Consider the following 144,179-nt stretch of genomic DNA (forward strand, 5'->3'; position numbering starts at 1 on the left):
CCTGGGCAAAGCCCAGCCACAGCCAGATGCTGTGAGAAGATGGGGAGGGACAGATTACTTCCGCTTAGTTGTGCGGTAGTTCCTGAAAGTGGGCACTAATTAGACATCTTGGGCAAAGGGGGGGGGGGAAAAAGAAAAAAAAGAAAATGAGGCACAGGAACATTAAGGACACCGATTAGGTTCACACACAGTTACTCAACGGTAAAAATGGGGTCAGAAGTCAGCAGTCATTTAGCCAATAAATTTTCAAGCTTGGATTCATACTCCCCACACTAACTACACACTGTGTAGTACCACAACCTTACTTGGCAAGCAGCTGATGAATACTCTGCAATACTTAGAATATCCCAGGGTAGACTAGGGGAGGGACAGTGTATGCAGATTCGGTGGACAGTTTAATTCTGTACCTGAAGTCCAGAAGCATCCTCCTATAAAGGATAGATGATCCTTTTTCAAGATCCTCTCATTCTGAGGGCATCCTGTCTCACGGAAGCAGCATACCTACCCTCAAAGCTGTACCAAGTTAAGGACAGTCCCAAATAAAGGCTAGGTAACAGGAGGGTCATCTGTTCCATTTCTTGTCTCACAAGATCAAAAGATATTACAAACAGCAAATTAAATAACTTTTAGGGGGGACTGTCCCTCTCCTCTCTAAGTCACATCTCGGGAACTATGGACAGCCACTGTATGAACTCTAAGCTTATAGGCATACTGTAGGTATTTGGAGGGGGATGGTAAATAGTTTCCTCATATTTACAATAGGTCCATGCTACTTTTCTGCCCAACTGAGGAAAGTAAACAAACAAAAAACTGTGGACAAGAACCAGGACACCCAGCAGTCAGCAGACGCCACTCAGATGAATTACACAGGCATGTGCAGTGTTAAGCCCCATCTCCAGCTTTTTTTTTTCCTTTCTTGGTTTTTTGAGGCAGGGTTTCTTTGTATAACAGCCCTGGCTATCCTGGGCTCCCTTTGTAGACCAGACTGGTCTCGAACTCACAGAGATCGGCCTGCCTCTGCCTCCCAAGTGCTGGGATTAAAGGCACATGTGCCACTACGCCCAGCCCCCAGCTCCAGCTTTGGTTTGGCCCTTCCCGGTGGTTTTCCCCTCCCTAGTACAGGCAAGCACGTAGGCATGCACCTACGCACGTGCATGAGCGCGTGCACACAGGGAGGCCCCTATGCGCACGCACACATCCATGGAAGCACGCATGTGTTGAGCTCTCCCCTCCCCCCGGACCCCCACCCCCCGCACCACACCTTACTGGCACGATTGCCCCCGCACACGTGAACATCGGCACGCACGTTCAAAAGTAAGCAGGCACGTAACCACACTCCACGTGCAAATGAATACAAACCCCTCAGACACGCTCACCTAAGCTCTACGGTAACCCCAAATTCTCCTGCACACCCTTCTGAGTTTGACTGCACTAAAGTCATCAGACACACAGTCCCAACTCTGCAGCCGTGTAAAACATTCATTTGCATCTCCTCCATGAGCCACTTTACACACACAAGCTCCGTGACAGGGCACGACTGTGCAGAGGTCCCTCATCTTCTGTCGTTGTTGAGGCCTAAGGTACTTTGATCTCCTTGATGGAGAATCCCGTGGAAAACCAACCCAAATCTACTCTAGGACCTGAGGCCCAGATACCCCAAATAACATATCTTAGCTTCGGTTAAAGTGCTGACTTGTACAAACCTCACTCTGCAGATGATAACAAGATGTGGGGTTTGCCTTAAAAGCCCCATGCTCTAAATTCTCGGGGTGGGGGGAGGGGGGCTACACTTAGTCTGGAATACCTGGGTGTATATAGTCCCAGCCTGCAGGAATAAAGACTTCCAATTTGCAATAAACCTGGTCTTAGTGGTCACCTCTGGTAGGCTTCCCCTTAACAACGCCTCCTCAAATACATTCATTTGCACCCTCACACACGTATCGTCCCCACCCCCCACCCCCACGCCTGCTGAAAACCTTTTTCCCTCCCTACCAACAGCAAACTTTGGAGGCTGACCTACCGGCCCTCCTGCTCCAAGGACCATGAGGTCCTGCCCGCGCACACCAAGCACACACAGGTGGAACCCGCAGTCCCTCAGCCCCAAGAGGCTTCTGCCTAGACAGCTGCTTCCCTCGAGTCCCAGGGTTAGAGAGATGGCACCTCCCACGGGCGGGCGGCCAGGGCCCTAGGGAGTTTAGGGTCGCTAGCAGCTGAGGGAACTTACCCTATCTCCTGCCCCGTTTGAATCCAGGAAACGGGGGGGTTGGGAGTCGGGGCTCCTTTCTCATCCTCCCCGAGAAAGCACTCACCAGGTTTGCAAAACCAATTTGCTCTTCTTTCACTTCCTGCCAGCAGCTAAGGGATTCCTCGTGAGAGCCAAGGTCTTGGAGGCGGGGAAAGGGGAAACTACTCGGGAAAGGAGGCGGTCCAGAGGGAGGTGCCTGGATAGAAAGTTGAGAAGGCACTGCAGAGAAGGAAGGAAAGGGAGGACTCAGAGAGTAGGAAAACTGTGCCTTGGGGAAGTTTTGATCACATGGCTTGTGAGTATCTGGAAATCCTCCTACTCTACCAGGATTCCAGAAGCAACTGGACAAGACCATTTTTTCTGTGTTGGCCCTTAAACTTGATTACGCCATAGTAGGAGTAGCTACTGCTAAGACCCTTGCAGTTAGTTGATAAGGCAGGAATCTGCTGCTCTGGGTCCAGGGCCTCCCTGTTCTCGGGAAGTCATATGATTACTGGGTGGACTAAATGAGCCACAATCTCTCAAGTGATTAGTATGGTGTCAGGACACACGCTGAGAAATTCAACAATCCTGTGGCTTGTGAATAGGGAAGTGTTTACTCTTGATAATTTGCCCATCTAGATAATGAGTTTCATGAGAGCCAGGGCTGTGCTTCTTATAATCGTTGCTGAACTCCAGCACCTGACACATAAACACTACCAATACATGATTTGGTGAATGGATGAATAAATGAATGAATGAATGAATGAATGAATGAGAACAATAACTGAAACGAGTGGCTACACCAAGATTCTCGACTGTGCCATGTAAGAAGTGTACTTGTAGGAGTTCATAGAGAAGTCTACAATAGAGGATGGTGGTACACAGGAGAGGTAGGTTGCTCTACCAAGTGACTTACTCTGGCCTTAGGAGTGGAATGTCTTTGGCAATTTCTTCAATGGATATATGGAAAACTGTAAAACAGCTGATCTGAAATGTAAAGTGGAATTATGCTAGGCCAGTATTTGTATCTTGTACAGTTAAGTGAGTAAAAAAAGGATTGAAGGAGAGGTCTGAACAGGAAATCTCAAAACTAATGACGGTTCATATAGCCAGGCTTGAGGGTGCATACCTGTAATTCCAGCACTCTGAAAGGCCGAGGCAAGCAAGTGGACAGTTCTAAACCAGTCTGGGTTATGCAGCAAGATTGTCTGTGAGTTCAAGGCCAGCCTGGTCTACAAAGTGAGTCCAGGATGGCCAAGGCTACACAGAGAAACCCTGTCTCGAAAAATAAAACAAAAAACCAACCAACCAAACAACAAAAAAAGCAGCTGCTGCTGCTGCTGCAGAAACTGTGCAAATAGGTGAGGAAGGCAGTGCTCTGAGTGAAATAAAATTTGTGGAGGTTCATTACCCTAAGAAAACCTCTTAGGGTGCTCATGAAATAACAGTAACACCATCTGCCTCTATGTTGAATTTCAAGTGTTCTTGGTGATTGCATCCTGGTATCCCAACATTCTTGGTGGCAGGTATGCCAATTACACTGCTATAATTATAGTCACTAAAGTTTAATTAATGGAAATCTAAACTGTTAAGACAAGAAAAGACCTTGGAATTTTCTGTATAAAGCCAGGCCTGGTGAGACTCACCTGTAATATTAACACTTGCAGAGACTAAAGTCAGGAGACTCATGAATTTGAGCTAAGATTGGCCTAGATAGTGGTACATTGCCTTAAAATAAAAAGTTAAACATGAGCAGGCAAGGTGGCTTCATGGCTAAAGATGCCTGTCACAAAGCCTAAGGAACTGACTTCAGTCCCTGGGACTCACATGGTGGAAAGAGAAAACACACTCCTGTAGCTTGTCCTCTGGCTCCCATATGTACTCCATGGCACAAGTACACAACACACACACACACACACACACACACACACACACACACACACATACACACATACACACACACACACAGCAGTCCTCAGGTCTTTTGCAGGGAGAGCATTCTTGGTATTTGAAACAAGACAACCAGAAATTACACTTTTGACTGTTTTTTTTTTTTCTTTCACTGAATCTAAAAGTAATTCACTGCATCTCTACCACTGCATCAGTAAAGCTGTGGACTTAGTCTCATGCTTTATGTATTTGACAACTGCTTAGCCAGGTGTTGTGGCATGTGCTTATAATCCCAGCACTCTGGGAAAAGCAGGCAGATCTCTGAGAGTTCGAGGCCAGCCTGGTCTACAAAGGGAGTCCACGACAGCCAAGGCTATACAGAGAAAGCCAAGGCTACACAGAGAAACCCTGTCTCAGAGAGAGAGCGAGAGAGAGAGAGAGAGAGAGAGAGAGAGAGAGAGAGAGAGGGAGGGAGGGAGGGAGGGAGGGAGGGAGGGAGAGGGAGAGGGAGAGGGAGAGGGAGAGGGAGTGAGAGAGATTTTCTGACTCATGCCTTGAGGATATAGTCCATGATGGCAGGGAAGTCATGTCAACAGAAGTTTGAGGCAGCTGCTCCTATTGCATCCACAGTGAGAAAGCAGAGAGATAAAAGCAGCTTGCCTTCTCCTTTGTATTCAGTCTGATACCCCAACCTATGGAATGGTGCTCCCCAGATTTATGTTGATTCTTCTCACTTCAATTGACCCTGTCTAGAAACTTCCATACACATGTCCAAGTGTTTGCAGTTCTAGACCCTGTTGACACTATTAATACATACAGTGTGGTATATAATTTGCCAACCTTCTTCTAATAGCACATTGTTGGTGACTGATTTATCAATCCTTCTCTAATTGTTCCTTGATTTAAAAAGCCTGGTTTCCGATAACAAATGTTAAGAAGATGTCATGGACCACGTGTGGCGGCACATGCCCATAATCCCAGCACTCAGGAGGCAGAGGCAGATGGACCTTTGTATGTTCAAGGCTAGCTTGGTCTACAAAGCAAGTCCTGGATAGCCAAGGCTACACAGAGAACCCCTGTCTCAAAAAGAAAAGACGAAGAAGAAGAAGAAGAAGAAGAAGAAGAAGAAGAAGAAGAAGTTGTCGTCTTCGTTTTCGTCGTCATGGAGTATTGGATCAGAACTAAGAGTCTGATAAGTATTACATGTGTGGTGATGCTAAAGTTACCAGGAACAAATCTCACAATGGACAGGGTGGCCTACTCGTTAGTCTGGTGCTAAGGTTCTATTATAATTTTATTCACCAACATTTTCCAAGAACCTAAAATGCACATCTTGGTAAGAGCTTCTACTCTCATCTGTGTCTAAGAAACATTTCCTTTCTCAATGCACACTCTATTATAAATGTTAGAAAGAATTTTCATCTAAGTTTCTCTCTGGTCCCAGTAATGAAACATAATGGGGGAGTAAATGCTTCTTAAATGACCAGACCAATCAAGTCACTAGTGTATATTTTTATATTGTGTCCTGTTGATGCTAGTTCTATTTTTGTTTGTTTGTTTTGTTTCTTGAGACAGGTTTTCTCTGTGTAGCTCTGGCTGTCCTGGACTTGATTTGTAGATCAGGCTGGCCTCGAACTCACAGAGATTCACCTGTTTCTCTCTCTCTCTCTCTCTCTCTCTCTCTCTCTCTCTCTCTCTCTCTCTCTCTCTCTCTCTTTTGGTTTTTCGAGACAGGGTTTCTCTGTGTAGCCTTGGCTGTCCTGGACTCACATTGTAGACCAGGCTGGCCTCGAACTCACAGAAATCCACCTGCCTCTGCCTCCTGAGTGCTGGGATTAAAGGCATGTACCACCACCGCCCTGCTTGACACTAGTTCTTAAAGTTATTGTATTTGGTGTACTGAAGCCTCTAACTCTCTTCCACCAAGCTCTGGCTATAAGAAAGAATGTTAATGGGAAGAAGGGGCACAGACCCCTTTACTTCTCCTGGGTGTTTAGGGTCAATGAGTTCATTTTGGCGCAATACCAATCTCCATCAACAGCAAATGCAGCAAGCAAGCAGTCTCCTCCAAGCCGCTGTGTTGAAACATTTCTGCCTACTTCCAAGCTGTCACACTGTGTGTCTCAGGTCTCTCCAAAGTGCTATAGGCCACACACCACCACCGCGTGCCATACGTTCTCTCTCCTGAATCTCCCGTTTCTCTTTTTCAGAGTCCTAGAGCACCCCTCCCCCTCTATGTGTGGAATGAGGAAGGCCTTCAGCAGCTGGCAAATACCAGGCCCCTTTAGGAGATAATTATCAGTTGCGGACAAACTAAAGCCTGTAGAGGAATGCCTTGGGTGAATGTAGCAGTTGTCAATAAAGAACTGTTTGGCCAATCAGCTGGGCAGAAGGACCGATGGAAGGCGGGAGTTCCTGGAAGGGGGTTGGGGGAAAGAACAGGAGGATGCTGGAGCACATGGCTGGTTAAAGAGACTGATGGAGTAGAAGCCCTTCTGGGAGTCATCAGACTGGCAAGTGATTGATTTTTATGTGTGTTTTAAAGGCACTTGGATTAGAGTAGCTCAGATTCTGCCCAGCATAGTGCCTACAGCTTAAAAATAAATCATAGTCTATGTCTGGCATTGGGGAACTAGTTGGTTAAAGAAAACTACTGCCACCAGGCGGTGTTGGTGCATGCCTTTAATCCCAGCACTCCAGATGCAGAACCGGGCATATCTCTGTGAGTTCGAGGCCAGGCTGATCTACAAAGTTGGTCCTGGACAGCTAAGGCTACACAGAGAAACCCTGTTTCAAAAAACCAAAAAACAAACAGAAAACTACTGCCTTAATAATTTACTGAATAATTAATGTAGGCAGAATAATTTTTATTTCAACAAAAGCCCAAACTAAAATCACACACTTGGGATTAAAAGAAAAGCATATTTACATAACTGAGTTTACAAAGAAACCAAAACTTCCATTACAGTGCCCAACAGTTATAAGAAGTCAACTTTCAGCCGGGTGTTGTGGCACACGCCTTTAATCCCAGCACTAGGAAAGCAGAGGCAGGTGGATTGCTGTGAGTTCGAGGCCAGCCCAGTCTACAAAGCAAGTCCAGGACAGCCAAGGCTACACAGAGAAACCTTGTCTCAAAAAAAAGTTAACTTTCATCCTCCTTGAGTCACTGTCATTAGCTTTCATGTCATGTATGTTGATCAACTGTGTGTGGTACAACTTCACTGACATTCTGGGACTGAAGGACCTTTGCTTTTTCTGCTATCACACCAAATGAAGTTGGCCTTTCCAAAAATCACAACACACACAGACACACATGCACACACACTTTATCAAAACCTTAGTTGTAGACAACAGCTTCATATTTAGCAGTCATTCAGGCTACTAATAAGCCATTAAACCCCCAGTGTTTCAAGTTCTTGTCTCCTTTGTGTATTAATTCCTTTGCTTTTAAGCTATCATCCTTGGTCTGTCATCTTTCTTCAAGCCATTTCTCTACTACTAGTGACTGACTCACTCCATGTTACATGACCCTTTTAGTCTCAGTACAATGGCAATTCTGAATAGGGTATGTCCAATGCAGGCCTGAGGAACCTTTTAATTCTCACAGGCTCCTCCTACAGGCCAGATGTTTAACAGTAAGTTAGTCATCTCACTTAATTGTAATCATGTTGTGGTCTTAGCTAATGAATTCTAACAACGGGAGGTTAATTGTTGTTTAATTCTTGCCTTCTGCCACAATATCTGAAGCTAGCTGAATCACGTTCCCTTGAACCTTAGATAAACCTCCATTTTATTAACTCTTTTGACTAGATCTTTCTCTTAAAATCAAAGCCTTCATGATTGGGCCCTAACTTTGAGACCTCCTTAGATCTTCAGTTGCTGAGATCTCTACCAATTACATGATTATTGGTGCACACACTCCCCCTCTCCCTGAGTCACTTCCCCAATTCTGGCAACTCATGACCATCTTACATTTAGTCTTTCCCCAATAAAATTCCAATGAGAGACAATCAACAACTCATGAATACATATATATTTATTTAATTCATAATATAGCATTTTGGATGGGCTGGGATCTTTAGAGAAGGGTGAGACTGTGTGATCCACAGATGCTCATATTTCTGTTACTAGGAGAGACACTATTGGTCCAGAGCTCCCAGTACAAACAAGCCTGGGGTAAAGCATTTGATAAAAAATAGTCCAACAGTAGTCTAATAAATATTCTAGCCAATAACAATAACACAGCATATTTATGAAGCTGGCAGACCACACCATAAAAGGCAGTTTTGCCTGACCTGATGTCAAGTAATCTGGCCAACTTGTAATATACAGCCAAATACAGCCCAATGGCTCTGAGGCTGGAATTGGCTTCAGGAGCTACAAATAAGTGTGGAAGTGATTCATGTCTACCTGCCTCACGTTTTCCATTCCTTGATTAAAGGGGTTTCAGCATTTGAGCTTATTCCAAAGCCCATCCATGAATTAATCCATTCAGGTAGTCATATAAAATATGTAAACCATGGAAGCTGAGAGAATTCACCTAGAATGTTTGAGCTGAAAAGCATGTATACATGATTTTGTTGCAATATGAACTTCACTGCATCCAAAGACACACAATGAAATTACATAATAAAAACACAGCCAGATGCAGTTACTCTTACAAGTAGCAAGAATGTCAATGTGGCATTAAAATTTCTTCTGTATTCTCAAAACAAGCTTAGCTTCATTTTGTGCTTTCTTCAATAAGACAATATAAAAAGTGGAAACAAGCATAAATTGCAGACAGAAAATAATTTTCTAAGAGAAGAAGTTCTGAATAGTTAGATCAAGTAAAGCAACAACAACCACGTTTATGGAATCATCTTTCTTGATGATGTTAAATGGTCGTGTTCCATTTGTGCAACTGGCTTTAGCTAGAGGTAGCCTCTGGTCCCTACCATTGCCAGTATTCTATGAAAGTCTTAAGTTACTGAAGTAAATATCTGGAACCCACCATAGGCCTCTGAGTGATTTGCTACCATGCTGTTTCTTGGACAGCAGTTCATTATGTGCCTCAGAAGTTGGGGTTTCAGAATCAAGCTTCACTGCTTTCCTCAAACCCTATTTAATGTCTATTTATTCAGTAGGCTTAACTCGGCCTATAATGAGAACTTACATCTACCCCCAAAGAACAATAGAGTTCATTGAAGTTCATGAAAACATGAAATGTTATTGGGAGAATGGTACCATGTGCTCCAAAGACAATTCTCCAGGATAACTGCCAATTTGGAACAATGTTCATCTGTATGCATAAGCCCTGGTGCATTTACAAAATAATATCAGTATAGACTAAATAAGTAACCGACTTGCCCAAGAATAACAAATACCACTAATGGACATCACAGTCAAACAGAGTAATTTTGATTATTCGTTTGTTCATTCATACATTCTTTCAACAAACATTAGCCAGGCAACTACTTTGCTCCAGACACTGTGCTAGGTATTGAAAATACAACAACAATAAAAGCCAGTCTTTACCCGCAAGGTAGTCCCACTCTAGTAGGGAAAATAATTATTATACATTAAATTTTTGCATGAATCAGAATAACCTGAGAAACTTGTCCCAAATGTAAGTTTCATTATGTTCCCAGATATTCTAAGTAAGTATATCAGGAATAGGGGCCAAGAATCAATTGTTTAAGAAGCAAATCACTAAAGGTGGTTCTACAAATGGGTCTTCAGAGGATGGCATTCTGAAAATGACATTCGGAGAAATACTACCATATGATTTGATTATTGCCAGGGTGTCTGTGCTCTCAGCCGGCCAAGGGAGTGTCAGAGAGGGCCACATAAGCCAGCTTCAGAGATCACTAGTTAATTGAGAGAAGAAAGGATGAAGAAAAATAGTCTAGGCTATAGCCAAAAGTAGAATTGGGGAATAAAGCTTTGTTCCCAGAACTAAAACTTAAGGACACAAAAATAAATGAATGGTATTGCGGAAGAGATAAAAATTGGTGGCACACATAGTGAATGCCAGGTGCTATGCTAGGCAACTGATACACATGATATTTTAAAATCTTTGTACCAGCCTTATAAAATGGGGGTCATTTTATAGAAGAGGAAACAGGCTTGGAGAAGTGCTTTCCTGAGGCCACACTGCTAGTTAAATGGCAGAGACGCTGGGACCATTTCAATCTCAAGGCTGGGAGCTTTATCTTCCCACGGGCTAGTTACCAGCACTGTTGAATTTGACTGAGGTTGCTCATTCTCTGAGGAGCTGTAAAGGTACATAAAGTCTTTAAAGCCAAATAAACCGACTTTGCCACCTGACATGTAAAGCTGAGCCTTCCTTTTGCATTGGCACTGGTCTTGCTTTTTGTGGCAGAGAAGCAAACAATCCAGAAGTGTTCTTAGGTGGGGTTTACAGAGATATGTTGTCTCTTGTGTCTAAGAGTGAGTCATTTGACAGCAAGGACAGCACTTTAGTACTATATGCACTCTTGCAGCAGTAGTGCGGCATCTAATACTTCACTGAACAAATTCATAAATAAGAAGCCACCATGCCGGTGGAAGGACGGGCTAGCATTTGACACTGCATCAAGGCTCCATTACAATCCAGGGAATGGCTACTACTATAATTACACACTAGTATAATCAACTTACAACTACCAAGGAGTAAACTGCTCCTGGAAGAAGGCTCTAGTTCTCTGGCATTTCTCATCAGCCTCTGCAACGGAACTGTGAAATCACACTGTGCGGCTCAAGTTCCTTTAACTAGCCCGAGGAAAACTAAGATGGGTTTTATGTTTTTATTTGTCATGAAAAGGGTGCTAAGTTAATGAATAGCATCAACAAAATCACAAAAATGAGGAGTATTGAACCTTTCGAGGAAAACAGCATTTCAGGAGTGTGCCCTCTGAAAACACAGGTGCATTTGTGTGCATATAGGTGTTGAACCTGTAACACTCCATTCTTACTGGTCACGTGAGACAAGTTCTAAGGAAACTCCATTATGCAACTCTTTTTAAGCCTTAGTCTAGTAACTCTATATTTGAGAAGAGCAAAACTATATTTCTTTGAAATATCTTGTGACAGTTTTTAATAATTTAGATGAATCTCCCACATTAAGTAACATCAATGAAATTATGCTACACAGGGCACTTCTACCAGATTCGATTTTCTATGTAGCATTTGCATCTCTTGTGCAGACTTGTCCCCAGGTCCAAGAGCTCTTCTCACTTTCTGTGTCTTGATCGCATGTGTTTGTATGTATGACAAGAGGGAGAAAAGAAAGGCTAGAAGGGAAGAAAAGAAAAGTGCCCATCGACTATGATGTTTCAACTAAGGGATAAGAATGGACAGTGTAATTTATTTTCCTTTTCAATATATCTCTCGCCTAAATTGGCAAATTAGGGTTTATTGTATATACATATTAGATAAAATGATTTGTCACTTTATTCATAAATTGAATTAAGTCATTTTATATATTATATATGCACATGTATGATATTCTCATAACACCTTGATTGTTAGTTTATTAAAAAGTGACATACAATATGTGATCATTTGACACTGTGCAAATTTTACCTGGTCAAACTAGCCGCTGCTAGAAAGACTAATTCCTTCCAGTATCACTTAAACTCCCAAATCACTGGAACTTTAAATTCTCCAATGATGACAGAGATATCCTCTAAAATTCTTCCCTGATGGCATGAACCGAGACTATTCAGATAATTTGTTCTGAGTAACTCAATACATGAATTCAAACATAAGCTTTAATGCACAAAACGTAAATCTACAATATCTAGTCATTTAGGGTGCTTCCAATGGACTTTAGTCTGTATCTCATATATGGAACCCTAGTGGAGGCTTAAGAAGGGAAGAAGTGCTGGATTGGAGAGCCCATGATTTACATGCTCTCTTGACACTTAGTGGCAAGCTTTCATCCCAGACACATAAGGGGATTCTTGAGGCCTGCAATTGCATTCCTGCCGCTCAGGGTAATCAATAAAATCTGGGGCAGGCAAGCCAGACAAGATCATTAGGGATTTGTTCCAGATTGTAAATGTTGGACAAACTGGAAGGATGAAGGTCACATCAAAAGTATGAAGGTGGAGAGAGTTAGCGGGGTCATAGAAAGACAGCATGTTGTTGTCATAATCCAAGAGGACACCTAGACGCTTCAACTGTGGGGGCACATCCACCAGCATTTCCTTGTTGTTATGTCTCACCACGAAGTTACTATTGCATCGCGAGAAGACCCAGGAAGAGGCATTCTTGCCAATCCACTCATTCTTTGGAGCTGATTTGTAGGCAATGCCAATTGCATACCTGAAACAGTGGAGAAGACAGGAAAGCGCGTGTGAATGATACGGGTTGCGCTAGACATTGCTTCGTATCTATGAGTGGCTCCCTCTGTGCTTCCTCCTTAAAGCACTTGCATTGGCATAATACATGATGCTAATATCATCAAAGCTCGTGAAGCCAGCACTTTAAAGAGTGATACAGCACTTCCCATCTCCTAGCCCAGTATATTTTCCAGGATTTTATCTTTTAAAAGCTGACAAATTTTTCTAGAACTAATTCTTACCAAATATCTCTTAACCTTGACTTAGTAGACTTGAATCTCCTAAGGACCTAACAGCAGAGAAGATGAGAGAAGGGAAGAAAAGTACCCACTCACCATGTTGAAGACCCCATGACCACCTCCCAGTAGTGGCAGCCACTGTCGATGAATATATTCCCTGCTGCCCCATAACACCCAGTGCCACTAAATCTCTCTGGGGTGTGGCTTTTCTTCAGAGAGCTCTCATCCTTCTCCATTTGCAATCCATCATTGGAAATCTTCAACTTCTTGTGTGTCATTTTGGGATCTAGTTTAAAGGGTTGGCCTGAAAAGGGTAAAAGAAAGGGGGTAAATATGAAATATGATGAAACACTTAAGAGCTGTGTCCTTCCCCTCCAAGACCATCATTAGCACAGGAGCCACAATGTGACGAGGATCCTTGGGTAAGTATGGGTCGACTGCAGTTTGGACTGTATTAAGGAAGCAGACAAGATGTCACAGTTTGCAATTAAGTAAGAATAGAAGTCCTATTCCAATCACATAGGACATTGTAAAGTGCTCCCATCATATATTATGAAATTAAAAGGGATCACTCGAAGTCTCCCATCCTCAGATATGTTTGGTCCTTTCATTTATTTCAATGAGTGGGTTGGAATTTGGCCAGATTTTTAAGGAGTGTTGCAATGTTTGAGGTAGGAAAGTTACTGTGTCAGGGAGGCAATTGCTCACACACACACACACACACACACACACACACACACACACACACACACACCAAAAAACCCCTGAGAACTCAGCAATAGGAAATGTTTGCATTCTTGACATTGGCGTGCACATATAATTAAGCAACTTTGTTAAGAGTACCTGTTCCATCATCAGTGATGAAAGATAACACGTGCTTCACTATACAGACCCTTATAAGCCCATGACAAAAACACTATGGCAGGGCCCAGATGCTGGGTATGGCAAGAGCTTTAGTATATAATATGCCTTTGTGATACAACATCCACTCCCCAGCTCTCTGCCTCTACCTCTGCTTCTGCTTCCCAGCCTCCCTTACTGCTAGGAATAACAAATAAGAAGGAAGCTGAAGTCAAACAGATTGGAAGAAATTTCCAGTTAAGCTCCTGTTTTCTTTTTATCATTATTATTATTATTAGATTTTTTGTTTCAATATTTTTATTATAATTTATTTATATTGCATGTCAATTATAATCCCCTTGCTCTTATTTTCCTGTTCCTAACCACCCTCCCTCTTCCACCATATTCCCCTCCCCTAGACCTCTGACCTTCCTCCCCCACTGTCTGACCACAGCCTATCAGGTCTCATCTGGATAGCCTGCATCCCTTTTCTTGGTGTTCCCACAGGGCCTCTCCACTACGGTGCAGTGATCAAATCACAGGCACCAGAGTTCATGTCAGAGGCAGCCCCCCAACTCTCCCCTCTACTTCTCCATGTGGAGAATGAGCTGTCCATTGGCTATATCTGGACCTGGGATCTAGTTTCTCTGCTTGCAATGTCTGTGGTTGGTGCATCAGTTTGTGCAGGCACCCCTGGGTCCAGATCCACCAGCTTTGATGGTCTCCTTGTGGAGCTTCTGACACCCCCACCCCGGTCTTTACATCTCCCATCTCTTCTATACAACTTTCAGCTCTTCTTTTAAAATAATAATACAAACACTTTATTTAACAGTTGTAGGTCATCCCATGGGTTAAGTGGTGGATATTCAGGACCCAGCAGCAGGGTCAGCGCAACCTCTGAGCCTCTCTTTCTGACTCCAATGGAGTGAGCACATCATGCTTTCAAAGGGGACCTTTGCTTTTCGGCTGATAGAGCAGCTGGTGTCATCCATAAACTCCACAGGCATCTGCATGCACTGTCCCTGCGAATGGGTCCTGCTCAGCACCTTGGTTACCCTAGTCAGCTTGATGGGCTACACATGGCTCATGTCCATGATGGTGGCAATTAGGCGGAGAGCAATTTGCAGCTCTTGACCAAGAGTCCAGCTTCAAGTCTCAGTATCTGTCCCGATCCCAGGCTGGGTGGAGTCTCTCAGAGGACAACTATGTTGGGCTAATATCTGCTTATAAGTGAGTGTATACTACGCCTGTCTTTCTGAGTCTGGGTTACCTCACTCAAGATGATCATTTCTAGTTCCATCCACTTGCCTGGAAAGTCCAAGATTTCCTTGTTTTTGATAGATGAGCAGTATTCCGTTGTGTAAATGTACCACAGTTTCTTTATCCATTATTTAATTGAGGGACATCTGGGTTGTTTCCAGATTCTAGGTATTATGAATAAAGCTGCTATGAACATAGTTGAGCAAATGTCCTTGTTGTATGGTGCAGCATCTTTCGGGTATATGCCAAGGAATGGAATAGCTGGGTCTTGAGGTAACACTATTCCCAATTTTCTGAGAAAGTGCCAGATTGATTTCCAAAATAGTTGTACAAGTTTGCACTCCCACCAGCAATGGAGGAGTGTTCCCCTTTCTCCATATCTTCACCAGCATGTGCTGTCACTTGAGTTTTTGATCTTAGCCATTCTGATAGGTGTAAGATGGAATCTCAAGAGTCGTTTTGACTTGCATTTCCATGACTAAGGAACATGTCTTTAAGTGTTTCTCAGTCGTTTGATATTCCTCTGTTGAGAATTCTCTCTTTAATTCTGAGCTCCATTTCTTTTTGTTTTGTTTTGCTTTGTTTCTGTTTTTTGTTTGTTTGTTTTTTCTTCAAGATCGGGTTTCTCTGTGTAGCCTTGGCTGTCCGTATGCGCTTTGTAGACCAGGCTGGCCTCGAACTCACAGAGATCGACCTGTCTCAGCCTCCTCAGTTCTGGGATTAAAAGTATGTCCCACCACCGCCCGGTGAGCCCCATTTCTTAAATGGGTTACTTGGTTTGGAGGTGTTTAATTTCTTGAGTTCTTGATATATTTTGGATAATAGCCCTTTGTTGGATGTAGGGTTGGTGAAGATCTTTTCCCAGTCTGTAGGCTGCCGCTTTGTTCTGTTGACAGTGTCCTTTGCCTTACAGAAGTTTTTCAGTTTCATGAGGTCCCATTTATTAATTGTTGATCTCAGAGCCTGAGCTGTCTTTGGTGTTCTGTTCAGGAGGTTGTCTCCTGTGCCAATGAGCTCAAGGCTCTTCTCCACATATTTAGATGCTGGGTATGGCAAGAGCTTTAGTATATAATATGCCTTTGTGATACAGCGTCCATTACCCCTCCCTCCTGCCCCTGTCTGTCTCCTAGCCTCCCTTGCTTCTAGGGATAACAAATAAGAAGGAAGCTGAAGTCAAACAGATTGGAAGAAATTTCCAGTTAAGCTCTTGTTTTCTCAATTAAAGGAATACCACTGTTTTCCTTCTTCATCCTCTGTGAAGGTAAACAGGACAGCAGAGGTTACACTGGCCATCTTGTGGCCTTGTGGATGACACAAAGCACAAAGAAGGAGCTCAAACCTTTTATGAAATATCAGAGCTGCTATACTAGCCATAGACAGGGTGCCTTCAAATGTCTTGCTATATATGAAAGGCAGTTAAAAAACCAAACGAACAAACAAACAAACAACACTATCCAGTTGAGCTACTTGGCAATCATTAATAAACTGTCAGTTGTGATCCAGAGCATTCCTAACAGATATGGCATCTCTGTGGTAAAGCTTTGCTAGATCATCACACATCATACTCTTTGTTTGTTTGTTTGGTTGGTTGGTTGGTTTTTCAAGACAGGGTTTCTCTGTGTAGCCTTGGCTGTCCTGGACTCGCTTTGTAGACTAGGCTGGCCTCGAACTCACAGAGATCCACCTGCCTCTGCTTCCTGAGTGCTGGGATTAAAGGCGTGCGCCACCACGCCCAGCATATACACCATACTCTTTAAATCCGTTTTCTCCCAAGTGTGGAAAGACAGGGGTGGAAGGAAGAGAAAAACCTTTTCCTAACCTCTTTCCAAGCCCCACACTATTCTATACATCTCTTAGTCCACAAACATCGATGGGTACCAACAAGTCCCATACACAAAGCACAAACTACAACAAAAGCTCCTCTACTCAGTGCCACTGCTTTCACACACAACCATGGGAGCCTACTCAGGTTCCTTGTCCTCCCGGGCACAGAGAGAAAAATGGGTCTTTCCTCCTGGAATCACCAGGACTTACTGTTTGTCTTGAGTCTGGTGGGTTCGCTGTTCCGGCTGCCTGCTTGATTTATGGCTTTCACAATAAAGATGTAGCGGGTCCCACTCTGGAGTCCATGCACTGTGTAATGGTTCTGCTTAATGTTGGGCACAATCATCCAGCTATCCACTGAATTATACAGGCCTGTGAGGTGGGGAAAGACAAAGGCATCAACCAACAGGTACAAAAGCCAGGGTAAAAAAACACACTGAAAATCAATTATAACCCACCCAGGTGAATTCATTTGTTTTCATTTGAGCCTTGAAATATATAATGAGATGAACCAACATTTATGAATCCATTCATTATTTTTTCTACACATTTAGACTTGTGCCAGGCTTCTAGCATCTAGCAAGCACTGACCAAAGCTAGGTTATATCATTTTTCTGCCACAGAACACAAGAATGGTCACTCTTCCAAATGGTAGAATTCTCGGTTATGGACTCTCTGGATCTTTACCACTCAAATCTGTTTCTGTGTGAACTGAGTCTGGCCTTGTCCAGATGAAAAATTTCCTGTACGGAGCTCACTATCATGAAAGCTCAGAGCAGAAAGGACACCTAGACATGAATTTACTTCATTTTGCAAGGTAAAGATGAAAACAGTTGACAAGAAAGTGGCTTGCCCATGGCCATAGATGGTACTCAAAGCAGAAGCCTCTGATCTTTCTATCCTATGCCAGTGATCTGTGTGCGTGTGGGTAAATGCCATATGCCTTTGTCTCTGTAAGATAGTGAGACGCTTAGAGATATAGGACTCTGGTTTTCTATCTCATCTTCACCCCTACTTTCCAAATTTGCTGGACTCCAAAGGAAGTGAAGATGGCATGACAAGGAAAATAGGACAGACTCTACTTTCTATGATAGGTCAGGTTTTTTACCTATCCCTGGTTCCATTCCCATATTCTTCGGGGGTCATGTGGTCCAGAATTATATTATTATCCAAGAGATTTATTTTTATTCCCAAGCAGGGAAAAGGATCTCAAGAATGCTTTTGCTTTTGAAAATAATCTTGAGCCAGGCATGGTGGCGCACGCTTTTAATCCCAGTACTTGGGAGGCAGAGGCAGGCCGATCGCTGTGAGTTCAAGGCCAGCCTGGTTTACAAAGCGAGTCCAGGACAGAGAAACCCTGTCTGGTAAAACCAAAAAAAAGAAAGAAAAGAAAGGAAAAGAAAAAAGAAAAAGAAAGAAAAAAAGAAAAGAATCTTGAAATTACAAATATTGAGTTAAATGGGAAGGAATATATGTAATTAAAATGTGTGTATTTAATTAATGCAATGTAATTAATTAATTAATGTAATTAAAAGCAACTATTTGCCCAGCACTCAGGGAAGCAGAGGCAGACAGATCTCTGTGAGCCTGGTCTATAAACTGAGTCCAGGACAGCCAAGGCTACAGAGAGAGACCTTGTCTCGAAAAAGCAAAACAAACAAACAAACAAACAAAAAACCAACAACATAAAAAAACAAGCATTTAGCTAGCTTTCGGTAAAATGAATACTGATACACTATTCTGTTGGGCAGTTGTTATTGTTGTTGTTGTTGTTTTTTTTTGTCTTCTCTCTTCTGGTATGTTTCGCAGTTGGTTTAACTTTTTTTGTTTTGTTTTGTTTTGTTTTTTGAGACAAGGTTTCTCCTGTAGTCCTGGTTGTCCTGGACTCACTCTGTAGACCAGGCTGCCCTGGAACTCATATTGCCTGCCTGCCTACCAAGTGCTGGGATTAAAGACATGCACCACCATGCCCAGTTGGTTTAACACTTTTACATACAATCCTACTTGAAGATGGGAAAAAAGGACAAGGAAAATGATGGTTAATTTAAGTCATTTTATAAAGCTCTAATAAAGGATTTAGTGAGATTAAAAGTTGTGTTATGAGTATTTTACAAGGGGGTCTGATCAACAGATTTATAATTAACTTGAAGTAGGTAGAAAGGCTTAAATTAGAAGTAGAAAATAAGACATAAATTGGGCAATGTGGCCAGCCGTGGTGGCACATGCCTTTAATCCCAGCACTCAGGAGGTAGAGGCAAGTGGATCTCTGTGAATTTGAGGCCAGCCTGATCTACAAATCCTGTCTAGGAAAGGCAAGGCTACACAGAGAAACCCTGTCTCGGGGGAAAAAAATAGTGGGCATGGTGGTGTACACCTGTAATCCCAGCACCTTAGAGGTAGAGGAGCAGGATCATGAGTTCAAGGTCAGCCTCGGCTACAGAGCAACTTCTAGGCTCAGCCAAGGCTATCTCAGAACCTCAAACACAAACCAAAAAGAGGAACAAAAAGATGTACTATGAAATTGATGTGCCTGGGGGATGAGGATGTAGTAGCACGGAAGAACACTTAAACAGCTTCAACCCCTCATCAAATCAATTCCGAAAATAGTTTAGACATATATCAGGGTCGAGCAACTACTTATCGATGCTGCTGAGATCCAAGAGTCTTACCATGCGGAAAAGAACACACATATGGAATGAGAGAAGGCAAGAAAGAACGCGTGGAGATGAATTAGAATTGTGTGGTCTTGAGATGGCTGCATGTTGTCTGGCGGTTTCCTCCTAAGTCAAACTTCCCCCTCCAGGAGAGATCCGGAGGCTCATGAGACACAGGAGATAAAGCAAACATCACATGTCTAGGAAAAATGGAACTTCGAAGATTCTCTAAGGCCCCTTCCCAGATTCATAAAAAGAGTAAACAAATGCTGGGGGAAGAGACTTGGACCAGCCAAGGTGTAGAGAAGAGACCATTGAGGAGCTGCCTGCAAGCTGTGCTGACAGCTCCAGGATTGCAACTTTCCTAAGCCATGGCCCATGTTGGGGTGAAATTTGGGGTGATACAGTTGCTTTTTTGAGCTATCCCAGCTTTTTCAAGTAACCTTTTACCCATACGCTGATGAGTTACTCCAATAAAAATTCGTTGGTTTAACAAGTTGGACTTTGGTACAGTGATTTCTTTGATCTATTGTAGATTCCCTTTTTGGGGTTAGAGAGATTGTGTGTGTGTGTATGCATGATGTGTATGACATCTAAAATATGTACAGTTAACTATCTTTATCTGTGGATTCTGCATTCAAGGATTCAATCAACTACAGATTTTTAAGGTGTTTTTAAAAAAGATTTATTGGAAGCCGGGTGGTGGTGGCGCACGCCTTTAATCCCAGTACTTGGGAGACAGAGGAAGGTGAATCGCTGTGAGTTCGAGGCCAGCCTGGTCTACAAAATGAGTCCAGGACAGCCAAGGCTGACACAGAGAAACTCTGTCTCGAAAAACAAACAAACTAACTAACAAACAAAAAGATTTATTTATTTTTTAAAAGATTTATTTATTATTATTATTATTATGAATACAGTGCTCTGCTTGCATGTACTCCTGCAAGCCAGAAGAGGGCGCCATATCACATTACAGATGGTTATGAGCCACCATGTGGTTGCTGGGAATTGAACTCAGGACCTTTGGAAGAGCAGGGGGGCACTCTTAACCACTGAGCCATCTCTCCAGCCCCCAAAAAGATTTATTTTTTTAATGGGGGTTTTGCCTACATGTATACATGCACAACAAGTTTATATAGTACTCACAGGGGCGTCAAACACCCTGGAAGTAGAGTTGCAGATAGTTGTGAGCTGCCATGTGAGTGCTGGTCCTGAGTTAAAAACAGCTAGTACGTTTAATTACTGAGCCATCTCCCCAGCCCCAGATTTAAATATTTGAGACATGCTGACCTGAAATTCCCTATATAAACTAGGCTATCCTCAAATTAATGATCCTTCAACACCAACAATATAATAACTATTTACAGAATTTATATTTTATTAGGCAGTATGTACAATATTTTTTGTAAGGCCAGTATCTAGAAAATATTTATTTTGGAGGTTTTTTTTTTTGAGACAGGATTTCTCTGTGTAACAGCCCTAGCTGTCCTGGACTTATAATTTGTAGACTAGGTTGGCTGCAAACTCTGAGATCCACCTGCCTCTGTCTTCCGAGTGCTGGGATTAAAGGTGTGAGCCACCACACTCAGCTTCTAGAAATGATTTAATATATACAGGAAGATGGCTATAGGTTGCATGCAAATAATACACCATTTTATCTAGTGATCTGAGCACTTACAGATTCTGGTATCATCAGGAGGTCATATAACTAATCCTACATGGATACTAATAAGCAATTGCAAATGTTATGTATGTTTTTATATTTATATATAAGATATGAACCTATGTGGACTATGTATATATGTATATGTGGTGGGTTGAATGAGAATGTCCTCATAGGCTCAGATGTTTGAACATTTGGTTGCACTGTTCGGAGAGGTTTAGGAGGTGTGGCCTTGCTGGAAGAAGTATGTCCCTTGGGCTTTTAAAAACCATGTGCAGGGCTGGAGAGATGGCTCAGAGGTTAAGAGTACTATCTTGCTCTTCCAGAGGTCCTGAGTTCAAATGCCAGCAACCACATGGTGGCTTATAACCATATATAATGAGATCTGCTGCCCTCTTCTGGCGATCAGGTGTACATGCAGGCAAACACTGTATACATAATAGATAAATAATTCTTTTTTTTTTTAAAGCCATATGCCATTCATAAGTTTACTCTCTTGGCTTCCTGTTTGCAGTTCAACATGTGAGCTATCAGCTTGATACTCCTACTGCCATACCTTAGTTATGCCATTATAGACTTTAGGCACTGGAACAATAAGCCCAGATAAACTGTTCTGTAAGTTACATGGTTATGGTGTTTTAGCATAGCAATAGAGACATAACAATTTTGTATATTAGGTGTGTGTGTGTGTGTGTGCTGCTAAGGGTTTAGTTTCTAATATCGCGCGTGCGCACATGCGCGTGCGTGCGTGCGTGCGTGTGTGTGTGTGTGTGTGTGTGTGTGTACTACAAAGATTTTAGTTTCTAATAACACTGTCCTACTGTAAGTAACTAGGGCTCCTGGGAAAATAACTGATTTGTAGGTTTGGACAAGATAAAGTTAAAATGAGTCTGCAATATTTTTTGTAATGGCAGAAAGTAAACAAATTACTTACAAAAAGGATAAGAAATCTTAGAACTGCCTTGAAAGGCTCTCACTGGCTAAATCTGGGACATTTACACAAGCAAAATGGAGGTACTAAAGAGTTCTAAATCATTAATGAAAATGCATCCATGAGTCTCTACTGATGAATAAATAAAAAAGATGAAACAGGGAGAGAGGCTCTTGCTACACAGAATACTGAGTGACAATTTGTAAGTGTGGGAGAGTGTGGGTACTCAGCTGGAAAACTGTCATTTCACAATCATCATGTAAGGGCTACATAGACCAAAAATCATCAGCTGATGCTCAATCTGGAATAAGAATGGAGTGAGATGGCTGGCTTTGATGAAGGATAGTTTTATGATTTTTTTGTTTGTTTCATGGAGACAGGGTCTCTCTGTGTAGCCTTGGCTGTCCTGGACTCACTTTGTAGACCAGGCTGGCCTCGAACTCACAGAGATCTGCCTGCCTCTGCCTCCCAGAGTGCTGGGATTAAAGGCGTGAGCCACCACACCTGGCTATTTTAATGATTTTTAAAGCATTACCATACAGATTGCTTATTGGTAGGGAAAGAAAACAAAAAAACCAGAAGTACACAATATAGACAGGTAACATATTGATAAGGTAAACAAAATTAGCATCAACAAGGAAGTAGATAGTGCATGCCTCTGGATATGACATCCTAAGAAGTGTACTGTGACTGTTGTAGTTTATCACCTGTGCATGACTTGAATATAAATGTGAGAAAGTATCAGAAAACCCCACATTAAGAAACATGTGGTCCAGGCTGCTCTTGAGCTCCAATTTTCTTGACTCAAACTTCTTGTGCTGGAGTTAGTGGTGTGTACCAACACACCTAGAAAATGGGCATTGTTTTACATGTCAAAGACTATCAAAGAGAAGGACTGAGGAAGTCTACTGAGCTAAAAGGAAGCCAAATATATGATAACTACATGTAATGTAAATCATAGATTATAAAGGTCAATGCTGGGCTCTTTCTACATTATAATAAATATTATCAATTAATTGACAAACATGGAATATAAATGAAAAGTTATATAAAAATATTATATGGTTGTTGATTTTTTTGAGACAGAGTCTCACTGTGTAGCCTTGCTGACTTTGAACTCACTGAGATCCACATGCCTCTGCTATTAAATTTCTTTCTTTTTTCTGTTGTTTTTTTGTTTTTTGAGACAGGGTTTCTCTGTGTATCCCTGGCTGTCCTGGACTCACTTTGTAGACCAGGCTGGCCTCAAACTCACAGTGATCCACCTACCTCTGCCTCTCAAGTGCTGGGATTAAAGGAGTGCACCAGTGCACCCAGCCCCTAAATTTCTTAAAGTTGACAGATATATAAAGAATTAGGGAACACTGGAAAAGAGGAAGCAGAAGTAACGTAAGAACCGGAAGAGAGCAAGCAGAGCTGTGTCTTGCCACTTTTTGAGCAACACTCAGTCAGTGTAATCAGAACTCATAGCAGGTGTGGAAGCCTGCACTGAATCAGCTTAAGCATGTGCCCTGTCGTGCAGTCAGCATCAAACCCCTACCCAGATCTAGCCAATGGATGGGACATTCTCCACAGTTGAGTGGAAAGTGGGGACTGACTTTCACACGAACTCTGGTGCCCCATATTTGACCACGTCCCCTGGATGGGGAGACCTGGTGGCACTCAGAGGAAGGATAGCAGGCTACCAAGAAGAGACTTGATACCCTATGAGCATATAGAGGGGGAGGAGGTCCCCCTCAGTCACAGTCATAGGGGAAGGGAGTAAGGGGAAAATGGGAGGGAGGGAGGAATGGGAGGATGCACGGGATGGAATAACAATTGAGATGTAATATGAATAATTTTATTTTTCAATAAAAAAAGAAAAAGAAAAGAATGTGCCCTGCAAAGCTCATAAGTCTGTACCATCAGTTTTAGGGGATCTCCTGTCTTCTGGCTGAACGAACACCAGGGATGCACAGGGTGCACATACATGCATTCAGGCTAACACTCACATGCATAAAATGAACATAAATAAATAAACAAATCTAAAAACAAAACAAACAAAGAATGGGCCTACACCAGTCAGGCATGGATGAAGGAGGGTTTTGGGAACCTTACCCTTCAGTAATAAACTATTTGCTACTAACAGATTCAGGGAGAGAGGCAATCACTGCCTTAAATTATATGCCTGATTGTGTCTTCACTACTGCAGTGGACAATTCCAATCTAATGATCACACACATGGCCCAGGTTAAACTAAATGGCTTACGAAACAAAAGCAAAAGTGAAGCTTCTGGGAAAGGCCCTCATCTGGATGAGAGGAGCTAAGAAAGATACTGAGAGAGGAGAGGGAGTTGGGGAGAGAGTATTTAGAATACCCTTGTTTATATGTGTAAAACTGTTAAATACAAAAGTAATCAAATGTGAAGGACATTTCCTTATTCTTAGGAAATAATCATTGAAAAATTGAGGGGTGAAAAGCAGTGATTTACGTGAATTATTCTCAAATGGTTCTGAAAAGACAGACATAATAGTAGTAGGCCAAAAAGTAAAATATTAACTGTAAAAAGTACAGAGTATTCTTTGTGCTGGTATTGCAATTCTTTAACTTTGAAATCATTCCTTTGTGCGTGTGTGCGTTGTGTTCGTGTGTGTGTGTGTGTGTGTGTGTGTGTGTGTGTGTGTGTGTGTGTGCATGTGCCAGAAGACAAGCCCGATTGTCATTCCTCAGGCACTGTCTATCTATCTTTTTGTCTGATAGAGTGTCTCTCAGTGGTGGCTTGGAATGAGTCAAGTAGGCCAGGTTGTCTGGCCAGCCAACCCAGGAATTGACACATCTCTGCCTCCCCAGCACTGGGATTACAAGTGTGCTGCCATACTGAGAAGTATTACACAGGTTCTGGGGACTGAACTCAGATTCTCACACGTGGCCCACTGAACTGTCCCCCTCACTACTATTCCTAAGCTTATAAAGGTAAATATATGATTCTGTGGGTATCAGTAAGACTTAGTATAATATGACCTATGAGTGAATTATGGTAATAAAAGCATACTTCTTATTCAAAAGGAAATGACAAAATATGAACATTTAAGACACAGGGTGTGCATGTGTGATGGACACAACTACAGGAGTGAAAAGATGAAGTAATGAAGTTCTATCTCTGTGCCAATGTGCTACAGCCTGCTGGCCAGATGGAGGTTATGCCTAATGATTTTGTAATTCAAAAGAAAACACTGATCCAGAAAGATCTGGTGGAATCCTCATTCAGCTAAGAATATTACCTGAAACCTTATTGATTGTGATCATTCCAAGTTTTAGACAAGGCAGTAGGAAAGCTCAGAATCAAAGGGGGAAAGTTAGGAGAGGGAGAGAGAGCTACCTCTTCTGACTTAACTTTAACCAACAAGAAAGAAATTCTTGACAGGTAGGGGGACATGTGCCTATAATCTCTGTATTCTGGAGTCTGAGGCAAGGGGATTACTATGAGTTCCAGGCGAACCAGGGTTCAATAGCAAGATCCTGTCTCAAAACAAACAAACAAACAAACAAAAAACAAAAAGCAAGGAAAGTAGAATAAGAGGGAAGAATTGGAAGGAAGGAATTTCTAGAAAATGACACTGTGAAATGTCTCAAGAGAAAGAAGCTTTTTAGCACTGTAGTTAGCCAGTAGTGGCCTGACTGGCTCATAGGTCTGGGACTATTAATCATTGTTAAAATTTATCTCTAGTAAAATGGTTGCCCATTGCCTTTAATCCCAGTACTTAAAGGGCACAGGCAAGGGAATCTCTGTGAATCCGAGGCCAGTTTGGTCTATACAGTGAGTTCCAGGCCAGCTAGGGTTACAGAGCAAGGACTCATCTAAAACTAAATTACTCATTGCAGTCTGAATTTTTGTTGTAAGGCTTTGTATTTTGCTCCTATGTCGATGTTCAAAGTATAGAAGTCAGGCTGAGAGCAAAAGCAAATGGACTGAAAAGCAGAAACCAGATCTGAGAGGATCTGGCCATGATGGGATGCAGAGTCAAGGGTAACAAGACAAAAGGTAAAGGTATTAAGTCAAAGGTGTTGAATTTGAATTGTGTGGAGTAGAACTTAACATACACAGGAATCTATCTCTGTTAATCATATGCTCATTGAAAATACACTAATCACCGTGGCTGCCAAGAAAGGTACAGAACAAGAGGGCAGAATCTCCTGGGCAAGGAACAGAGTGGGGACACACCTGAGATGGTTGAATACTTGCCCAATATGAGGAAAGCCCTAGATGCCAATGACACCTCCAGCATTACGGAACACTGGGTGTTGTACTGCATGCCCATAATCCTAGCACTCAGGCAGTGGTGACAGAAGAATCAGAAGTTCAAGGTCACTCTCTCCTATAAGGCAAATTCAAGGCTACCTTGAGCTACAAGAGACTCTGCCTCGGGAGAAGCAAAAAAAAAAAAAAAAAAAAAAAAGATATAATTCAGCTATCCTTTGGGGAAGTCAAACTGAAGGTACCTGACCCCAGGGACCCCAGGGACCCCAAATCCCCCAATGAACCCAGTTGCTTGACAAGACTAACTCCATGACAGACTTCAGGTTTTCACTCTGCCCAACTAGGCCAAGTTTCTAACAATTCCTGGGAAAACCACAAGTTATGGACAGCTCATGGGCAGCTAATCAGCTTATAGAACAAAATGACTAGATACCATGTTTTTTTATGACTTTACAGCCTTGATAAAGAACACAGCTGGCCCAATCCAATCAAATTAAAGGCCAACTCCTGAGTAAGAGCCAAACCTTCAGTGCCTCAAAAGTCCCCAATAGCCAAAGAAACAGCCAGTCCTGAATCCCTTCATGCACTCTGACTCAATTATGTCGTCGCAAATCCCTTCAACTGTTTATAAATCGAACTTGCTTGCTCATTTCGGGGCCGCCCTCTAGAGAGAGGCAATCCTAGCATGCCTAGCATGTTTTTGCATACTGCCTTGGAATCTTCAGCAGATAACCCGAACCCTAACATTTGGTGTGTTGGCCCGGAATCTCTGAAGATATCCCCCACCCAAGGCCAGTGGAGTGTTTGAGGGGACTCTTTCTTTCCCCAACCGACTGGTAAGCTTTTGGGTGCACCCTGTGTCTTGTGTTGTTTTTGTGTCTCTATGTCTGAAAAGCCATTCAGAAAGCAGAAAAGGGGGCCCAAAGGGACCTTGCAGATGCACGGACAGTCCATCAGCCAGGGAAGCCAGAGGATGTTCTGAGCTTCCGGGAAGAGTCCTCAGACTCTTGGTTTGGGAGTTTTGCACTCCCGGGGAGAGTCGCCTTGACTCTAAGTATATTATTAAAGTCTCAAGACCGTGTCATTTTGTCTTGCCCATCTGACTGTTTGTCTGTTTATGATTGTCATGTCAAATTTTGTTCCATGTCTGTAAATTTGTTTAATTGTTTAAATGATTTTTTTACGTTTTATATTCTTAAAAAAAAAAAAAAGGCCAAACTTCATCTGCTGGCCATTAGTTCTAACTCATGCCAAAGATTCTCAAAAAGAAACAACAAAAACTGATAAACTAGCTCTGTCCTTGGAGCCAGGCTGGGAGTCTCCAGCCTATATCAAATTGGCAACAAGCCCAGAGCTGCCTGAACTCCTAATTATGTGCTCTGAACTCCAACAAGCCCAGAAGCTGCAACATGGTGAGTGCAGGGTCACAACCCACAACGGAAAAAAAAATAGGTGACTGAGCAGTGGGAGCTAATGTGATGGGTATTTTCAGAGGCTTAGTGGTAAACAGTGACCAGATGAAGCCACTGATAAGGTCCTTTTCAGTCCTAGTCACTCCCTGGACTCTGTACAACTTTCACTATACGGGCTGCACATTTTCAACAGGGACTTGTGTGCAGAAACATCCTGGGCAGGATGCCAAACTCAGATAGTCCTAGTTTCTCTATTATCTTCCACAGGTTCTGCCTTTAACATTTAACATTTAGGTGTAAGATCCTTTTAAAAGTATGCTATAAAATTAAACTTACAGTGTTCTGTCTATCTTTGTTATAAATTATTGGTTATTGGGTATGGTTAAAAATCTGTAACATCTGTAACAAAAAGTTAACGTAAGCTCATAATTTAGGGTTGGAGCCATTCTAAACAAGAAATGGCATAAACCAACTTTTTAAAAAAGGTCTCCAAAGATAATTTAAATTAAGATAATATTTTTTCTTTTTTTAAAAATAATATTTTTGCATAATTTCTGTCCTGTGTTAAAAGCCAGACTTATAAATGATTTAAAACAATGTTTTTTAATGAGGTATTAGAGCTGCACCTCTGTATGTTCATACTCAAGAACTTTTCTTACTGACAGATAAACTTTGTAATACAAAAATGATACAATTAGTATTGATTTTAGAAACACTAAATTGTTAACACTGTTAAAAATACGGTTTTACCTTATAAACATTATGGTTATGCTTTATGATCTCCCTTTTTAAAAAGGTGCTTTATTTTGATATTACAAAACAGTTTTTTAAATGTCTTAATAAAGTATTATATAGTTACTAATTGTATTAATTTTACTTAAAAAAACCAAACACTCTTGTTTGGGTAAATCAACCATCTTATGTTTTATTTCCTGTAAATCTGACTCAGCCTTGGTTTGCTAACCCAGGCACTTAAGCATTAAATACAATGCTTCTAAGGTGACCTGGGCACAGGTTAAATCCCACCTCCATGGGCATTAAAACAATTCTGAGTTAGCCATAAACATGCAATCTTTACATTACCAAATTACAGCTATTAGTTCAGCTCAAATAAGAGTTTACCTCAGCCTCTGAGGTTACAAATAGATTCTAACGACCTCCTTCCTTTGTCTCAGGACAACTTTTGGTCTATTATTATCAAATTAAAAATAAATCTAGAGCCAGACGTGGTGGCGCACGCCTTCAGTCCCAGCACTCGGGAGGCAGAGGCAGGTGGATCACTGCGAGTTCGAGGCCAGCCTGGTCTACAAAGTGAGTCCAGGATAGCCAAGGCTACACAGAGAGACCCTGTCTCGAAAAACCAAAATAAATAAATAAAAATAGATCTAGAAATTGTGCTTATTTTGATTCTTGTCATCCCAGTCATCATCTGAGGACTAAAAGTGCCCTGTGCGTCAACATCTTTAGACCCTCTTCCTTAAAAATTAGCTCATGCAGGGCCACTATGATGTCATAAATATTAACTACAACAGCTTTGGCCTACAAACTTTTCTTGGGCATAATGACAATTTACACTCTATTAACAGTTGATAATATACTTCTTGAGACATAACAATCTGCCCATGCTGGCTTAGATGTTTTCTTTCTGTCTAATGCCCTTAAAAACCACAAAAACTACCAGCCTGAAAACAGACTATAATACTTTGACAAAATATGCCCCTAACACTACAAGACTGTTAAAAAATTAAATTAAAAATTTGATAAAGGGGCTGGAGAGATGGCTCAGTGGTTAAGAACACTGACTGCTCTTCCAGAGGTCCAAAGTTCAATTCCCAGCAACCACATGGTGACTCACAGCCATCTATAATGTAATCTGGTGCCCTCTTCTGGCCTGCAGGTGTACAAGCAGGCAGAGCACTGTTACATAATAAATAAATAAATATTTTTTTTAATTGATAAAAACATAATTTAAAAAAATAAACTCAGTTCTGTCATGGTTTATCAATGATGACTAAATTTATGACCAAAAAAACCCTAAAACATATCTGGGAACAAAATGATCTGATCTATATTTTAAAACAACATATACATTTGTCCCTGCCAGCTAAATTCTGGACAAATAAAAATAAAAGACTCTGACTATCAGTCAGTCAAGATGTAAAATTAATTCCTCCTGAGAAAAATAAATAAAAGTTACTAATTCATAAATTCTATTCAAACTAACAAAGGCAGATTTAAAGATTATTTATAAATACAATATATATTTAACCTCCTTGTTTTACTAGCAATATTAAAAATATTTTTGGAACAAAAACATACATGAAACTGTTGTGCTCTGTAGTAATATGTCATGTGAAAGTCAGGAAAGTTCCTGGTCTCTGTATTGAGGGATTGTGATGCTAAAGGGGCTTCAGTTAGTGGCTATCATTTATTATAGACTATTAAAAGATAATTAAGACACAGAGATTGCTGGTTGCCTCATAAATGATTATATTCTTTATATATCCATGACCATGCTTATAGTAATAATTGATTGCCAGGATGGGCTTTATTTGGCTTCCTATATTTGTTTTCAAAATTAAGCAAAAAATAAATAACTAAATTATTACATATTTTTAAAGATACTAATGGTTTTGTTAGGTACCAGTTCACTTAATCAAAAACATTTTCTAAATTAATCAGTCATTCTGTTTTATGTTTATAAAGCAAAAAGCTAAAGACAAAGATTGAGCTCGAATATGTTGCTCTCAAGCTTGTCAGAGAGCTGCTGAATATGGCATTAAACATATTTAAACTTATCATGACAGAGACCTCCCAAATCCTAAAAGTAACTCCCCAAGGTCTCCAAGAAGATTTGGCCACGACAAATGACTTCAATGATAGTTCATGGTATTCTAACCACCGGGCAAGACCGCCCCAACACATTACTTGCTGCTAGGCCCAGGCTATGCTGTGGACAAACTAGACACCTGGAAAGTTATTGACTCATGTTGCTAAAAACAAGATGAGGTCAGTCTCTCCCATGTTATTCGTCCACAGAAACAGCCTTTCATCTTCTGTGCCTGGTGGCCAGACTGCCTCTACATATGGTGGCATGGAAACCACAGGAGCTTGGGTGAGACAACTGTCTAGATGGTAGACTGACCAATCACCTCTGTCAATTTAATTGATATGTAAATTCATCTAGGTTATCCTTCTCAGGTCTCTGATCACACTGATGGCTAAGCTAATGGTAACTTGACAGCTAGAGGACAATTAAACCCACTGTTAGTTCATTAGTAAATTCATCAGCTAGTTAAAACTACTAGGTACTAAGTCTCTTATTTAAGGAAAAAAACATAGTTTACATAAGTGTAAAGATATAAAAGTTTTAAGTTATAAAAATCTAAAAAACGTCTAAAGATCTAAAAAGATGTTTTAAGGTTGGTAAATGTTAGTCAAGTCTAAACGGTTTAAAATATTTTAAATTATATAAATTATATAAATTATATTTTAAATTATATAAATTATATAAAATTTTAACATTAATCAATAAAGTTCAGATCAGCTGGTAAAACACTGACCACTCATGATTTTCATTTCCCTTTGGCTGTCTTCTAAATACAGTTTGTGCTTCTCATTACTGGGTCTCAAAGGCATGAGTCTCGTGCTACTGTCTTTTAGACACCTGTTAACTGCTTTTACTAAAAAGTGGATGCACCTACTACAGATCAAATAAACTCCAGATAAGTATACCTGCTTCTAAATATAAAAATTTTTCTTGGTCTTGAGATTCTCTAACTTCCCCCAAGTTACTAAAAAATAATTTTATTCTGTCCCTAGTCTATATTTGTCCCAACAGATTTTCACTTGGCTGACAGACTCAATCCAATAATCACCTAAGGACTACAAGGTGCTAAAGTCTAGACTTTCTAAAAGCTGACGTTAACCAGTCCAGGCAATGTGACTGCTCCCTGTCGTTCAACTATATCATCAAATCAGATGCTTCTGATAAATGCCCCATTGCCTACCCTTTGACTAACATTTCAGCCTTATTTGGGCCTTGATAACAACATCCTAATGTCAGCTAGAAGAGACTACGGAGCCCATTATCCCACCTAAGAGGCTGACATGCTATGTCAAAACATAATAAAAAAACTCTCCAACATAAAGGACAAATGGGCCCTTAGTCCTATTTCTCCTGGTTAGATCAACTCTGCTGTACACACTAGGGATCTAAATCAGGGATTTGATCCAGGTACTACTTCAAAGGGGGAATGAAGGGACTCAACACCAGGGACCCCAAATCTCCCAATGGCCCCAGTTGCTTGACAAGACCAACTCCATGACAGGCTTCAGGTTTTCACTCTGCCCAATTAGGCCAAGTTTCTAACAATTCCTGGGAAAACCACAAGTTATGGACAGCTCATGGGCAGCTAATCAGCTTATAGAACAAAATGACTAGATACCATGTTTTTTATGACTTCACAGCCTTGATAAAGAACACAGCTGGCCCAATCCAATCAAATTAAAGGCCAACTCCTGAGTAAGAGCCAAACCTTCAGTGCCTCAAAAGTCCCCAATAGCCAAAGAAACAGCCAGTCCTGAATCCCCTCGTACACTCTGACTCAATTCTGTTGTCACAAATCCCTACAACTGTTATAAACTGGGCCTGCGTGCTCATTTCGGGGTCGCCCTCTAGAGAGAGGTGATCCTAGCATGCTAGAATAAAAACACTCTTTGTTTTCGCATACTGTCTTGGGGTCACCTTCAGTAGGTCACCTGAACCCTAACAAAACCACTTTCAGAGTGCTTATATTCATTTTTGACACAAAGCACATTTTAAAGGCACTTGCACCAACAGAAGACTGTCCATGAAAAGAACACTATGATGATAAAGGGCCTGAAAAGCAGATTGTATGAGGAGCAACCAAAAGAACTAAAAATGCTGAGTCATAAAAATGAGCAAAATTAGTAGTTACATATGAGTTATCGAAAATACCTGAGGAACTGTTATGTGAAGATGAAATAATTTTGTTAATGAGGCACAAAAAGCTTAATTAAGAAACAGCAAAAACGTAGACCCTAAACTTACCCTGCCTACAAGATATGCAGGGACAAAAATAAAGCAGAGATTGAAGAATGTCCAACCAATGCCTGGTGCAACTTAAGACCTACACCATGGGGGACAGACAACCCCATGCTTGCAGACAGGAGCCTAACATGGCTGTCCTCTGAGTGGCTCCCGTGGAAACAAAGCAGCTGATGGGAACAGATACAGAGACCCACAGCCAAACATTAGGTGGAAAGCAGGGAGTCTTGTGGAAGAGTGAGGAAAGGATAGAAAGACTCAGAGAGGACAGGAGTTCCACAAGAAGACCAAAAGAGTCAACTAGCCAGGGCCTGGGGGAAGGTGAGGGGGGCTGTGAAGACTGAAGCTCTAACCAAGGACCATGCATGGACAGGACCTAGGCCCCCTACACAGATGTAGCTGATGGATATCTCAGTCCTCATATGGGTCCCCTAGTAGAGGGAGCAGGGGCTGACTCTGACATGGACTCTGTTGCCTGCTTTGGATTACTTCCCCCGGCGGGACTGCCTTTTCAGGCCACAGGGGAAGAGGATGTGCTTAGTCCTGATGAGACTTGATATGCAGGGGTGGGTGGATGGGGCTTCCCTTATCTGAGGAGTAGGAGAGGGGGATAGGGGAAACAGACAGAGAGAGCAGGACCAGGAGGAGAGGAGGGAGGGGGCTATGACTGGGATGTAAAGTCAATAATCAATAAAAGAAAAAAGAAAAATAATAATATCAAAAAGAGAGACAGAAACATCAAGCTTGAAGTCTGACGGTCATCACAGGTTCTGAACTTGCACCCATCATTTTGGAGTTGTGTGTCCTTGGGAACTTCATTAACTTCAACAGCAATTTTTCCTTGTATAAAAATGCAATCAATATAATCTCCATGGGAAGGCTTAGAGCACATGAGGATTAATGAGATAGTCTGTGTGAGAAGGGCAAAGCAGAATGCACACACAACTTCTGTTGGTCCTTAAATTTTACAAAGAGTAACAGGTCTCTTCTACGGAAGCACTGGAGAACATGTCTAGCTGTCCAGCAATCAAATGAACTTTTTCATGAAAATGAAAATGAACACCTCCTCACTAGCAATGTTCAAGCAGAGGTGTTCACTTGTGCGGTAGAAGAGAAGACTAGGCCAGGTATCCCCTAAGACCTAGTCCAACTCTAAGAGGCAATAACCTTAGCATTAAGCAACTCCTTTAGGCCTCTATTTACAAAGGATGCCAGCTTTGAAAGCAGAGGTGATAACTTTTAGGTTTGTCAGTTCTGGTACCTATACTCAACTTCTGAGAGATGATTGTTCTTCCCCTAGCAGGATGGAAAAGGGCAGGTCCTGTCTTTGACACTACCTTCCAGAACTTACAGAGTACACTGGAAGAGGAAAACTTCCAGCAAGGCCTTAGAGCTGGTCACTTCATAATATGGAACACAGCTATATGGACCAAGGGGCTTTGATTGGAGTGCAGGAGGCAAGTGTTTTGAAGTGTTTTACTCTTAAATGTTCCCTCATGTCTCCTCCCTAGTACTGTAAACAAAACAAAACAAAACAAAATGAAACAAAACCCACAGAACTCTGGCCAAGAATTGTCAGCAAATAGGAAAAGAAAGGCCCATAAGGAGGCTTTATTTGAATAAAGTCTATTCATCCTGGCCTGTGAAGAAGGTAGGTAGGCATAGACACAAAGGGCAAAGGAGAAGGAAATACAAATCGGAAGCTTTGCTAATGCAACTGCTTGAATTCAGCTTTGGCCTTGCTTTGTTTCCACTGCCTACCCCTCCCCCAGCCCAGTGAAGTGAAGGGACTTTTCAGCTCAACACCTACTGACTGCAGCCAACCCTTAAGTTCTTGCTCCATTTCAGCAGAAAGTGAACGCATCCTCACATGGAGGCTGAAGAAAAGCCTTTTAAACCTCTTTAACTCTGTGGCCCACTGATAACTGCTGTTTGTTTGTTTGTTTGTTTTGAGACAGGCCCTGACATTACAATTATACTGCCTCACCTGCCTGTGTGTGTTGGGATTATTATCATGAGCCACTGTCCCTGGATCTGTCATGGCTTTATATTTACTGGAATTATTTGGGGGAAATGCAAAAGTAGTAAAGAGAAGAGTGACCGGGACAGAAGACTGATCTACATGTTCATAGACACAGACAGGTAGGATAAAGGGAGATATGGTCCTTGGACATGACTTTATTTTATCGTGATAATGAAGTGGTAGGAGACCCAGAGAGAGGGGGGGGGCAGGTGGAGATTCACCCACATGGAATGGTGGTGAATTAGCTACCCAGCAGTAAATATCAATCAGTGCTTTAGATCAATGGAGTAGTATAGATTGGGGAAAGGCTAAGAATTGCATAAACCACTAGGGGCGATCCCAGTGACTACCCAGCAAGGAAATATACAACTGGCTTATCAATAATACCCTGGGGAGCTTACACTGTCTATGAAAGTCTATACTAAACAACCTCACATGGCTTACAAACACTTGCCTCGTGGCGCACCGGCCAATCTTGAGCAGCTTACTGCTTCCTTACATTTCCTTATCTCTGGCCACAGGCCCCAACTACACCATGACTTACTGATGAAGTTAGCCTGGCCAGTGAATATGGTGTACTGAAGCTCATAGGAGCTGATGCTGAACTCATCATCTGAGATCCAGTGGACCGTAATGGTGTCATGGGAGGCGGTACAGAGTTCTTCTCGGATAGATGGTGGGTTTGGGGCTGAAAGAAAAAGTGACAAAAATGGTAAGGAATTACCTTGTCTCTTCAGAAGTGGTAGGAGTTTTTTTTTTCTTGCTTTTTTTTCAGTTATAGGGATTAAACCCATGGCAAACAAACACAGTACCACAGAGTTACAACTCCAGATCTGAAGAAATGTTCTTTTTTTTTTTTGTAGGGGGGCAGGTTGAGACAGGATTTCTCTGTGTAGCCTTGGCTGTCCTGGACTCACTTTGTAGACCAGGCTGGCCTTGAACTCACAGCGATTCACCTGCCTCTGCCTCCCGAGTGCTGGGATTAAAGGTGTGTGCCACCACACCTGGCTGAAGAAATGTTCTTAATAGACAAAAACCATGCAGACTAAAGCAATGTGCTAAGACCTCAAGCTCCCCTCAACCACTTTTGTGACAACTATATAAGGCTAAGTTACTGTAATCATTTCTTCCATTTTACAAAATACCCATAAAAACACATATGTTGATAGCAAAGCAAAATACTGTTTTCTTGTTACACGGACTTCCATATATTTTTATTTCAAAACAGTTTTCCTACACACTTGACTGTATTTAAAATGCAAATTAATAAGAATTTTCCACTGTAAAATGGGCACAATAGTTACCTTATAGATTTGTTATAAAGAATAATGATAGAAACTATTATACGATGTCCGGAATGGAGTGGATAGTAAGTAATAGCTGCATTGATATAATAATAATAATAGAGCTACAAACAATAACGTTATTGTATGTAGATTTTTTCTCAAGAAATGACCATTAAGTAATCCTGAAAGTCGGCAGGGTTCTTAACAAGCTGGTATTGTCCTTTACATGTTTTTTACCCCTTCTTCATGGCTATTTATTCATCTTTACTTCAGTCAGTTTAACAACTGTAGGCTGTCCCTTCTGACAGCTATTTGTTATGTAAAAAATTTGTCTGGAAAACTAATCCTGAGTCTTAACAGCTCAGGGAAATCATACGATGCTTTATAAAGAATAAATTTGCTATTTTTTAAAATAAAGGTCTTCTCTTTTACTGCTGCCAAGGTCTGAACTATATGCAATACTGGTCAAGATGTCTGACAATGAGCCACAGCTCCCTAGAAGTCCACTTTACGTAACATGAACTAAAATATATTGTTTCCAAAGGTGCATGTGGTCTACCACTATACCACCTTCAACATACCTGATCTTGTCTGAAAAGATACATGTGCTATTTAAAGACTTATAAAAATTCTCATTGTAAATATTTTCTTTTTCAGATTACTTTAGACAAAAAAGGTACAGAAATAAAAAATAAATAAAACGGGAAGGAAAGCCCAGTGATCCACACCTGTTAAATAGTCCAGCCCCTCCAACAGTTTCTTTTCTCTAGAAAAATCTAAAGCAAAGTTTTCAAAGGCATCATTAAAATTGATGTCTGGAATCAGAACTTGTGAAGATGCAGTTGCCATAGCGACCCTGAAAAGGAAAAAAAATACATCAATATACATCAAAATAGGCTTGCCACCTTCATTTCCTGTTTGATTTCTGGTTTAATTAGGTAAAAATAAATCACTTGTAAGTGAAAATATCGTATCTCTGCCTTTCCAACAGAAACAGCTTCAATTTTAATCGTAAGGAACCAATTAAGAGTTATACCATATTTATACACATATGTTCACCCCTCAAACACACTCCCCCATCCTGTCTTAATTTTGAGAAGTAAATACAGGATTTTTTCCCCTCTGCATCATTTTCCATCTGGCAGGCAGCATCAAAGTAGACCTCTGCTGGCTTGGTAAGAGCAGTTTAAGATTGTTTTTTTTTACGTTTCTTTTTTCATGCTAACTAACAAACCAACATGCTGGGTTAGTGTTTCCCCATTAATACTAGTCATTATTTGATCTTTTACAATATTTATATTTCACCAACTTATTCTCTAATTGCATGATATTGTAATAATTTTATGTCCCCAGCTAATTGTTTCTTCCCCATTTGTTTATTTATGTATTTATTTGAAATAGGCTTTCATATATTCCAGGCTAGCCTTGAACTTGCTACACAGCGAAGGTTAACTTTGAAATCCTGATTCTCCTGCTTCTATCTCCTGAGGGTCAAGAAGATAGACATGTGCCACCATATCCCATTTAGGAGGTGTTGGGCTTCATCCTATGGCTCTGTGTGTGCTAGGGAAACACTCTGCCAACCGAGTTACAGCCTCAGGCTCCACTTCCCAACTAACATTAAGAGACACAGCAATAAAGCTCCCCGTTTGCCTCTTACATCTTCTTCGATGGCTCCTAAAACTACGTTGAACACATGTGAGTAATATATGTTGAATGAGTAACTGAATGCCTTACAACAACAATATCATGCTAACATTTATGGAATGCTTAGAATATATAAGGCACTGTGCATGAAAATGAAAATTTACATAAATTATCCAATTTTCTCCTTACCACAAAGTTATGTAGTAGAAGTTATTTCCATTTTGTAAGTGAGGAAGCACGCACATTTACAAGCTAAGTAAGCTGCCAAGATCACACACAATAGTAAAAGTCAAATTTTAATTGAAGCCATGTCCGTCTGAGTCTAAGCTCTGTTTCCATAACCATGTATGTTATTCCTTTTTTTTTTTCTTGGTTTTTCAAGACAGTGTTTCTCTGTGTAGCCTTGGCTGTCTTGGACTCACTTTGTAGACCAGGCTGGCCTGGACCTCACAGCGATCCGCCTGCCTCTGCATCACGAGAGCTGGGATTAAAGGCGTGCGCCGCCGCCGCCGCCGCCGCCGCCGCCGCCACCACCACCACCACCACCACCACCCTGGCCTGTTATTCCTAATTTTAAGTGTGCATTTCAAGTACGTCAGCAATTCTTATGATCCTATGATTAATCAGACTTATCTGGGGGAGCTCTTACAAAAATATTCAGGTTTCAGTCCTATATCAGACCTTCTGAATCAGAGTCAATTAAGTTCCTTGTGCATACACACGGCAAGATAGAAGGAAACATTACCTTGGAAACACTATGTGGGCTCTAATGGCCATAAAAGGCATGGAGTAAAGTACAATCAGAAGAGAAATATTTCTACCGAGCCATTTGGGAAGTGGTGAGGAGCTGAGCAAATTCATATGCTCTGCTGCCTATCTACAAATACCAGCTCTTGACTAGTTCTGGAAATGTAAATGTTTCAGGAATAGATTGCACGACAGTGTAAATAAACAAGGGCTTAACTCAATACAATTGTTTTGAGTTTTATTTTTGGTTTATTTAATTTAATTCTTTTAACAGATTCGGGTATACTTTAGGCTGGCCTTCAGTTTGCTAGGTACCTGAGGATGGCCTTGACCTTCAGAATCCCTGCCAGCTCCACCTTAGTGCTGAGATTAAAGGTGTCCACCATGGTGCCCAGCACAAAACAATCTTAAGGTTTCACACTGAACAGCTACTTTTCTAGTATTTGATGACTAACAATCAACTTGAAGCCAGAAAATTGGTCATAATATTTCCTCCTGGCTTTCCCCAATCTTCTTTTTCTTATTCATCCACTTATCCACCCACTCACTTACCCAAAAGTTATTAGGCAAAACTAATGTGTCCCACCCACACTGTACTGCATCTCATGGGTATCCAAGGAAACATGTTTGCTGTGGTCCATGTCTTCAGCGAGCTCACAGGTCATGGGGAATAGATACTAAATAGGCAATGCAAAGAGGGATGGTGTGCACAAGGCACCTAGCAGGAACATGGGACCAAAGACAAATTTCCCCAAAGGAAGTTACTTTTTTGGCTAGGTTGTTTGTTTTTGTTTTGGATTTTAGTTGTTTTTTGTTTTGTTTTGTTTTTGAGATAGGGCTTCTCTGAGAAGCTCTACCTTTCCTGGAACTCGCTTTGTACACCAGCCTGGCCTTGAACTCAGAGATCCACCTACCTCTGCCTCTGATGTGCTGGGATTAAAGGCTTGCACCACTTTGCTTGACTGGAAGTTACTTTTAAACCATGACCTACATGATGAACACTTAACAAAAGCTAAATATGTTCCCTCTTGCTTAAAAGATAGAGAATTAAGCAAAATCATGTAGGATATTATATGCTATGGTTTTTTTTAAGGATTTACTTATTTATTATGTATACAACATTCTGCCTGCATGTACACCTGCAGGCCAGTAGAGGCCATCACATCTCATTTTAGATCTGGTTGTGAGCCTCCAGGTGGTTGCTGGGAATTGAACTCTAGAACTTTGGAAGAGCAGACGGTGGTGCTCTTAACCTCTGAGCTATCTCTCCAGCCCTATATGCTATGTTTTTAATGTAAACCTTTAACTTAAGAACAGGAGCCACTGAAGTAATTTAGATAAAGGAATAATGTGCATAAATGTATGTTTTAAGAACACCTTTAAACTGGGCATGGTGGTGCAGGCCTTTAATCCTAGCACTCGGGAGGCAGAGTCAGGTGGATCTCTGTGAGTTCGAGGCCAGCCTGGTCTATAAAAGCGAGTCCAGGACACTAATGCTACACATAGAAACCCTGTCTCCAAAAACCAAAAAACAAACAAACAAACAACAACAACAAAACACCTTTTAAGCTGTAATGGAAGAAGTCAGCCAGATTTTTAAAGTCGCTTAGGAATAAGCCGTACCTGATGTAGTAGTGAGGCAGGACAAGGAAATTATGGGGATGTCTGCTATAAGCCTTCAACTGTTAAGGAATATCACAATAAACACCCCATTTACAATAAAAAGTATGCCTGAACATCCATCCTTGTGCAACCTGTGGACCCCTGGTTTTACCTTATCCGGCTGCAATCTTACCCAAGGTTCGTACAAAGCCATTCCATTCTCTTTTTTTTTTTTAAGATTTATTTATATGTATATAATGTTCTGCCTGCATGTGTGCTTGCCTGCCAGAAGAGGGCACCAGATCCCATTATAGATGGTTACAAGCCACTATGTGCTTGCTGGGCATTGAACTCAGGACCTCTGTAAGAGCAGTCAGTGCTCTTAACCTCTGAGCCACCTCTCCAGCCTGTTATTCCATTCTTTTCCTTATCATAAGGAGAAAAGATATAGAGGAGGCGATCATTTTCTTTTTCATGTTTACTGGAAGCCAGACAATCCCAGAAATCCTCCTGTCTCTGTATACTTCAGAGTTGGAGTTACAGGCAGGAGGTAGGACACTTGGCTTGTTGTGTGGGCAGTGGAATCTGAACTCTAGTGTTCATGATTACACACAAGTGTTCTCAAGCGCTGGCCCATCTCATTAGCCCTCTTCATAAAACTTACAAAGCAAATAACTGAGATGCATGTAATGGTAAGTGCAAATGCACTTAGCATGCCATATGTAACCTAAGTCTTTACCACTGGAGACAGAATAAAGTATTGATTTATGTGGGGCACATGAGCTGTGTGACCAGGGGAGCCACCTTGGAGGAAGAGTAAAGTTGAGATCTGTCCAGACCCTGAAAATCTCATCTTGAGACTAGCAGGAGTAAAGACTGCTCCCTCCCTATTCTGGGCCTGAATGCCTGGGTGCACCTAGCCTTACAACTCCCACCTCTGCCACCCTTCCTTGAGGTAGCCTGGTGGCCAGGCTTTGGGTTAAAACTTATTTCCTTATAAGGACATATCCAGCTAGTGCCTGGAATTCCTCTTCATGCAATTGAAGCATTCCCAGCACCTCAGCTCCAGCCAGTGATGTACACTCACCCCGAAAACCCCTGCCTACTTTCCCGAGGTTTTTGTTTTGGTTTGTTCTGGTTTTGTTTTTTGTTTTGTTTTGGTTTTGTTTTTGTTTTTCGAGACAGGGTTTCCTCTGTGTTAACCTTGGATGTCCTGGACTCACTTTGTAGACCAGGCTGGCCTTGAACTCACAGAGATCTGCTTGCCTTTGCCTCCCGAGTGCTGGGATTAAAGGCGTGCAGCACTGCCTGGCTTCCTCAAGGTTTATATCCTTTGTACCCCCAATAAAGAAGAGTTGTTTCACTGGAAACCATCTCAGAGGAGGTTCCCTGCTCCCCAACCCACCGCCCCCATACTCAGTGCTGGACCAAGATCCTGCTAACCCTACCCCACGCACCCAACTAAGCTTCATTCCTTCAAGTCTAGCCTCTGTACACAAACTGCCTGGATGCCCTGAGGAAAGAAAAAAAAAACCCATTGCCGGGCGTGGTGGTACTTGCCTTTAATCCCAGCACTCGGGAGGCAGAGGCAGACAGATCTCTGTTAGTTCGAGGCCAGCCTGGTCTACAAAGGGAGTCCAGGACAGCCAAGGCTACATAGAGACCCAGTCTTGAAAAAAAAAAAGAATGTTTAAAAAGTGACAATAGCGGGGACTTTTGAGTGGTCTGCATTTATCCATTAGCATCTCATTGCAATCTTTCAAAGCCTTGATCATCTTAGAAGATAATACAGAAAGTGTTGAAGGGGCTTATCTTTCCCAGCTAAAATTTCATTTTATATGAAATGATGGTACCTTAATATGATACAATGAATAAAGATGGGGATGAATTTCAGATTCTGTGAGAGATGAGAGAAAAAGATATTTATATTGGGTAGATGATTCTCAAGTGGCATCACATAGATAGCCAAGTATTCCATGCACTTGAGCCCATGAAAAGATTGACATAGGGATTTGTGAATAATCAACATAGTAGGTGATCATAATTAAATGGTAATTGAAGCCTTAATAGCTAATGGATTTGTAAGGAAAACTGTGTGGCGAGAAGATCCTTCCCTGAATCAGGGAGAACTGTATCATTAAAGAAACAGATCAAGGAAAAGCTGCTCAAAATGGCAGAAAGCAGGAGGGATGTGAAGAGATGGAGAGAGGAAGGGAGGGAGGGAGGGAGGGAGGGAGGAAATCAAAATAAAGCAGGCAGGTAATGGGAATTTTCATGAGGGTCAAAACAGGGATTGCAAGTAAAAGTAAGTGGTCAGTAGGGACCCAAGCTACCAAAATAACAATAGATGAAAGGGGTAGATGAAACAAAGGAGCATCTTTTATATTTAGCAACAAGGTCTTCTATTGGTGACCTTGAAAAGAACAATTTCAATAAACGTGAGGATGGCAGACAACATTTCAGAGGTCTGCAGAGGAAGGACAGTTAAATATAGTGGTTTAAATATATATTTCATCTCTGCTTTCCTAAAATCTCACTGAAAGGAAAAAGAATAGAAATTAACCTAAACCCAGAAAGACAAATAGAATGAAACAAATATATGCCAACAACTAAAAGATTGTCAACAAATGCTTGGAAGCTAGTAACGACAGATGTGCAGTAACCAACAACAGACCAGAGAAAGCTGGACTAGAAAGCCAACAACATCAGGGTGATTTAGTGACACAAAGTGGAAAGTTTGCGTCTAGAATAGCTAGAGCCCCTGATCTGCTCAAATAGCCTGCCCTTTCTTCAACCTGGCAGGAGAAGTGAGGTTTACTTCCACAGAGTTTTGACATTTTATTGAAAAAAAAAATCTGGAAAATCTCTGTCTCCTTCCGTGCTTGGCTCCTAGAATGCTGGCAGCAGGGCTTATAAGCCTGCCCTTCCTCCCGCTCCCTGTGTAACACACATACACACACACACACACACACACACACACACACACACACACACACACACACAGTGCACACCAACTACAGGAAGGTGCAGGATTCTTTCCAAGGGAAATGGACTGAAAAGAAAACATGTACAGTACTGACAGTTGAGATTGCAGAATAAAAAAAAAAAAACTTGCACTCTGTTTTATAATCTTACAGTGAAATTCACCCAGCAACAAATTGCCCCCGCCCCCTCACAGCTTCGCAGCATCTTTCAGTGCTGAAGTTTAAAGGGAAGTCATAAGTTTACCAGGTATTCATGGAAGCCAGAAAGTACTGTAATTGGCCTGGCAGGAGAGGAGATATTATACAGACATTTGTGCCTCTCCCTTCGGCTATCAGAGGACTGAAACAAGGAATCTCAAAGACTAATCATTTCCCCAGGAATCCTATGCTGGGGATGGGGAGAGGCTGAAGTGCTGGTCCCAATCAGAGGAAGAATGTGCCTCCTAGAACAATATTTCACACCGTTCTAATATGGTTTTGGTTTGGTTTGGTTTTGGTTTTTCCAGACAGGGTTTCTCTGTGTAGCCTTGGCTGTCCTGGATTTGCTATGTAGACCAGGCTGGCCTCGAACTCACAGCAATCCACCTGCCTCTGCCTCTCAACAGTTCTGATATGTTAACCTATGTATATTTCCTTACTTCTGTTTCACCTTTTCTATAACATTGTAAAACTGGACTAGAAAGAAACTAGAAATCTTTTCACGGTTTGGTTAAACTGGCAGTAATTAATTTTCATTTATCAACAACTTGTTTCCTAAATTATTTTTAAAGGTGGCATATTCATGAATCTAAGTGCCCATAACAGAGTAAGAAACTTGGAGAAAACCAAGACAATACAGGACTTCTAAAGATAAGCAAATAGCTTATATACAAAAATAATAATTGAATGTTAAGAAAGAAAAAAGGATCAATAAAAGTCTCTGCTCTGATGAGGGTTGAGAGATGTACTGGTCTATGGGTACAGCAATAAATAAGATATTAGGAGTCATTGTAATACTATGCCACGTAGAAGAACAATAGCAATAGGTTATCTCCAAGGGATTATGACTTATCTAACCACAGGTTCTTGGCCTTTCTTCTTGGCCTCATTAATGATTCCAGTTATGGCTTTCATTTCACGAAGCAGGCCTTTGATCCAAATCAGAAAGTGAATGGTCACATGGTCACATCAATGACATTTGTGCCACTATTACACCAGCAGGCATAACTTGCCAGTCCAGTTCTTATTGTAGCTCCCAGAGTTCAAAGTTGCCTGATAATAACGTTTTACTTTTCTCCTCTAGTAGGTTATATAGTACTTTTTATCACTGTGAAAGTTATACAATAAGGATGAAGCTTGCAGACTAGTACCTGCTTAATTTCTCCATGTTTTATGACCTACGCATGTGGTGTCTTCACCCATAAATTCTTACCACCAAGTTCAGGAGGCTAACCAAATACAATGGCAGTAGTCTTGTAATGTCCAGCAGGATCTATGAGATCTCATTGACCAACAATTCCTATTCCTTGCACTGACTTTTAAAAATGTGTTAGCTTACGTTAAGTAGTTGGGATATTATATCTGGCCCCCATTATAAGGTAACTTCATTTAAATTCTTCCTATCTTTATATATACATGTTTGACAATGTAGTTACTGGCAATATTGCCAAATTTTCAGAAGTTAATATCTAAAACATCAATGCCAATATCACATCAATAGGAATACCTAACAGAATTTAACTTGCTTGGCATTGTTGCTAAAATGTAGGTAACAGTGCAAAACTCCTTAGATTTGAACTCTGCGTCTGTCCCTCGCTAGCTTGGTGATCTTAGGCAAGTTACTTAAACTCACGAAACCTTTTGGTCTCATTTGTAAAATCGGAAAATATTAAAATCTACCTTGTAAAATTTTGTTATAATACTAATGAATAGTTAAAACAACTACCCAATACTGAATAAGTTGTTATTATCAACATTTTTGGAGAGCACAAACTGGATAATCAAAGAGTGCTGTTTCTGGCAATATGATTTTGCTTATTTTACATTATTGCTATGTTCAAAGTGTCACTTTTACATAAACAAGATTTAACATTTAATGAAAGTAAGGAGTGAAGAAACAGAAAGCAGTTTTCTGCAAAAAAAAAAAAAAAGAAGGGAAATAGGATGACAACTAGAGGGGATATGAGGTAGAAGAAAATTGTAGGGTTTTAATTTTGTTTTTAGGCTGTGAGTGGGCTTAAAAGTAGATGTGAAACCAACAACTCTGTGGAAACCTGAAGCTGTAGAAACAAGGATGCATGTAGCCAAATCACAAATATAGTGGCACACTCTTTTATTATAACTAGATGGAAGGTGGATGTAATGGATGTGGACATCACTCTGTCTAGACATTTGATATGAGAAGTTAAACATTATCATTTTTCAAGATTTATGTATTTATTATGTATACAGTGTTCTGCCTGCATGTACGCTTACACACCAGAAGAGGACACCAGATGTCATTATAGATGCTTATGAATCACCATGTGGTTGCTGGGAATTGAACTCAGGACCTCTGGAAGATCAGCCAGTGCTCTTAACCACTGAGCCATCTCTCCAGCCCCCTAAACATAATCATTTTATACTTACTATTATCTATGCAATTTGCTGAACATGAATATAAACTTAGCAGGATTCCCACTTCAGGTGAGTAGGAAAGATCTGAAGTAGCATTGTGGAGAAAGGTTGAAAACACGATGACCATAACAACACAGAAAGATTTCAGGTCAGTACTGTGCACTCAGTACTGCCATGCATCCTTGGTTGTATGATTTTTCTCCACCATGGTTCCGAAAGTCAAATACAGGCGTGAAAAAAAGATGGGAATAGTTGGACGAGTTCAGGTTTAGGATTTTGTCAGATTGATTAATTAAAGGGCAATGGGAAAGGAGACTGGAAAAAAGAGAGTTATTAGAGTGACAAACCACAAAGCCCAAATACGCTTAGGACAAAGTAGAGAGGGGTCCCAATAAAGGAAGAAAAGATGTATTTGATTTGAAGAGGATCCAAGTTGGGAATCTCTGGAGAAGACATTAGAGAAGGTGGATGGCTAAGGGGGTAAGTGTATTACACAGGTTAGGTGTCTAAGTGAACTCACCCAGAATGATGACAGTAGCAATAGGGGGGAAGAGCATGAGCTTAAAAACCAAAGTCTCCTGTAGCCCCTTGAAGAACTGGTGGCTATGCTAGGCAATGATTTACTTCAAAGCACAGACTCTGAGCCAGTAGATAGACTATTTATGGTCTCTGAGTTCTTTGATACTCTGGAACAAGGCTCATGACATTACCATTCAAAGGACCACGTGACTAAACAAAAGCCAAGGAATTCTCTACGTTTATGCAAGAAAAACCTACATGCAAACAGCAAAAACTGTGCATACACCCATGCACACATACAAACAATAATAAATCAACTCAATGGGTTTGGTGAGAAACAGATCACATGAAGTAGGGAGGAAAAAAAATAGTGTGTGTGTGTGTGTGTGTGAAATCTGAGAAGAATCAGAGGCAAGAGAGTGGGGTTAACTTGATTTAAAAATATGAAAGCATACACAGGCTTAGGAAAGGCACATCCTATCACTGTAACCCCGAGTTTGTCCTCCCACACACCCCAACTATCACAGATTGCTCAAGACCTAGCAGGAAGCTAAAGGCAGGAGGTAGCCCTACACTTGGCTGGGTTTTAAAAGAGCTGGCAGGCAACAAAGGCAGAGAAAAGGGTCCAGAAATCTGCAGGGTAATTTGTCACCAAGTCTCAATAATTAGCTAGCTGGTAAAAATCTTCAGGTGGCAGCTACTACACAATGCCTGAGGAGAATTAAGTGACTTTACGCCAGCCCCTTTTCACAAGATCAGGCATTTCAGTATAACATAAGGAACGTTTATACCTCTCGGCAATATTTTTTGCAGACTGCAGAAACCGTGCTTGGTCATTTTCTTTCAGGATATGCTCAGCTTGGTTGATGAGGACAGTTGACCGTTCAAGACACTGGCGGCAATTAGCAACCTGCTGTGCCAACTTCCTCAGTTTCATAACCTTAAAAGAATTGGTAAGAGAGAAGATGAGATAAAACATACTGTGCTTAATTAAAAACAATAAAACAACATGAAGGAGATCTGCCGCAGTGATTCTAGAAATAAGAGTTATTAATATCCCGTGACCCCTGCACCAGCTGCTCACCTTCTCACCCTGCCTGCTGAGTCTCATGTCCAATTCATATCCTGATGACTTACATTGCACTCAGCCATATACTGTTATCGACATCCTATTTGGATTTTTGTTTGTTTGTTTTGTGTGGGGTTTTTTTTGTTTTTTGTTTTTTTCAAGACAGGGTTTCTCTGTGTAGCCTTGACTATCCTGGACTCACTTTGTAGACCAGGCTGGCCTCTGCCTCCCAAGTGCTGGGATTAAAGGCAGGCACCACCACCGCCTGGCGACATCCTATTTGTATTATTAACATTGCTCTGACTGTAAAATCAATGTGTGTCAATTATAGAAATTTTAAATACAAATGTAAAAAGCAATTTTACCATCTAGAGATTACCATTTTACTGGTAATATATTTTTGTACGTATTTAACAAAAGCATCTCATCTTTACTTATGAGTACCTGCATTTACACGTACACATTTCTCTACGTATCTTTCCATCTACCACAATGCACTTTTAGAAACTTCAGATCATGTTAGCTGGAACCACCCAGCATGGCACGAAGAACTGGTCATCAAACGAAGTACTTACAACTTTTCACACTGTACCCACAGCATGGGCTTATAACACTATCATTTACCAACAAGTCAACAAGCCTAAAAACATACAGAGGCTGCATGGAGACTCTCTCCTGACCTCTTTGACCCTTATTCTTCAGTTCCCTATTTAGAAATCTGTGGTTCAGCTGGGTGTGCTGGCACATGCCTTTAACACCAGAACTTGAGAGACAGAGGCAGGCAGGTCTCTGTGGGTTTGAGGCCAGCCTGGTCTGCAAAGCTAGGTCTATGACAGCAAGGGCTGTTACACAGAGAAACAGTCTCGAAAAACCAAAAGGAAAAGGGGAGAAAAGAAAAGAAGGAAGGAAGAAAAAAGGATCTTCTCTCTCCCTTTCATCTATTATACCTAATAAGTTAGATGATGCCATTTTTCTTTCTGGCAGTTATGTTTTTCCTTTCCATGTGTTCTATCACTAGTCTGGTTTATGCCTTCCAGACGTCTTCCGAGAAATCACTGTATGCCTCCAAGCATTCCTGGCATCAGTGTCATCATGTTCTTCTGATCTACCATCCACACTTCTACCGTATCAGGTTGCATCCTTTCACAGAATCACAATGGTTTCCCAACACTTTTTATAAGTCCTAAGCAGTCAGGATGTCAGTCACATGTCTTCTATAAGCCAGACCCATGTTTCTACCATTATTTCTTTATTTTTGTTACCTTAAAAGATGGGGAGAAGAAGAGCCTGGAGAGATGGCTCAGTGGTTAAGAGCAATGGTTACTCTTCCACAGGACCCGGGTTCAATTCTCAGCACCCACTTGCCAGTTCACAACTGGCGTTTACTCCATTCCCAAGGGATCCAATGCCTCCAAGGGTACTGCATGCATATGGTGTACAGACATACATCCAGGTAAAAAACCCATATATGCATTTTTAAAACCCTCAAAACATGCTAAAGTAAAGCAAAAAATCCTAAGTAAATGATTACACACACAAAATAAACAAACAAACAAAAAACAACATCCAGGTCAAGATATAGAGCATTTGCTGCACCCAGAGCTACCTTCATTTTTCATTAGACTCACCGCAAAGGTCAAACATTATTTCTTGGTCTCTCTCCCTATGACCTCATTTCTTTTTGATTTTATGATTCAATTTCAAACTGCAATAATCAGGAATGAACACTGACTTTTATGAAAAGTCACTGCACCTTGGCTTCACTGAAGCACCATGGTTTACCTTTGTCTCTTTGATTTTGACAGCAATCATTTGCTTCCTCTGCTGGATGATCTCTACCAACTCGTCACATTCTTCCATAAGTTTTGCCTCATGCATAGCAGTGTTCACCTGCCAAGAAAGTCCAAAGTATTATACAGGGATTATTGCTTTTGTCCCCTGCTGGCTCTAAAAGGTTCGGACTGACAGCTAAACATGCACAACTTCTTCCATACCTCCCTCAATACGGTCCACTCCTAGAAGAAGAGCAGAGATGATGATATTAATGATGCAAGGGCATTGAAGCACCACAGATAGGAAGCTCTCCAGGCCTCTGGTAGGTCATGATGGTTAATGGAAGGCTGGGCAGAAGGACAGATGAGATGGGGCATGTTATTCCCACTGTGCAAATCCCTTTACTCCAGCACCCTGTCCTCCTGCTGTTCTTTCGAAAAGAAGGCAAGAAGATTCATGTATCTCAAGGAAAGAAGACCCTCTTCCACGGGCACAATGCTATTAAGATTACAGTACAACAACATATTTCTACTGTCTTACAATGTTTTCAGTTTTCCTCGTTCCCTGCTGATTTTAAATATATGAATGTGCAGATAGATTTTCACATTAAACATATGAATGAGTAGATATTTTTTCGCATAGTTGTCATAATGTTGTACTCATATTTCTTGGCTTAGAGAAAAAGTTCTATCCAATATCTAAATATGTTTCCTATTTTGAGATACAGTCTACATCAAAATATCGCTGCTGCAAAGTCAGGATGGAACTGAACAAAAAGGCACGGTTCACTGTCTTTCCATGCACAGATTTCTTCATCTCCTCTTCTCTCCTGCTATTGATACTGGATGGTACAAAATCCCCAGGAGGTGCTAAAATGAGTACAAGAGACCATGGGATGCCCCAGATATAATGAGGAAAGAAGAGATAAGGAGCTAACATCTTTAAAGCCCTCTACATGCCAAATACTGCACACAGAAATAGTTCATTGTATTATAACTTTTTAATACAGACACCATTTTTCTCATTTCTCACGTGCAGAAACTGAGGCTCTGAAAAATTTAGTAACTTGTTCCCTATCACAATGCTAATTGGGTGGCCAAACCATATTTCAAATTGAGCTCTGTTAAATGAATCCCTGGGCTTAGCTCAGGAGGAACAGTGACAGGGGCTGGCAAAAGAGGTTCAGTTCCATTGCGCAGCACACGCGGCAGTGACACAGAGAAGTACAATCATCCCAAGAGTCTAGTCAAGGACCACTTGAGTAGAGCTCTAGAAAGATGAGAAATAGACAATAGTTTCCTCGAGAGCATCAAAACTCAAGGAGCTAGCTCTGCTATAGTAGCTGGGGAAGAGGGGCTGCACTGTCAGTCACTCTCTCTTCATAAGACCCCTCTACATAATCTAACATCAGCAAAATGTCTGCCCTCGATGGACCCTGTTATCTACCCTCTCCTTAGAGCCATGCTGGAGGTTTTAAGTGGCTTTATTAATTATTTTAGAAATTAATATAATGCATTTTGATCACAGTCACCTTTACCTACTTCCCCTAATCCCTCTCAGATCCACACCTCCCGTTCTCAACTTCCTTGTCCTCTTTTCAAAACTTAAAAAAAAAAAAAATTCCATGAAGTCCATTAAGTCTACGCTGTGCTCCCCATGCACTCCTGGGTGTGGGGCCATTCACTGGAGTGTGGTCAACTTCCCAGGGGGCCACACCTTTAAAAATCTGACTCTTTCTGAACATAGTTCCTCACTTCCTGCTGGATAACTTTCTATTTCCTTTTTAAGGATTTAAAAAGGCTTTACACGCACGAGTGTTTTGCCTGCATGTATGTATGGGTGCCACACATGGGCCTGATGCCTTCAAAGGTTAGAAGAGAATGATAGTTCCTCTGAAACTAGAGTTATGGACGGTTGTGAACCACCATGTGGTAGCTGGTAGCTGACCTCGAATCCTCTGCAAGAACAGTCAGTGCACTGAACCACCGAGCCATCTATCCAGCCCCAATTTTATATTTCTTACTTAACCAAAATGTTTGCCATTGCATTTCAACCTAATTTTTTTAACTGCCACTTTCTAGAGGATTACAATAATAGCTTTTATTTATTCTAAACAAACAGTCCCTCTGGCCTTTCCTCGTTGTTGTTGTCTTTTTCTCAGACTCCTCCCTTTCCCTAAGTTAGTTCTACTTTTCCAAGGTTGACATCATACCATCTCAAGGAACTCACATTCCTCAGAGAATAAGAGATCGATCTAGTTCTCCCAAGGTCATTGCTTAGAGACCTGGAAATATAGACACTTCCCTTAAGACTTTCTTTTTCAGGCTGTTGCTGGTATAGCAGAGATTAGCATAGTACCTCGTTACTTGTAATTTAGTCCTTGGACTAACCTTTACAGAACACTCATGGTACGACAGGCACCAGGGTAATCGATTTATATTTATCACCTTTCAACCCCCAAAACAATCCCTTATGGCACGTATCAGTATTTCCATTCGACAGATAAGGAAATGTGAGCCCAGAGAGAATGAGTGACTTATTCAAGCCTATACAATTCTGAGTGATAGAGATGTGTTTCTGTTCCCTATAATTCACATGCCCTATACTTTTTCCTGAGGTTATCCTTGTATTGGCAAATCATGTCCTCATTTACTGAGCAAACTTCTATTTATCTTCCAAAGCCAAACTGTGTAAGCATCTCTTCTTTAACTTTTTTCCACTGGTAACTATACAACCAGCCACTCTCCTACTAACATTTACATAACACTTTCTATATAATTCAGTGATACTAATTACTATTCCATATCACTGGAATTGCATTAGTGTCTTCCTCACTTAAACGGGAAGTCTGGAAGCAGAGATTGTGTGTTCTCTATCTCCGGAATAGTAGAAGATACACAGTAAACATTATGTCAGTATCTGTTGGAGTGAACTGCACAGTAATCCCAGAAATGACATTTTTTACTGCTTGTTTAATAAGCCCAACTGCTTCCTCTGTGCTAATGTAAACTCTGTAAATGCTATCTAAAGATGAAATGATCATTTTCCTTCCATGTCTACTCTCCACTTCTGATTTACTGTCTTTTATCAACAATGTTATTACAGTTAGTTGGGTTTAGTAACATTTTTTGGGGGGGAAGGGATTTTTCCTTCCTTTTATTTTTGATACTATAATTACATAATTTCCCCCATCCCTTTCTTCCCTCCTACCTCTCCTATATACTCCCTCCTTGACTTCAAATTCATGGCCTCTTTTTTTCACTAATTGTTGTTACATGGATATATGTATATACAAATATAATCCTAAATAAAACCTGCTCAGTCTGTATAATAATGTTACTTTTATGTATATTTTTAGGACTGACCACTTGGTATTAGATAACCAACTGGTGTACATTTCCCTGGGGATTACTATTTCTCCCAACCTCAGCTTCCCTTAGCTGCCTGTAGTTCTTTTTTTTTTTTCTAAAGATGTATTTAGTTATTTTGTGTATGAGTGCTTTACCTGAAAGTACACCTATATGCCAGAAGAGGGCATCGGATCCCAGTATAGATGGTTCTGAGTTACCTTGTGGTTGCTGGGGATTGAACTCAAGACCTCTGGAGAAGCAGTCAGTGCTCTTAACCATTGAGCCATCTCTCCAGCCCACCTGTAATTTGTTACATAGGGCTGAGGACTCATAGTCTTCCCCAGTCCAGTTTGGCATGTCTATTATTGCCGTCCTTATTCAGCTCATGTTTAGGCAGTTGTGTTGGTGAGACCTTATGCGTGTAGCATCTGAGATCACTAGAAAGTCTCATTGCAAATATGTCCCTCATAGTCCATGTAATTTCTCAACAGTCCCAAAGCCCTCCTCTATTGTCAGTATGATCTCCCTAAAGATCCTGTAGCAATGAAATGAGGATCTGAGCCAACTCGTCAAGGCACTGAGTCCTTTATGACCCTTTGAACACTTTTGAAAAAGGCCTCTTTAACTAAGTTTTCTGCTCCTATAATCATTATGTTGCAGTGCACCCCATAACTCTTCCTTTGCCTTCTTCATCAAACAGTTATTAAGCATCGTTTGTGAGATGCAGTATGCTAAGGCCTTGTCTTCAGACAGTTAATAATCTAGATAAGGAAGGATGTGCTCCCCCCTCTCTGTCTCTCTCTGTCTCTGTCTCTCTGTCTCTCTCTCTCTCTGTGAAACCAATCAAGGTTATATAAACTAAATACCAACTGAGTCATACCAAGTATAAAAACAGAAACTGAAAGGAAACACAATACTCTCAGTAAGCAAGTGAAAAGATACCAGTATGACATGGGACTTGTACCATTAAAGGAATGGCTTGGAGATTTAAAAGTTAAAAAGGAAGGAATTGCAACTAAACAATAAGGTTTGAATTAGACACCATGTCAAGAACTTTGTTCTAGCCGGGCGGTGGTGGCGCACACCTTTAATCCCAGCACTTGGGAGGCAGAGGCAGGTAGATCTCCATGAGTTCAAGGCCAGCCTGGTCTACAAAGTGAGTCCAGGACATCCAAGGCTACACAAAGAAACCCTGTCTCGGAAAAACAAAAACACAAAAACAAAAAAAGAACTTTGTTCTTTATACAATATGATATTCTTGAAAATAGTTTTTAAAGATTCATTATTTTTTCTTTTTATGTATGTGTATGTAACTGTGTCTGTATATGCACTTTGGGGGGGACATGATAGAGGCCAGAAGAGAATGTAGGGGCCTCTGGAACTGAGTCCCAGAGGGCTGGGAGCTGCCTGCCAGGAATGCTTAGGAACTAAACTCCAGTCTTTGGAAAGAGTGAAAAACCATGCTAAACAATGAGCCATCTTTCCACAAAATATTCTTCAGGGAAAGGAAAGTAAGATGATGGATGTCCTCAGTTAATTTTTTTAAGGAAACAGAAACAGCATTGGCTTGGTGGGTCTAATAAATAACGTAAGGGTGGCCAGGCAGTAGTGGCTCATGCCTGTAGTCCCAGCACTTGTGAGGCAAGAGACAGGCAGATCACTGAGTGTTAAAGAGGCCAGCCTGGTCTACAGAGCGAGTCCAGGACAGCCAGGGCTACATAGAGCAACCCTGTCTCCAAAAAACAAACAAAGAACTAAAAGGTGACTTAGGAAGTTATTGAAATGTGAGCAGGCTAAGTGGAACATGAGAAACCACCTCATGATGGTTAATCTTCAGTGTGAGCATGCCTGGGTTTAGAATCACCAAGGAAACACAGCTCTCATTGTGTCTGTGAGGGTGTTTCCAGGAAGACTTAACTAAGGAAGAAAAACTCACCCTGAGTGTGGGCAGCCCCACACCATAGTCTGGGGTCTTAGACTGAATAAAAACGAGACAGCCAAACACCTGCATTCATTTCTGTCTGCTACTTCATTGCTGACACAATTTGAGCTGCTGGCGCACATTTCTGCTGCCTTTCATTCATTCCTTCGCTGCTATCATCAACCAAACTAAACCTTCTTCTTCTTCTTCTTCTTCTTCTTCTTCTTCTTCTTCTTCTTCTTCTTCTTTCTTTTTACTAAAATTGTTTTTGTCAGGTATTTTGTCACAGTAACAAAAAAAGTGCCTAATATACTTTCTATGCTCAAAAATCTTCAATTAAACAACAAGCTCCCTTAGAAGAAATTTTTCCACTACTTTGTTCCTTTCATTGTGCTTGGCACAATGCCTTGTGCAAAATGAATGCTTACAGAACATTTGCTGATAGAATTGGCCCAGTTTCTATATATCCAAACTTTAGAATATATACCATAGTAAATCCACTTTGTGGAGAAAATTTAGGTTGAAGTGTGGGCATTAGGATGGGAAAGGAATTGGGACCATTGAATCAGGGGAGACTTAAAAAAAGTACAAGTACAACTAGTAGAGCAGAAAGTTGGCTGAAGAGGCAAAATTCCAAATCAAGGCTAAAGCAATGACATTAAAATGTTTCCATGTCAAGAAGCAGCCCAGAAGAGCAAGGTCTTGAAATGTTTTCTGAACAGGAAAAACTCCAGGGAAAATCTGTCTTCATGATGTGAATAAAACAACTCAAATTGCTTGGAAGGCACTTGAAAGCCCAAAGTTTTGTTTGCACTTTTATTTGAATATACCGGGAAGCTATTTCAGTTACATTTTAACCCTTAGTTGAAAATAACTCGGGTTGTCTCATTAAGTGCCTTTGGTAGATTAGTTGGTGTGTAGAAAACTCTAGATCTTTATTTAAACTTTGCTCTTTGTTTTGAGTTAGGGGGCTTGTCTCAATGGTTTTTATATAAATGTATACTAAACTTTATGTATAAAATTTATCTCCCTTTAAGATACCATTGGGGCAATTCTGCAAACTTATTTATGTGAATCTATCTACCTCAAAAAGATTTTGGGGAGCAGTTTGTACTATTTAAGACAAAAGAGCTCAGCTTCACCCTTTTAAAAACTAAGTACTGGGCACCCAGGCTGCCCTGGCAAGTTCCCAGGTCTTCTTGGTTCCACACTGTTTTGCTCTGTTCTTGATCAAGGCAAGAACTTGACTTGCATATTTTTCCAACTGTACACCATCCGGCACTCCTCTTTTTTGAGGAGTGAGGATTAAACCTAAGGCCTCATACATGCTAAGCAAACACTCAACTATTGAGAATTTCCCAACTCTGAGACTGATTGTAAAGTAAGATCTACTCCAGCAAAATGTCCACCCTTCCCTAGTACAAATCTACAGGTCCTTTGCAGAGAGGATTTTTTTTTTATTGATAGCAACTGCAAGGAAATGTCATAGGTCACAGAATCCTTTTTTAAGGAGATGGTTAGTTATTTTGGCAAGTGCTTGAACTCTGTATTGGAATGTAAGTGGGCTAGAACGTGACAAAAGCAACTTAAGGGAGGAAGAGCTTACTTTGGCTCACAGTACGAGAGTACACAATGGAAGGGCAATCGAGCAGGTGGAGCTTGGGGTATCCAGTTACATTTCAAGTGGAGTAAGAAACAAATAATGGTGAGTGCTAGTGCTTTGTGGGCTTTCTCCATTTAATTCACTCCACCTAGATTCCTCCCATAGCTAGAGTGGATCTTCCCTCTTCAATGAACCCAAGCTGGAGAAGCCCTCCCAGACATGCCTCCCTTTCGAAACACTCTCAACTGACAATCAGTAAACAATCTCAAATAAATGCGCTTAACAATTGTAAGGGGAAATCACTCAGGTGTTCATTCCCCAAGTCTTTGTTTTAGTCCAGTGTTTAAAGTTCCTCAGCCTTCTCTCTGCCTCTGTGAGAAATGTCCTCACCCTCCTTTTTGATGTCATGTGGTGCAGTTGTGCACAAGTGCGAAAGGCACTGAGAGTGTTGGTTCAGGTAACAATACCTATTTAGTGGTTAATTATCCCAAATACCCAGACTGCTTTCTGCCTTTTCCATTTCAATGTCCGCCACTTGACAAGTCAATGCCAACCAAGAATCTCCTCAATAGCTCATCACCTTCCACCTAGAAATTTCTAAAATTCTAGCACTAAAGATCACTTGGAGAACTCTTTGTTACAAGCATTGGAACATAATGCTGAAACACACAGCTTCTGCCTTTGAGGCACTTAATGTTTAGTAGAAAGAATTACATGTGAATACAACTAATTATAATTTAAAGAACACTCAAGTAGTATAATGGAATACAGCAGAGCCCTATGAGAACATACCAGGAAGCATCTCACTTTTCCAGTGGAAAAAGATAATCAAGGAAGACTTGAAAGGTTTTCTATAGCTGATGTGGCTTAGGTGAATAAGCAATAGTTGAGCATGAAGAAGTGGGCTTAAAAGGAGAGAAGCCCAGGCAGAGGAGGATATGAATAGACTAAGTAAAGGCATATGGAGGAGCAGGAGAGAATGTGCATGGCGAAGCAGATCAGACTGAAGAGCAGGATGAAGTGAGGTCGGAAGTCGCGATGCAGTGGTAAATGGCTTGTGGCACAAGCATGAGGACCAGAGCTCAGATCCCTAACATACATATAAAAGTCAAGTGTATCTATGAGCCCCTGGAGCCCCGACTGCAGTGGAGCTCACTGGACAACAAAAAATTCACCAAAACAGCAAGTTCCATGTTCAGCAATGAGACCATGCTCTCAAAAAAAAAAAAAAAAAAGGTGTAGAGAGATGGAAAAGGACATTCAAATGTTTTCCACTGGTCTCCACAGGTCCACGGGCACAAGCACATAAGACACATGTTCCTGTACACTCGTATACACACATACACACTTTTAAAAGGTTTTAAATTGGCCAAAGTGGCTTGCATCTATACTTAACAGCTCTCAATAGGTTGAGGCAGGAGATTTCTGAGCTCAAGGCTACCATGAGGTACAAAGCAGATGGTGTTTCATTAAAGAAAGAAATGGAACTCGGGGCAATTATTCTGTGGGTAAAGTGCCTGCCACACAAGCATGAGTAGCCCATCTGGATCCCTAGAACACAGGGCTGCCTGGAGCTCACTGGCCTGCTTGTCCTGTGGAACTGATAAGTTCTGGATTAGGTGAAACATTTATGTTTTAAAAAAATAAGGCAAGGTGCAGGCATACTGGCGCGCGCCTTTAATCCCAGCACTCTGGGAGGCAGAGGCAGGCGGATTGCTGTGAGTTCAAGGCCAGCCTGGTCTACAAAGCGAGTCTAGGACAGCCAAGGCTACACAGAGAAACTCTGTCTTGAAAAACCAAAAATTAAATGAATAAATAAGGCAAGGAGGAGTGGAGGGAGACATCCAATTACCAGCCTCTTACCTCCACACATGTACACATACGTGCACATGCACACACACATGCTTATACACACAAAAAAGAAAAACATGAAGGTTGCAGATATGCTATGGAAAGATGTGCTGCCATTTTGAATCAGGATCTTAGTGTTATAATAATAAGCAAAACATCATTAAGAGTAGAGTGGAAGAGAAAGCAGGCACGGGACTCAAAGAAGTGGGAGAGAACACAACCACCTCCCCGCTTCCTGTTTTCCCATTATTGTTCTGTCCTACCTTCTCAGACTCCATAACATAAGAGAAAAGAGCCTGAGCCGGAAGTCATTCAGCATCCAGTTGCTTTATGTGCAAGGGAGATGAGAAAGAAAATGAGAGGTAAATTGGACCACTGATGAATTACCAAGAAGCTATTATGAACAGCTTTGCCATCTTACAAAGCTGCAAAAACAAAAAACAAAAAAAAAAACCCATTGCTTTTTGCAATGTTGCCTTCAAGAAAATGCACTGTTTATGAATCAGACATAGTCCTGACTGTGGCAGCATCAAAGCTAAGGTGTTAAACCAGATCACACTTTCAGGACATATACACGCAACCCCCATCATCAGCACCAGCACCTCCAGCAGACAGCTGCTAGGTTCAAATGAATAAAGGGAAGAAGAGAAATCTTTTATGTTGCTTTCAAAACACCATAACATTTCAAAGACAGTACTGAAGCTTTACATAAACATTACTAAAGGAAGCAGGACTTTCTCCAGCACATCTGATCTGTTCCTTTAGATTTGGAGGAAGGTTGTCCACTTTAAGATCTAAGAGATATATGAAGCTATTAATATGATTTTGATCTTCCTGTACTTGGGTAACTACCACCTAGGAGGGAAGTGCAGGTTACTTGGGTGTAGTTAAGCAATTCTAACAGCCTTAGCTCCTAAGTTGGTTTTCTTTCTTTTCTTTTTTTTCCTGGCAAAGAAGGGACATGAGACATTAGGACATCGGTGGGAAATGGCTGTTGAAGCCAGGCAAGTGGGAAACGGAAGCTAAGCCATCTCCAGTGGCAGAAGAATGCTAATGAGTTGGGCCCCAGACACATATTGACAAAGAGACAAATTTCCTATCAGCTTATGGGATAGATACACAACACTTAGTACTTTCTGCTGCTTATCACTGTTGTAATTACTTCATGTATTTTGGCTACTTTACTTCTCCCACCAGCCCTCTGTGGAAGGCACTACCATCATTCTTTCTAAAGAAGAAACCCAGAAACAAAGAGGTTGTAGAATTTGTACAAGGTCATAATAGTTAGGGCCCAAACCTGGATTTTAAACAAGGCAGTCTGTTCAGGTCTGACTTTAAACACCGTGTATGTGTGTGGGTGTGTGTGGGTGTGTGTGTGTGTGTGTAAGTGACAGACAGTAGCCAAGAAAACAGGCTTCTCTATTTCTTAGTAATTCCTATCAAGATCACTACATTTTTAAAGAATTAATTCCTGAAATGCATTGTGTACTTTTTTAAATTTCATAGGAAAATATAATGTATAATGTAACAAATGTAAAACGTAAATGATGTACATGTCTATACGCAGACATATATATCCCATGCTTATTTTACCCTTGCCTATCTACCAAAACATCTTGATAATATAGGGATGGGACAATTGTTCCACATACCTATCTTAGGAATGGCTTTTCTAGAACACACCACACTCTGCACCCTTCTTTATTTTTTCTTCCACTCACAATTCTTAGTAAAAATACTGGTTTCTTTATTTTGTGCCTGTCAACTTGAATGCAAGCTCCTTACACAGGTGAAGACATTGTTCTGTTCGTAACACACCCACATCATGTGTCCTAGCACCTGCCACACTACAGGTGAGCTATAAGTATCTGTTGAAACAATCAATGCATATGAGGGTGCTAGCCCTGAAATCAAGGTACAGTTTTAAAAATGTCTATACAGTTGCCTTTAATACCTGTGGATTTAATCAACCTCATATTTAAAATAACTGAATAAATTGGCATCTGTATTGAATATGTACAGATATTTAGTTTTATTCCCAAGCAATATAGTACAACAACTATTTATATAGCATCTGCATTGAACTATTATAAGTAATCCACAATCATTTAAAGTATGCAGAAGGATATACTTAGGTTATATGGAAATGCCATGCTATGCCAGGAACTTGAGAATTTATGTATCTGAGCCAATCCTCCATAGATACTGAGAGAGAACTGTACTGGGTTACCATTTCTTCATTATATGAGACAAATGGCTCTTATATTTTCCTTTACAGAATGGCTCAAGATTGTTCTCTTTGATATGTTTTGTCATCTCCATGTTGTTTACTGAAATATGAAATATTGGAGAAATATCCAAATAGAAACGTGTGTTCTAGAAGACCATATAATTTAAAGTATTTCCTTTTTCCCAGTTGAAAGAAAGAAATTGCCTTAATGGGGGTAATTGGCTCATCCTGCTGGAGCATTTAAAATTGTACTTCTAACAATTAGCCACCAGAGGGAACTATTTACTTAATTATCATTTCTCAACATACCCAGTACCAAGTCGTGTGCTGGGTATAAAACAGAAGTATATGTACCACGGTTTCTTTATCCATTCTTCAGTTGAGGGACGTCTAGGTTGTTTCCAGTTTCTGGCTATTACAAAGAAAGCTGCCATGAACATAGTTGCACAAGCGTATGGTGGAGCATCTTTCAGGTATATATATATGCCCAGGAGTGGTACAGTCATATAGTGGTATAGCTGGGTCCTTTCTGATTTGTTTTTTGAGACAAAGTTTCTTTGTGTAACAGCTCTGGCTGTCCTGGAACTTGCTCTGTAGACCAGGCTGGCCTCAAACTCACAGAGATTCGCCTGTCTCTGCCTCTCAAGTGCTGGGATTAAAGGCGTGAGCCACCACTGCCCCATGGTATAGCTGAATTTTGAAATAGATAGATTCCCAATTTTCTGAACAACAGTCATATTGATTTCCATAGCAGCTCTACACATTTGCACTCCCACCAGCAATCCTTGACACCATGAGCTATCATTTGTGTTATTGATCTGACAGGTGCAAGTTGGAATCCCAAAGTAGTTTTGATTTGCATTTCCCTGATGGTTAAGGATGTTGGGCATTTCTGCAAGTGCTTCTCTGCCATTTGAGATTCCTCTACTGGGAATTCTCTGTTTAGATCTGTACCACATTTTAAAAATAGGATTGTTTGTTTTATGTCTAGTTTTTTCAGTTCTTTACATATTTTGGGTATTAGCTCTCTACCGGATGTGGAGTTGGTGAAAAATCTTTTCCCACATTTACACAAGAGAGTATTACTCAGCTGTTAAAAATGACAGCATGAAATTTGCAGGCAAATAGACGGAACTAGGAAATAAAACATCCTGAGTGGGATAACACAGACTCCGAAAGACAAACATGGTATGTACTCGTAAGTGCACATTATCTATTAAGTAAAGGATAATCATGCTACAACCCACAGATCCAGAGAGGCTAAGTGACAAGGTGGGTTGGCAGGGTGGGGATAGCACAAGGGTCTCCCTGGGAAGGGGAAATAGAATGGATTGTGATGGTGAACTGGGGCCAGGTAGGGATGTGAGTAGAAGGGATCAGTCATGGGAGAGATAAAGCAGGAAAGCATGTGGAGAGATGACTGGAATTGGAGGACATTTGGGGGGAGCTATGTGGAAACCTCATGTAGTGGAAATTCCCTGGTATCCACTAGGGTGACCCTAGTGAAGACTCCTACTGACAGGGAATATGGAGCCTGAGCCTGGACTGGCAATCTTTTGTAACCAGACAAGGCTACCAGTGATAGGATTTCGACACTAACCCAGCCACAAAATCTTCCACCTACAATCTGTCCTGTCTGCAGGATGAGCTGGGGCAATGGTGGCACAGAATCTATGAGAGTGGCCAAACCAATGACTGGTATAATTTGAGGCCCACGCCACTAGAGGGAGCCCAAGCTGGACAAGGCTTGGGTGACCAGGAACTGGAGCCTCAATTGCTCAGAAACCTAGGGTAGAACCAAATATAACTCCCCCCCCCCCAAAAAAAAATCAAGAAATGATTCCTAATGCTATTCTGCTATATTCATAGATTGGTGGCTCACCCAATCATCATCAGAGAGGCTTCCTCCAGCAGTTAATGTGAGGGGATACAGAGATCCACAGCTAAACATTAGGTGGAGAGCCCAGATTGGAGGTCCCCATCAGATCCCTCCTCCCAGAGCCCAGGGAACCCTGCAGAAGATAGGGATAAGGAACTGTGGGAGCCAAAGTGGTTAAGGACACCATGAGAGCATGGCCAGAGAATTAACTAAACAGGGCTGGCAGGGTGTGTGTGTCAGGGGAGGGGTGGTGCTCACAGAGACTGAAGTGATAATCATGGAGCTTGAATGGGTTTACACTAGGTCCTCTGCATATATGCTTTGGTTGTTGGCTTGGGAATTTGGAGGGTCCTCAGTGGGAATAGGGATATCTCCGACTCTTTTGCCTGTACTTGGGACCCTTTCCCTCCTACTGGGTGGCCTCTTACAGCCTTGACATGAGTGTTCATGCCTAGTCTTATTATAACTTGTTACATCATGTTTGGTTGATATTCCTGGGAACCCGGCTCATTTCTGGATGGAAACAAGAGGAGGAGTTGATCTGGGGTATAGGAGAGGTGAGGGGACAAACTTGGAGGACTGAGGGGGAGGGGGAGCTGTGGTTGGGTTGTATTGTGTGAGAGAAGAATAAGTAATTTTTTAAAGTACAGGGTACCTTACTCTTGGCGTTTTGTCTGGTGGAGAGAAAAAAAAATAGTAAGCAGGAGTGTCGAGATTAAAGTATTCTTAGGGTTCTCTGAGCACAGGGAAGGGAGGCACCTAAATTAAGTGGGAGAAGGTCAAAGAATATGCATGTAACGTGGGTAATGGCTTCCTGGGGGAGAAAGATAATTCAACAGAGCCTTATGGGAAAAACTGTTGGCCAGAAGAAAAGGAAAACAGTTTAATTCTTGTGGGGACAAGTTCTATGGCCTATCATTGTACCTTAAGTGCCCAGACAAAGGTTAACATGCACTTAAGAGTTTGTGAAATTGGTGAACAGAACCCAAAGTGCAGATGCTAAAAGAACATAGTATAAAGAGAAACAAGATCATGATGGGTCTTACAAACCTTTACTTTAAGTGCAAGGGGCAACCACTAAAGTATTTGTGGAAGAGAAGTGACACGATCCATTTGCACCGTAGTAAACAAGCCTTTGAACAGTGTAGAAACTGGATGGTGGAGGGGTGACAGGATGGATCAGAAAGAACCATGAGAAACTGACTCCTGCTGGGTGTGGTGGCGCATTCACCTTTAATCCCAGCACTCAGGGAGTTAGAGGCAGGCAGATTGCTGTGAGTTCAAGGCCAGCCTGGTCTACAAATTGAGTCCAGGACAGCCAAGGCTACACAGAGAAATCCTGTCTCGAAAAACCAAGAAAGAAAGAAAGAAAGAAAGAAAGAAAGAAAGAAAGAAAGAAAGAAAGAAAGAAAGAAACTGACTCCTAGTTGAGTTTTATGCCAAGCTGCCCTGACCATGCTTTCCTGAATGATAGAAGGAGAAAACGGCAAGGCAAGTGATGAAAAGTTTATGCCTTTAGTCTCAAAGACAGCAATCTCTACTGGAAGGGCCAGGGAAATTCCAAGTCTAACATCTAAGGACAGGCATGGGATTAGTGTAAGAATGAAGTGATTCTTTCAGAAGCAGTAGATTTCCAATGGCAAAATCCCTGTTCCTTGTTCAGAAAAGGCAGGTGGTCACTAGAAGACCCAAAAGCCCAAGCAGAAGAATGCAATCAGCTAACGCAGGCAGTACATTCCTCTAAGCTAGATGGGCCAGGTCAGGGGTTAGAAAAGAGAACTATCTTCAGCCAAGAGCCCAAAGGACGTGTTAGAGCAGGACACTGGGCTAGGAAGTCTCAAATGAGTCTCCATGTCCTGGACATACTTGTCTTTTGTCTCAACTAAGTCATATGGCAGGAAAGACAAGTGCACTTGATGAGGATGTTAAGGAAAAGAGAGAAATAGATCTGTATTAATAGATTGAAGTCTGTCCATGTATATATACACATATGTGTATATCAGCCAGAACATGCTCTATGTACAATGTAAGGGAAGAAAGGTTCCCTGGAAGTCCTGGGGTGATAGCCTATCTTCACCAAACTGAAAACCAAAATTCAATCACAATTGGAAACAAATTTTTAAAAAATGGACATTAGAGTAAAATATACTTCTAGATAAGCCTCCTTTACAACAAGTGGCCTCAGTTGCCTCTCCTCTATAGAGGAGAATACCAATACCTAGTGTCAGTGGGTTTTATATATTTTTTTAAATAATGCAATTCAAACACAAACACACACACACACACACACACACACACACATTGGGTTTTCAAAACAGGGTTTCTCTGTGTAGCCCTGGATGTCCTGGACTCACTTTGTAGACCAGTCTGGCCTCGAACTCACAGAGATCCACCTTCCTCTGCCTCCTGAGTGCTGGGATTAAAGGCGTGCGCCACCATGTCCAGCATTCATATTCATTCTCAAATGTATGGTAAAGTGTGTTTCCTTTTGCTTTGTCTTGTTTCACCATTATATCTATGGTGATGGCAACTGTGATTCCTACTGCTACAGCCTCTACATCATCTGCAGAAAGAAGTAAGTTACAGTTTTATCATCTGAATTACTTTTAATCAGTTAAAAATATATTCTGCTTTGTTTTCTGGAACATACTGGGCCATGCATGATTTGTTTTTCCCTGAGCTTGCTTAGGTCCCTTCTCTTCCTCTTTCTTCTACATCTCTACCTCTTGATCTCATTCTCAAATGCAGTGACCTCCACACTGTAGGACAGGGTTAGCTCTGCCTCTAAAATAAAATAGACCCTCTCCCTACTGCCGCAGTATCGTACTTTCTATAATCATTCAGAACAAAAGGTCAATGCCAAGAGGGGTTGGCTCTCCCTACCAGGAACCACACACATCATTCCCTATTTACCATCATCATTTGGAGCTAAAGGGCAATGCCAGGAGGGAGGTCAAGCACGGATTTCTGACAAAACAGCAATTACATTTCATATGGTTAGCTAGAAAGGAATTTGGCTGGCCCAAACTAGTTCTTTTTTTTTTTTTTTTGCTCTGGGATACCCCATAATTAACACAATCCCCAGCCTCTGAGGCCAAAAGATATTAGCTGGCATATAGAAGAAATAGGTGTCAAAGAAAGAAAGGTAGCTAACATATTCTTTGTTATAAAAATATAACACCGTAATTGCATTCTGCCTTAGTCTTCTCTATAGTGCTTCTGAAGGGAGAGTTTTCCATCTGTTCTGTGCTGGGAGCTCCAATCAGAGTATATCTTTTTGTGCAGGAGGCTCATTAAATTACTTGCTAACACATCAATGAATGTATACTTTGCCCCATTCGATCTCCATTCTATGTAGCATAGCAGGGAATCCACCTATTAGCCTGCCTGGCATTGGGGAGGGAAGGAGAATCAGTTATTAAAATAACAGCAACTCTGCCACTATAAAAGTGCTACTGGTGTCACAAGGTAAAAGGTGTACACAGGGATCCTGATGGGTGTTGCATTGTTGTGAAAAGCCATATATATATGTGTGTGTGTTCATATATAGATGTATAATTTGTGTATTTTTTTTATATAACTCATATTACATTACTCTCTCAACCACTCGTAGGGAGAGGCAAGTAAGCCTGTGTGTCCCCCACTCCAATACTGGCTACACAAAAGTCTACCTTTATAGAGCTTCTTTCCCATAAAAATTTGCCCTTAATGATACCCTTAAACATTATTCACCCATATCTGGCTAGTAAGAACATGGGGGATAACGATGCTATACAGTCATCATGGTTTAGCACAAAGACAGCTCTGCAAGATATTTCATGTCTCTAAGCTTCATAACAAGCCCAGGAGGTATATGGAGCAGACAGTAATATCTATATTGTATGGGTGATAAAACTGAGATCCAGAGGGGTAAAATGAACCACCAAAATCATATAAGCTAGCTAGTGTTGGTTCCAACATGACCTGGGCTGCCAAACTCCAAAGCAGATCATCTATGTCCCATTCTTTTGTTCTGTTCTTCTCTCTCCCCCCCTCCAAGATATGTGTAGCTAATGATTACCTTAAACTTCTGGTCATCTCATCTCTACCTCCCAATAGTATTCTTATCTTATTCAATGCTGGGCACTGGACCCATGAAGGGCTCAGTGCATCTCTAGCAATAGAACTATATCCCTATATCCCTAGCTCACCCATGGTCCACTGGAGCCATCAAAGTACTCCTGCCCTTTGATCATGCTTTTTGTAGCTCAAACTATTATTTGGGAAAACTGGCCCCTCTTCCTTTTGAGGATTTTCATGTGCTGTTTCTGTGTTTTATTAGCAATTTTTTTTCTACCCCAGGAGGCAGCAGAGTCAAGTAGAAAGAGCTCTGCATTTGAAGTCAAGTAGGCTTGTCTGCGTTCCAGCTTTGAAGCTTACAAGACCAGTGACCTTGAACAAGTCACTTATCTCTGAGCTTATCTTTCTGACCTGTAAAACAGAAATAACACCATCTCTGAAGCAGTTGTGAAAAACAAATGAACTAATAGAGATAGGGAGATAGGGATCTCCCAGTACCTAGTACATAGTAGGAGTTAAATAAATATGGATTTACTTCCCCATTCCTCTCCCACTCGAACTTGCTGCGCTGGATTGAAAACAAGCAACACTTCTTCCACCCAAAGCTGAAATTCAGGCTTTGATTCATGATCCTACTTGTCTTACTGTAACACAGGGTGGCTCGCATTTCTCTCTCCCTCTCCCTCTCCCTCTCCCTCTCCCTCTCCCTCTCCCTCTCCCTCTCCCTCTCCCTCTCCCTCTCTCTCTCTCTCTCTCTCTCTCTCTCTCTCTCTCTCTCTCTCCCTCTCCCTCTCCCTCTCCCTCTCTCTGTCTCTCTCTCCCTACCTCTCTCCCTCTCTCCCTCTCTCTCTCTCTCTCTCTCTCCCTCTCCCTCTCCCTCTCCCTCTCCCTCTCCCTCTCCCTCTCCCTCTCCCTCTCCCTCTCCCTCTCCCTCTCCCTCTCTCTCTCTCTCTCTCTCTCTCTCTCTGTTTTTTGTGACAGTGTTTCTCTGTGTAACAGCCCTGGCTGTCCTGGACTTGCTTTGTAGATCAGGCTGGCCTGAACTCACAAAGTTCCACCTGCCTCTGCCTCCCAAGTGCTGGGATTAAAGGCATGTGCCACCCATAGTCTTTAAAAATATGCATTATGCATGTGTGTGCCCATGTTCACACGTGTGTGTGCATTCTTATATGTGTGGGGCACACATGGGGAAGTGTATGCGCATGTGTGTTTGTGTGAGGGCATGTGGAGTTTTGTGTGTTTGTGTGTGTGCCTGCTGAGTTCTCAAGTATACACTGGGTGTCTTCCTCAATTGCTCTTCTTACTTTTTTGTTTGCTTGTTTTGTTTTGTTTTTTTATTGAATCAAGGCCTCTCCCTGAACCAAAAGCATGCCAATTCTGGCTGCTTTGGCTAACCGACTTGTTCCAGGGTTCCTCTGTCTTTGTCTCTTGAGTGCTTGGACTGCAGGTGGCCACTATGACTTCTTACTTGTATGTGGGTTCTGAGGATCTAAACGCCCACCCTTCCATATCCTTTGGTAGTGATTTGGTATATATTGGGAGTCTATATCTGATGTATAGACACATGGGGGTGGGATGGCGGGATAGGGAGATACACGCACACACATACACTCATGTGCATGAACATGAGAAATTATTTCTAAATAATTTAAAATTTTAAGTTATTATTTAGACATTACTTCCAAGTAATAAAATCAGATAAATCAATCTTCTTCCACTTATTAAGCTAGACCCAGAAAGTCTGGATTGCCTTTATTTGGGTAAGGGACTAACTTGGTCACTTACTTTGATCCGAATAAATGATGATACTTCACATCTGTGATTTCTTGCCAAGTTCAGATCTCATGTCCTCAGAGCTAGATTCAAAATGGATGTTCTAGCAAAGGATGCACCTACTATTATCCAGTTTCCCATGGGCTAGTTTTAGACAGTCAGTGTGACTTAGCTTGTACCTAGATATTCCTCTGTTGTCCAATTCTCAACAATGGACAAAAAGGAAGGTACATGGGGCACAGGAGACCACTGGGCTAGTACTAGGGTGGTGATAGAGGACTTTGTGGCTTTGGGAGAAAAAAAATAAACGCTGTAGAGTGTGACTGACAAGAGGGTAAGGAAAGCTTTAAAATGCTTTCCTTATACATTTTGACAGTTTTTAACTGGTTGCAGTGAAAACATTATTGCCATTGAAATAGTTTTGTTATGAGGTTGTCTAAGCATCTTCATAGTGAGACAGCATGATGAAAGCCCAATGTGCTCATCCTTTCCCTTCAAAAGCCATCAATGGTTCTGTCTGTTCAATCTGGTCTCTTTCCTTTAAAAGTAAGAAATCATTTCATTCCCCATTACTTTAGTTTACATCTCAAAAATATATTTTATTATATAATGATTGACATAATTTCTTAATACCAGAACCTAATGTCTGTTCCCTATTTTAAGCTTATCAGATATATATATATATATATAAAAGTACCAGCCAGGCAGTGGTGGCGCACACCTTTAATCCCAGCACTCGGGAGGCAGAGGCAAGTGGATCTCTGTGAGTTCGAGGCCAGCCTGGTCTTCAAAGTGAGTCCAGGACAGCCAAGGCTATACAGAGAAACCCTGTCTCAAAAAACCAAAATAAATAAATAAATAAATAAATAAATAAATAAATAAATAAATAAAAATTAAAAATTACCTTTGCTGCTGATTTATTTGAATCTGGTACTTTATAAAGATTTTTTTCAAAGTCCACTCATATTTAAATAATGACTATGTTTTATAGTGGGGAAAAATAGAAGTCCTCATTTTACTATGCACCCTTTTCATCATCCTTTTAAAGAAGAGAATTTGATCTGGCCATGATGGATTTTGCACTTAGGCATCCCAGCACTTAGGCAATGGCAGGAGGGTCAGGAGCTCAGGTAAGCCTTGGCTAAAAGTGAGCTCCAGGTCACCCTAGGCTATGTAAGGCTCTGTCTCAAAATACCAATTGAAATTGGGGCATGGTGGTTCACACTGCTAATCCTGGCACTCAGAAGGCTGAGGCAGGATAATTTTGACTTGGAAGCTAACCTGGTCTACCCAGAAAGATCAAAGCCAGCCATACCTACACAGGCCAGAGATGCTGGAGTCTGCTACAGGAAAGGGAACCATGATGGTAGCACTTATCTTGTCATTTATCAAAATGAAGGCCCTTATAAAAAGGGTTATTTCACTCGTCCATACAGCATTGCAAATTTCAGCATCATTGAAAACAAATTGCAAAGCAAACACTGGACAGAAGAAAAGGATATCATAGGACAAAACAGACAGAGTGTCCCCCTGCAGGGGTAGCATAAATTAGGGAAGGCAATACTTCAGTCTAACATGAGAACGTTCAACTGTTCCATCAGAACCATTTCTTATTTCAATGATTTCTTTTTGAAAACCCCAACTGTCTTATAACAGGATGCTACTCCTACAGGATAACACATATTTGCCAATATGCACCCTAACCAAGTGACAGTCCCTAGTCTCAACTTTAGCTGCCATCCAATATTATTCTTCTACTAGAGTTGAGCAAGAGGGCTAGGTATAAATGACTAAACTTGATATCATTCTGCAATTGCACAGTGAAGGAAAACATGAAAGAAAGCCCACCTGCTTGCTTGTATATTTTTGGTACAAGAGTATGCACTGCCTCAATAAACAGATTGTTGACAATATAGTTCAATAACTTAAAGTTAAAAGTTTAACTTATAGGAAATAAATATTTTAAAAATAGAAGAAAGCCTGGAACTATAACTAAGTGACAGAGCACTAGGATTTAAGAAGCAGAAGCCTACAAAAGAAGGGTAGAAGAACAGACAAAGAGAAATGATATGCAAGGCTGCCAAATACAAATAGCCACAACACTATGAATGTAACATACATCTATATAATTCCTGATTGTTTCATGGTTCTTCTGGCTGTAGGTAGTTTACTGTATATATGTGTAATAATATAAATGTATATGTAAAAATATTTAATAAAAAAAATTGTAAAAAAAAAAAAAAGAAATGATACGGTGAAAGATATGGCTATTGTATAAAACAGATTAAGTGAAAACAAAATATGAGGGCAGAGGAGATAGCTCAAGAGATAAGAGCACTTGCTGCCTAAGTATGAAAAGCTGAGTTTGGAGCCCTAGCACCCACATAAAAACTAGGACTGGCAATGTACATCTGGAGCCCCAGCACTAGGGAGGGGTCAGACAGTTGGCTTCCCAAAGCTCAGTGGCTGGCCAACCTAGGGGAGCAATGGCAAACTCCAGATTGAGAAAAACGCCTTGTCTCACAGGGATAAGGCAAAGAGTGACAGAGCAGGACACTTACCTCCTCCTCTAGCCTCCATCCTCTGCATACACATTCACATGCACATACACAAGCAAATAAATAAAAATTTAAATACTTGAATGAAACTATCCATAAACCAATCTAATAGTTGTGCATAGAGTTTTGTAGCTTATAGAAACTTTATATTCTTCTCTTATAGTCACAGAATATTCACAGTCACTAAGAACAAACTTAGATTAAAACAGTAAGGAATGTGCACTCTATTGTCTATAGCATCACAAAATATGACTATCTAAATCCCTAACCACTTAGAAATGAATAAATTGGCTCTTAAAGAACTCTAAAAGAAATAAAAATTGAAACTGTTACTTCTATCAGAAATAATGACTGGCCCAACTTGAGACTCATGCCATGAGAGAGAGCCAGTCCCTGGCAATATTAATAGTACTCTGCTATGCTTGCAGACAGGAGCCTAGCATAACTGTTCTCTGAGAGGCTTCATCCAGCAGCTGATGGAAACAGATGCAGAGACCCACAGCCAAACAATAGGCAGAGCTCAGGGAACCTCGTGGAAGAATTAAGAATTAAGAAGCCAGAGAAGTCAAGGACACCACAAGAAGACCTACAGAGTCAAATAACCCAGGGTGGGACTAGGAGGGGAAGAAGGAAGGGAAGTTGTGATTGGGATGTAAAGTAAATAAATTAATTAATAGAAAACATTTTTAAAAAGAAATCCAATAATAATGGAGAAGGAGATATACTCAGAGCTATAAGCAATAAATAATGGACTGGTAAACCTAAAACAATTGGTCATAATTTGTAGCACTTGCTTGTTTTTACGGTATAAAATTCCCTCCATGATGGATTTTAAGCACCAGTGCGTGGCCACTAAGCCCCACAGGAGAAGGAACAGCATAGAATTGGCAAGCCAGTTCCAATAAGTTACTGGATAAATACTAAAGTAATTACAAGAGAATATTACATATAAATTTATGACACATAGTTGAAAATCATTTAAATATTACATAATTTTACCAAAGAAGTGAAAAAATAATAAGAGACTAATATTGGATAAATAAAGGTACTTAAAGATCTTTTCTTAACAGTCTCTGGTCCAGATGCTGTGTTCTATTATAGTCTGTGGGAAGATCAGATTAGCTCCATATCAATGAATTCACTTAGCACCAACAAGAAAGATAAAAAGACCTCAAATTCATCTGATGAATCAAATATAGTATCAAATCATACTATACAATACCCAAAGCCTAAAAAGATAACCAGAAATAATAAGGTTATAGGTTGGTTTTATTTCTGAATATATTAAAAATTCTAAATACATTTTAAGATGAACTCTAACAGAGCAACAGATAAAATAATATTCCAGGAATTTTTAAAAAAATGACTCAACATTAGAAAAATTACCAACATATGGAATTATAGTAACACATTCTTTGGGGGGTATTTTTTGTTGTTGTTTTGTTTTGTTTTGTTTTTCGAGACAGGGTTTCTCTGTGTAGCCTTGGCTGTCCTGGACTCGCTTTGTAGTCCAGGCTGGCCTCAAACTCACAGCCATCCGCCACCACGCCTGGCCTAGTAACATATTCTAAAATGTTTTTGTTTTGTTTTGTGTTTGAAGATAGGGTTTCTCTGTGTAGCCTTGGCTGCCCTGGATTCTCTCTGTAGGCCAAGCTGGCCTCTGCTTCCCGAGTGCTGGGATTAAAGGCGTGTGCCACTATGCCCGGCTTCTAAAACGTTTTAAACAAAATTTAGTAGCCAAACCAAATGAAAACTCTAAGTTTTAAAAAAAAAGTTGCTTGAAGATGCTAAAAAACAAATACACAACATCATACTACATTATGACATGCTAAGGCCTTTTCCAGTAAAATCATGAACAAAACGAGGCCATCTGACATCTCAGTTGTTGATATTTAGTTGAGCCAAGAAAACGAAATAACTGGTATGTTTTTGTGAAGGAGATAAAAGCATCTCAGAGGATCCAAGAGACTACTTTACTATATACATAAAATTATCAGTATAGTAAGAAAATATAATATCAGAAGCTTTATCCGAGCGCTTTTTAAAAGTGAAAATGGAAAAGTAACACACTCTCAACAGGTCTATAAAACACCTAGGATTTGATTTAACAAAGGGGTATAGTACCTATTTTTAAAATGTATTAAAAGTGATCTCAGAAACAAAAACGGAAAAATATGGAGATATAGTATCATCAGGTTTCTTGATGAAAAACCTAATGCTATAGAAATATATTTCTTCCAAAAGTTAATATGTAACTGCAAGAAGATAATAAATACAATGTTTACAACTTAAACTGGGTATGCTTTATAACTAGATAAAAGTATTTTAAAGTTCTTATGAAAAAACAAGTAAAAAAATTAGGAAAACAGATACTGGGTGTTAAATATGCTTTATTTTTTTCCTGGTTTGTTTTGTAACAAGCTTTCCCTATATAGGCCTGGCTGGCCTGGATTATGTAGCCTAGAGTGCTATTGAAGCCATGATAGTCCTGCCTCAGCCTTCCAAGGGCAACAGTTACAAGTTTGTGCCATCATGCCCAGTACAATTGTTATTACCACTACACTAAAAATAATAAAGCATTGGGAAATGAATATTAATGTCTTAAAATACAAAAAGAAAGTCAACTCATTTAAAATGTGGCAAGAAAGTTTATGGAAGTGCTGAGTATGTGGCTCAGTTGGTAGCATGCTCGTGTAGCTTACATGGAGCTGTGCATTTTATCCCCATGGCCACATAAACTGGGTACACACACCTGCAATGCCAGCACTTGCGCGACAGAGGTAAAAGTTTCAAGTCATCCTTGGCTACATACTAATCCAAACTACACGAAGGATTTATCTCAGATGGAGAAGGGGAAGACAGGGAGGGAAGGAGGGAGTAAAGGAGGGAGGGAGGGAGGGAGGGAGGGAGGGAGGGAGGGAGAGGGGGGGTTAGCTGAGAGGAATTCACAAGCTCCCAAACTCTGCTCATCTAAGCATTCCTTCCTCTTGGAAAATATGATGCATTCTCAGGGCTTTCTGCATGTGTGACCTATGAGGAAACTAATCCCCTGAGCTAGCAGCATCGCAGTGTAGTCCTCAAACCTCCGGCACCACCGCCTTCTTGCTCACTTGCAGCAAAATCATAGCACTCCTACTTCAGTGAGAAAGTAGGAGTTTCATCTTAAAACACCAAACAAACATATGTCTTCAACCGCGGTCTTTTCCTTCTCTCTTTTAGAGAAAGAGAACGGGTCTATTTCCATGTCTTTCTAGAAAGGTCATTCCTCTTCCTGTGCTCCGGAGCTCATTTTCTCCTCTTTTGGTGTCTTCATTTGTTTAGTTCATGCCCTCCCCTGTTCCTGCCATTCAGTCTCTCCTTGACAACTGGTTAATCTCCACTGGCATCTAAAGATACGTGTTTTCATGTCATCACAAAAACTGAAAATCCATTTACTTCTTCTAGAAATACTGTCTTCTGTCAGCTTCCCTGACACCAATCTTGGTTTTTTCTTCCTAATATCCCAACTCTTTCACACACATCTTAAATGCCAGCGTTCTGAGAATGCTAGCGCTCTTGCAGGATCGGGTTTCAGTGTTCCCAGGGTTGGGATTTTTGTCTTGCTTTGGTTGGTTGATTTTTCTTTTTATTTCTCCTGTATTAAGGACTGATGTAGGGGTTTTTTTTCCCCTAGTAGGATAGCAATCCACCACACAGCTGCATTTTTTTTCCTTTGAGACAATGTCTCACTAAATTGCCCAGGTGACTTCGAGCTTTCAATCTTCCAACATCAGTGTCTTAAGAGGCTGGGATTGCCATTATATGCCACCAAGCCTAGCCCGATATCATCTACTTCTAATGCTTCAATTGTCCCTACATGCTAGTTTCTTGCCTAGTTTTATTGAGATACAAATCACAATCTACACAATCAATACATTTGACATAGAAAAAAATCCAATGGCTTTGGGTAAGTGTAAAGACTTATGCAACCATTAGCAACCAATCTTTAAAAGATTTTTAAGAAAATTTACTTGTATGTGTTCATTCATGTTCATGTAGATAGATACCCATGGGGACCAGAGGAGGGCATTGGATGCTTTGGAGCTGGAGTTACAGTTAGCTCTGAGCCAACAATGGGGGATGCTAGGAATTGAAGTTTGGTCCTCTACAAAAGATGCTCTTAACTATGGAGCCAACTCCAGTCCAGGAAATCAAACTTGAGAACAACTCTATTACGTCGAAAACGATCCTTATTTTGCCTCATCTACATTACCATTGTAAATCTGTCCTGAAATCTGGGACCCATATACTTAACTACTTACTGGAAATTTTTGTTTATCTAAAAACGGGCACTACAAACTGTATTTCCAAGGTTGAATTCAACTATTTCCCGTTAGATCTAAATTATTGCCCATGTTCCTAAAATGTAATGAATGAAGTGCCACATGACTAATTCCTCAGAAACATTGGCATCCATTGTTTTTCTTGTCTGTACATGCAATGAATCATCAAATTCCATATATTTCATTTACTAAGTATAACTCCAATCCATTTCTCACTCTATCCTTTCTAATTATTACCTCAATAAATCTAACAAAAACAGTTTTTAAAATTAATTTACCCATCCAAGAAATGTGCATTGAGGGCAACATGTGCAAGCCTTACAACATAATATTCCCTAAGTAGTCTGCTCCAGTTTTTTATCTTCATTGTACATTCTTTCCTCGCCTAATACTGGGCCTGAATCCATGGTCTTATAAGAAGCAAGTCACAGATATATCTGGTCCTTCTGCAGATTTTGTTTTGTTTTTGTTTTTCAAGACAGGATTTTTCTATGTAGCCTTGGCTGTCCTGGACACCTCAGTCCTGCAGAATTCTTAATCAAGTAGTCACACAGAATAACTTACCCTCCACACCCCCCCACACACACATTAATTCCATGCTTAAAATAGCTTCATACTAAATATCAGTTGCCTTCTGTCTGACCTTAGGGTAAATTCCAAGCTTCTTAACACGATTTTACAACCTTTGTGGCCAGGTCCCTCCATGCCTCACTAGTCTCATCTTTTATTGCTCTCATTGAGCAAGTCCCTTATCTCAGCTGAATTTTCTCAAATGAAGACTAAGGATAATAAAAGTCCTGTCTCAAAGGTATTTGAGAGGATTAAATAAAATAATACATGTAAAGCACTTAACACACTTCCCGGTTCATATTCAATATTACTAAGTGTTAGCTACGGGCAATGGTAATAAGAATGTTAGCCTTTCTCAATCCCACTCTCTCATGAACTCCTATTTTTAGCACTTGCTGTTGCTTTAAATCGTAGACTCTGCTAATTAGACTATAAAGCCCTTAAAGGCATGCATCATGACTTATACACCTGCTCCAATCCCCAATAGCACTTATCACAATGTTAAACACACAGTGGCGCTTAATGAATGCTTTTTGATAAAAGTCCACAAAGACAAAAAAGTGGTTGACGTTTTAGTAACTCACTGGAGGGACAGTTTATTCTTTTAAGTACAAAGTACAGAGTGGTAGCTCAATCCTGTAATCCTAGCAGGAAGATTGTTGTGGAGAATGAGGACAGCCTGAGCTACACTGAGCTAGCTCAGGCTAACCTGGGTTAAGTAGGGAGACCCTATCTTAAAAAATCAAACACAAAAACATCAACACCAACCCCTCCCACAGAGCTTCATTTGTTTTTTTTTTTTACCCACCAGCCGAATGTGTCATCAGGTTACTGTGGAACCTGGCAAAACTCACTGTAAATCAGCGGGCTCTTTGCAAATGGTTTGCTGCCAATATCATGTTTTTGTTGTTGTTGTTGCTTACAGAAATGGAGTGTGCAAGCAAGAAGGTGCGTAATTCTATTCTCCAGAAACTGCAATTTGCCTTCTCATCTGTGATACCAGATTTTGCTTCTTAAATATCAGCATCCACTCTAGTCTATCAAAAGCAATGCACATTCTATTCCATTAGAAAGCCAATCGAATCCTCCTGAATTGATTTGGAGCTCTTGGCTGGTGACCAGACAGCAACAGGAAACCAGGAAGAGCCCCCAGAGGGCTTAAAGACTCAGGGCTCTTCAGATGCCAGAACTCCCTTGAGGAACTTGGCAAAAACTGTGCAGTACGTTACATACAGAGAAAATGAATGGCCTTGTTTTGTTTTCTCTTCACTTACACATTCCTTCTTTTCTACCATTGTTATCCTTCTTTTCTAAGTCCTGTCACTTCACGTCCTAAGATGGTCTGTGGACCTGAGATTTGACTACTAAGACCTCTTTGGGCATTCAGATGCCTGATGTCCCCTGAAAATGTATGGTTACATATACACATATTGTATTTTGAGAGCAAAGGGTGAAACAGTATGGTTCTACGTAACACTGACTCCAATGGGTACAATGAAATCTTCGAGCTAAAGTTTAATAGGCTTAAAATAATTCCAAACCCATTTGGGGCCTTTGGTTTTACTGAAGAGAAGGTGAAATTGGCTTGATAAATGGAAGAGAATGAGGAGTTGCAGGGGGCAAGCCAGCTCTGTACATAAGACAATATTTTCCACTAGAAGAAACAAAGGCCAAGTTCTCCAGCATTGTTCCAGCTTTTCCCCATATATGGAGAAAACACCAAGGAACTGAAGCAAAGAATTGAAAGAACCCTTTACGGGGAAAGAAAATCCAGGGGTCAAAGCAATACCCATGACCCAGTTGAAATACAAACATCTCAGTGGCCACATAGTCCATCTTTACACACTCCTCTGTCCTCCACAGCACAAAGATGACATTCAGACAGCCATCTATGAAGGAGACAGCTGTGTAGTGTAGCAGTGAGGAAAGGGTACTTAGATATATGCTTTAAAAAATGATCATCACAGGGGAAGCATGCTGAAGTAATGCTCCACGTCACCTGGGCTGAGATGGAGAATCGCCTTTTTGTGCTGAGGAAGTAAGTAGCTAATGTTCTGAGTGTCCACTCACTTCAATTATCATCCCATGAAAGAACAAGAGTTTCTCTCTCTCTCTCTCTCTCTCTCTCTCTCTCTCTCTCTCTCTCTCTCTCTCTCTCTCTCTCTCTCTCACACACACACACACACACACACACATACACACACACACAAAGTGCATTCACTTTTGCAGAGGAAATCTAATTAAATCCTTTCACTGTGGGTAGTGTGTTTATTTTTAGTCTGTTCTCAACGTGATTAAGTATACTTGAGGCAACACCTCTTTACTGCCAAATTCTTTGAAACTGTTTACAAAACGTTGTGTCTCAAAGGCACTGCTTTGTGCTGTCATCATACCCAGCCTTTAGAAGAAGGACACTGCCAGGCAATTTTAATAAGCCAGCCTAGGTCCCATAGTAAACTGACAGACTGTAGGTGCGCTACACCTAGAGAGGACTATCTTAGTTTCTGTACTTACATGGTCCCAAAATAATCCGAGCAATAAGAATATGATGCTGAGGGCTCCTTTATTCTCATTCTCCTTCCTGCCCCAAGACAGGCTCTTAGGCTATGGAAACACACCCTGGGCTGCCAAAGATAGGCCAAAGGCAAGACTATGTGTATATAAGGCTTAGGTTAAGGAATGCCAAGTCTCCAAACAGACCATCTGTTCTTCTAGAGATTCAGAGATTTAGCGAAGGAAAAAGTGGGCTCTCCAGAGCTGTCTCCTTCTATGAATCAGCGGCCAGCGAACAAACAGGCTGCACAGTGCACTGCAAAGAACAGGAGGTGCAGAGGCAGAGAGTTCCGACTGCATCTCAGCTGACTTCATATGTGACCTTGAGTAAGGCATCTATCTCATTTCTCCGGCCCTTGGGTTCATTGCTTGAAAGTGACAACAAGGTTGTCACAAACACTGAGAATGGAAACAAGAATGCCTCTAGCACAGTGCCAGGAATAAATTATTCAAATATGATTCTCTTCCCAGTCCCTGCTGAGCCTACCATACAGCTGGACTTCTCTTGAAAGAAAGAGATAAAAATGGATGTCTCAACAGCTGTGTATGCATGCATGCTGCCTGCCATAATGGTTGTTATAGTTTTAGGCCAAAGTAAGTTTTCCCCCTTTAGGGTGAGGTGATAGAAGACAAACAGAAGGTAAGATAAGAGCTGGACGTATTCCAGGATACAAGACAGGTTGGCTAGGTGGAAAAAGTGTGCGCGCCAGAGCTGAATTGCTACTATTCTAATTGAAAATGGAGAATGGGGGCAAAGTGGGGAGAGTTAAGCAGAGAAGATCAAAAGTGTGCAAATGTTCTAGTCATTTAGTGACCTCTGGAATTTTGATAGTGAGTAATGGGGAATAGAGGAATGTAAGCAAATGGGAAATGGGGTTCCAGTCTGAGGTCTGTCATATCAAAGGAGTGTACACCTATATGTACTATTTTGGCTAAGAAGACACAACCACACTTGAAATTTTACCTGTCTTACAGATATGGGAGTGGAGAAATAGTATTAATATGAATTCATTTAATACTTAAATCTTTTTTTGTTTTTGTTTTCTGAGACGGGGTTTCTCTGTGTCCCTGGTTGTCCTGGACTCACTTTGTACAGCAGGGTATCCTCAAACTCGCAGAGATCCACCTGCGTCTGCCTCCGAGTACTGGGATTAAAGGCGTGTGCCACCATGCCTGGCAAATGCTTCAATTTTATTATGTGTCTATACCCTCCAAATATTCCTACTGCAACAGTTAACATGCTCAAAAAATGTTATTTTACTCTAATATATCAAGAATTGTCACAAAGTAGTTTTGAAGAAGGATTGAATGCATTAGGTACCTGAAAAATTATAAAGTGTTTTCTTTTGTAGTATAAAAATAGGCTGTGCCCACACTTCAGACTGCACAATAGATTTAGAGTCTCCATCTATATTAAATGTCAATTGCTATATACTTAATAAGATTGAATGCAATACTCTGAATTAGTCACTGCTGAACAGAATTGACTAGGTCACTACGCACTTATTTTCCATTGTTCCTGGAAACTATTTTCTCCACCTATAATTCTCATGGTTTCAAAATGGGTATTTCATTTTCACAAGGCATTGGGAGTCTTAAGTCCTTCTTGGGAGCGATCAAGTGTGTTTTTCTTGATCTTCCCTCTCTTATAAAAATGCTCGTTGAACATTCTGTCTAACAGACACCAAATCCCAAAGAACTCCCTATCTTTTGAAACTCCTCAGGCTGAAAGCATTTGTTCCTCTCTAAAACTTTTCTTTCGCCTTTCCTTAGAGGCAGGAGTCTAGAGGGATTTGGGCATGGTAATAGAGACGTTTACATAAGCATCAACAGAAAGATCCCTTAGTTATGCTCATAGAATGGCAGAGAACTGTCACCTACGTAAAAAAAAAATGTTGATTGACATAAAAGCTGAAAGCATTAGTCTGTCACGTTTGCAGAAGTTACTTGCAGTTTATTAAAGAGCCCTGGGGCTGAGATACTCAGGCTTTTCTTTAGGTGATAACATCACCTAAGTATCATCACCACTGTGTCTACTTACCAAAGGAAGCTCTGGAGTATATTTGCTGAGCTTAAAATTGATGGTAAGCCTTTTGGAATGACTGACCTTTGCTTATGCCTCACAAATAGTGACAAATACTTCTGCAAGTCCCAAAGTCAAGGAGAGGAGTCTCCAGCAAGAAGTGTGGAACCCTAAGGGACTACTACTGTTGACAATTACTCCTTCCTACTTCTCTCCCCATTCCACCTGTCTCTGTCTTCCTCTTCCTCCTACTATCACTTATAGAACTTTGACCTTGTACCAGGCACAGTCATGGGTGCTCTACCCAAATTACCATACCTTTCAAGTACAAACAGTATAGCTGATGAAATGGAGGCTCAGAGAACATATCTTCCCTAACAGTCTGCTGCTAGTGCAACTGCAGTCTACTCAATTCCAAAGCTACCAAAGCACACTGCAATCCAGAGCCTACACAGCATTTCTAGGAGTAGCAAGTTGTAAAAAAAAAAAAAAAATCAAAGCTTTGGAACTGGGCAAGATAGTCTTGTGTGGGAAGGGTGGCTAGATGCCAAGTAGGGAAGGGAAGTGGAGCATGCAGGGTTGGAGGCAGTAGCTCTAGTGATTCCTATTGTTATTTACCCGGAAAAAGAACAATAAACAGCTAGAAGATAGCAGATGTATACCGGTCCAATTGCTCTGCATGTCCAAAGGATAATAACTACCAACCCATTTCTCCTTTTATCATTCTGATCAAGCTTCTTGCCTCTTGCATTTCCTTACAGCTTGCTTTCTCCTTGACTTCTCTAAATCTATCTTCCATCCTCTTCTTTGCACAATGGCCTTCTCCCTCAAAGGCCATCAGTATCTTCTTTGATGCCTCTGTAGCACTGGACTCTATCCAAACTTCCATAGTACGAAGACTTCTTTTCCTTTGACATTTTGAGTCTGTTTCTGATGGCTTTTCTCCTCTCCCTCCACTGTTGCTTCCATTTTCTCTCCACTCCCCTCCAGAGTTTACATCTTATATCATCTCATACCCCTAACTCATTGTAAGTCACCCTCAAAATGGGTCCAGAAGGTTATTAGTAATGAGCAAGAGACACCCAAATAGTGTATGTCTTGGCCTTGCAAAAGGAAGTGTAGCAAAGGAGTCAGGAGTTAATCTATCTACATCCAAATCCCTCTCTCCTTTTATTCTTTTTTGAGTCAGGATTTCCCCATGTATCCTTGGCTGTCCTGTAGACCAGGCTGGCCTCAGAACTCACAGAAATCTGCCTGCCTCTACCTCCCTGAGTGCTGGGATTATTTGCAGCTTACATCCAAATCTCTTTGTTACCTACTAGCCACAGAACCTAGGCAAATTACTTAACTCTTTCTGCAGCTCCATTTCTTCATCTACACGGCAGGAAAAAGTAATACTGCTTATATCATAGTTTCGTGAGAATGAAATGAGTTAAAACGTAAGAGGTGCTCCCTTGAAATAGGAGAACTCTTCAGTAAGTGTTGTGATTGTAGTCTTTTGCAAGAGTAATGTGTAAACCTGTAGTTCTTTCTACAGGTTAAGAATGCATTTCTGATTCTGAATTCTTAAATGCACACCATACCTTAGTAACCTTATTGAATGTACCAGTCTTTTTGTTTGGGGAAGGTCACTTTGTTGCTGTATTCTGAATGACAAACAATTGGGCAGAATATCTGCCCTGAGTCTTCCTCTCCTGCACATTCTCTGTGGCTTCAAGTGCTACTTAGAGATGACATTCAAGTTTTCCTCGTTCTAAGACCTCTCTCCTGACATTCAGATTCAGCCAGCTGGGGCTTACCAGGCATTTCCTCTCCGACTTTCTGATCCAAGTACAACAAACCACCCATGTCTAAAAGAACTTCTGTATTTCCACATCTAGTTAAAAGCAATAGATACGTCCATTCAGTCACCCAAGGAAGAACACATCTATGGATCATCCTAGTACTCCCTTACACACAGTCACCCATAGCATCACCAACGAGTATTAATCTATCTTCTAGAAATGTTTTGATTCTATCCCTTCCTGCCTAGTTTTACTGTCACTGCCTCTGGAAGTCTCTTCCTCTTTCCCTATATCAAATGAGATATGTAGATCCAAGGTGGTATGATGCTAGACTTTCCTCATACCAGTAAAAAATCTAAGTCTTCACTTGTGACCCTTGACTCCTGTTCCAACTACCATTCCACAGTCATGGCTATTTTTCTAGGCACAGATTTGATTCAGCTAGTCATCTGCTTAAAGTCATTTCATAGATCTTTAGACTCCTTAGAATAAAGTCTAGGCCTTATCTGCCCAAGACATACAAAACCCATCATTTTCTGGGTCCAAGCCAGTTCTTCAGACTTGCTTCTTGCAATGGTTCTCAAATCTTAGATTTGATGAAATCAAATTTCTGCTAGTCCCCTGAATATCTTTATGCTGATCACCTCTTTATATTGTTGCATGCAGCCCCTTTGATCATTGATCTCATTTTTGTTGGCAAAAGTTTATTCATTTTTCAAGATAATTCCACTTTCATTTCCATTCTGCATTCTTGGCTAAGTCCCTCGGGCACATGTGGATGTTTCTTCCTCAGAGCCAGCCTGTCATCTTGCATTTGTCTTCATTATAACAAGGATTCCTTCACATTAAATTTGCTACTTTATCTGACGGTTTTTTTGGCCAATTTGCATGTTCTTTGGAGGCAGGAGCCATTTTCTACTTCTTGTTACACACCTAGAGCATGGGGTGCCACTGTACCCTGCAAGCTGACATTGCTCCTTCATTAACATCTCTGCTGCCTGCCTCTCAAGAGGGTTATTTTTTTTCTCCTTCAACCTTTAGTTATTATGCATTTTCTCATTTAAAAAGTCCCCTGATTGGACTCACTTCACTGTAATTACTCATTCATTTTTATTATGTCCTTCGTGTGTGTGTTCAAATGGTTTAGATTCCATTCTTCCTTTCAGTTCAACCACCGTAGGTATTTAAGGATCACTGCTGAAATCATGATAGCAGTACTTTGAAAAAGTAACTTCCTGCTGGGTGGTGGTGGCGCCTGCCTTTAGTCCCAGCACTTGGGAGGCAGACGCAGGCATATCACTGCTGAAGCCAGCCTGGTCTATAAAGCAAGTCCAGGATAGTCAAGGCTACACAGAGAAACCCTGTCTCGAAAAACCAAAAGCAAACAAACAAACAAAAAAGAAGAAGAAGAAGAAAGAAAGGAAAAGTAACTTCCTTTAAACTATTTATTTTCTTTCCACTCAGAGAAATGGTTAAGACTCCTGTTGAAACACACACTTGCCCATCCTAAACCAAGTACACAAGCAACAGAAACAGAGATGGAGAACAGAAAGCCACCTCAACTTTCAAGACCAGAGAGAAAGATTTGAAAAAGCCATTGGAACTAAGATCTGGTAAGAGACATAAAGCTCAAATTCCTCAATGCAAGGGAAGCGCACCCCTCCCCCCTTTACCCTACTGCCCTCTCTCTAGCTCCTTTGTTGTTGTTGGGTTTGGTTTGGGTTTGGTTTTTGGTTTTTGTTTTTTTGGGGTTTTTTGTTTGTTTGTTTGTTTGTTTTTGTTTTGTTTTGTTTTTGCCTTATCCTGACACTGCAGTCCTGCCCAGCCCCTTGAGAAGGGCCAGGTGATATCATCTTGCCCACAGAGCTTCTGGGGTGCATTAGCCCTCATACTGTAGCAGTTTGGGAGAAGAGTTAAACGAAGTGGCACGCAAATGTTCGGGAAAGGGTTTGTTTAATGTGCTCAAGGTCTAAAAGCTCAAAACAAAAGTAAACGAAACGAGAAGGGCTATCCTGCCTTCCTTTGTACTCGCTACACTGCATGCTGCTTTACACCCTAGCCAGGCTCTAAGTTCCTGGAGATCGTCGGCATACCAAGTACATAGTGTATGCTCAAGAAACACTGTTGACGCACTGATTCCTACGTAGTCAACTATTTTTCTTCCCTGGCAAATTTTCAGGAATGCCAAAGGGAAGTAACCATCTGTTGGTATACATTTTTCCTTAGCTTTGCGTTACACAGAGATTTCCTTTGGAAAAATAAACAAAGGATGCTTGATGAGCCAGAACAAAGAACTAAATATAGAGTTCAAGTGGCCAGAGTATCAAGGTCAAAGCCTGCTCTTCCTTAACCAGATTAAAGGAGAGCTCGGGCCCTGCATGTAACTCTTTCCTGTGTTCTGCAGCCCCAAACGTAATGCTTTGCAACTACCTTTTTTTGGCAGTCTGAAAGCTAAGCCACAAGTATAAGCTACAATTCAGCTAATACATCTGTGGTGATCTTAATCTTCCTTTCTGTCCTAATAGGAGGGCTCCAGGTTTGTTTACTTTCTGAGGAGAATAGGGAGCAGAAAGAAAACCTAGGATGGAGATGCAGCACTTATGGACGCTTTATGAAAAGTCAACCTGTGACAAAAACAGTCTCAAACAATAAGGAAGGGGAACAGGTTTGGCAGGAATATAACCTATTCCTGTTCTTGCCAAAGTGTCAGCTGGCATCCTCCACCACCGCCCAGTGTGAAGTGCTTGAATTCCACTGTGAATATAGTCATTCTCTACAGACAAATCTGGATAAGATAAAATGGGTGTGTGGGGGGTGTCCAGACACCATTCAGTGTCTGGCTCTCATAATTAGCAGGATCCTAGTATTTATTTCATTGTATAGAGAACTTACGAGTACTTTTGAAGTCGCAAGTCCCTTCTTTAATTGCATTACTAATCCTGGGGCTTGTCCTGAAGCCTTTGGGGCATACAGGCTCTGTGTTCAATGAGTATAATAGGTACTCTGGAAGCACCCTATTATTAAAGGGCATATCTCTAACCTTTCAGAAGGGATGATGTCATAAAAAACAGCCATGGCTTCCATAACCCATCCTGGAGGGGCCCCATCCAAGAGAGGATATTTAAATAAAAGAATTTTATGAAGTCTTTGGGAATTTCATACAATGTATTCTAATCACATTCACCCGCAAACCCTTTCCCCTAACTCCCGCCAGATTCACTGTCACCTCCTTGCCATTCCTCCCAACTTCATGCAGGAGAGAATCCTAAACTGAACAGACTATACATTATTAACTCGTAAAATATAGTATCATGTTCAACACTGTTCATTGTTGGTCCTCAATGGTTTTATTCCATTATCTATAGCTCCTGAACAGGTGTAACTACATCAGAGTGAGTTTTACAGTGTGTAAGCCATTCAGTGTGTAGATAGTATGCCTAAGCTATTTTCCTGTACCTAGCGTGATGCCATTCACAGAAAGGTAGTAGCAAAAGCTGATCTTTTGTGTAGTCAGAGCAGACAGTGGCTCACATAATGGGATTTAATAAGCATCCCTAAGGGTGCTACTTAAATAGCTACTTTGCTCGATCACCATGGGATTCCCTCTTACTCTACTTAAGCTGGCACTACTTTCTTAAGACACAGGTTAACCTCTGAACACTAACTTCAGATGCTACTTGAACTATCATTTCTTGGGCTCTAATATTGCTCCATGGCATAGTACTTGCCTAGCAGGTACCCCAGCACCCAAAGAAAGAAAAATCACCTGTTATCCAAAGGCCAGAGTGCATCCTTCCCTACTAACACAACGATGCATGGTTTTTTGATGCCTGCTGCTACCACTTCAAAAGACCAGAGCAAATAATAAAAAGAACTGCTTTTTTTTCAATTTTTTTTACTTTTACATATACATTTATATTATTACACATATATACAATAAACTACATACAGCAAGAAGGACCATGAAAGAATTAGGAATTATATAAATGTTACATTCATACTATTTTGCCTATTTGTATTTGGCAACCTCGGGGAGAAAATATCTTTCTTATCTTGATAAGTCTACAATCTGAATGTAAATCAATAACTACGATATCTCATCTCTATCAACCTAAAAACTTCTGTCTAGACCTAAAAACATCTTAACCCATAAACAACTAAGCTTAATTGTAAAACTAAACTATCTGGCTTTCAACAAGAACTGGTTTCTTTGTTTTTGTTTTTGGAGTTTTCTTTTGTTTTGTTTTGTTTTGTTTTGTTTTGTTTTGTTTTTTTGGCTTTTCAAGACAGGGTTTCTCTGAGTAGCCTTAGCTGTCCTGGACTCACTTTGTAGACCAGGCTGGCCTTGAATTCACAGGGATCTGCCTGCCTCTGCCTCCCAAGTGCTGGGATTAAAGGTGTGCGCCACCACACTGGCTAAGAACTGGTTTCTTTGGTAGAGCTCAGGGAATCCTTCAGAAGAAGGGGAGGGAGGAGCTAGAGGAGTCAAGGACACTACAAAAAACACAGATCAACTAACTTGGGCTCATAGGGCTCATAGCGAGTGAACCTGCATGAGTCTGATCTAAGTCCTTTGCATAGAACTAACTTATGGCTGTGTCCCTTGGTCTTCTTGTGGGACTCCTCACAGTAGGAGCAGGTGCTGTCTCTGACCCTTTTGCCTGCTTTTGTGACTCTTTTCTCCTACTGGGTTGTCTTATCCAACCTTAATATGAGGGAAGGTATATCGCCTCATTACAACTTGTTATGTCATGTTTGGTTGACATCCCTGGGAGGCCTGCCCTTTTCTAAAGGGAAACAGAGGAGTGGATTGTAGGGGGGAGGATAGAAGTGGGGAGAGACTAGGAGAGAGAAGGGAGGGGAAACTGCAGTCAGGATGTAATATATGAGAGGAAAATACATACATACATACATACATACATACATACATACATACATACATACATACAAACAGGGTGGTTAAGTTCCCCAGGAATCCAAAAAAAGTATTTTAGAGCGCTTCTAACATGGAAGAGCAATGGGATAAACTGTAACTTTGCTTTTTTGACTATTGCTTTCTCTATACTTAATAGTCTTTTGATTTAGAATGAATACAATGATAGTTTTATTTTTAACCATATTTTATTCACTATTATCTATTACTCCACTGTCAATCAAATTCTCAGCTGAGGGATCCCTTATCCAATCTTCTGCTTACAATGCTCTCTTGTCCCTTCAACAGTGAGGGCTTCTTACACCATAATCTAGCAGCATAATCAGAAGCTTTGCTAAAATGGAACATGGAGGGATTCTGATTGGCTGAAAACTATTCGGAAGGACTTTCTTCTTTGTTTCTCTATTCTTGGAAAGGATAAGACAGGAGAGGAAAAAAAAAAAACAAAAGAAGCAAAGTAGCCATTGACAAAGCCAGGACCTGTGAAGTCTGGAAAGGCAGTGAAGAGCACAGTGTCAGTTCAACTTTGTATTTTACAGGTAAGGACACTGAAGGAGAGGCCCTCACTGACGTACACTCATGTAACCAGTTAGTTCATGGAAAAGTGAAAGCAGGAATGCAGTTTTCCAACTAACACTCCAATGTCCCTTCTTTTGGTTCTTTATGCTTCTCCTTACACCCATACCACCATATTCTACAGTTTCACACGTGAGTTCAACCAGTACCCCACGACCTCCATATAGAGTAGTGCCCAGAGGGGGTTATAGTGCTAGAGGATGGTCATTATTTAAGGATGTTCACTATACTAGAAGAAACCCAAGACTGTAAGAAGACCAAACAATTGGGGGATCTGGAATTACTTATGTATAAGGATTCATTGTCTTAGGAGATATTCCTCAGTCTTAAATAGGAATCCTGAACTGCAATCATGATAAAAATTATTTCATCATTTAAAACAAAACAAACTTAATCTCTTATCTGTCATACAAGTAAGACTAAGAGTGGATTATAAAGTTCTATATAGAATTAGAAAAAAATGATCCAATCACTGCCCATGAAAAATCCTGTATTTTATTGGCCTATATTTAGATTTTAAGTATAATTATCACTTATTCCATAAAATCACACAAAACAAGATTATATATATGGCGTTTCATATCTGCTTTTCAGAGAAAAAAAGAAAGCATAACACCTCTCAGTGCCAAAGAGCACTGAACTCCCCTTCAAAGCTCTTGTAATATTCAATGTTGTTAATATTTTTAAACTGCAGTCTTATTACACAGAAGTTCATAATTCACAGACAACTTAATCATAGAAATTCTTTGTTGATAACAAAAAGACTAAGTAGAGGAAATAAAAAATAAGTGAAAAGATGATGCTTAAGGACATAGCTAGGGCCAGGGCTATGGGATGAAGGAAGGATAAGCTAGGAGGCAGGAAAGCAGTGATGATCGAAAAGAATGTTGTACTGAGTGAACATCACCTTACCCTAGGCTTCATCATTCCCAAATTGTCCCGTAATGACTTTATAAGTGATAACATGGAGTTTGATGAAGGATCACTTCCTGTATGATTCTCATACCATCTACTATTTCAACAGAAGAGAGTTCTCTCCATCTGTTGTTCCCCACAAACCATTACCCCTACCTAATCTTAAAAATCATTCACATCTCTGACCTTTCTTAGACCAAAACTCCTAATGGCATGAGATCATCTACATTATCATTCGGTCCTTCTCCCCAGATGGCTAAACCACAATCTGGCAAAAGTGAAGTCCCTCCAAAGATCACCCAGTTCAGATCCAATGAAAGGATTAGCGAATATTACTGTTACGTACCTCAACTTGCTGGCAGATCTGGATTAGTTTGGCCATTTGATTTTCTAGTTCACTGTTGCGCTTAACCAGGTTGGTGAGGTTCATCTCCAGAGTTTGCTACCATTGTGGAGGGTATGAAGACAGCAGGAAATGGGAGAAAGGGGAAAAAAGAACAATGAACTTAGAACCAATATAATATGGAAATCAGTCATCCAAAAGACAGAGCTCTCCCCCTCCTTCTGGGGGGTAGGGGCTCAAAGGTGAGACAGAGCCTCCCTCTTGCTGGCTTTATACTTACACTCATCGGCTGTCTCAACCCACAAAGTCCTAGAATTGTAGGCATATGCCCCCCATGGCCATAAAACCGAGAACTGCACACATGCTAAACAAGTGCTTTACTACTGAGCCACACCATCAGCTCAATAGATTGGTATTTCAGACTTACCAAGTCTGCTACAGGCCAAGAACTGTCCGTCTGCCCTGATTGGGGGAACAGATGACATTCACGACTTTGTAGACTACTGTAGGAATGTACTGGCATTAAGACAACCTAACTTTATTTTTTTTGTAATTTTATATTATCTTTAATTTTTCAAACCATTTCATAGTTACCTTGTTTTGCTCTCAAAAAAAAAAATTCCAGCAGCATAAGAGAAATAAGGTTGGTAATATCACCTTTTATGAATGAATAGACTAAGTAAAGTATACTTTCTGTGTGTGTATGTGCATGTGAGGTGCATGTTTGTATGAGTGCACATGTATGTAAGTGTACATACATGTGTGTGTACATGCTTGTGGAGAGCACAGGACAACTTTGAAAGGTCGTTTATCAGGAGCCATTTGCCTTGCATCTTGAGAAAGGACACACATTTGCCTGCTGCTCACCAATTAGGCTAGGCTGGCTAGCCAGTGAGCCCCAGAAATCTGCCTGCCTCTGCTTCTCCAGCACCGGGATTACAAGTGCACACCACCATACCCAGCATTTCCACATGGGTTCTGGGGATCAAATTCAAGTCCTCATGCTTACACAGCAAGCCACTTACCAACTGTACTGTCTCCCCTGCCCCATAGTTTATTGAAGGATTGCTTCTTGCCAAACACTCCGCAAGACACACACGCACGCACGCACGCACGCACAACTTCACCTTACAAAGAAGGAGATGCTATCATTTTAATGATGAAAGACATGCATGGTAGAATGACAGTCACGTGTTTTACAGCTATGAAACAAGTATATAGCAACAGCTATGACTGAGACCTGGATTAGAGTCTACAGTTTTGAATCAATATTCTATAATGTTTTGCATTGTTGCTTATAACATTATATACTTACATATATATATAGGCATCTTCATGAAAAATATATTGTACCTTGAGTATAATATTCAACAATATCAAATTTTGTATCTCACAGTTTTCTTTCCATAGACACACAGTTTCAAACACAAATCCTGATTATATTTGCAAAATATATACTACTTACCATCACTTACTGGTACACAGTTCCTTTTAGATCCACATTAGAAACATTGCACAGGTATTTTGAACATAACATAATTTTACCAGTACACAGGACTCTAACACATTTTCAGTTGAGCAAGCTACCCTCTTACTTTCCTTGTGTAAAGACTAAAATATGTCTCTCTATATTGATCATGGGTGTTCCTTCTTCCCTATTTCCAAATGTTAGTTTTGATAGCTGCTTCCCTGGTCTCAGTATATACGACATTCTTATCCAACATCTCAGTGCCGCACCAAATATGTCCCAAATATAATACCCCAAGTTCCTGACCCTTAGTCTGGTAGTATTCTTTCCCTAGGTCATGTTCATTGTTTAATTGTTGTCTCCATGTTGCTATCATTTATAGCTGTTTAAAGCTCATGACACTGAAAGACAGGGTGGGAAGGACACTGAGGAGTCAAGGGGCATAGACAAAGAGAGGGGACTCTTGTTCTTGGATCCTTTCCTGTCTAGTAAGTAGCTGGTGGCTCCTTAATGACCTTGGCACTGTTTTCTGAATGTGTCCCAACAGATATACTTATATAGATGTAAGTACTTCTAGGCTGGCTAATCTGATTTCACTTGTTCTCAAATGGAATTTTGAGAACCAGCTTAACTCTTGTTTCCCTTTATGTCAGATCATGATGATGAAATATCCTCCATAGAATCAGGAACTTGAGGGGCTGGAGAGATGGCTCAGTGGTTAAGAGCACTGGCTGCTCTTCCAGAGGTCCTGAGTTCAATTCCCGTCACCCACATGGCAGCTCACAACTGTCTGTAACTCCAGTTTCAGAATCCAACATCCTCTCGCAGATACACATGCAGGCAAAATGCCAATGCAAATAAAAGAAACAAATTATTTTTTTTAAAAGAACCAGGTATTTGCACACTTTAGCAGTGTTTAGAGGGACTTGAATAAAATGGCCTCATAGGCCCATAGGGAGTGGCACTATTAGGAGGTAAGGCCTTGTTGGAGTAGGTATGGCCATGTTGCAAGATGTCGGTCACTAGGGGCTGGGCTTTGAGGTCTCAGAAGCTCAAGCCAGGCCTAGTGTGGTGGTCTCCTTCTGTTGCCTGCCAGTGCAGATGTAGAATTCCCAATTACCTTTCCAGCACCATGTCTGCCTGCCTGCAGCAATGCTTCCTGGTAATAACGACAGTGGACTAAACCCCTGAACTGTAAGCCAGCCCCACTTAAATGTTTTTCCTTATAGGACTTGTCATGGTCATCATGTCTGTTCACAGCAATACAACTCTAAGACAGTAGCCTTTGAAAGAATATAGCCTTGCCCCATTTCTAGTTGGTTCTCTTTGTTTCTTGTTAACAGATGAAGAACTAATTGCTCAGCTTCCTACTCCTGTCACCATGCCTGCTGCTTGCTGCCAGGCCTCCCCATTAGGATACTGGAACTGTAAACCAAAATAAACTCTTTCTTCTATAAGTCAGCTTTGGTATTGGTGTTTTACAATAATAGACTAGTCACTAGCACACAGATCTTTCTTGACTACCTTAGCTTTAGTTCCACGGAAGTGACTCATGCCACTCTGCTTTGTTTCATTTAGTTCTTGTGTCCCTGTCATCTTTCCTTAATTCTGCCCCCATCTAAATCTGTGTTCTCAATAGAAAGGAGGAGAGGGAAGGGGAGGGCAGCAGTCATTGAACTAGGCTCAATCACTAAAATAAATAAGTGTTAAAGGGAAAAAAAAAGAAAAGAAATGACACCTCAGGGATTTAATACAACAAAAATGTATTGAGCATCTATTTGTGTCCTGGGTGCAGTGATTTTCAAAGATGAGAAAATGAAGTTAAGACTCATTTTGAAGCCCAGCACAGTGGTGCACACTGGTAATCCCAGCATTTGGGAGGCAGAGGCAGGTGGTTCTCTGTGAGTTCGAGGCCAGCCTGGTCTACAAAGGAAGTCTAGGACAGCCAGGACTGTTACACAGAGAAACCCTGTCTTAAAATAGAAGCAAACAAAAAAAGATTGATTTTGAAGTACAAGTATGAATTTAACAGACAGAGATGATGAAAGATATGGTGTTTCAGGCATATAGAATAAGATGCTCAGATGGCTGCGACAGGAGCATGACTTGAGCCTATGAGCTTCAACTGCTGTTCAGTCACTATGTACTGAACAACACAGTAAGACTCCTTCTCTCAAGAAAAAATAAATACCATCTATATTCAAGGATCAATTACTTTGGCTAGAACTGGCTAGGGTACAAGGATGGAAATGGAGTTCCAAGCCCTATTTTGCTGGGTGTGGCTGTACACACCATTAGCCCAAGCACTTGGACAACAAAAATATGTAGATCTCTGTGAGTTTCAGGCTAGCCAGGGCTATAGAGCAAGTTCCAGGCCTGCCAATGCTACATGATAAGAACCCGTTGGGAGAAGAAAGCCATATTTTGAGGGTCTGGAATGCACAAATGGTTTTGTACCTATTTTCTTTAGTATCAGGGGTTTACCAGGGGCTGTTGAGTGAGGAAATGACATAATCATTTAGGATAGTAACCTAACAGCAGTATGGGGAACAAAGCAAAACAGGAAGGCCTGGGAGGCAGAGACACTGGTGGTGAGGATGCTGCAGTATTCAAGGCAGTGGCAAATACAGGTCTAGGCCAAGCTCAGAGGATAATCAAGAGAAACATGTTTCAGGAAGAGATTCATCACTGTCAAAGGTGCAAAGACAAAGAGAACGTGAGAATTTATTTTAAAGGATGTGGGGGGAGGCTGGATTGGGTAATCAGAGGTCACAAGTAACCTCGGAAAAGGAGTTTCAGTAGGGTTTTGGAAATAGATGTTAAATCATATGGGGTAAGAGTAGATCAGAAGGCTGCAAGCCTAGACTCCTCTCCAAAAGCTCGACCATCAAGTGAGGAGAACAGAGCTCAGTTTGATCAAAGGGTCTAGTGTAAATTAGAAAGGGGAAATCACTCGTGGATCCAATCAATCCAAGAGTTCCTCCAGCTGAGTAGTCCACCTTCTCGGATAAATGGAGATGCCACATTTAAAAAAAATCATTATATCAACATATTGGATAAGTAGTCCATTGATTGATAAACCCAGAAAAGAAAAAAATGTTCAAAATTCTATGTTTGCCACTGCAATGTGTTTCCATTCTAACACGTGATTCCATTGGGAGAATGTTTTTTAACAAGTACATGAGACCTGTTGTAAAGCTGGCATCGAAATTGCTATATCATAAATAATTCATACCGCAGAGTGCGACTAAGATCCCCGCTGTGTGCTCCTTATTTATGGTCCTGAACTGAGACTCGTGGCTTGTATAAAGCTACAGAAAACAAAAATTAGGGCTGAACACATAATTTGGGGTCTGGTTAGACTACAGGCCTTGGGTTACCATCCCAAAATTACGGCAAATGGTTGGTTTGCTCTGGCCCCTAGCAATCTGAGGAATGCCAGTCCATTTTAACAACACAGCTCTAGGACTGACAAGATGACTCTAATTTCAACCTTGCTTTATTAATACGAAAAATGCTTTGAAAACTAAATCTTTGGCTGATGAAAACACCATCTGTAGATGGCTTTTTGCCACCAATTTCTTACATTGTGAGACGTAACGGGGGGGTGGGGGGGGTGGGCGGGGAGAAACTGAACACTTCCTTACTTCCTAGTCATTTGTAAGAAATTAAAGCCTCCTTTCTAATTGCGAGTGATTCTCAATAAGGACCATATTCGTAGGGAAGCAGTGAAGTGAAACAGTCATGCAGCCGGTCTCTTCACCCTTTCCAAAATGCCCAGCACTCACAAATCATTAGAACTAAAATGTCTGGGTCACTCCAGGTTAGAATGGCGTGCTTCATTTGGCCACATAACTATCTTGTCCATATCATGTCCAGTAAACAAGGTAGATTTGTGTTTGTGTGTGCATGCACACAAAATCTTTTCATGTCTACGTAAACATGTCTCTTGTTATTGTAACTCAGTTTTGAAGAATCACTTTGTTTTGCTCCTTTCTTTCGTCTTCCAGTTAACGGCTGGGCTTGGTTCCCTCTGTCTGAGCCCAGTTAATACAACATTCTCAAAACAGTTGACCCAGGACAGCAAGAGAGCCAGAGTGGCAGGGGAGATTGCAATGGAGATATCTGCTGGCAGGAAACGGGGACAGGAGGTTGGCAGGGCAAGCAGGATGAAGTTCCCATTTCCTGCTGCAGGAGGTTACCTCTGAGTCTTTCTGCATTTCCCTTTTGTGAGGGGGAAGAGCCATTTTAGCTTCTGCAACTCTGAGACCCTCTTCACCTTCTAACGACTACACTCTAGCTCCCACAAAATTGTACACGGCTCTAAACAGCACAAAAAGAAGGGAAGATCTGGCTGGCTTCCATAATTGAGATTGTAAGAGGCCGGTGTTAGCTAAATTGGCCGACTACGCTGATTCCATTTTCGCCCTAATTCTATTTCATTTGTATTGTATAGACTTGGTCTCTTTATGCTCTGTAGTCCCTTTCTTAAAGAACATGACTTTCTTTCCATCCAGGAAGCCAGGCACAGGCCACTCTTCTTTCAGACAGCATCCCATTTTTCAAAACGCCCTCTCTGACTCACCTAAATGATTGCTTTTTTTTTTTTTCCTTAAGACACAGGTTATTTAAGGTAACATTCTTCTTTCTTCCCTCAATACATTTAGGTCATATGTTAAAAAAAAACAGATCTTCATTAAATGGCAAGAGATTCCTCTTATGGCATAAAGTGGGTCCTACTCTCCCCTTGCCATGCATCATGCTGTGGAGGCACATGTAGCCACACACACATGATCCAGTAAGTCTTAAAACCTGGAAAGGGCTCCAGCTCTTCTGTTCGTTCTGTTAAGACAACTAGTATTGCCATCGAAGGCCTGTGCTCTATCTAGCTTTCCAAAAGATACAGGGCTAATATTGTGTAAACCTAGGCAACATTACAGACTTTGGGGTTTTTATATGGGAATTGAATCTTGGGGCAGAGGATAAGAGTGAGAAAAAAGAAATCAACCCCAAAGTTAAGTTTTTAAAGATAAAGACAACTTCCATGGATTTCCATGTCATGTAATTCAGTTGGGAAAAGTGAGAGAAGGGTAAACATAGAGAAGAAATGGGGTAGGGAATAGAATCATGGCGTAGATGAGGAAATAAGGACCAGAATGACTGTTTTTGCATTAAAACCAGGGAAAGTAAAGTCATCATCATCCCCATCCTCCTCTTCCTCCTCCTCCTCATCATCATCAAGTCTAAGGATGTAATTCAGTGGTAGAGCACTTACTTAACATGTATAAGGCCCTATGTTTAAACCTCACTGCAACAGAAAACGGAATTTACAAATTCAGTGCGTATGTGTGTGTGTGTGCTTTTATATATACATATATTATGGATATGTGTATATAAATATTCATACATATAAAATATGAATATATGTATATATACATATGTGTGTGTATCCATCCATTGGTAATCCTAGCATTCTAGAGGCTGAGGCAGGAAGATCATCCTGGAGTTCTAGCCAACAGAGTGAGAACTTGTCTCCACAAGCAAAACAAATATCTGAGTCAGTGCTATAATGTCCATTCTTCAGCATCCTTTTTCTTTTCTTTTCTTCTTCTTCTTTTTTTTTTAATCCTATCCATACATGGGCATTACCTGCTCCTCCAAAAACAAGAAGCCACAGAACCTTAATATGCTTTGCGGTTCATGTTCTACCTTCTTCATCTTTTCCTCAAGTGTTTGTCTTAGAAATACTTACTTTGCTTTTGCTTCAGTCTGTCACTTTATATATCAATTACATATGGCCTTTCAACAACAGAACACACCATCTGGTCTACAAACTGAAGCCCACACCCTTATGTTAGAGTTTATTCTTTCTCCCAACATTTATTTGCTGTTGTATAGATACAAGCTATGTCCTACAATGAGATGCGAATGACAGTCTAGATGTGTATCACACAAGCCAACACTACTTAAGGTTTGTTAGAAGATGGCCAGACCCTCAAGCCAGGTGAAATGGGTTGTCACACCCTCCTATTTATCTGCATATATCTGTATCTGCATATATTGAGCAGACTCACACCTCCACTTCTGTCATGACCAGGAATGTGATTTGAACCCATTCTGCATGTTTCCCTTCTTTTTAGGATGCATAGCAGTATTAATTAAATATTTAGCTTACATAAGTAAATTGTACTTGGAACTTCTAAGAACATCTATATACAGCATTTATTTTGGTAACACTCATCATAGTGAGTAAATGCCAACTTTACTAGGAACCTCAGAATTCCAATTTACTTGTATTGCCCCTCCTTACCACCAATCTTTTGGCTACCATCTTTTCTCTTTAATCTGTTCTCCTTTCATATATAACGTCTGACCACTGACCACAGCACTGTGAGAGTTATCCATTGACCTCCTTTTGCATGGCTGTCCCTACATTCTGAAGCCAATTAAATCTACTCCTCTAGTCATGATTTTTCAGCCACCGGAAAGCCTTGAATTTCAGTTCCTTCTAGATCCTGCCCTTTCAGTTCTTACAAGAGTCCATGGGTTCCATCTGCCAGATGTTTGAACACATTCTGTTCTCTTAACCAGAACATCCTCATTCACTGATTCTGTAGCATTGCCCAATAAGGAAGTCTAAAACCTACCCAAAGGCTCTCCTACTGTCCCTCTGAGGCTCTCATAACTTCTTGTGCTAGCATTACCTTATAACCATCGTCTTAATTGTCTGTCTCCTCTTGTTCCACCAGAGCTGAGATTAAGCTGTATTTATCACTGTAATATCAACATCTTTTCTTGTGCCTGGCCTCTAATAGATGGTCAGCAAATGTCTGATGAATGGATGTTGAGTGACCCATAATTACATGGTACCTCTTCCTTACTTTTTTTTCTGTCTTCAGTGCCTCCATTTTAAAGACATCCCCAATTCAAACACCCTTCTTTAATTCTCTCCACCATCTGAAACCACTGCACTTGTTCACTGAGCCCTGTCAGTTCTTTCCTCATGGAGTCTGTCTATTTTGACCCTTCTTTGATCACAAATCTATCTCCAATTCTCAGTTCTGAGACTGATGATATCATTTCCCTAGCCTAAACTCTGGGATTCAGAGCAGCCTGTGCAAATCTCTATCATGTTAGCAATCAAACTGAATTGGATTTTTCAATTGATGTGTCTGTCTTCCCTACTAAGCTCAAAGCCCCACTGTGGCAAAAACTGTGCCTTCTTGCAGCTCCCACTCCCGCCATAATGTACAAAATATCCAATAAACAAAGTAAGTGTTGATTAATTGTCAAATGAATGCAGGATTCTCTAGCCCAAATCCCTAATGCTACAGTTTGTAATTGGTCCTTCTATCTTCAGGTGAGACAAAGAACAAGGCATTATTGTGGGTAACTGCAGCTGTGCTGGTACTGACCTTTACTTGTTCTTGTTTGTTTGTTTGTTTGTTTTGTTTTTGTTTTGGTTTTGGTTTTGGTTTTTCAAGACAGGGTCTCTCTGTGTTAGCCTTGGCTGTCCTGGACTTGCTTTGTAGACCAGGCTGGCCTTGAACTCACAGAGATCCGCCTGCCTCTGACTCCCGAGTGCTGGGATTAAAGGCGTGGGCCACCACACCCAGCAACCTTTACTTGTTTTTGTCTGCAATTGAAACGTTGTGCTCCACTGGTTGCCTTCATTTTCTTGTTTTGAGTCTCATGACTTGCCCCTAGGTTTGCCTCCTCTTGGGGACTTTCCACAGTGCTGTTTGATTGCTAGTTCCTCCCCTATATAAGCAGCTCTGCTACTCCCAATAAACAGCAATCTCTTAGCACGAATGACCCATTGTTGGGTGGTCTTTTCAATCTGCAGACCCTCGCCGTTTTCATCTTCAAATGTCACTCCTTTAGCCTCAATGATTCTTGTTTCCTCAATATTTTCTTACACATATTACTTTTATGCAATAGGTTCTTTTGTCCGATAGTAACAGACAAGATTTTCATCATCCTGAAAGTAACCTGACTCATCCATCGTGCTTCACAGTATTCTCACAGTAGTGATTTAGCTCACACTGGTGACTAAAAGACCTGGAACAAAACAGTCTCAAAACATCAAGGTGAGGACACAAATAATTGGAGTTCTATTTGCTAAACTTCCTCGTAAGCTAGAGAGATGACAACAGAAAATATCTTCCAGCACAAGGTCCTATTACTACTACATGAATGCGGAGCCAGAGACATCGATGAAATCTTGGAAGGAAAAGACAAGGATTCAGGTTAAGTCTTAGCAGTTTTAGTCGAGATGGAATTAAAGCACACATACTCAGACACCCACGTAAGCTATTTACAGAATGATTCTGATTTTTTTTTGGTTTGTTTTAGAATCATGTTCTGTTCTCTTATTTTTGAGACAGAGTCTTGATATGTAGTCCTGGATGGTCCAGAACTCACTCTATAGATCAGGCAGGACTCAAACTTGCAATGAGTGACCCTCCTACCTATTGCTCCCAAGTGCTGAGATTACAGGCATGTGCCAGCATGTCCTTGCCTGTGTTTGTTTTTCTGTGTTGTCTTTTTTTTTTTTTGAGACACATTCTCATGTAGCCTAGGTGTACTCAAAATCACTGAGTCAAGAATGACCTTGACCTTTCATCCCAGCACTCGGGAGGCAGAGGCAGACAGATCTCTGGGAGTTCAAGGCCAGCCTGGTCCACAAAGTGAGTCCAAGACAGCCAAGGCTACACAAAGAAACCTTGTCCCCAAAAAAAGAATGACTTTGAACTCCTGATCCTCCTTACTCTACCTCCAAGTACTAAGATTACAGGCATTCAACACCATACCTGGTCCTGGATTTATACATACATATGATGGGGAAGAAGTCTTGAACAGTTAAGAGAAGCCAGTTTTGCAAGCAATAGTAACTTTAAGATCTGGAGTTGAAGGCTGAAGACAGAGTTAGCTGAAAACCCCCTTGACAGCTATTAGCCTTGACATCCCCATGCATCCATTATGATCGTTACCACACCTCAAAGAGCACAAATCCCAACTAATTTTTTTCCTTTTCTTTTACGTTTGGTAGAAATGTTAAATTGAGTGCTGTGTTTCTTGTTATATTTAGCAATTGTGACTCGAGACCCAAGTAAACCAGGTATAGCAACAACTTTTTCCTCTCATCTACGTTAAGCCACCCTGGTCTCTACTGAAGACGTGTCTAATTAAGCATAGATGTCTGGCTCACTTGTCAGACTGTCCCTAACCCTGCATGGCCTACCCTTAGAATGGTTATTTTGAGTCTCTAACCCTCTCTAGGTTGTCTACAGAAAGTTTATCTTGCCCTCATGATCCACACCTGTCCAACTTGTCAGTAGATGTCACAGACATTAATCTTCATATACAGTGACACATATTTATAGACACACTGATACGATGCCACAGAGCCATTTGCAGTCACAGATTCAGGCAGGAATGTGCATACTCAGATGATGCATACATATTTATGCAAATACACCCTCTTTCCAACTCAGTCTCTAATAAAGATATGAATCGTCTCATGTTTATATTCATACTCATATTGGTTCAGATCTAATCAAATGCTCACTGGTAAATAGTTGAAAGGGTGACTATCTTAGCCAAGAGAAGTGGCTGTCAAGTGGGTGCACAGACAATTGACTGGGGAAAGACGGTGGCAGAATGAGAAAGGGGAGGGACGACAGAGTGACTGAGTATGAAGAAGGACAGTAATCAAAGTGATAAGATTCTGGAATGTCTTCTTTTCCAATATTTTAACTTTTACTGTAGCTTTTCTTTGAACATTCTCTAAGTCTTTTTGTTTGTTTGTTTTTTGTTTTTCGAGACAGGGTCTCTCTGTGTAGCCCTGGATGTCCTGGACTCACTTTGTAGAGCAGGCTGGCCTCGAACTCACAGCAATCCACTTGCCTCTGCCTCCTGAGTGCTGGGATTAAAGGCGTGCGCCACCACCACCCAGCTCATTCTCCAAGTCTTACATCTTTCCTTCTCTTTGTCTGGGAATGTTTAGCTCTGTGTCAATCTTTCTTCGCACGTGCGTGCGTGCGTGCGTGCGTGCGTGCGTGTGTGTGTGTGTGTGTGTGTGTGTGTGCGCGCGCACGCGCGCATGCTTTACTTTCCAATGGAAGAAGCTTAATCTAGTTCCAGGTAATATACGGTAACAAGACTCTTGATGTCTAAATGTAGCTTCATTTAAGAATTATTTGGCCGGGCAGTGGTGGCGCACTCCTTTAATCCCAGCACTTGGGAAGCAGAGGCAGACGGATTGCTGTGAGTTTGAGGCCAGCCTGGTCTATAGAGTGAGTTCCAGGACAGTCAGAGCTGTTACACAGAGAAACCTGTCTCGAACCCCCGCCCCCAAAAGAATTATTTGTAGTGATGAATTAGAGGAAATGAAAAGAGAAAAAGAAAATGTGCTTGTTTACCTCTTTCAGGAAATTCCTCTATTCCCCCTGGCTTTTATGAGCTTTATTTTTGGCAGGCTGTGGGCATGAAAATGTGAAGACATCACTCTCAAAGAGAATTATAATAATCACATCTGATTTATTCCGATGTCACCATAGGGTTAGGCAGTTGGAAAATCCAATAATCAAAATGAATAGGCACTTAAAATTAAGGACATGTCATACTTTTGCTCACTCTCTGGGCTTGAAAATTGTCAGTAGTTCACAGGAGGCATTTTTAGACTTTCAAGGTATTCATAATGGCAAGACTGATTTGTATCTACTAAGATGAGAACAAAAGCAAGCTATGTGCACTAGTATACTTCCTATAACATCATTACTATGCTGAGCATAGTGGCTCTGGCTTATAATCCTAGCACCCAGGAATCAAAGTCAGGAAGATCATAAGTTCAAGGTCAGCCTGTGTTACGTTAGAAAAAAAAGTGCCAGTGCCTCAAAAAAATAGAACTCAAAATAGAACAAATAATAAACAACCCCCCATTGTTATGAAGACTTAATTTATTTGGATTTCTTTTTTTTAAAGATTTATTTATTATGTATACAATGTTCTGCCTGAATGCTTGCTTGGCTGCCAGAAGAAGGCATCAGATCTCATTATATAGATGGTTATAAGCCACCATGTGGCTGCTGGGAATTGAACTCAGGATCTCTGAAAGAGCAGCCAGTGCTCTTAACCTCTAAGCCATCTCTCTAGCCCTTATTTGGATTTCTTAAAGATATACTGTGTACATGTGCTTGATGGACACAAAAGAGGATACTGGAAAAAAAATCATATCTGGCGTCAAGGAATTTGTGATGTCTCTATAGTGTGTTGGAGAACACTTGTGGGGTTTTCCTTGAGCTTTAAAAAAACAAAACAAAACAGAAATGGATAGAGTTCCTAGGCAGGCCATGAGAAGAACACTGGTGAAAGTAGAAAGAATAAAAAAGGCTGGATGTTTAGTACACAGTTTGGACGCTTATCTGAGTAGATAAAGCTGGCAAACATGAGTTGTGAGGGGAAAATGTAAATGAGCAGCCAATGACAAAAAAGCAGATTTTAGAATATCAAGTTAGAGTCTATCAGCAAGAGAGAGCCACTGCAATTAGCCTCTTTTTATGAACCAACATTTGCTAATATACTAATATCAGCCCTTTATAAGGGAAGGAACTGTTATAAATAGAAATTCTGAAATGTGAAGCAATTATAAAAACATAGCATAGGTCATGACGTAAGGTATGTGTAGCTGTCAGGACCATGAGTATTCTCTGAATTAATTAAGCCACCAGGAGTTTTCTGAAAGTTGTGTGTCTCAAATCTCAATCGTATAGGCATACTAAACAAATAGCAGTATAAAACATTCAATAAGTACCCCCCAAGTCCTCAACTCTATTTTGAGAGCATGTTCAAAAAACAAGTGAGCTTCCAATTACTCTGACCTTTCGTCTATACTGTAATGGCTTTTTTTTAAAAATTGTTGTTGAACAACATTGCAGGTCACTAATCCTAGTCAAGGAGTTTGAATATGAAACTAAAATAAACATTGCATCCGTTATTGACCATAAAAGTTAATGTGTGTGTGTGTGTGTGTGTGTGTGTTGTGTGTCTGTGTGTGTGAGTCCATGTGTATGGGAGAAGTATACACTATCATTCATTCTGTTTTCTAACAGAACTTCCTGTTTCTCTCAGTGCCAAGAGATGCGCTCAGGTCCTCTCCCCCATAGCTTCTGCCAGCTAGCTGGCTTTCTCCATTCTCTATAGCAAGGAATCAAGGAATCAAGGTGAATAATCACAAGGGCTTTCGAATTGTAAGTTAACACAAAGAAGGATGTACATATGGCATTACGTCAGGCTGCTTCTGCCTAATGTGAAGAACTCACGTCCTTTCCCACTTGGCACTGGAGGGAGCAAATTCCCCAAATGTGTCTCCCCACTTCTCTTCCTCCCTCCCGCCCTCCCTCTCTCTCCTCTGCCTTCCCTTACACACACACACACACACACACACACACACACACACACACACACGCATGCACACAGAGCACCTCCTTTTCCTTTCCAGTGTCCTAGATATTCCAGACAACACAACAAACCACACAGTTGGGAATGATTCAGATGCCTCCAGTCTCTATCCAAAAATGAGCAAAAAAATAGTTTCCACTTCATTTATAAACAGACTTTTCTGCACATTTCCTAAAAATTAAAGGGAAACTATCAAAAATATAGCCACTCTTTCTCCACAAATTACTGATTAGTCACAGACTAAGGCGTCTTTTTATAAAATACACTTGTGTTTTCCCAGCCCTGGAAACAGGGACTAGAGCTGTAGGCTGCCAAACACCTGGTCAATCGGCCCATGTTTTCAGCTATTTGGAAGAAGCCAGTGTTCTGGAGATACGGCCTGACTTTCCTCAGTCTCTGTTATCTCAGCAGCACATATGGATGTTGGTATTTCTGTATGGACTATTTTTCATGGCCAATAATTTATTGTGATCATAACACCTGAAAATATTTGGCAGTGATTGCTCATCCTCTGCATATCACAACCCCCCCTTCTTACAAGCCACCCCCATCTTTTGCCATTGTGAAGCTGAGAGTTACGTAATTGTGTCCTTTTCCTCATGCTGCTAATCACGTACCAAGACCGACAGAATGTGTAGTTGCTGGAGCATAAGGTTAAATTTCAGAGAGGAAACAACAGTGTAAGAGCAGACAACAGGGGAAAAAAAGAGCTGACTCTGCCTGGAGACTGGTTTTCAGTTCCAGCCCAGTTACTAAACAGGTCTGTTAACATTAACCAAATCACTTAGTGTAAGAAGTCTCGGTTTAGGACACTTTAAGGTGTAAGGCCTGGACTAGATCAGGTACAAGGCCTAACAATTTGATGACTCTAAAGACTTAAGTCAATAATAACATCCCCCTCTACAGCCCCACAAGAACCAAAATTTCACCTTCACTAAAACCAAGATTGACTTTTACATACACTACGTATATACTTGCTCTTAACCAAAAAGCAGAAAAGAGGTTACATATTGGAAACAAATAATTATCAAAAGAGACACAAACCAGCCGGGCGTGGTGGCGCATGCCTTTAATCCCAGCACTCGGGAGGCAGAGGCAGGCGGATCGCTGTGAGTTCGAGGCCAGCCTGGTCTACAAAGTGAGTCCAGGACAGCCAAGACTACACAGAGAAACCTTGTCTTGAAAAAAAAAAAGACACACAAACCACTGTTAGTGCGGCACTCTAAAGTGCAGTACTTTACAGACAAGAAAATGTCTCCTATTCTGAGTGCCAGTACCCTTACCAACACAAAATATCATGTAAATTTGAATAAATTTACCAGATTATAAGAGAAGGAAAACATCCATTGTCTTCTTGCCCCTCCCCCCTCCAAGGTATCCGAGACTTTCTTGTAGCTTGGTTTTTGTATTTGGTGGTGCTAATCTTACTTTTCATTTAAATACTTTATTTTTGTTAGATTTTATTTTATTTTGGTTTTTCAAGACAAAGTCTCTCGGTATAGCCTTGGCTGTCCTGGACTTGCTTTGTAAACCAGGCTGGCCTCGAACTCACAGTGATCCTCCTGCCTCTGCCTCCTGAGTGCTGGGATTAAAGGCATGCACCACCATGCCTGGTTTTTCATTTTATTTTATAATGAAAACATTATAATTAAATGTGTGATACTATAAGGTTCACTGTAGAAATAATGATTGTTTAAAATTATTCAGCAATGTGTGGAATTCAATTTTTATATAACTGCATCTAATGTTTGTTACAAGTTTTATTCCTCCGGAAGCCCTTGGGAATTACCAAATTCAAACTTTTTTTAATTGAAAATATTTTTCCGTACAATAATATTCCAATCATGGAAAAATGTGGAATGCTTTACCAATTTGCACGTCACCCTTGCACTGGGGTCATGCTAACTAACTCTCTCTGTATCAGTCCAATTTTAGCATATGTGCTACCAAAGCCAGCACTAAACATTTTATTTAGTCTGAAATCTATGTTAAGTAGCTTCCTTCTTTTGAGAAAAATTATACTCCATATCAGGAAGACAATAGGAATCCAACAGTTTACTAGATCTGACATTGGTGAACATCAAACTGAGGTAAGAAGACTTTCAAAACTAGGCACTTAGACTTGCAAATAGACATTATTTAACATAACTTCACAAAACTGCCCACTGAAAACAAGACACTGGAGAGTTGCAAGATGGAGACTGCAAACAAGTGTTTTAGCCTGGGCCTGCAAGAGCAAACAGGGCCACAAAATCTACTACTAGCTCAGATATTCATTGCTTTCGCTTTAAATGTTTAGTTCCGGTGTTTGATTCTGCCTCCTGATTTGGTGATTTATTGGTATAAGAATTAGCTGTATGTTAAGTGCTCAATGACGATTTACAGTGGCTAATGCCAAACATTGGTTTCTATGCAGTATGGACTAGGCATATTTTGGTTATTGTTGTTTTTGCAGAACTGGAGTTAGAATCCAGGGACTTGGTACTTGCTAGGCAAGCGCTCTACCAGTGAGACACATCCCCAGACCTTGCAAACACAAACCTATACTACTGTCCTCCACAAATCTCTCATCTACTAGATCCACTCAGACAACTCCACCCACACCTCCACAGAGACCCGCCCAAATGTATGCAAATTAGCACATATGCTGATTGCAGTACACCTACACTTACTAAAAAGACAAGGTAGAAAGATCATAGCAAAGATATGCAATGTGTCACCGAGGAGAGAGACTGCTGTTACCCTGGTGAAGTGGATCATGGCCTTACTTGCCCAGAATTGCACAGAACTACATAAATGCACGCAGGCTTGTAGAAGAGAGAAGTTCCAGTGAAAACTCGCAGTGAGTAGGCTATTCCCTATGAAAACAATTTGAAGCTTCCTTGACCTATAGAAAGAGTGATCCAGCTTACTGCGGAGTTTGCTGACTGTACAACTATATATTAAATCAAACTTCGGGAAGGAGGGGGCCATACTGCTTACCTTTAGTTTCTCAAATCGATCATTCAGGGAAGCGACCTGATGGTCTCGGTGACGACCCACCAGTTTGCATAAGGCACAGATCAACTGATCATCAGACACACAGTACATGTTCACCTTCTCATTCTCATGGTCCAGGCAGGTAATCCCTCGAAGATGTGTGTCTGAAACTGGTTCCACCAGGCGATGGCTGGTGAAAGGTTTCTTGTTGGGGTGTGTGGCCCGAAGGCAACGGTCACAGTAGGAGACCTCACAGGTGATGCATGTCTTCACAGCATCTCTCGGAGGGTCCTGCTCACAGAATTGGCAAGCAATTCGCTCACTAGACATGGCGGAGCTAGGCCTGTAAGTCCTCTCCCGGCGACTCTCACTTGGAGAATTGGGCCCACTGACTGAAGCCTTCTGGAAACGATCAATAATGTTCTGCAGGGTCACATTCCTCTTGAGGCCATCCAGGCCCCGGTGATTCAGCGAGATAACATACCTGCAGGTAGGACACTGAAAAGCAGTAATGGGTTCAATGGATTCACCAGAGCTGCAGCTTGAGACCAAGATGCGATGGGCACAGCTGAAACACAGGCTATGAGCACAAGGGAGCAGAAGGGGGTCTTCAAACAACTCGAGGCAGATTGGACAGGTCAATTCAGACTCCAGTGTTTCCATCTTTAGTGAAAATAATCCTGCTGAGGCATTAAGAACCACAGAGGCCGGGCTTTCACCTGCAAGTAATACAAAGTAAGAGTCATTAAGCATTTCCAAAGGACAAGTGACTGTAGAATAATTATATTGTAACCAATGGAGACTTTCGGCCTGATAGACTCCCCGGGGATGCTTAAGCAATAGGAATTACTGGGAAATTAATCAGGAAGCCTTTCTGCACCCCACTCTCCTTCAAACCTTGTTTTAGACACTTGCCTGTGATTTTTTTTTCCCTTCACTAATAAATAGAAGCAAGTGGCCACCTCTGTGTCTTGGTTTCCTGATTAACATTTCCACTCCAGCTCACAAATTGGCATGACTCCTCTCCAAAATTCTCTCCTGACATCTCTTCTCTGAGACTGTGATGAGTTGGAGGCCCTACAGATTTCTCAGTCCCTATTCCCCAATAATATTCTCTATTTCCAGTCAAGGCAAAATATAAGGGCTGCTCCTATTTTACATCCAGTGGAAGGAAAACACGGCTATATTTCAAGCTGGCTCTCTCCTTCCTGAAATGATTCCATTCTAAGGGCTTGCATGGGAAGAAAAAAAAAAAAGGACTGAAAGCTTTGGGGAAATGTAGTTTTCAGTGCGGGATAATACATTTTACTTGCGAGTGTGAACTTGAATGACTTCATATTCCCATACATGGAGATCTGTTCCATCCTATTTCTGGTAAACTGAGTCATTAGAGACAAAAGGAGATAGATTTCACTTTCACTTTATCAATCTCTCATCTTCAAAAATACTCTTGAATTTCTTTCTCTTTTCTTTTTTTTAAGATTTATTTATTAAGTATACAGTGTTATCTGCTTGTACACCTGCAGGCCAGAAGAGGGCATCAGGTTACATTATAGATGGCTGTGAGCCACCATATGGTTGCTGGGAATTGAACTCAGGACCTTTGGAAGAGCAGGCTGTGCTCTTAACCACTGAGCCATCTCTCCAGCCCATACTCTTGAATTTCATCAAGTCAAGTAGGGAAGAATTTCATCTGTAGATTTACTAAGTAACAACTGCTATAGGTTTGGTTTCATTGTTAAACACTTGTTCAAGGGGCTGGAGAGATGGCTCAGTGGTTAAGAGCATTGGCTGCTCTTCCAAAGGACCCGAGTTTAATTCCCAGCACCCACGTAGCAGCTCACAAGTGTCTGTAACTCCAGTTCCAAGGGATCTGACACCTTCACACTAATACACATAAAAATAAAATAAAATTAATTATTTAAAAAAATACTTGTTCAACTAGCACTTGCCTGTTGCAAAACTCATCTCCTGTGTGCTTTTTTTAAATGCTTACCAAAACATGATTAGGTGAAAATCCAGATCTAGATGAAAACTGCTAAGTTGAACAGCCAGCAAAAGGGCATGTTTTGATTTTGAGTAGTCCCGTTCATCTCACTAGCATTAGAAATCTTCATTAGGACCTAAAATATTGATTCTTGTACTAGCATTTGTTTAAATATTGGCATTGACTAGGTGCATAGTCCTCTGACGGGAATCACAAATATTGAGTACGACTATGCCTAGCACTTAAATACAATATTGTGTACACAAAAGATGTTTCTAAATCAAACCCACTCAATGCACAGAACTACTTAATGGAGCTTCCTACAGTAAACTGGGCTGTAAAAGGGAGGAGTTTTCTTTTCTTTTTTAAGACAGGGTCACTCTGTGTAGCCTTGGCTGTCCTGGACTCACTTTGTAGACCAGGCTGGCCTCGAACTCACAGGGATCCTCCTGCCTCTGCTTCTCCTAATGCTGGGATTACAGGTGTGCGCCACCACCACCCAGCCGAAAGAGTTTTCTTTATAAGGCAACCACTCCCAGTTACGTTAGGAGGTTTAAAGGTTTGTTTAGCTACGTTTTTAATGAGACGTGATATTTTTATTTTACAATTTCAGGTCCTTATACATATATTCACACATATCACACATAATCAGTGGGTGTTACTACACCATCCTAGGTAGTGTTGAATCACTTCAAATACTGTATTAGAGCATTCAGATTAGTATATCTGTATTTCCTGCTGATTCCCTCCTCTCCTGGAGTAGAGCAACAATTTTTTATTTTTATTCATAGCCATGGTGACTGGCACAAAATAGTTGTCAATAATGGACAATAAGTATTACTCAAACCGATAATAAGAAGGTACATAGTGTTTATTGCTTATTTATCTGTGTTGTGACTACTATGTTAAGCACTTTATGTACATTATTCCATTAAATTCTTCCAGGACTATGAATATGGTTTTGATTCTTTTTTTTTGGTTGTTGTTGTTTTGTTTTGTTTGTTTTTTGGTTTTTGGTTTTTTGGTTTTTCGAGACAGGGTTTCTCTGTGTAGCCTTGGCTGTCCTGGACTTGCTTTGTAGACCAGGCTGATCTCGAACTCACAGCACAGCGATCACCTGCCTCTGCCTCCCAAGTGCTGGGATTAGAGGTGTGTGCCACCACGCCCGGCTGAATATGGAATTATTACTAGACCCATCATATACTTAAGAAAACAAGGCCCAGAGTAAGCCAACCAGAAACACTAACCCAAGCAGGAAATCAGTTCCATGCCGATGCCTGTGCTTTTTCCCCTACACCTTCCTTCTAATCATCTCACCTCCTTCACTGAAGTTATCTTGACTGTTTACAAGAGTGTTTCTAAATGGCCTGCTTCCGCTTCTATTTTTGTCTCTCTGTGTCCCTCTGAGTCTGTCTTGCCTACTCCTGACTCCTTCCTCTAGGACTATCTCCATCTGACACTGCACTTCTATTTCAACCCCTTTCAGAGTTTCAAACATTCCACAGTGTGTGTGTTGAAAACTACCCCGGTTGGTCAGAAGCACTGCAGAAAGTCACCTACGTGTTGACACTTAATATAAAATCAGTTAAGGTGCCACAGCTCCCCTGTCTTAAGAGAGTGCTGTATAAACTCTTTCACATACAGAAATATCTCTTTTAACTTCATATGAACCCCTAAAACGTGTTCCCAAATCAATATGACCCTTGAATCTCACTATGAAATGAAGGTCGGGGAAACACATTCAGGGTCACAACTGCCTTATATAAAGTCAAGGTAGGAATTTTAACTAGAGGCTCCTGGACCTCTGTGAATGCTATATGTATTTATTACCTGAAGAGGATTGTCCATAGCTCTCAAAGGACTCTTGGAGGTCTCCTTAACAGTAAAGTCTAACATCAAAAACAAGCAAACAAAGAAAACAGAAAGGGCAGACAAAATACAAAATATTATTTAAGCTACAGCGTATATTATTTTTACAGAACTGCCATCAGTTAAGATAGGTTACTTAGTTCAGATTGCTGACATCAGACTGCAACTGACCTCTAGCACCTGATCTTCCTGTTTCTGTCTCCCAAGTGATGGCATGGCAGGCATGCACTACCACACCTAGTACTCCATTCTGTTTTATTTTACTATGACACAGTCACGTCATTAGCCAATCTGAGGGATTAAATCATTTTTGCAAGTTCCTCAAACATTTGTTTCTTCAGGTTCCTGATTCTCATTAGTGCTGTTTCAGCATATCGGCAACTATCCTCCATTTTCCCTACCTCCACTACTATCTAATCATCATCATGATGCCAATTATCTTCTTCACAGTTTTCTTTTAAAAACAGGTACTATCATTACAAAAGTAATTTGTCCAGGGTCGTACTCGCTTGCACATAGCACAGCAAATATTCAAACTTAAGAAAAAAGGCCCTCTAGAAATAAGCCTATATATTTACAGCCAACTTAATTTTTGACAAAGTTTCCAAGATAATTTGGCAAAGAAAGAATAATCTCAACAAACAGCTCTTGGAGAACTTCATCCCCACACACACAGGAAATGAAGTTAAGGATGTAACAAGAATAAATTAATAAAAAAAAATTTAAAAATTAAAAAAAAAGAACTTATTTTAAAAACACACAAAAATAATTCAAATTAGGTATGCTGGTGTGTGCCTATAATCCCAGTACTTGAGAGGTGGGGACAGGACTATCATAGGCCACTCTGGACTACATAGTGAGAGCTTGGGCTACAAAGACAAAACAATCTAAAGATGAATAAATGAAATGGATCAATTACCAAATTATAAGAGTCAAAACAGCAAAAATCAGATTAGACAACATGATTTTTGTAGATCACAACAAAATCACAAGCAACCAACACAGAGAAATGCTACTTCATCCAAATTTAAACCTTTAGAGCTAGAACCAACACCATCAGCAGAATGAAAAGGCAAAGGATCTTCCAAAGAAGATAAACAAATAGCCAGTAAGCGTATGAAAACTTACCCAACATCATTAGCCATTAGGGAAAAGCAAACCAAATAAACACAATAGAATAGCTATAATAATAATTAAAAAAAAAACCAAAAGGGAAAGTAGCAAGTATCTGCCAGGATGTGGAGAAATTGAATCCCTCATATTGCTGGTGTGAATGCAAAATGCTGCAGCTGCTTTGGGAAATAGTTTGGCATTTCCTCCAGAGTTAAATGTAAAGTACCATCTGATCAAGCAATTCCACTGCTAGGTATGTACTGAATAAAATTTTAAAATGTGTTCATTCAAAAACTCTTGCACATCAGTGTTCACAGTAGCAATATTTACAGTGGCCAAGAGCAAAACAACCAAAGCCCATCATCTGATATATTAAAAAAAAAATCAAAGCATGGTGATAGAATAGTATTTGTCCATAAAAAGGAATGGAGTGCTGATAGATGCTGCAATATGGATAACCTTTTAAATATATATTTCCAAATGAAAGAAGCCAGTACAGAAATGTAAGCTATAGTGTGAGTTCCTTTATATGAAATGCCTAGAACAGAGGAACTCATAGGAATAGAAAGCATAATAGCAGTCAAGGCCTAGCAGAGAGAAGGAGTGGGTGTAATATGAATATGTATGCACTTTCTTTTGGGGATTTTGACAATGTTCTACAGATAGATGGCTGCACATGTTTTTTTTGTTTGTTTGTTTACTATATTAAAAATCATTGGTCTGTGTACTTTAATATGGTGACTATTATGATACATGAGCCACATCTCAGTTTTTAAAAAGAGATTCAAACTCAGATCAAACTCCAGACTATACATAGCTAACTACTATATAGTATAAATATATTGCAAATTATGTGGTTATATAGTACCTATAAACTCTATTGGACTACTTACTTCTATTTTTTCTAGGTAGGGTCTCATCTATCTCATCAGGCCTCGAACTCACTATGTGGCCAAGGATGACCTTGAGCTCTGATTCTCCTGCTCCACATGCTTAGTGCTAGAGCTCAAGGCATGTAACCACCACTCCCAGCTTGAATCGCTTACTTCTTTACCATGTCTTTCTAGGTCAGTGATTCCCTGTGTAGGTCTTGCAATGCCCTGGGACGTCTCCAATGTGTCAACAAGTTTCAGAAAATTCTTAAGGCTCAGTTCTTATTCACATAAAAATATCTAAATGGCTGCTAAAAAAAAAAAAAAAACTTCCTACCTACCTCACAAAAAACTTTTAGCAGAGGAATGGATACAAACAAAACAACGAGAAAGCGTTTTAACTTGAGAAAATTTTCAAGAATCACAGCTCTGTTTGGAATTAAAAAGGTGTAAAGATGACAAAGTATGTGATTCTGATGGACTGTGATCCAATGGCAGGTAATCATGAGGCTTTCTTCGAAAAACACAACTGTCTGTCATAAAATGCATCAATGTAATACACAAAATGGTAGAATCAACTGGCATATGAAGACATAAATACCCATGTGCCTACAAGCTAAAGAGCTCCCTTCCAAATAATTTAGTTACTGGTGTGTAGACAAACGTGTCTGTTTGTGTTCTTCCTATTGGAAAATTGTTCCTGCGTGGTTTATCTTTGCTATCTATCCGCTTCACTCTCTTATTTGGTGAGGCATTAAAAAGCTCTGTGCCTATCACATAGGAGCCAGATGCAAAGTGTTCGTTCTGCTCGGCAGCTTAGAGTGTATATAAAGTAGCTGTACTAATGTGATCATAAAGTTACACTCTGCATTCTGTAATTTTTAGACCCTGTTTTTCTGAAATTGTCATCATTTTACCAGTACTAAGGTCTTCACCAGGTGTTTTTCTATGCTGATGTTCTCCTGGTATCAACATGCTATGTGCTGAGTTTCTAAGGAAACTTTGAGTAAGATTAAAGACATAGGTTCTTTGCCTGGTAGAGAGAGGAGTCTATAATAGGGCAGTCAAACAGTGTCTGGATACCAGGTGCAAGTTTTTGTTGTTGTTGTTGTTGTTTTGGGTTGTTTGTTTGTTTGTTTGTTTGTTTGTTTGAGACAGGGTTTCTCTGTGTAACAGTCCTGGCTGTCCTTTTGTAGACCAGGCTGGCCTCGAACTCACAGCAATCTGCCTGCCTCTGCCTCCCGAGTGCTGGGATTAAAGGTATGCGCCACCACACCTGGCTAAGGTGCAAGTTTTTAATTTGATGTTTGGCAAGCTTTGTGATAAAATTTTGTTAGAAACAAAAAGTTGAAAATGAAGATTGCTTTGATCAAAAACAGCTCTGTGAATATATGTATCTATTCATGTATGTAGGTAGGTAGGTACATGCTCTGTGCTTGCCTCCCTCCCTCCCTGACCTCTGGCTCTTTCTTTTGAGACAGGGTCTCACAGAGTAATCTAGGCTAGGCTCAATCCTCTTGCCTCAGCCTTCCAGTGCTGAGACTACACTCATGCACCATCACTGCTACCTGAAAGGAGGAGGAAATGCTTCAATGAAAGTGATTAAGATTTCAAAAACATAGCACATTTTACACTTACAAGATGAAAAATTGATTCAAGTATTGCCCTCCAAATCTAGCATTAGCTAACTCTGATCAAGAGTTAGGATCAAGCAGCTGTGATCTGCACTTGACAGAAGTCTATTATTTCAAATGCTATTTGAACATAACTAAATACCTTCTTATCCAACAGCTAATAGCCTATCTAGTTTTCATCTTCCAGATCTTCTGAGTATGGCTCTGGACTCTCACTCTCTCCCCGGGGAGCTACTGTCTACCCAGAAAAGGCATAAATGTGAAACTAAGCCTGACCTCTTGGCTGTAGATTAAAAGATGAGCTGGAATTTTATTTTAAAAAATACAAAAAAAAAAAAAGATTCTTCAGGACATTAGCTTTCACCTGTCAGGATATTAGCAACAACGTCCCATAAGACTTTTCTTAGAATACTAGTAACTATCCATCTTCCTAGGAGGATGAACAAACAAGTCCTGACTTAGTCTGTTTCTTCAAGTGCAAAATGCTGTTCAAGTTGAGCTAGAATCACCAGCTGTTCCTCTAAGATGTTTTCTAGATCAGATATCCTATTATTATAGAGTTCTTCCTATTTATTATCATGCAAAAAGAGATGTCTTGGATGCTATAAACTTCCTATTAAAAGCATGACTCTTCTTCACAAGTGTAACTAGTCAGGCTAAGAAGTGATAAGCCGTATTATCAAGCGACTAGGTGTATGTTGTCCCTTGTATAAGCTAATGCAAAGTGTAGTAGATGTTTTTACTTGCTGCACCCCAAGGAAGATATATATAATAAATGTTCCAGTGAACAACTAAAGGGGAGGGGAGTATCTTGTGAGTATCAACCAATGAAAACATCTTCTGGAACTGAAAAAGAAAACAAGCAAATCCAAGGACAGAGCCAGGCATGGTGGCGCACGCCTTTAATCCCAGCACTCAGGAGGCAGAGACAGGCGGATCTCTGTGAGTTCAAGGCCAGCTTGGTCTACAAAGCAAGCGCAAGACAGCCAAGTCTACACAGAGAAACCCTGTCTCAGAGAAACAAAACAAAACAAAACACAATCCAAGAATGTTATAATTAGTGGATGACTTGCTCAAGCTCAGAAAAGATCATTTGGAGCCCTGTGAATGTTGGAAGATGATTGTAAATCCAGGACTTGGGAGGCTGAAGCAAGGGGATCAAAGTTAGTTCAAGGACAACCTGATCTACATAATGATCTCAAAACCAGCGTTGGTTACACAGCAACTGTCAGAAAAAAAATCTGACATAAAAATACCCAATGCATAGAATTTTCTATATTCTATATGATGAGAATTCAAAATAGAAGACAAAATGGAGGTTCATTCTATGGTCAATGACTGTAATTAGTTATAATAATAACAATCATATATTTATATAGTAGTTTTATATTTTTAAAAACCACTATTTCATTCTTTTTAAGATTTGTTTCTGTCTTTTTTGCAGGGGTTGGTTTTTCGAGACAGGGTTTCTCTGTGTAGCCTTGGCTGTCCTGGACTCGCTTTATAGACCAGGCTGGGCTCAAACTCACAGCAATCTGCCTGCCTCTGCCTCCCGAGTGCTGGTATTAAAGGCGTGAGCAACCACGCCTGGCATAAGATTTTTTTATTTTTATGTATATAAGTACATACTCTTCATGCACACCAGAAGAGGGCACCAGATCTCATTATAGATGGTTGTGAGCCACCATGTGGTTGCTGGGAATTGAACTCAGGACCTCTGGAAGAGCAGACAGTGCTCTTAACCTCTGAGCCATCTCTCCAGTCTCCACTATTTCATTTCTTATACTAAAGTCTTCTTAAAGTCTTATATCTAACAGTACTAACATAGTGATGCTAAGTAAAACATTAAATTCTTTGTACCATAGTTTCTTTGTCTTTTGGATTAAAAGTACTTGCTGTATGCATTGCATAGGTCCTTGTGATGATCCCATGAGGATAAAATAAATTAACCTGCTTTAAAATTACATTTACTTGCATCACACATTCACACATGATACACCCAGACCACTTTTCTTACAAGCTAGACACATTTGGAAATTCATCACAAACATAATTGACATGATAGAAGACAATCATGCTTCTCTACAAAATCCCAAGAAAACCATCGTTTTAACTGTGGTGTTCCTGATGCTCATATGTCTTCCCACTTAGGCTATGGTCCTTCTAAGGGAAGAATTACCTCTAGTGTTTTCTTTTAGACTTCCATCACACATCAAGAGAGCTCAAATCTGGAGTTTGATTACTAGGCAGTACAGAGAACCTAATCCAGTTCCTGCCTGGGCATTGACGCCTACTTAGTATTTTATAGTATATGCATGTATGCTATTCCCTTCCAATAATTAGCTCCTAAACCTACAACTTTGAGTATTTTCTATAATGCTGTCATCATAAATATTAAAATGAATATGAAAATAGCAAAGCCCAAAGTCCTAATCTGTCTCAAATAGAAAAGATTCATTAAAGTATGATCAAAGTACATTGTATAAATGTATGAATTTTTCAGAGTAAAAATTAGTATTTAAAAATAATTAATCAAAGTAACCAAGAAATGGATTTGCTGAGGTAACATAATGTTTGACAAGAATTATAAGTATCATTCATAATACCATTGCCCTAATGCCGATTACACTGGCAAAGTTGTAAGACTGGGGAACAAATGAAGAACAAACTTATTTACCTTTGCTACTAGGACAGATTTTCATCCATTTTAAGACTGAATTTCCAAGCCTCTGTTTTTTCAATGATGTATTTTTAAATATTCAGTGATTTTTTTTTAAAAAGGTATTTAGTGGCCTTCCAGGACGGGCACTCATTTCTACTTCTACACAATAAAACTTGTAAAATATGTATGTAGGGCATTCTATTGAATGTTGGGCTGTGAGGACCCCAAATTCTGGTCAGTAACAAGGGACAGAAAACAGAGGCCTATTTGAAATCAAGCTTCTACTCTCCTGGGAACCACATGGATCCTAGCAACACTGAACAAAAGGCTATAGACGAAGTGATAGAGGATTCTGGACTATAAACCATTTTTTCTATCTCTGAACTGTACACACACACACACACACACACACACACACACACACACACACACACTTTGCTCTCCTAAGTTAGCACTGTCTTCCATGGCTACATATTATGTTCCTATTGGAGCAAATTGCAAATATTGGCATTTAAGGTTTCTGGAAGAGTTCTCATGATATAATGGGTTTGGTATCAGATCATCTGGTCTCTGTAAGAGGATGCTCCAGAGCCAGAGGATACTGTTCACCGTCAGCCAGAGGAGTCTGACCTGCAGAAAGAGGCTGAGACAAAGCCCAAGGTCAGGCCATCAGAGTGCTGGGGAGAAACAAGAACCCACATTTTTCTAACCCATTTCCACTGAGCCAACATCATAGTGTACAGTCTATTCAGGCAAACATCTCATGGAGAAAGGGATGGTAGGATGTTGGCTTTTTTTTTGTTTGAAATTCCTCTGCCATGTTTCCTTGAAGCATCATATGCCATCTAGTAGTCTCAGCAGGTTATAGGTTTTCTGGAGAAAAATTCAATCTCTGAAAGTTTGACTGTCCAAAATGTTACGGGACCATAAGGTCATGAAGAATTAAAAAGATGAAAAAACAAGCAGACAGAAAAAGCCACAGAACACAGGCTTGTACAGTCCACAGAAAACTTTCAATAGAGTTTTAATATATGAAAGTGGATAGGAATACATCTATTGACCCTTGAGGGTTAGAAGTGAGGGTGAAAGGGAGTAACAGTCTGCACAAGGCAGACAATAAAGTAGGATTTTATTCTCTTGCCATCACTCATCTGAACTTCTCATTTTGATGCTATGACTCAACACACAGACAAGCACTTCTCTGGCCTCCTCTGTATACTGCTCATGATGAACACAGTATTTGTTGAGGATCCAGAAATAGAGACCGTTAGCACAATACAGACTTTGTACCGAACTTTCAAAAAAGTAACTATATTTAGGGCCAGTGAGATAGTTCAGCAAGTAAAATTGCTGGCCACCAAGACTGATGACCTGAATTTGATCCATGGAACCCATGCGGTATTAAGGAGAGAACTGATTTCCCAAGTTTTCCTCTAGCCTCCACACCGTATGCTATGGCACACATGCATGTTTATATGCACACACAGGCACACAAATAAAAAAAACGTAAAAAGTTAAATGACTGTCTTTAAAACCTCTTGAACTGTGTTAAATCCACTATGGACATGTTACACCTCCTATTTTTATGACATACTGTTTTAAGTAATGTCATTCAGCTTAAAGAGGGGCTTCATAGACACAAGCTTTCTTTTCCACAGAAGACAGAACAAAAACCCCAATACTAAATGGAGTTGGAGGACTCTCAGGCCTCTTCTAGCAGCTGAGTCCCATGGCTAACATGTAGAAAGTTAGCAAGATCTATAAAGACTGAGTGACAGACACACAAAGCCAAGCAGTTATCTCTAAAAACAGCCATCCGAGACATACTTTTGTGCCTCATGCCTGTCTTTGCCTTTCAGGGCTCTACATTCCCGTTGAGAAAGAGAAATTTCCGTTCTAAGGAACCTAACAACCAGAGACAGTATTCTTTTCTCCTCTTCAAGCCAGTGAGGTTTGCTGACTGATTAAGAAAGCATCCTTCGGTAGTTTCCTTCTTAACTGTTGTGCTGTCAGCAGATTTTATGGGAGGAGGGAATGGAAAAGCTCACTACTCAGAACCCTACTTGGACGCAATTCTGAGACTCCGCTGGCACTATTTGAAGCTCTGCAAGTTGGAGCAAGTTGCCCTGTTCTTAGAGGAGGGATTAACCAATTTTATCTAAGTCAATTTGCACTGCTCAGATGATACGTTTGTGAAGCAAGCAAGTCACTCATTTGCAGCAAGTGCCTCTCAGAAGTGGTCTTGCAAGGTACAACATGCTAGGTAGGAATCCTAGTAGTCATGAGAGTAAATAGGAGAGCCGCCTCGGCCTTCATGTCCCATAGCCTCTCTCCCTCTTCCACAGATCACATACCCTGACTCCATCCTAGCCCTGGAGCTGTAAGTAGATTTTAGCATAGGACAAATATGAGCCCAAAATCCTGGGGTAAGACTAGGACCTCACTCAACACAGCCATCAGAGGCCTCTGTACATTAAAGGTGCTTTAAGAAATATTGACTCATTGCTGCTAGATGCTAATCATGCTTGTATAGCCAGACCTAAAATTATCTATGCCACTTTTTATTGGGCATTATCTAACTGCCCCCATGTAGGCTAAAATGGGTGAGGTTGAGTATGCAAATAAGTCTGACTCAGATTGTTCAGGTAAAGTGTAATCAATATGATTTATGACTCGACTTAAAATCATCACCATTACTTTCTGTGCTTAATTGTATATATGTTTCATTCAGTTACATATACATTTGTGAAACAAATTGACTTAAGATCTAAATTACAATGATAATCTGAATCCCAAGGGGACTAATAATGGCAAATTAAGGTTTCTGTAAATTAGTGTTCGCATTTATACCCATTCAATCCAGTAACCCAATAAAGAATAAATGAAGTGCTTTCATGGAAAAGTATAATGCTGAGGTTTATAGAATCCTTTTATCTTCAAAGGACCAAGCCAATACTCACAATACTAGTACACAATATTATGCCTTTTATGCAAGTGCAGCAACTGTGAAAGAAAGGTCATACAGATGTCTAAAGGCCATAAAGCCAATGCAACATCACATTTGGAATGAACTCTCTGATCTTGGCTTCTAGACTTGCGTTTCAACCACACGAATCAAGTTTTGTAAGGAACAATCTAGAGAAATCTAATTCACATTATGAGCCGGTATTAAGTTAATTGATTGAGCAGGAATATATAAAAATGGCAAAGACTGGTTCTCCCTCAGGTCAGTGAGGAGTGAGGAGGAAGTTAAAAAGGTGGTGGTGGAGGGGACTGTAATCTAGGGTACAATAAAGCTCCCTGAGCAGAGGTGAGGAATGTGAACTCTATTCGGCAACCCCCCTCTTCTACTAGAATATTGTCAGAGAAGTGATTCGGAGAGGAAATGGCACGGGATTAAAGTCAGCCTTTATGGTTCAATTTGAGAATCAGATGAATTCATCCCCACACAACAGTTGTCTACTAGTACAGTTTCCAATGTCTTGCCTCATAAATACTCCTCCTCAGAAATACTCCGAAATCTTCAAAAATAATGCAAAGTGAGTGAAAAGCAAGAAGCTGCGTTGCTGGGTGTGCACAGGTTAATAGAGAAAAGCTGGGAGAGCAGGGACTCTGCTGAGGGGTCTGGGTGGGCAAATGTGAGACAAGAACAAGAGGCATAATAGTGACGGTGCATAAGGAATGAGGAAGAGAGAGGCAGAAGTGAGGCGTCCGACCATCCCAGGATCCTAATTTCCTGCTCTAAATAGAAATGCCTCCAAAATAAATACTGTTCAGCACATGAAGTGCGAAATAACCTAAGCCAGCTCATCCCCAGTGATGTTACAGTAAATCTGCTCCGCCGTTATTTACTTAATTCTTAGCCCGAAATGAAAAAGCCTCTCATGCCCAGGCTTCAGTCGCAGTGTGTCCTGTGGACACACTCAAGTTTTCCCTCTCCCCCAAGGCGCTGCTTTCACAGCTAGGCCAGAAATAAGGAACCACCCAGACAGAGACTTGAAGATTCCTTCCCCAGAGAAAAAGGGATTAAGTTTCTCCCAGGCTCTCGCCGGCAGGGTGCCCGCAGCATCGCTGGCTGCAGCGCCAGCACCACGGAGCAAACCGCCGACCGAGGGGCGCCGCCCGGGCCGAGGACGCTGTGGATTGCGGGAGCGTGGGAAGGCGGCTGCGCCCTTTCCCAGACTTGCGCCTAGGCGCCAGGAGAGCCGCTCCATTGCTTTCTCCTAGCTTGGCCTGGCCAAGCGGGAGGCCTCAGGCCGTTCCCTCGCCTGGGATCCAGGAGTGCAAACTCCTTCCCACGAGGGTAGCGGCAGGAGCCCAGGTCACCCCAGCGTGACAGACAACCCGGGCCCCCGCCATCGCCACCACCGCCTGGAGCCTCGCGGACTCTGTCCTATGGTCCCCGTCCCCTATCCCTCCCTTCCCGCCGAGCCCGTGTGCCCTCGGCCAGCACCGGCCCCAGCGGCACCTGAAGAGCAGCCTGAGCCCGGGCCAAGCCCTGCGCCGGCGGCGACACTCGACCCCCCAGAGCCACGGAGAAGGGGACGCGTTTTACCCATATTGTTCCCGGGCGCCAGCCATCTCTTCCGCGCGCCTGGGAGCGCCTGGCGCTCGCCGGCCTCCGCAGCAAGCTGGCTTGGGCTCCCGCGCGAGCTCCCGGGCCGCTGTCGCTGCCGCCGCCGCCGCCACCACTCTAGGCCGCCGCCCGCCTTCGCCGCTGCGGCCGCTGCCGCCGCCGCGCAGCAGCAGCTGCCGGGATCCGCCAGCCCGCGCGCCCCACAGGGGACAGCACAGAGACCGCGACGTTCCCGCGTCTGGGTCTCCTGGGCTAAACTTAAAGAGTTTTCGCCTCTCAGTCCAGAGGCAGCACCATGACACCACCGCAGCACCACACTGTCATTTCCGCCGCCGCAGAGGAAAAAAAAAGGCAATCCCTTCGAAAGGAGGGTGGAGTGGGGGCAAGCGGAGCCGAGGCTGACACCCCAAGGGAGCACTGGGAGGGGCCCGGGCAGAAGGGGCGCTGGGCCACCTTCCTAAGCTCACCTTCCGCCGCCCCCGCCACTCCCAGCTTCCCGAGCCCCTCCTCTGGAGGCGCGCTTACATGTTTTCTCCCCTGGCTGGAGTGACCGGAGAAACCTGAGCAAGCAAAGGCAGCGGGTGGGTGGGGTTCAGATTACTACTGTACCTACCAGCTGATTCCAGCAGCCTTTTCTCCAGCGTACTGTCATCTTGATGGAAGACACAGAGAGAAGGGGCCTGAGCAGACGTGCGTGTGTGTGAGTGTGTGTATGTGTGTGTGCACGCGCGCGTGTGTGTAGTGTGTGTGTGTGTAGTGTGTGTGTGTGTGTGTGTGTGTGTGTGTGTGTGTGTGTGTGCGTGTCCGCAAGCAGATAGTGTGTGTGAAGTGCAGAGGAAGACTGTGTCCAAACTCTTCTCTCCCACCCACCACCCCACTACCTCCACAAACCCCCAGATTAGAGCAAGGAAAAGGCCGGTGCACCCGCCAATGAGAAGAGAGTGTGCAGGGGATCCTCAACACCGGTCCTACTGGTGAAGCTGTTGTATGCAAAGTTAACTAGAGAGTAAAACAAAAATAGTGGAGGGGACAGAGAAGGGCAGACAATTGAAGGAAACCCAACCCCTTTTTTTACAAAGGGAGAATGGTTGTGCTCAATTGGCCGATAGGCGGAGGGCACAAGTAGTTGGGGTGGAAAAAATTCACTGAAAGGGTAGGGGGAGGCGGGTAAGGTTCCTTTGCACCTTGAGATCCTTGATCAACAAGACAAGAGGGTCATTACCAAGAAGACAATGAGGCAGATGCTAGCCATCCAGGAATTTAATGTCCCTAATAAGATCCATTTGGAACCTAGGAGCCTCCTATTTGTGTGGATTCTGCCTGCCTATTGACCCATCATTGGCTCAAAGACCACCACCCCCACTTACAAGGTGGCTGGGAGAAGGAAGCCACCCAGGGGATACTCTGTTGAGCTCCATTCAAAAAGAAAGAAGAGAAAAGCAATCAGAAAGCAGCCCTTCCCACATGGGCCTCCCATTACTGTGCTTGGGAACAAATCCAGAAAATGAAGGTAAGCTGGGTGTGTCTTGCCAGTGAACCAATAGTAGTCAGCCAACAGCACAGTTAAACAATCTGCTAGAGAACACCGGGGGGAAAACCCAACCACATTACCTTAAGGGAAGTATAGCACCAAGAGATGTAAAAGTTAGTGCGTCATACCCAAAGCACAGACAACAAAAGCAAAACCAGACAAATGAGACTACACAGTACGGAACACCTACACAGCAGAGTACACAATCAACACAGTTGAGAATGGGAGAAAATATTTGGAAACAATATATGATAAGGACTTCATATCTAGAATATATAAAGAAGCTCTGTGTTTAAAAGTGGGTAAAGGACTTGACTAGGCATTTCTCAAAAGAAGGGCAATAGCAGATAAGATGCTCAACATGACTAATCATCAGGAAAATGAAAAACATAAGGATGAGGGCAGCTCTGGGGACTTGTTGCATACGGTTAACAATATTATACTGTATCCATGGAAACGGCCAGATGGGTAAATTCTCTACCATGGAACTTTTATTTTTCTTTTTTGAGACAGGGTTTCTCCATGTAACAGCTCTGGCTGTCCTGGACTCACTTTATAAACCAGGCTGGCCTCGAACTCAGAGATCTGCCTGCCACTGCCCCTGCCTCTGCCTCCCAAATGCTGGGATTAAAGGCATGTGCCACCATGCACAGCTACCATGGGACCTTGGACAAAATGAAACACTTGATTTTTTTTTAAGTTAGTGAATCAGCAGTCTGCTGATTATGGAATAATAGAGTGATCAAATACACCACATAAATGTTAAAAACAATCATATATGTATATTTTATGTGTGTGCATCTATACTTGAATTTGTCTGGAGTCACTCTGCCTGCTGAGAGACCCAGACTGGTGGGACTGCAAACTTGTACAACCACTTTGCAAATCAAGTGGCACTTTCACAGAAAATTAGGAATAGCTCAAGACCCAGCTATACCACTCCTGGGCATATAACCAAAAGATGCTCCACCATACTTGCTCAACTATGTTCGTAGCAGCTTTATTCATAGTAGCCAGAATCTGTTTTGGGATTTTTTGTTTGTTTGGTTGATTGGTTTTGGTTTTTTGAAACAGGGTTTCTCTGTGTAGCCTTGGCTGTCCTGCACTCACTTTGTAGACCACGTTGACCTCGAACTCACAGTGATCCACCTGCCTCTGCCTCCCAAGTGCTGGGATTGAAGAGTAGCCAGAATCTGGAAACAACCTAGATGTCCATTAACCAAAAAACAGATAAAGAAAATGTGGTCCATTTACACAGTGGAATACTACTCAGCTATTAAAAACAAGGAAATCATGAAATTTGCAGGCAAATGGATGGAACTAGAAAAGATCATCCTGAGTGAGGTAACCCAAACCCAGAAAGGTGGAGATGGAGGGACAGAACTGAGGGGGAGAGGGGTTGGGGAGGAGAAGAGGAGGGATCAAGTGTGGGAAGGACAGAAGGAGAGAGAATTGGAATCCATTGGTGGGCAGCTCTGGGATGAGCCAGAAACCTAGAACAATGTAAACTCCCAGGAATCTACAAAGCTAAACTCCTAGCTAAAACTCCTAGCAATGGGGACTATGGACCCTGAAGAGGCCACCACCTGTAACCAGGCAAGACTTCCAAGGAGGGATGGGAACACTAACCCAGCCACAAAACCTTCAATCCAAACATTAGGCTGAACTAGGGGGATCTTGTGGAAGATGGGGAAGAAGGATTGAAGGAGCCAGGGAGGTCAAGGACACCACAAGAAGACCTACAGAAGCATCTAACCTGAGCCCATAGGGGCGCAGAGTCTGAACCACCAATCAAAGAGCATTGTATGGGACTGACCTAGGCCCTCTGCATATATATATATCAAATGTACAGCTTGGTCCTCATGTGGGACCCCTAACAGCAGGAGCAGGGGCTGTCTCTGACTCTGTTTGCTTACCTTTGGACCCCTTTCCCCTAACAGGGCTGCCTTATCTGGCCTCAGCTGAAGATGTGCCTAGTCCCTACTTAACTTAACCTGACAAGGCTGGTTGATGTCCATGGGAGGTCTCTGAGGAGAACAGCAGGGGATTGGAGGGAGGGGAGGGGAGGGGAAGGGGAGAGAACAGGCCTGGTGGGGGGGGGGAGAAGAGAAAGGCGAATCTGATCTGATCTGGAAGAAAAGCAAATAAGTTAATTAATGGAAAAATAGTCTTTAAAAAGGAATGTTTTTTGATAGTTTAAAACAAAACAAAAAACGTATGTCTACAAAAACAAAAAACAAGCCAAGTCACAAATTGAAGAGAGAAATCAGTTGAGCCCCAGGAATTGTTCTTCAGTCTCCCTTGGCAAACTCCCTGAAGAGCAATGGGGACTTTTCTAAAACATAAAGAAATGACCACTTTCATTAGGGTGTAACTGAACAAAGCTAGCTCACTCTTGGTGGAGCTGACAGTAAAGGAGATTTGTTTTTGATGGTTTTTCTTACGCTTTAGAAATGATCCCATCCTTTGTATTTTAGCTGGCTCCCTTGCACCTGACTTTCCAGTGCGTCTAACAGAGTCCCTGATTTACCCGAGCTCCGTACAGAAACCCCCAACCCTGCCTTTCCTCCCCAGGGAATGTTCTGGACCTTTTCTTTCCCTCCTCAAAACTTAACAGCTGCTGGGTCCCTTTCACAAAGGACCTTGCTAAGTGATTAAGGAATTCAATCAACTAACTCAAGCTAAATGTTAATAGCTTCATTTGTCTCTCTATTAGGAGATAATATTTTAATTTTAACAGAGGCCTTCAATGTATTAATTCAAAGGAATGACTAATGGCATGAGTGGGTGGGAGTGGGGGATGGGGAGATTTTGCTAATCACATCACATAAGCAGCTGCTTTGAAAATATCCCCACTTTCAATGGTTTTATGCAAATTGCTCACTGTAAATTTATTAAAGTAAATGTTTTGTATCTGGCAGGAGATGCAAAACTGGCTGGGAGTATGTGATGAAATTATTTGTTTATAATTATTTAATGGTTACCTTTGTATATAACATATGTTGATCCTATTAGCAAAATAAATCTGGGCCCATAAAAAAAAAAGATGCTTGACAGATTCAGCTGGAGGTGTTTAACTGAATTAGTCTGAAGCCGACTCACCACGCCATAGGCCTGAAGTATGAAAGGGACAGCTCATGGGATATTTTTTTTTCCAGCTGAGAATGCAAGGGGGAGGGAGTGGCTCCAGATACTTTCTTCAGAGAACAGCACAGAGGACAGTCTGTTCCCAAAGGGGGAAAAAAATCACAGAAGGGTGATTTTGTTGTACAAGAGCATCATTGCTTCTACAGAAGGGGACCTTATACTGCTCTCAAAAGAAGCAGCTACTTGTCTGAAATCCAGGGCTTGACCAAAGACTTTTCTAACCAAGCAGCTTTTAACAGGATGGTGAGAAGAAAAGCACTTTTGGCATAGTCTGGTCAAAAGGACACTTGTCCCAGTGTGAATGGGTCCCATAGGCTTCTCAAGAGCGAGTGGTTCAAAATAATTATGTTCCTATGTGTAGAGAAACAGCATAATTAGTGCCTGGTGCATTTTATTCTTTCATTTATACTCTGATACTGTTTTCATCAGTTTTATAACTTTTCTGAATTGTTATGTTATAATAAACGTGTATGTTTGCTATCTGCATTGCGTTGTCTCTGGAATACGCCTTCAGGTCCAAGTCTAAACTACTGCTGGCCAGGCTTTCCCAATCAGCAGTGTCAGGTACTGCTGGTTTTCACAACATCACACCTTTCCTGATTTTCCTACCATCTCACTCCTGTTCTTTAGGTTCTGTTGTTCCTTCCTCCTGTTTTTCTACCCCTGAAAGCTGTATACCCCAGAGCTCAGGCCTATGCTCCCCTTTCCATAAATACTCACTCCTCTGGAGCATCCTCTAGTCCTATGGATTTCCAGTGTGATCCCTGTACTGATGGATCCCAGTTTTATTTTCTCAGCTCAGACCTCTCCCTTGGCTCCAAGCTTGCACATTCATCTGAGTATTTGACTTCTCTGTCTGGCTGCCTCATAGTCCATGCTAACAATGTGACCAAAAAACAATAACACCTACCTTCTTACCACCACCCCCATTTCATTTAGTGGCATCACCCAGCTACTTAAACCAGATTCTGGGGGTGTCATCCTTGACGTTTTTTTTCCATGCCCCAGTGCCCAGCATCTACGTTATCGAGTTGGGTTTTCATTTTCTCACTTAGACTTGCATTAATCACTCTGGCCAGTGATCCTTTCAAAATGGAAATGTGATCATTTCAAACCTCACGCCCCGCTGAAAACTCATCAAGTCTCCCCTCATTGCCATTAAAAGAAATTTCAAACTGTAGAAAGTATACAAGAGCTGGCAGTAGCTGTTCTCTGCCAAACTCTCCAACTTCATCTTATCCAACTTTCCCTCTTGCCCTCAGCAGCCCAAGCACACTGGCCTTCTAACACCCCTGGAGTGACACATCACTGTTAGTCACCTCCAAGAACTTCACGTGCCCTTTTTCTTCTTCTGAAGTGGGTTTCCTTCCACTCCACATGGCTGCCCAATGTCTTCTCTCAGATTGCATAGCATGTGACCAGATAATCCTTTCTGACCACTCTACCTAAAGTAGCCCCTTCTCTTATCTTCCTTACCCTCTGATGCAGTACCCTAGTCCTTTATCTTTTGGAAAGTCACCACCAGATAAAAATAGCACATGTGTTATTTTACGCCCTCCTATATTCATGCAGTAAGACAAATGCGCATTGCAGGAGAGTGAGCGGTTTTTGCCTATGTCTGTCATGAGTGTAGCTCCCATACATCAAACAGTACCTGGATCATAGTAAGTGCTAAGATCTGCCACATAATGTAAGTAAACTCATGAAAGAGTATGGGCCAGATGGCCTTTGAAACCCAACCTACATTTACCCAAATTTTCAATCCATAATAAGAAGATGGAAAGGCTCTCTTGGCAGAACTAGTACAGTCATAACAGGCTCATGATAGGAGGCCAGACACATGGCTCAGAGTCTCAACTTCCAATATTCCACTTCTTAAACTGGCTCTATAAACTCTAGTGTTACCTTAAGATATTGACTGGTCAACAATTAATAAATGGGACCTCATGAGGCTGAGAAGCTTCTATAAGGGAGGAGACACTGTCAGTAGAACAAAGCGACAGCCTACAGACTGGGAAAATATCTTCACCAACCCTTCATCTGACAAAGGTCTAATATCCAAAATATATAAAGAACTCAAGAAATTAAACACCACAAAGCCAAATAACCCAATTGGGAAATGGGGCTTGGAACTTAACAGAGAATTCTCAACAGAGGAATATCAAATGGCTGAGAAACACTTAAAGAAATGCTCGTCCTCATTAGTCATCAGAGAAATGCAAATCAAAACGACACTGAGATTCCACCTTACACCCATCAGAACGGCTAAGATCAAAAACTCAAATGACACCACATGTTGGCGAGGATGTGGAGAGAGAGGAACACTCCCTCATTGCTGGTGGGAATGCAAACTAGTACAACCACTTTGGAAAGCTATCTGGCACTTTCTCAGAAAAATGGGAATAGGGCTTCCTCAAGACCCAGCTACCCCACTCCTTGGAATATACCCAGAAAATGCCCTCCCACACAACAGGGACATATGCTCAACCATGTTCATAGCTGCTTTATACATAATAGCCAGAACATAGAAACAGCCTAAGTGTCCCTCAGTAGAAGAATGGATAAAGAAACTGTGGTACATTTACACTATGGAATACTACTCAGCTATTAAAAACAAGGAATTCCCAAAATTTGTGGACACATGGATTGATCTAGAAATTATCATAATGAGTGAGTTCACCCAGAAGCAAAAAGAGACAAACGGTATATACTCACTTATATCAAGACACTAGTCCAAGGGATACGTCCCATGAAAAACTTTACTTACCAGGAAAGTGGGTCAGAGGAGAGGACATCCTATTGAGACGTTAGGTGAGAGTAACACGGAAGAATGGGGAAATAGAAGGATCCAGAGGGTCCTGGAAACCTACAAGAAGAACTTTATGACAGGCGGATCTGGGTCCTGGGGTCCTCCTCAAACTAAGGCACCAGCCAAGGAGAATATAGGCAGTAAACTTCAAACCCCTACCCAGACCTAGCCGACTAAGAGGACATTCTCCACCGGTGAGTGGAGTGTGAGATCTGACTCTCACACGAACTCTGGTGCCCCTTTTCTGAACACATCCACTGGATGGGGAGGCCTGGCGGCACTCAGAGGAAGGATAGCAAGTTACCAAGAAGAGACTCGATACTCTAAGAGCATATATAGGGGGAGGAGGTCTCCCTCAATCACAGACATAGGGGAGGGGAGAAGGGGGGAAGTGGGAGGGAGGGAGGAATGGGAGGAAACAGGGGAAGGGCTAACAATCGAGATGTAATATGAATAAATTAATAAAAAAGATATTGACTGGTGTTATGAGTGGGGGGTGGGGGGAGGGGAAGGATTTGATCAAATATGTATAAACTGCTAAAGACTATCTCTCTCAGAGACTCACAGAACACATTAGCATACTAAGACTCTAAGAAGTTCTGTCATAAATAAAATTTGGGGGGCTTTGTTTAGCATTTCCTCTCAATATTTTTTATAATGAAACATTTACGGTCTACCCACTTATTAGTATATCACAGTGGGAAGGTAGCTCATAGTAGAATGCCTGTTTAGCATGTGTAAAGCACTGTATCCCATATTCTAACACCACAGTAAAACATCTTACAATGCCCAACAATCTTCAAAGGACAGTTTGAAAGCACTGTCTTGTAGATAAAGATTCTCTCTCTCTCTCTCTCTCTCTCTCTCTCTCTCTCTCTCTCTCTCTCTCTCTCTCTCTCTGTGTGTGTGTGTGTGTGTCTGTCTGTCTGTCTGTCTGTCTGTCTGTCTGTCTGTCTGTCTCTCTGTGTGTGATGGATATTAACCAATGTTAAATAAAGATTCATAGCAAGCTGGGTACAGCAGCTCACACTTGTAATTCCAGCACTCGGGGAGGCAGAGTCAGGCAGATCTCTGTGAGGTCGAGGCCAGCTTGGTCTACAAAGCAAGTCCAGGACAGCCAGGGCTACACAGAGAAACCCTGTCTCAAAAAAACCAAGAAAACCAAACAACAATAAAGATCCATAGCAATAAATCGTAATCAAAAGATTCACTTGTGAAGTGAAGTAGAACAGGACGCAAATTTAAAATAAGGCAATGAGCAGGGCGGTGGTGGCACACGTCTTTAATCCCAGCACTCGGGAGGCAGAGGCAGGTGGATCGCTGTGAGTTCGAGGTCAGCCTGGTCTACAAAGCGAGTCGAAGACAGCCAAGGCTACACAGAGAAACCCCATCTCAAAAAACAAAAAACAAAAAAATAAGGCAATGAGGAGGCTAGAGAGATGGCTCAGCAGTTAAGAGCACTGGCTGCTCTTCCAAGGAGGTCCTGAGTTCAATTCCCAGCATCCACACGGTAGCTCACAGCCTTCTATAGGACCCAACCCATCTTCTGGTCTGTAAATGTACATGCAAACAAGCTAAACATTGATATCCATAAAATAAATACATCTTTAAAACAAGGCAATGATTAGAGACAGTACATTTTGTTAATACTGACCGATTGAGAGGGAACTGGCCTACAGTGAGTGAACAGAGTGGCTCTAAATTAATTCAAATGTCAGAGGCAATAACTACTCTTAGGTCACTGACAATCTGGAAAAGACTGATGCCAGGCCTATGAGGACATTTCAGTTGGTAAGGTCCTTGTCATGCAAGTACGATGTCTTGAATTTGATCCCTGGACCCACACAGAATCTAGACAAGGAGACACATGCTTCTAATCCCAGTATTGGAGGTGGAGACAGGTGGGTTTGGGGCAGTTCACTGGTCAGCCAGCCAGCCTAACTGGGATCCACAGGTTCTAATGAGACTCTGTCTCAAAAAAATAGGATAGATGGTCCATGAGAACTAACGTCTAAGCTTTAGGTAACTCTAGCCTCCACATGGATGCATGTGTTCACCTGTACATATACACCTGAACACACATGACATGCATACACACACATGAATACACCCAGATATCCATGTACAATGTCAGCGATCCTTAGGAATACACAAAACAGGGGAAAGTATTAATAGTAAATGATTAGAAATAAGTACTGATTATAAAGGAAGGGTGTGGTGTAACAAGGTTGGGTGGTGCCTGTCTTTAATCCAAGCACAAGACACAAGGGCAGGCAGATCTCTGTGAGTTTGAGGCAAGCTTGATCTACTCAGCAAGTTGAAGGCCAGCCAGGGCTACATAGTGATACACTGTCAACAACAACAACAAAATAGAAAGGAAGGGGGAAGTGTGGAATTTGCAAAGCTATGGCCAGTGGAAATAAAAGCTATCTTGAAATTACAATAAAAAATGTATATCATTATAGCTCTTACACATTTAATTATTTCTTTTGGTTCTTTGAGCACTCCACATTAGCCCATGAGAATGCCCTTTAGTTGACGTTCTCTCTACCGAGAGCAGAGATAGCCAACCCTTGTTTTGTAGTAAGCATATGGAAATATTTCAGGCTTTGTGGGCCAGATGATCTCTATCCTAACCACTCTGCTCTGCCATTATTGCAAACGTAACCATGACAATACATAAACAATAAAAAGTTACTTTCAGAACGAGAATGTGGATCAGATTTGGACCAAGGAATAAAATTGTTCAATCTGGAGCAAACATTGCAAACAAACAAACAAACAAACAAACAAAAACAACCTTATGTGACTAATCCTTCTTATTTAGAATTTAACATAAGCAGTATTGTCTAAGATGACACTACCTAATCCAAAGTAGCTACACACGAATTTTCCTTTATGTGTTTTGAAATCTAGCTCTTATATTTATATAACTCATGATCCTATCATGGTTCTCCCTGCTGTATGTAGTTTGTTTTATTTATGTGTAATAAAATAAATATATATGTTAAAAATCTCACTCTTGTAATTATTTTTATTGTGCCTAACCCAAAATAGTACTTTCTTCTTGATTTTACCCACCTCTCACATACACCAAATAATAACTAATATTTAAAGGTTTTTAAAAATCTGGCACTGTTCTGAACACTTCACACGCACTAACTCTTCTAATCTTTATAATAACCTATTGGCAATAATCTTTAATTGCTTCATTTTGTAGATGAGGAAATGAAGACAGAAACATTATGTAATTTATTCTCAGTCACATAGCTAGTGGTGGTTCCAGGATTTACACCCTGGCCCCTAAGCAGTATGCTCCATTGAATCTCAATGGTAAGGTCCCCAGTACATGTGGCCTGTCTGTCTTGTTTAGTGATGGCCTTTAAACAATGGCTAGCATCAATAAATATGTCAATGCAATAAAAATTCTAACATTCTATTAAAGAGAGTCAGTATTCAAGATACTTAAAATTTGATTTCATTTTTCACGAAGCTACTAGATGAGACAAGAGAAAAGAAGGCAATGCTGGGTGTAGTGGCTTAAATGAGAATGTGCCCCGCTTTTTTTAAAAATTAATTTATTCATATTACATCTCAGTTGTTAGCCCATCCCATGTATCCTCCCATTCCGCCCTTCCTCCCACTTCCCCCCTACTCCCCTCCCCTCCCCTATGACTGTGACTGAGGGGGACCTCCTCCCCCTGTATATGCTCATAGGGTATCAAGTCTCTCCTTGGTGACCTATTATCTTTCCTCTGAGTGCCACCAGGCATCTCCATCCAAGGGACATGTTCAAATATGGGGCACCAGAGTTTGTGTGAAAGTTAGATCTCCTTCTCCACTCACCAGTGGAGAATGTCCTGTCCATCGGCTAGTCTGGGTAGGGGTTCGAAGTTTACTGCCTATTTTTTCCTTGGCTGTTGCCATAGTTTGCGGAGGACCCCAGGTCCCAAAATGAAATACAGACCTACACAGAGATTAATGATAGAGAGATGATATTTATTCATAGATAGATGATAGGTAGATAGATGATAGATAGATAGAGGATAGATAGATAGATAGATAGATAGATAGATAGATAGATAGATAGATATGATAGATAATACTGATGGAGTAAATCACCCAGGCAGAAATGCTGGCTCCAATATGATTATGCAGATTTCTATGACAGAATGTGTCTGATCTTGGTATGGACTTTACAAAAAAGACACTATCTAAAATCATGTAAGTCATATTAATCATAAACAAAAACATAACATGCCATAGAGAAATATGCACTTTATTTTATAATTTTAGTTGGGTTAAAAAATGCAGCATGTGACATTCTTGACTAATTTTCTGTTCTGATTGTTTTAGAGGAAGGATAGCAGGTTACCAAGAAGAGACTTGATACCCTATGAGCATATACGGGGGAGGAAATCCCCCTCAGGAACAGTCATAGGGGAGGGGAATAAGGGGAAAATGGGAGGGAGGGAGGAATGGGAGGATACAAGGGATGGGATAACCATTGAGATGTAACAAGAATAAATTAATAAAAAATTAAAAACAAACAAACAAACAAACAAAAAAAGAGAATGTGCCCCGCAAGCTCATATATTTGAATGCTTGGTCCCCAGTTGGTGAAATTATTTGGGAAGGATTGAGAGGTGTGGCCTCATTAGAGGAGGTGTGTGGATGGATGGCTGTGGGCTTTGAGGTTTCAAAAGCCCACATCATCCCAGTTAGCTCACTTTTCTCTGCCTCCTGGTTATGGATCAGATTTAAGCTCTTAGCTCCTACTCCAGTGCCTGCTGCCTGCCTGCCTGCCTACCATGCCATGCCTGTCTGCCTGCCTGCCTGCCTGCTGCTATGCTCCCTGCCAGGATGGTGGTCATGAACTCTAACCCTGTGAAACTGTAAGCAAGCCTCAATAAGCTCTTTCTTTTATAGGTTGCCTTGACCATGGCAATAGAAAAGTAACCAAGACATTGTGTTATATGAATATTAGCTGATCATTAAACATGATTTTCTATTTCACAAAACCTTTCTATGTCATTTGATGCTGTTTCTCTTTAACTTTTTGTTTGGTTTCCATGACATTTTTTTTTTGTTTCCTAGTTCCCTGTACACCTTAATATTTTTCTTTGTTCTTTGTAACATCTTATTCTCCCATCCATCAGCCCCTAAACTGTGGGTGTTAATCAGGATTCCACCTTCAGCTCTTGGCTCATCCTGTTTCCCAAATGCTCTTAGGTAGTCCCCTCTAATGTTTCCATTTTGCTGCATTATGATAACACCTCAGTCTAATACATGGCTAAGCTTTTATTTCAAGCCTGAGAAGTTCCTACAGGGACTTTAAATTTACATGTCCAAAATGAAATTCTTATTCTTTTTCTCATAATGCCTCCTCAATTACTGACATCATCTATTATTTCCACATTAGAAATCTAAAAGCCATTTTTGCTCCCACACATTATGCCCACATCTAAACACACATCCTATATCAATGATTTTACTGCTCAAATTTTCTTAACCTATCGCATATCTGGTGGCGATAATCAACACTTTCGGTCTCTTCTCCAGTTTTGCATCTACTCCATTTTCTGCATGCCCTAAAGAAATACTTCTTCTTTTATTTATTATTTGTATTGTGTATGTATATGTGATATATGTATGTGTGTAACAGACATGTGTAGATGTCAAAGGACAACTTTCAGAAGTCAGTCTGTCCTTTCTCCTCCTTTAAGAAACTGAACTCAGATCACTAGACCTTCATGGCCAGTGCTTTTACCCACAGAGTCATCTCACTGAGTCCAGAATTAGCATTTCATAAATGAAAAATTTGAGAACCAGCTATGATGGAACAAGGCTGTAATATTAATACTGAAGAAGCTGGCACAGGAGGATAGTGACTTTTAAGCCAGATGAACTACATGATGAGCTACACAGAAAGGAGAATAAGTATTTTCTTTCCTTTTGCGGGGGTGGGGGGTGGGGGTGGGGGTGGGGGGCTGGGTTGAGGCAGAGTTTCTCTATGCAGTCTTGGCTGTCCTAGACTTGCTTTGTAAACCAGGCTGGACTTGAACTCACAGTGATCCGCCTGCCTCTGCCTCCTGAGTGCTGGGATTAAAGGTGTGCGCCACCACACCCAGCTGTATTATGTAATGGTACACTGCCTACAAGATAAAGTGCAAGCTACTGTGGGACCTACAAAAATCTTCCCAAACTTGAAAGCTACTGTTATCACAGCTAATGTTTCAGGAATTGCAGACTACTTTCATCATAGTTGTTCTTTTGAAAATACAGTTTATTCACGAGCCAGGTGGCGGCGGCGGCGGAGGCGGCAGCAGCGGCGGCGGCGGCGCACGCCTTTAATCCCAGCGCTTGGGAGGCAGAGGCAGGCAGATCACTGTGAGTTCGAGGCCAGCATGGTCTACAAAGTGAATCCAGCACAGTCAAGGCTACACAGAGAAACCCTGTCTCAAAAACACAATGTGTGTGTGTGTGTGTGTGTGTGTGTGTGTGTGTGTGTGTGTAGTTTATTCACATTTCATCCTGATTGTTATCCCTTCACTTGTACTTTCCTCGTTCCCATCCTCCCTGTACCAGCCTATTCCCCTCCCCTGGACCTCTGACAGGGGAGGTCCTCCTCCCCCACCCTCTGACCACAGCCTATCAGGTCTCATCAGGATAGCCTGTACCTCCTTCCTCTGTATGCCCTCAGGGCCATCCTGCCAAGGGGAAGTGATCAAATCACTGGTACTACAGTTCATGTCAGAGGCACTTCCTGCTCCCCTTTCCCCCAACTGTGGAGAATGAGGCATCCATCCACTCTATCTGAGCAGGGTGTCTAGGCTCTCTGCTTCCAATATCCTTGGTTGATGCACCAGTGTGTAAACATGACCCCAGGTTCAGATCCGCCAGCTTTAAGGTCTCCCTGTGGGGCTCTTGACCCTTCTGGGTCCTCCCATCCCCCCCTGACTCTTCCATACAACTTTCAGCACTCCACCCAGAGTCACAGAATCTGTCCCGATCCCCTGCTAGGTGGAATCTCTCAGAGGACTTCTACGTTGGGCTAATATCCATTTATAAATGAGTACATACCATGTGTATCTTCCTGGGTCTGGGTCACCTCACTCAGGATGATCATTTCTAATTCCATCCATTTGCCTGCAAAGTTCAAGATTGCTTTGTTTTTAATAGCTGAGTAGTATTTCGTTGTGTAAATGTACCAGTTTCTTTATCCATTCTTCGGTTAAGGGACATCTAGGTTGCTTCCAGATTCTGGCTATAACAAATAAAGCTCTTACGAACATACTTGAACAAATGTCCTTGTTGTATGGTGGAGCATCTTTTGGTTATATGGCCAGGAATAGTATAGCTGTGTCTTGAGGTAGCACTACTCCCAATTTTCTGAAAAAGCACCAGATTAACTTCCAAAGTAACCGTACAAGTTTGTACTACCACCAGCAATGGAGGAGTGCTCCACTTTCTCCACATCCTTGCCAGCATGTGCTGTCACTTGAGTTTTTTATCTTAGCCATCCTGATAGGTGTAAGATGGAATCTCAGAGTTGTTTTGATTTGCATTTCCTTGATAACTAAGGACATTTAGCACTTCTTTAAGTGTTTCTCAGCCATTCAACATTCCTTTGATGAGAATTCTCTGTTTAGCTCTGTACCTCATTTTAATTGGGTTATTTGTTTTGGTGGTGTCTAATTTCTTGAGTTCTTTATATACTTTGGATATTAGCCCTTTGTCAGATGTAGGGTTGGTGAAGATCTTTTCCCAGTCTGTAGGCTGTCATTTTGTTCTGTTGACAATGTTCTTTGTTTTACAGAAACTCTTCAGTTTCATGAGGTCCCATTAGAGCCTGGGATGTTGGTGTTCTGTTCAGGAAGTTGTCTCCTGTGCCAATGAGCTCAAGACTTTTTGTGCCCAGGTCTCAGAGACTCCAAAAGGCCACCAAGGACCGGGTTCTGATGCAAACACATGAGAGTTGTTTTATTCCAGCTTGAGAGGGAGCTCACAACCATCACTGAGGCAGTGGATCAGGATTGAGAGCATCCAGCTCCAAATCAGCAGGGTATTTATTGGGGATACAACAGAGTTTGGGAATTTCCAGCTTGTCTGTTCTCTGATTGATTGACATTTTAGCAATTATCAGGTGATAGAACTTGGTTAATTGTGTCCGGTGGACCAAACCATAAACTGTAATTGTTTTACTCATCCTATTGTAAAGAGCAACTGGGTAATCTCTAGGTATTTACTGTTTAGCCATTGCTAGGGGATGACAGTTAAATGTTATTAGAGGTGGGTGGCCAGCAATTGTTGAAAAGAACATCTGGGTCATGTGGTAATTTCCAGGTATTTACTGATTACCCCGTTGCTAGGGGTGACGGTTAAACATTATCAGTGGTAAGTGATCGAAGCACATTTTTGTGGGCTTTTTGAAACTAGAGTTCATGTCCAGGCCATTTTCCCTTAAAAGTGGAGTTTCCATTTTAGAAATGGAATTACACAGGCCTCACAGTTCTTCTGTACTTTGTCTTCTAACAGATTTAGTATGTCTGGTTTTATGTTGAGGTCTTTAATACTCTTGGACTTTACTTTTGTGCAGGGTGATAAATATGGATCTATTTTAATTTTTCAGCATGTAGACATCCATTTTAGACCAGCACCATCAATTGAAGATGCTAAGCTGGGTGTGGTGGCTCACATCTTTAATTCAGCACTCGGGAGGCAGAGGCAAGCAGATCGCTGTGAGTTCAAGGCCAGCCTGGTCTACAAAGCGAGTCCAGGGCAGCCAAGGCTAACACAGAGAGACCCTGTCTTGAAAAAATGAAAGAAGAAGAAGAAGAAGAAGAAGAAGAAGAAGAAGAAGAAGAAGAAGAAGAGGAAGAAGAAGAAGAAGAGGAAGAGGAAGAAGAAGAAGAGGAAGAGGAAGAAGAAGAGGAAGAAGAAGAAGAAGAAGAAGAAGAAGAAGAAGAAGAAGAAGAAGAAGAAGAAGAAGCTATCTTTTTTCCATTGTATAGATTTAGCTTCTTTGTCAAAAATCAAGTGTCCATAGGTATGTGGGTTTATTCCTGGGTCTTTTATTTGATTCCATTGATCAACTAGCCTATTTCTATGCCAGTACCATGCCCTTTTTATTACTGTTGCTTTATAGTAGAGCTTGGGATCAGGGATGTAGATTCCTCCAGAAGATCTTTTATTATACAGGATTGTTTTAGTTATTCTGTTTTGTTTGTTTTTCAATATGATGTTTAGAATTGATCTTTAGGGCTGGAGAGATGGCTCAGAGGTTAAGAGCACTGGCTGCTCTTTCAGAGGTCCTGAGTTCAATTCTCAGCAACCACCTACCTGGTGGCTCACAACCATCTATAATGTGATCTGATGCCTTCTCTGGCCGGCAGCTGTACATGCCGGCAGAGCACTGTATACATAATAATAAATAAAATATCTTTTAAAATTGATCTTCCAAGGTCTGTAAAGAATTCTGTAGGTATTTTGATAGGGATTGCGTTGAATCTGTAGATTGCTTTTGGTAAGATGGCCATTTTTACTATATTATTCCTCCTGATCCATAAGCATGGATGATCTTTCTGTCTTCTGATATCTTCTTCAATTCCTTTCTTCAGAGTCTTCTTAGAGTTATACCAATATACTTTGTATTATTTGTGATTATTATGAAGGAGCATTGATACAAAAACACTCAACAAAAAATGCTTGCAAACTGAATCCAAGAACACATCAAAAATATCATTCACCACGACCAAGTAGGCTTCATCCCAGGCATGCAGGGGTGATTCAATATATGGAAATCCATCAATGTAATCAACTATATAAACAAATTGAAAGAAAAAACACATGATCACCTCCTTAGATGCCAAAAAAAAGCATTTGACAAAATCCAACACCCATTCATGTTTAAAATCAGGGAGAGATCAGGGTTACAAGGCCCATACCTAAAAATAATAAAGTCTATATACAGCTGGCCAATAGCCAACATCAAATGAAATGGAGAGAAACTCATAAGTAATTCCACTAAAATCAGGGAGTAGACAAGGCTGCACATTCTCTCCATATCTCTTCAACAGAGTACTTGAGGTTCTAGCTAGAGCAATTGAGGGGACCCCGCCCCAGAGATGCCAGACCCCCTCTCCAAAGACCTCAGTTTGCTTGACTAGTCCAACTCCATGACAGGTTTTCATTCTGCCTAACTAGGCCAGGTTTCTAACAATTTGTGGGAAAACCACAATTTATAGACAACTCATGGACAGCTCACAGGTCAAAATGACCAAATATACTTTATAGCCTTGGTAAAGAACACAGATAGCACTATCCAATCAAATGAAAGGCCAACTCCTGAGTAAGAGCCAAAACCTCAGTGACTCAAAAAGTTCCCAGTAACCAAACAAGCAGCCAATCCTGAATCGCCTCGTACACTCTGACTCAATTCCGACCAATCAAGTAAAGCTTGTCACAAATCCCTCCAACTGTCTATAAATTGAGCTTGCATCCTCATTTTGGGGTCGCCCTCTAGAGGAGAGAGGCAATCCCAGTATGCTGGAATAAATGCTCTTTGCTTTTGCATACTGCCTTGGGATGTTCTTCAGCACATCACCCGGACCCTAAACTCAGTAAGACAACAAAAAGGGATCAAAGGATTCACATTGGAAAGTAAGAAGTCAAAGTATCACTTTTTCCAGATGATATGATAGTATACATACGTGATCCCTAAAATTCCACCAGAGAACTCCTACAGCGGATAAATACCTTCAGTAAAGTGGCCAGATACAAGAGTAATTAAAAAAAAAACAGTAGCCCTCCTGCCTCCTGTATACAAATGACAAAGGGGCTGAGAAATAAATCACTGTAGTTCTCTCTCCTTTTTTTTTTTTTTTTTTTGGTTGTTGTTTTTTCAAGACAGGCTCTCTCAGTGTTAGCCTTGGCTGTCCTGAACTTGCTTTGTAGACCAGACTGGGCTTGAACACACAGCAATTAGCCTACCTCTGCCTCCCAAGTGCAGGGATTAAAGGCGTGCACCACCACGCCTGGCTTCATTGTAGTTCTTTAATGGTTTGCTTTGTTTAGATTTGCTTTGGAGGGCAAGTTTTGAGAAATCCATACATGTAGAACTGAATCTACACATCACACACTTACATTTGTGTATATATATTATTTATGAGTATACCCACCAACTCTATTTAGGTTTGCTCAAATGTACACTAGTTCATAGCTAAATACTTAGGATTGGATCATTTATGCAGGAGCTCCTCTCTGGAAGAAACTAATTCTCCCTCTCAGCAGCCACTAACCATCTGTAACTCTTGATCTGCAGTTGGGACCTTGTGGAATTTCTCTTGTCCATATAAGTAGAACTTTGGGACAAAATAAGTGAGAGAGGAGTGAAGAATCAGATTTCTGTTTACACATGGGGCATGGTAATGCCACTGAGTTCTCCAAAAAGGAATGCAGAAAGAAGGGACCCTTTTTTGTTGTTTTGTTTTTGGTTTTGTTTGGTTTTGTTGAGACAGGGTTTCTCTGTGTAGCCCTGGCTGTTCTAGACTTGCTTTGTAGACCAGGCTGTCCTTGAACTCACAGAGACCTGTCTGCCTCTGCCTCTGCCTCTCAGAATGCTGGGATTACAGGTATGGACCCCCATGCCTGGCGGAAGAGACGTTTAAGGGGCATAGGAATGGGGAAATGGAGAAGATTGACAAGATCAGCTTTGAACTTAAGCTGTGGAATAACTAGCCGAAATTGCTTGAACTGAAAAATGGATGTTCCTGTGATTCTCAGAAGAGGTGAAGGCTAATGATACAGGTGTGGGTACAGGCAGGCACACTACAATTATAATAGCAGATAAATGAATCAAGAAAGAGGTTACACAATGAACCGAGAGCTGAGAAACATCAACATTTAAGGAGTGACAGAGGAAAGTCGCCATAGAAAAAGGCAGAACAGAGAGGTAAGAAAAACATGAGAGTGGAACTCCTTAGAGCTAAGTGTATGCATTTCCCATTACACCTATACAAAATGACCACAAACATTGGGGCTGAAAACAACACAAGCTTACTTCCTTATACCTCTGAAGAACAGGAGTCTAAAGCTAAGGTGTCAAAATGGCTGATTCCTTCTGGAGGCAATAAGAGACAATACATTTCTTCATATATCTCAGTGTCTAGAGATCCTCTGCATTCCTTGCTTCATGGATTCTTCCTCCGTCTTAAAACCAGGAATAATTTCAGAACTTGACTACCACTGTATGTAAGAGCACATTCTCTTCTGCCCCTTTCTCAGAAGGACCCTTGATAGTACATTAAGTCCACGAAAACAAGCCAGGATACTCTTTCTGTCTCAAGATCTTTCATCAGACCTGCAAATTCTATTCTTTCATATAAAATGACATATTTAAAAATTCCAGTGATGTGAATACAGCTGGCTTTGAAGGGTGTTATTTTGTTTGCTGCACTAAGGAAGTAGAAATTTTCAAAAAAGAGGAGACTTAATAGAATCCATTGCAGAAGTCAAAGAAAATCAGGACCAAGTGGGCTTTTGTATTAACAAATATATAAGAAAAGCATGATCTCAGCAAGAATTGGTAGAACCAGAACTACAGAATAGTAAATTAAAAGGCAAATATAATATGTTGTGAGTAATGAGAGTTGCGTCTTTCACCACCAATGAATCAATACAGAGCAGAGAAAGAGCAAAACGAATCCTGTGGTGCTTAATTGGAATTAAAGGATTGGTACAAAGCCACTGTTTTTAATATAGATATAGCTTGATATAAAGAGCATGATTTAGAAATACAGAAATATATGTACACTAATATTTAAACACTTCTACCTATCTGAATGCAACTACGTGCATATGTAGACTACATATATTATATATATGTAGACTATAAATATTATATATTATCATATATTATATATAATATATATTATATATTCCATTTTGTAGCCTATTCCACCAAAAGAAATTATAAATAAAAAGAACAATAGGTATCTTAGCTTCCAAACCTGAAATAACTACAGAAATCAAAAAGAAAAAAGGGACCATTGAGGAAAGAAACAGAGAGGGGAAAAACAGAGTACACATGATCTATCTAATTAGGGAAATGGGAAAAATGGAGAGGGCCTCTAATGAGGGAAGGAGGAGAGAGAAAAATACAAAAAAATGATGTGGGAGGGTAAATTAAGCATAAAAATGTACTGGCCCACACCTCCTAGCACTTGGGAGGCAGAGGCAGGCAGATTGCTGCGAGTTCAAGGCTAGTGTAATCTACAAAGCTACTCTAGGACGGCTAAGACTACACAGAGAAACCCTATCTTGAAACCCCCCCAAAAGAGTAAAAATGTATTAAAACTCATAAAAAACATACCATTAACTATCTACCTAAAAATAACTGTAAATTGGTGTATAAATATATACACTTATTTTAAATAAAAATTTCACATCCAGGGTGTTATTATTCCCTCCAACAGCAGAAAGAACATCACCTCACAAACACCTTAATACCAGGCATGAGAAGCACTTTTTTGAGTTGTTGGTCAGGGTAGTCTAACAGACTCCCAAAAATCAAGGCTAGTGCTTGTGCCCTTGGTTGCTCCTTGGAGGTGGGAAACAAGACTCTATTGCTTAAGAAACCATGTACTTTGGACACACAGTACTAAGGATCCTGAAACTGGAATGGGCCTGAGGACTAGCTTTAATGGTACCAGAAGTTGTCATGCAAGCTTCCAACAGAAGGGAACAACCAACAGTTCTACCCAGCTATGATGCCTAGAAACCACAAGGACCAGCATGGAACAATAACCCTAAGGATGCAGCAGTGGCACAAATACCTTGGCAGTAACCAACAGCTTTCTAATTGGACCTAAAATCTGCTCAACAAGCGGGAAATCATGACTGGAACTGGAAATCTAGCCAACTACTTAGGAATAGAGAAGTCATGGCTATTGGAGGGGAACCTATGGCCACAACTTTACTAAGCCAGAATAATCCTTAACTACATTCTAAATATTTGCCCTTCTATATACAGATAAGTCAAGTCCTTACCCCCACATCAACGAAACTTCCCAGAGACCATTACAGAAAACCACAACCAAGCAAAATGCACAGTTGTGGGGCCCAGTCCCCGCGGACACATCTACAATTCTTTTACCTAAGGTTCAGACATCACTGCAGACAAGTAGCTGAGAGAATTGTAGGAGCCAGAGGAATAAGAAGTATGCTGTGAGGTTGCATCTCCTAGGAATATCAGAAGATACACCCATGAAGTCTCAGCAATATGGCTGCCTAAATAGCGCCTGAACAAGGACAACACCAATACTTCATGCTAAGTGGATGGGGGAAAATATCACAAGACCTCAACCCTAGACAAAGAATTACAGCCAATTAAGGAATTCTGAGAGCTGAACAAATAGTCTTGCCCAAGGAAGAAGAGCACATCAATTGGTTATACAAAGCCAAATGGTCAGCCCTGAAAACATGTATATATAAGTAACATTAACAGTATTTAAGAATGTGGGTGAATGAGTGAGTGTGTGTGTGTGTGTTTTGTGTGTGTGTGTTTTGTGTATGTGTGTGTGTGTGTAGCAACAATTTAAGAAAATTGGTGGTTTGAATGGGAATGGCTCCCGCATGCTCGTATATTTGAATGCTTAGTCATCAGGAAGTGGCACTTCTTAGAAGGATTAGGAGGAATGGCCTTGTTGGAGCAGGTGTGGCCTTGTTGGAGGAAGTGTGCCATTGTGAGAGCAGGCTTTGAGGTTATAGAAGCCCAAGCCAAGCCCAGTGACACTTCTCTTCCTGCTGCCTTCTCATCCAGACATAGAACTTTCAGCTACAATTTCTGCCTCCATGCCTCTGTGCTCCCTGCCATGAAGATAATGGACTAAAGCTCTGAAATTGCAAGCAAGCCCTCAATTAAATGCTTTCTTTTTATAAAAGTTGCCATGGTCACGGTGTCTTTTCACAGCAATAAAGCACTGACTAAGACAGAAGCCATTAATTTGAAAGGAAGCAGAGTGGTACCTGAGCGGGTATGGAGGGAGGAAAGGGCAGTGGGGATAATTGAGTTCTATTATAATCTCAAAGAAGAAGAAAATAAGCATCTAAACATCGAGCTGTAAAGGCCACTAGCCACTAAAAAGAACAGGAGTTCTTGGAGAAATGGCTGGTTCTTGGGCCGGATTTCCACCATAAAAATGGAATCAGAACACTAGATGATGTCAGCAGTTGGCATTTATAACTCACATGCACACACACACACACACACACACACACACACACACACACACACACACCAATTATTATTAAAGAATAAAAGAACATGAATTTAAGAAGGAGTGGGAAGGACACTGGAAGAACTGAATGAGTAGGGGTGGAAGTGATATAAATACAATACTTGTACATAAAGTTCACAAAAAATAAGTAAAATTTAAAAAACAAGCCAGGTGTGGTGGCGCACGCCTTTAATCCCAGCACTTGGGAGGCAGAGGCAGGTGGATCATTGTGAGTTCGAGGCCAGCCTGGCCTACAAAGTGAGTCCAGGACAGCCAAGGCTGTGCAGAAAGAAACCCTGTCTCAAAAAAATTTTTTAAATAATAATTCAATCAGGGAATAATTCCCAATGATTGCTAAAACTAGTGGATGAAAGTCTGAAGATAATTGAGATATTTGTATCATCTCAAAGTATCTTTAAGCCATAGTTCTTCTTATAGGTTTCTAGGACCCTCTGGATCCTTCTATTTCCCCATTCTCCCATGCTTCTCTCACCTAGAGTCCCAATAGGATGTCCTCCCCTCTGTACCAGTTTCCTGGTAAGTGAAGACATTCATGGGACATGCCCCTTGGGCTAGTGTCTGGATATAAGTGAGTGTATACCATTGACTCTTCCTGTTTCTGGGTGAACTCACTCATTATGATCATTTCTAGTTCAATCCATGTGTCCACAAAGTTCAGGAATCCTTGTTTTTAATAGCTGAGTAGTATTCCATAGTGTAAATGTACCACAGTTTCTTTATCCATTTTTCTACTGAGGGACACTTAGGCTGTTTCCATGTTCTGGCTATTATGAATAAGGCTGCTATGAACATAGTTGAGCAAATCTTCTTGTTGTGTGCTGGAGCATCTTCTGGGTATATTCCAAGGAGCGGAATAGCTGAGTCTTTTGACCATGTCCCCTGGATGGGGAGGCCTGGTGGCACTCAGAGGAAGGATAGCAGGCTACCAAGAAGAGACTTGATATTCTATGAGCATATACAGGGGAAAGAGGTCCCCCTCAGCCACAGTCATAAGGGAGGGGAGTGGGGGAAAATGGGAGGGAGGGAGGAATGGGAGGATACAAGGGATGGGATAACAATTGAGATGTAATATGAATAAATTAATAAGATATATTTTTTAAAAGTATCTTTAAGCAAGTGGACAAACTTAATATGGCCATTAAAGGGCTAAAAACTCACCACATGTCTACCAAGGGCACAGAACTTCTATGATATTCCTTTTAAAAATACATAAAGTTAATGTAATAATAATTAATGAGAGGAATTCCTATACACACATACTTTGGGATGTTCTACAAAACTGCTGGCCTGTACTCTTCTAAGTTGTCAGTGTTATGAAACACATCCGGATTAAATGACACATAAAAATTAAGTTCACCTCAACTAATATTTTTCTTCTTTCAAAGACATTATTAGAACAACAAATGGAGCCAAATCCAGATTAGACATGTACATTAGCTACTTATTGTTAATTTTCTGATTTTGAGTAGCTATGCCTGAGTAATTTAAGAGTGTGGCACTGATCTTTAGATATATGCTGATCCGAGGATTCAAGAAGAAGTGGCATCATTTCAGCAGTGCACTATCAGATCAGAACAGAAGAGGCGTGTATGAGTATGGGTGGGAGGAAGGGAGGGAGAGAGGAGACGCGAGAGGGGGAGCTAGAGAAAATGGATAGCAAATATAGCACATATTCACATTCAAGGAATGTAGGGAAGAGTAAATGAGGTT

General features: G+C 41.2%; 3 protein-coding genes across 9 annotated transcripts in view; 1 reads left to right on the plus strand and 2 right to left on the minus strand.

Moving 5' to 3' along the window:
* The window catches only part of LOC311602343 (protein sprouty homolog 4-like), a 107,776-nt gene extending 105,374 nt beyond the window's left edge, over nucleotides 1-2,402 (minus strand). For 2 of the 5 annotated variants that reach the window (XR_014780728.1, XM_084790274.1), the window contains exon 1: nucleotides 2,225-2,402. The gene's annotated coding sequence lies outside the window, so the exon portion shown is untranslated. Of the gene's footprint in view, nucleotides 1-2,020; nucleotides 2,042-2,224 lie in introns of those variants that run through there. The other 3 variants (XM_084790275.1, XM_084790276.1, XM_084790277.1) reach the window with 3 other exon arrangements.
* Nucleotides 2,403-6,967: 4,565 nt separating this feature from the next.
* On the minus strand, nucleotides 6,968-120,398 carry MID2 (midline 2). 3 transcript variants are annotated; one of them, XM_084790270.1, is made up of 10 exons: nucleotides 120,297-120,398; nucleotides 104,974-105,689; nucleotides 88,065-88,160; nucleotides 48,828-48,935; nucleotides 46,768-46,916; nucleotides 36,611-36,738; nucleotides 35,051-35,284; nucleotides 16,818-16,979; nucleotides 12,780-12,987; nucleotides 6,968-12,427 (listed from the first exon to the last, which is right to left on the minus strand). In XM_084790270.1, the coding sequence occupies exons 2-10, from the start codon at nucleotides 105,631-105,633 to the stop codon at nucleotides 12,025-12,027; spliced, it is 2,148 nt and encodes a 715-aa protein (XP_084646396.1). In that variant the 5' UTR covers nucleotides 105,634-105,689; nucleotides 120,297-120,398; the 3' UTR covers nucleotides 6,968-12,024. The 3 variants fall into 3 exon arrangements, with proteins under 3 accessions (XP_084646396.1, XP_084646395.1, XP_084646397.1); XM_084790269.1 differs by lacking the exon at nucleotides 120,297-120,398 and adding an exon at nucleotides 119,663-120,228; XM_084790271.1 differs by lacking the exon at nucleotides 120,297-120,398 and adding an exon at nucleotides 119,663-120,227 and having other exon boundaries at nucleotides 35,141-35,284.
* Nucleotides 120,399-135,982: 15,584 nt separating this feature from the next.
* LOC311601157 (uncharacterized protein) lies at nucleotides 135,983-141,360 on the plus strand (the record flags this gene model as incomplete). Its single annotated transcript, XM_084788579.1, has 2 exons — nucleotides 135,983-136,219; nucleotides 141,203-141,360. The coding sequence occupies exons 1-2, from the start codon at nucleotides 135,991-135,993 to the stop codon at nucleotides 141,358-141,360; spliced, it is 387 nt and encodes a 128-aa protein (XP_084644705.1). The 5' UTR covers nucleotides 135,983-135,990.
* Between the last annotated feature and the right edge of the window lie 2,819 nt (nucleotides 141,361-144,179).

This window comes from Acomys minous, assembly GCF_964271855.1.
Source record: "Acomys minous genome assembly, chromosome: 7".
Classification (NCBI taxonomy): domain Eukaryota; kingdom Metazoa; phylum Chordata; class Mammalia; order Rodentia; family Muridae; genus Acomys; species Acomys minous.

What these genes read in the sequence shown, in the direction of transcription:
- MID2 (XM_084790269.1), bottom strand. An exon ending in ATCGATTTGAGAAACTAAAG is followed by an intron (nt 88,161 to 104,973) that starts GTAAGCAGTATG and finishes CCACAATGGTAG; the next exon opens with CAAACTCTGGAGATGAACCT. An exon ending in ATTGGCCGGTGCGCCACGAG is followed by an intron (nt 16,980 to 35,050) that starts GCAAGTGTTTGT and finishes CCCACCTCACAG; the next exon opens with GCCTGTATAATTCAGTGGAT.